General features: G+C 38.0%; 2 protein-coding genes and 2 pseudogenes across 4 annotated transcripts; 3 read left to right on the top strand and 1 right to left on the bottom strand.

Annotated features, from left to right (window-relative positions):
• LOC122137385 overlaps positions 1-127 on the bottom strand; it is a 6,088-nt pseudogene extending 5,961 nt beyond the window's left edge.
• Positions 128-37,525: 37,398 nt separating this feature from the next.
• Positions 37,526-47,887, top strand: LOC109082244 (annotated as a pseudogene).
• A 7,896-nt stretch (positions 47,888-55,783) lies between these two features.
• Positions 55,784-66,073, top strand: ak1 (adenylate kinase 1). The gene is made up of 7 exons (XM_042723076.1): positions 55,784-55,931; positions 63,138-63,170; positions 64,750-64,785; positions 65,211-65,374; positions 65,475-65,591; positions 65,716-65,907; positions 65,987-66,073. The coding sequence occupies exons 2-7, from the start codon at positions 63,164-63,166 to the stop codon at positions 66,053-66,055; spliced, it is 585 nt and encodes a 194-aa protein (XP_042579010.1). The 5' UTR covers positions 55,784-55,931; positions 63,138-63,163; the 3' UTR covers positions 66,056-66,073.
• Positions 66,074-78,269: 12,196 nt separating this feature from the next.
• Positions 78,270-130,808, top strand: LOC109073950 (endoglin). 3 transcript variants are annotated; one of them, XR_006154756.1, is made up of 15 exons: positions 78,270-78,421; positions 79,193-79,350; positions 91,676-91,821; positions 106,702-106,812; positions 112,255-112,435; positions 112,527-112,692; positions 113,034-113,133; positions 115,317-115,500; positions 121,301-121,443; positions 123,904-124,125; positions 124,220-124,283; positions 129,003-129,110; positions 129,218-129,292; positions 129,442-129,489; positions 129,650-129,743. XR_006154756.1 is itself a non-coding variant. In XM_042723075.1 (14 exons), exons 2-14 carry the CDS (start codon positions 79,293-79,295, stop codon positions 129,784-129,786), a joined length of 1,668 nt encoding a protein of 555 aa, XP_042579009.1. In that variant the 5' UTR covers positions 78,270-78,421; positions 79,193-79,292; the 3' UTR covers positions 129,787-130,808. The 3 variants fall into 3 exon arrangements, 1 of the variants encoding a protein (XP_042579009.1); XR_006154757.1 differs by having other exon boundaries at positions 129,218-129,297; XM_042723075.1 differs by lacking the exon at positions 129,218-129,292 and having other exon boundaries at positions 129,650-130,808.
• Positions 130,809-144,179: the final 13,371 nt, after the last annotated feature.

Raw genomic sequence — 144,179 nt, 5'->3', positions numbered from 1 at the left:
CTTTCCGTAACTCCTCTCTCTGCGTGAGTAAAGCCAGCAGCATCTCCGTGTGATGAGAGGACGGCTCTTTCGGCGAATCCCGAGCCTTATTCTGCTCCATTTTCATTATTCCGATAAAGAAAGACAAAACGCGTTGCGATTTATATACTATCTAAGAGTTATATGTAGCGCAGACATTGGCAGAAGACGCGCGCGTGCCAGAAACACATCCATCGCGCGGTGACTTTCTGCGTCTTGTGGCTCTTGATGCACAGTAGACAAACGCCGCCCCGTTACTTTGGTGACTGATAAAACAAATGAGCATCACCTGGACAAAACCAGCACAACAGCCTCACAGAGTTTCTGTGAGAAACGTCCACTGAATATTCACTGTCCACATAATCATTTTAGTACTTTTGCGCGTGAGACACACAAATATTCCTCACGCTATTTTCCATAAATGTGTCATATGATGCCCTCAACTAGCAACAATTAGTTGTGAAGGATGGCGACTGTGTTTCCCAAAAGCAAGTGTGTGTCCATCACATAAACATGCGCGTGCACCTGTCAAATCCCAATCTTGATCTGGATCTGAAGTAGCCTATTCAAAATACAACCTGTAACAGTGTGTAAAGCACACTGGCAAAATACACCCACTGCATTTGCAATTAAAGAAGAAACATGCGAATACACAAGAAAGACTAGAAATATGCGTACTGACACGTCTAATGCATTTTGTTCTGTTTTACTTAAAAGTAAAAAAGTCTAATTAGGGTAAACATCAGTCAGGTCTGAATCATTTTCGATAGACACACACGATGAAATTGGCGTCATTTAAATCAAACAATTTCTCCGCTTGTCTTCTTATTTTTTTTATTCTCAGATGAATGACACAGTTTTGTATGTAGTTTTGATGGACAAGAAACCTTAACACCGACGCAAACAGATAATAAATGCAAATTTCAAAGCGAATTAATTATTACAATGCCCCAGCTGTAGAAAGTTTTCCACAAGATGTCAACGCAAACAATACAAATGAAATTGTCTCTGACCAACGCACTTTTTTTTTTTTATCAACCTGTAGATTGGCGCAATGCTTTTTGCTTCTACAAAGCGAAAAATGAGTCATGTCTCTTTGAGATGGCACATAAACTGCGAACTTTTAAATCCAGATCATTTCATTTTCTCTACATCGATTTGGGTAAGACAACTGTTTGCTGTAGGAAAGCGAGGACACTTGTGTGAAAATGCTGATCGAGCTGCTCAAGCTCCAGATGAATGTTATTGACACTGATCTGCTGTGTCTGGGGAAATCAGCTTTAGTGGCACTGCGGCCGCCGCATGATAAACTCAAAATCAATGCCACATTTGCTTGGATTTCCACACTTTATGAAGCACATATCGGCGAAAGGTGCCGCAATGTTCCTCCTTACTTTCAGCTTTATCATTTTTATGTCATATTGACCTGTTCACCTTTGACGTAACAAAATCTCACGACTGAAGGCGAATTGACCACGTCATTTTGACAGCTCTATAACAACATCACTTGTTTTATTTTATTTTTATTTATTTTTTAATATTTTTAAAGGTTGCTATATTTGACAGTGACAATTTTCACTGCTTATGTAGCTACATAGGCCTAAGTGACAACTTGTAGTCAGCGAACAATTAATTTGTAGAGCTGCTAATACTTTAGGCTATGTATTGTTACTATAATTGCCTAATTTAATAATTATCAACATAATGTGTAACATGACAACTGCTAAACAGTGTTATTAAAGAAGACCAAGCCTCTCGCGTCTCAAAGACAGAATGTTGTTGAGGAAAACACATAGCCTAAATATTATGCTCCAGGTTTAACTCTCCAGAACAGCCCTAAACCGGGTCTCCTCTGGTTCAGGTGCTGCACCTGTTGAGGGAAACCCGATACCTGCTGGTCTCGCGGACGGAGCTTCGGTCCGCTCGTAGGTCTCTCATGACAACCGTGACCGCGTGCGCTTCACATCTGTTCCACGCGCTAACAATGTTGCTCATTACATATGCATACGGCGTCAAACAGGCGAATGTTCGGAGCAGGAACAGTTGTTAGTTGGTCGAAAAAGACGACTTCAAGACTATCAGTATAACGTGCATGTGAATGTATGTGTCTAATGCAGAAACTCCAGAAACCCTTGACCTTTAGAGAAACGCTTCATCCACCAAAACAAACACTCTTCAGAAGGGTTCATGGGGTTCAGCGAAGAGCCATTTACTTCTCTTTAACCGATTTAGCTGTGTAGGGGCTCTTAAGCTGAAGCTAAAAACGATACTTTAGACGTTAAAAATATTTTAAATGAAGATGTGTAATAGGCTACTAGCATATACGATTTTTTCGTATAATCTCGAATGCACTAATACTGACATTTAAAGAAGTCGGGAATAAAATTATTTTAGGGTCTTAAATAGGATCTCAAAAGACATTAGGCAGTAGGCCTACTTATTAAGTAAAAATATTAGAGTTATTTATTATGTAGTGCATAAGAAAATTTATCTGTCTTTGAGTGAGATATAAAAGGCATTTTCAATTTCCACTCAAACAGGCAGTCTACGACACGTATATGATAAATAGTACAGGCTTTAATAGTAGCCTATATTTTGTAAAGAAATACCGGCGGATTGTTGCTCTTGTGTTGTCGATGACTTGTCAAAGCTCATTGGGAGCTTGTCAGTTTTCCAGTCGATTTCCTTGTTAAACAGCTCAAAGGAATCTGCGTTAAACTAATGTAGAGAAATAGCTGTCTTACCTTGACTCGAACTGTATCTGGTGTAATTCCCAGCATTTTGACAGCTTGATCCCGGATGTTCTAACAACATTCTGACGCAAATGAAAATAAACTAATAGGAGATTAGAGGGGAAAAATAAGAATATTAAAACGAAAAACAATATAGGACTGTTTAAAATGAGTGGGGAAAAATAAAATAAATAAGAGCGGCCCAACAAAATAATTCACAGAAAACGGCCCGGGCTGCGGTCCCTCGGTGTTTCAGGGCTCTACAACTTTTCAAATGTCTTGACTGAGTCGCTGTGTTGTTCAGGAGGTCTGAGGGAGGAGGAATCCTGATGACCTGCAGTTGTTTTTAGCATCACAAAAGCCCAGGAGCAGAGCGCGTCACGTGTGTGTGTGTGTGTCCCTGTCCGCGGTGCTGAAGGAGTTCCTACAGAGGCGTGAACACACCGACCGACCCCCCACCCACTGCACCCACCCCGCCTCCACGCGTGTCTCTCAGACAAACGTTTCTCCCGAGCATCTCAAACGAAACGTGTCCATCTGACACGGCCAGAGACTGGAGATAAAAACATCCCGGGACCGTCGCGACCCACGGACGGACAGACAGTGAACAACGTCTTTTTTCAGTATGACGATTCAGTGTCGTTAATTTTACCCTATGACAAAAGACACATAATAATTATAATTAAAGAGCGTTCTGTTGAAGTCCTTATAAGATAATCGTACAAAACTGTCCCTGTCACGTAATTGGATAAGATAATCGTACAAAACTGTCCCTGTCACGTAATTGGAAGGTTAAATTAAAATAATTAAAAATCCAAACAAAAAGTATGCTCTTATGACTTTCATCCACCACAAACAAATAAATCAGACAGACAGATAGACAGACAGACAGACAGACAGACAGATAGATAGATAGATAGATAGATAGATATTCCTTCATTTTTATCTATCTATCTATCTATCTATCTATCTATCTATCTATCTATCTATCTATCTATCTATCTATCTATCTATCTATCTGTCTATCTGTCTATCTGTCTGTCTATCTGTCTGTCTGTCTGTCTTTTATTTAATAACTTAATTTAACCTTCTTTCTTAAGCCAGTTTCAACAAGTCTGGTACAACAAGGATCCCTGTCATTAAAACTGTCATTAAAATTTAAAGCAAAATGATGTTCATACAACTTACAAACAAAATTAGAGAAAGGTTTGTTTTCTGCACTGTAAAAGTTCTGGCATGCCTGTAAACCATGTTCATTCTAAATTATGATTATTCAAATGTAAAGCAAAAATTAAATAAACAAATAACAAGTTTGTGTTTTGGGTACATCAGAGATAACTTCCTGTAATACAGATCACATTAAAATATATTTTAAATAGTCATATCAGACATCATATCAAACAATGATGGTTTAACAATTACACTGGCAGTTATGATGTTATAGTTGATAATGGATACTATTGCATGATTAAATGGTCACTTTTTTAATTGTCCTTTGGTGGCATCTATGACTCATCACACACACACACATGCACGCACACACGCACACAACGCACACCACGACACACACACACACACACACACACACACACACACACACACACACACACACACACACACACACACACACACACACACACACACACACAACTGACCTTTTGAGAGTCACTCTCAAAAACTCAGACCTACTCGCATCTTGCTAATATACTCCCTCAATAGAGCATCTCTCTCAAGTCTGAGCATCTCAGCTCTTGTCTCTGTGCTGTGCCTCTTGTTTCACTCAATTTCAGTAAATTGCTAAAGTGTTAATGCACCTGGGGCCCACTTACAGGGCCTTTTCAATCAGGCTTTAATAGAGCTCTTTGGCATTTGCCCCGGCTTGTGTGGCCTGGTGGCAGAGCTTCAACTCATCTCGCACATGCAGGAAAACAGCATGTCGTCTGAGCTCAGCGAGAGACACTTGAAGATCCTTGTGTTGTGAGGAGCACACAGCAGATCAAAACTATATATTATTTCTGGAGTGGAAGGTGCAGCTTTTTTAAATGATTGTGCATTTAAAGGCTGCAAACATCAATGGTCTGCTCATATGTCCCTTTTGTGAGGACCGTTGGGAGATAGAGTCATCTGGAGGAACAGGACCAGATGAAAGTGGATGCATCATATTCCAAAGAAACCAAAGCCACGCCATCGATTCTGTGTAGTTTCTGCTGTGCATCTTTTAAAGGCATACTTCACCAAAAAAAAAAGCAAAAAAAATTGCTGAAAATGTCCTCACTCTCAGGTCAGATGAGTTGTAGATGAGTTTGTTTGTTCATCAGATTTGGATGAAGCGTTACATCACTTGCTCATTAATGGATCCTCTGCAGTGAATGGGTGACGTCAGAATGAGAGTCCAAACAGCTGATAATAACATCACAACAATCCACAAGTCATCCACACACATCTTCAGTCCCCATCAATTAATGTTTTGTGAATCCAAAAGCTGTGTGTTTGAAAGCCACAAATCCATCATTATGGTGTTTTTTAAACTTCAAACCAGTGCATATTTGGCAAAAATAATCCATAATAATGCTTCCTCCAGTGAAAAAGTCATCTGATCTAAATCAGGAGAGAAATCTGCACAGATCAAACACAGTTTGACAGTCCAAAACTGCCCTAAACATAAAAGTAGCTGGGGGTTTTGATGTGAGAAGACAAGGAGATTGATTTTTTTTCACTTAAGGAAGCATTATTATGGATTATGGACGTGTATTGCAGTTAAAACGTCTTAATGATAGATTAGTTTCTTACAAACACATAGCTTTTGGCTTCAGAAAGAGGTTCATTGATGAATTGGAGTGGTGTGGATTATTTGTGGATTATTGTGATGTTTTTATCAGCTGTTTGGACTCTCATTCTGACGGCACCCATTCACTGCAGAGGATCCATTGGTTAGCAAGTGATGGAATGCTACATTTCTCCAAATCTGATGAAGAAACATCTATATCTTGGATCTCTGATTTTCAGCACATTTTCATTTTTGGGTGAACTATTCATATAAAAGCAAGGCCAGAAATTCAATGGCAGTGTAATTTGCAAGTTTCTTTCGTACCACGTGTAGCAATCACACAGTTATTCAGTCATGCTTGGTTTACGAGCAATATAAACTAAATCCACTCGCATAGATACAGTAAAGATGGCAGCCTGAGAGTCCTTTAGCATCTCCTGCCTGTTTTTAACACACACACAGACACAAACTCTCTCATCAATAAGTGTGTAAGTGTAAGTCTTAAATTCTGTCTAAGATATTATCCATTCTAAATCTGCTAATATTTTGAAACGCATCATCATATCATAGTGTTAAAAATAAATGTGCCGGCGGGGTGGATATAAAACAGCAGGTCCCCCAAAGCTCAGGCCACAAATCAAGTTAACAATCTGTAACGGTGACCTGTGAGTACTGAAAGGCAGATTTGAAATATGATTTCCATTCCTTTACTTCACTTATGTATATGCGCTCTAAATTTTCTAAATAAGATTAATGAGTTTGCTAAGAAAAGCCTGATTTGCTCTGTAAATTCAAAGCGAGGTGCGGAGCTTCTTTGCATACGTAAGTGGTGCATTACTGCATGCGGATATTGATTGCAGGGTCTTTATGAATTTATAGGAGGAACTTGCTTGAGGAACAGCACATGCGCAGAAACATAGTGACGCTAAGAGCTGCCAAAAGCCATGAAACCATTACAGAGAAAACAAGAGCAGAACAATCTAGTGTTGTGTGTGTATTAATCACTGTACACCTAAACATTGCATAAACTTTCTTTATACTACAGGTGGATGCTCTTTTCTTAAAATCACTTTGATAGTTCATCTAAAATGAATAGTTTTTATCCAAAATGAAAATTCTGTCATCATTCGATCATTTTGGTAACCAAACAGTTGCTGGTAGCCACTGACATTTATAGTATTTTTTCCCATACTGTGGAAGTCAATGGCTACCAGCAACTGACTGGTTACTTACATTCTTCAAAATATTATTTTTGGGTGAACTATGCCTTTAAACTTAATCATGGATTAATCAACAAATTATATTCATAAAGTTATATATATGTTATATGTTATCAAATGACAAACTTTTTTTACGAGTTCACTATTGAGAGTTTAACATCATGAAAATATAAAAAATGTGGTGGCTATGCTCCAAATATCATAATGATATACAGGTGCTGGTCATATAATTAGAATATAATCAAAAAGTTGATTTATTTCACTAATTCCATTCAAAAAGTGAAACTTGTATATTATATTCATTCATGACACACAGACTGATATATTTCAAATGTTTATTTCTTTTAATTTTGATGATTATAACTGACAACTAAGGAAAATCCCAAATTCAGTATCTCAGAAAATTAGAATATTACTTAAGACCAATACAAAGAAAGGATTTTTAGAAATCATGGCCAACTGAAAAGTATGAACATGAAAAGTATGAGCATGTACAGCACTCAATAATTAGTTGGGGCTCCTTTTGCCTGAATTACTGCAGCAATGCAGTGTGGCATGGAGTCGATCAGTCTGTGGCACTGCTCAGGTGTTATGAGAGCCCAGATAGCTCTGATAGTGGCCTTCAGCTCTTCTTTTATTCTTGGGTCTGGCATATCGCATCTTCCTCTTCACAATACCCCATAGATTTTCCTGGTATATGGCTGCATTGACCTTGGACCTCAGAAAACACAGTGGACCAACACCAGCAGATGACATGGCACCCCAAACCATCACTGACTGTGGAAACTTTACACTGGACCTCAAGCAACGTGGATTGCATGCCTCTCCTCTCTTCCTCCAGACTCTGGGACCCTGATTTGCGAAGGAAATGCAAAATTTACTTTCATCAGAGAACATAACTTTGGACCACTCAGCAGCAGTCCAGTCCTTTTTGTCTTTAGCCCAGTTCGAGATGCTTCTGACGCTGTCTGTTGTTCAAGAGTGCGACAGCTGAAACCCATGTCTTGCATACGTCTGTGCGTAGTGGTTCTTGAATTACTGACTCCAGCTGCAGTCCACTCTTTGTGAATCTCCCCCACATTTTTGGATGGGGTTTTTTTTTCACAATCCTCTCTAGTGTGCGGTTATCCCTATTGCTTGTACACTTTTTTTTCTACCACATCTCCTTCCCCTTCGCCTCTCTGTTAATGTGCTTGGACACAGAGCTCTGTGAACAGCCAGCCTCTTTTGCAATTACCTTTTGTGTCTTGCCCTCCTTGTGCAAGGTGTCAATGGTCATCTTTTGGACAACATTCAAGTAAGCAGTCTTCCCCATGATTGTGTAGCCTACAGAACTAGACTGAGAGACCATTTAAAGGTCTTTGCAGTTGTTTTGAGTTAATTAGCTGATTAGAGTGTGGCACCAGTATATTGAATATTGAACCTTTTCACAATATTCTAATTTTCTGAGATACTGAATTTGGGATTTTTCCTTAGTTGTCAGTATATAATCATCAAAATTAAAAGAAATAAACATTAGAAATATATCAGTCTGTGTGTAATGAATGAATATAATATACAAGTTTCACTTTTTGAATCGAATTAGTGAAATAAATCAACTTTTTGATGATATTCTAATTATATACCAGCACCTGTATGTTTTTAATCAACTTTTTGATAATATCTGCATGATTTGTCAAAATGAGCATTATACTTTGTACAATATGCCATTTTGTTACCTTAAAGAGCTATTTTTTGCTTGTTTTAACCCATTACATTTAGTGATGTTGTGGTATGAATTAATGCTTAAAAAAAACATGAATAGGTGATACTGATTCAGTTTTTCTACCATCTACACCAAAATGTAGTTTCTTTGTATTTATTTGTAAAATTTACCTGCGATTTGTGAGTGTTGTTTGTTTACCCAAATATTTTTTTTATTTTATATTATGCTTCTTTATTTTTTGTGATTTTAAATGATCAGTAATTATTATTGGGTTTAATAAACTACTGGGTTTGACATTTGACGACCAGTTTCACACAGGTCATCTTCATGTATGCACAAGTCCTTGCTCATATGCATGCGTTCTTAAGCAGTGTAAAACAAGCGGCGTGTGCATAGATGCTGGGGTCTGGTGGTCAGAGGTTGAGCATGCTGGTCCTGACACCAGCTCTCCATTGTGTGTCTGTCATAATCATCACGCCTCTGAATGGAGCGTCTTGTGCGGGGAAGGAGGGCACCAATCACACGCCTCATTAAACAGGCTTGGTTACTCAATGTAGTGGTGATCCCAGGACACTCAGCCTGTTGCTGTCTGAGGGGACACTAGCCAGGAAAACTGTGGGATCTTGGATACATTTTGCATCTAGGTTTATTTAAGACGAAGCGAAGATGACTTTCTCACTAGACATCCAAAGCTGCGTCCCAGTCCGAGCAGGACGTTTCAAGGCTTTTTTGATGACCCGCGTGGGCCTTGGTTGCATGTCTGGCTATCCATTAGCCTAGCCGCTAGCGTAGTAAACTCCCATTGTTCTGAAAGTGTGTCCATCTGGCAGTTTCACTGGCGAGCGATGGCTTCCAGAGCAGCTGGCTCAAAAACTGCCCAACTGCTCTTGTCCCGCGCGTTCCTGACTGCCCAACCGCCGCCAGAGTGTGCTGACCATTCAGAGGGTCAGCGGGCCGCGGCAGGTCTGGACGGGTGACACCATTGAGCTTTTTGTTCACTAGTGTCCTACTGTAACTGTCTGAATATGATTAGCTGTGGTGCACAACCCCATTAAACAGAGTCAGCAGTGATAGTGATACCTACCACTTCACACATCATCAAGTCAGTCAGTCTGATAATTATTTGTTATTTATCTTTTTTTTTGGTATATTAATTGCATATCCATGATATTAAGTTGAATCTGCAGTTTTTGTTTTTAAAGCATACACTTCTGTTCAAAAGTTTGGAGTCAGTAAGATTTATTTTAATTTTATTTTTGAAAACAAAAAGAAGTATACTTTTATTCATCAAGAACATAAAAATTGATCAAAAATGGCAGTAAAGACATTTCTAATCTTACAAAATATTTCTTTATCAATTATATACTGTTCTTTTGAACTTTCTATCCATCAGTGAAACCTGAATAATAAAATGTACCATGGTTTCTACAAAAATATTTGGCAGCACAATTGTTTTAAGAAATGTTTCTTAAGCAGCAAATTGGTATATTAGAATGATTTCTGAAGGATCATTTGACTCGGAAGACTGGAGTAATGATGCTGAAAATTCAGCTTTGATCACAGCAATAACATATTTACATAGAAAATAGCTATTTGAAATTGAAATAATATTTCACAATTTCTACTGTTTTTTTTGATCAAATAAATATAACCTTGGTGAGCAGAAGAGACTTCATTAAAACATTAAAAATAAATCTTTTTAGTGTAAATAAAAACAAAGTGTAGATAGTGTAAAGTGTAGATAATATAAATAAAAACAGAAAAATCAACATGATTATGTACAAAAGAACATCACAGCAGCATCAAACCTTGACTTATTATTTACCAGTGTTATTTTAGTTTCATTGAGATACTATTATAGTTTTATTAATGTTTTGAAAAACTTTCAAGGTTTTATATTTCCTGTATTTTTACTTTTTTGTAATCTGTTTATTTATTTATTATTTATTTCAGTATATAGTTTTTTAGTTTACTACAGTTTTTTAGTTTAGTTAACTATAGATAACCTTGTTATTTACAGACTCAAACCCTTGACAACATGGTAGGTGTTTGATGCAGAACCTCCAGCATGTCAGTGCAGTGAGTGTCTCATCAGATGGCAGGGCTTTTGAGATGCTGCTCAGTTCAAAGGGGGACTGCTTCTCTACTGACATCAGCCTCCTAATATTGAGATGCTAATGATGCAACACATAATGGCACAAAGGTAGAATGCTGTGACTCTCTCCACAACAATGGCCTTTAGCTCACGGCCGACACATTTACAGCCCAGCATGTGTCGCTGGCTTCATCCTGCAACAATAAGAGGAATCTCTGTGCTTTCGCTGGGCTTTTTATTCCTCAGAGCAACTGCCCCATATTTCATGTTGCTTTGAGTAACCCTTAAGACCCTTCTTTATTTTGAGAAGTTTGTCTAAAAGAGCAAAGACAACACAAGTCAGGTCAGACACATTATGAGAGGTCAAAGTTCAAAGCCCTTAGGAGAAGTTAACACATCCTTCTGGAGAGGCTGAGCTCTTCTGTAGGTGGTCTGATCTTTTACCTGCAGAAAACAAACAGAAAAGGCAGAATATTTTCATTTCATTTTGATTTCAGGGTGAAATATGACAATTAAAGTTTCTCTTCAGCAGAGATCAGCCAATGTGAATTAAATTAATGTAGGACTTTAGCAGAATTATTACTAAACTAACATAAACAGCTGAAACAAAATTAAAATAAAATAAGATTAAATAATAATAAACATTTCAACTAGTTGACACGTCAATATTTCTCTTTTTGATTTAGAGAGTAACTAAAATAAATAAACTGAAATGAATAAAAAAACAAAATGACTAAAATGACTAAAATGTTATTTCTTATTTAAATGTAAGGCAGGGATTCCCCCTTTTTTGTCAGCTGGACTTAATATTTTTACCTAAAATACTTAAAATGTAAATGTGTTAATTAATTAATATATTAATTAATATATTAATATTAATTAATATATTAATATTAATTAATATATTAATATTAATTAATTAACACATTTGCATGTTCACAGTTGACTGATGTAAGTTAATGGTCACATGACATGCAGGTGAACAAATAAAATATATTTTTTGATAAGTGCTTCTTTTAATTGTTTATTTAATTATTTAATTATTTAAATTTTAAATTTTTATGATTTCATTTACCAGCTTTTCATTAAAAAAGGAAGCACCTGTAGATGACATAACAAAATGTTGATATAATGTAATGTTTAATGCACTTCATGCTGTTAATAACAACAAATAGAATATATTTCCTTTCTCTTTATATTTTTATGTCAATATGGTACAAGATTATCCTATTTAAATCAATGCGATAAATGAGCTAGGTCAAAAGTAAACTAAAAGTAATCAAGAAGTATTATATTACCTAACCCTAATTTTGAATCATTAATGGACTACAAGTTGTGAGTAATCTATCCAGCACTGACTTAAATGCAAAAATGTCCTAAATAACTACACAAACACATTACCAAAATCCAGCCATTTTTTTGTTTTTGACTAATTTTTTTGTAGTTTTTTTTTTATATATTTTTTTTTAGAGAATGTTTTTTTAAATGTGATGTGTTTTGATATTTTTGTGTGAGGTGAGTCTTTCAGAGAATCATCAGGGCAATGTCACCAGAGACAGATCAGAGCAGGACTGACTCACATAATGATGGATGTAACGAATCAGCTCCAAAATGAATGTATTTATTATGTGTAATTCATTTGTGGCATGTCAGTGAATCCGGGACGATGTGCTGCCGTGAGGAGCTTCAGGGTCAGCCATTTAAAAGATCACATTCATCAGTGTGTCATTATTATATATCATTCATGCTGAGCAGCTCTTGATTAGAAAACAATTTTGCTCTGCAAATCGCACAGGTGTAGGTGCAGGAGGACATTCTTCTTTTTTTTTTTTTTTCTCTGGTGGTTTATTGGAAATAGTTTTTGTGGAGACTGCGTGACGTCTTACATGTGCACTAACTAAAGGAGAAGCAGACGGAGGGGGTTTGTTTTGGGAAGGGGTGCCGGTCTGGGTCAAGAGGGGGACGTGTTGTGTTTTTTCCTCTTTCTTTCAGGGGCAGCAGGATTTAGGAATCACATACTCGTCTCCCAGCCTATAATCCCACAGTCTCAGACTCGTGACCCACTTTCCTGGAGGAGCGGTGAGAAAGAACGATCCGCAAGGGTCACTGAACTGTTTCTGAACAAGCTGCATCTCAGATAAGAAAGATAAAACTCTTAGAGTTGTGCAAGTGTGTTGTGATCAAATGCACCGAAGCAGCTAATTAAAGGGACGGTTCATCCGAGAGATAAATTTCTGTTATCATTGTTTCACTCTCATGTCATTCCAAACCAATATGAGTTTCTTTTCTCTGTTGAAAACAAAAGTTGTGTTCAACAGAAGAAAGAAACTTATACAGGTTTAAACAAACATTAGTGTGAGTACATGATGACATAATTGTCCTTTTTTTCTCTTTTTTCACCCCTTTAATTAATGCAATGTTCTTCTAAAATATTACCTATTACTTTTCAATTCATGCACATGCATTTTCAGTTCCCTTGGAATAAAACCCATGTCAAAACTGTCAAAAACCAATCATACAGATCATTATTAATTTGATTTTTGCTTACAGACCTGGCAGTTTACGTTCAGCATTAAAGATATTTTGCTGATGTTTCTGTTGAATCGACCTCACAATCATTTAGTTGCTGAACTGAACCAGTTTCAGTGTGTAGAAAAACAGATCCCACGCTCTTAAACCTGAGGAGCCTGGATTTCTGCGAGATTCAATTCAATTGCTTCTTATAATCCAGCATTTAGTGCAGATCATCCATTGACATAAAGGGATAAAAGAGAGCATTGCATTATCTTAGGCCTTCTTTATGGAAATGGGACAAAGACAAACAGGAGCTCATATCGTGGTGACATGCTGCTTTCCTCGTCTCTGGACATTCTTTTGTGTGGGACTGTAAGTGTGTGTGACAGGCTCTGATAATCCCTGTCCCTGATCCACCTCCAGCTAAAGTAGGCCAAGAACTGGAGGAGAGCAGCGCCTGACCTCAGCCCAAACATGGGCACCAGGCTGCTTCTGTATTCAAATTGATGCGTTGAAATGTCGAACAGTTTCACAAGGGCAGTTTGGAGTGGGTTTTATTGGAGGGATAAAAATCTAATTATTATGAATATTTTATTCGGTTAATGTTTATTAGAGTTTTTTATGGTTTGACATTTTTAACTATAATAACACTGAGACATTTATTTGAAATAGATATTTGAGAGATATTTGAAATGCATATAAGCTAACTGAGCTCAAAGCTAACATGCATGGTCATGGGGTCTTTACAAGTTCATGACATTTGCAAACACAGGCACAGGAATATTTCTAAGCTAAAGATGCAGCTGTGCTGATTTGACTCCATCTGCTGAAACCCGAGTTTGTCATAAGGTTACTTTTGTGATGGTGAACCTGCTGCCATGGTAACAGCAGTAACTGAACCTGGCCAGCAGCAGACAGTCTCTCTTCAGCATCTGGTCAGCAGCCAGTCTCCTTCTTAACAGGTAATGCAAGACATGCTGGTACTCCACACAAATGCTCAGTGCAACCAACAGGGCAGAAAATATCCTCAAACTTATTGTTTGAATAGTACATTTGTGAAGTTTTTTCTTTGTTTTTCTGAATTTACATAAAGCATCCTATGGCCAATTAATAAATATCTTTCTGCATACAACTGTGAAGGAATAACTACATTTTAACATGTTCTGCAGAAAATGTGTTTTGTCTTTGTTTAGCATGTTGCTATTACTTTTCACACTGATATTAAGTAATAGCATTCATCATTTTATGTCTTTTTGGACTTTTGGAACTCTAAAATGCAGGTGCATCACTAAAAAGTGAACATGCATACTCACAAAGACAAAAGCTGCATGTTTGCAAGTAACAAAATTGATCCATTAAGACATTTTTAACTAAAATATCCATAATCCATAATGATGCTTCCTCCAGTGAAAAAGTCTATCTTTTGTTGTCTCTTACATCAAAATCCATCAACATATTTGTTTAGAGCAGTACTGGCTTGTAAACGGTGTTTGATCTGTGCAGATTTTTCTCCCGATTCAGACCAGACCACCTTTTTCACTGGGGAAGCATTATTATGGATCATGGACTCATATTTTAGCCAGAAGATACAGTTTGAAGTTACAAATATCTCAATGATGGATTTGTTTCTTTCAAAAACACATCTGTTGGCTTCACAAGACAATAATTGATGGACCGGAGTGGTGTGGATTACTTATGGATTATTGTGATGTTTTCATCAGCTGTTTGGACTCTCATTTTGACGGCACCCATTTACTGCAGAGGATCTATGGAATGCTACATTTCTCCAAATCTGATGAAGAAACAAACTCATCTACATTCTACATCTAACTTTTCAGCAAATGTCCATTTTTTTAGGTGAACTATTCAGGGCTCTTCTAGATGGTGATCTGCCATGATGCCCGATCAGTGAAGTCTTCCACATTAACACAGGCTTTACGGATTAGAGTTTCATACATAAACTCGCGATTGCATCACTTGCATTACCAAGTGTTTTTCCTCACATTCACGTTGTTGTCCAAAGAGTAAATGCAGTATGAACTCACTTCTTTGAGAGGGTTTTTCTCAACCTGAAAATAAATGCACAGGCCAGGGTTAAACTAAACCTGGTCAACCCGCACACAAACACAGACAGCTGGAAGACACGACACGCAGGTAATCACAAACCTGCACTGATGAAACTATCACAACAAACTCTCCTTTCTTCTCTTTTAGAGACACTGGTGGATTTTGCTTAGGAATTTTATAGTTTAGGTTTCTAAATGTCTCTTGAATTTTAATGTTTTCATGCTCTCAGCAGACAATAGTTTACAGCACAAACACATGGTGGGCAGAACATACCATGTTCATCCTTTTTTCAAGAATTGAATCCAGTCATACTGCATTTGACTTGATGTAGTTTTGATGAGAATAATGGCATCATACAACCTGTCCATGTTTGTTTTCTCCTTCTTTTCATAAGCTGATAAACCTATTTATCTCTATCCTAATCATGCAAGTTCATGGTTGCATTTTACACTATACAAAGCAGTTACCATGCAGTTGTTTTCTACTGTACCTGATTTAACCTATACAAACTAGTTTTGTTTGTATAAATGACCATATTTTGTTTGATTCAGCTATATTAAATTACACGTTTTACTTAAAAAGATTCCTTTTTCCAGTGTAGGCTATTATTTTGCTTTGTTTTGTTTTTGTTTGTGGTAAACCATACTCTCAGGGCATATAACTACTACTTAGAAAACTGCATTGACAATAAAGGACAGCAATCAGGAGGAAATCTTGAGACTGTATGAAGATATGACATCATTCTTTCTTGTTTTGCAGCCCATAAAAACAACAGTCAGGAAAAAAAAAAAACATAAGGAAACAAAAACAATAAGCATAATACAATAAAATAACAACAATACGGATTACATTAAGATGAGTAAATCATGAAATTCATCCCCCTCGCCGCTGATCCCCATGTCCAGTATATTTTGTCTTTCACACACCAGGGTCAATATCTTCTCAACATGTGGAGAACTTTCTAGTCAGCTTACCGGAGCAGTCCGAACGACATACCATGCATTACTGCCAGGCTAAAGCGGACTGGAAGTCAAGGCAAAATGGCCATTAGCCTAAGGAGCTTGTCTGCCGGCTGGAGGAATTGTCTTGGGATTGTGAGCTTGGGTGGGAGTTTTAAAAGGTTTTAGAGGAGGGCTAAAAGTCTTGTGCCGTGAGCGGATCCTAAAGATGTGGCCGAGCGGAATGAAAACAATGCAGTGGATTTGCCAGCTCACCACCCGGAGTCCCTCCCGTCCCCTCTGCCGGCTTTGGTCCAGCTTTGGGAGGATTTGAAACTTTCTCATTAGGTAAATTGGTTTGGTGGCTTCCGAACCGCTCGGCTTGACCAGTGACATTCCACGCATATATCGCTTACTTTCTCTGTCACGCAGGAGACTCTATACATAAGATTTTAGATCTTCACCTTCTTGGCATTTCAAATGTTTCTTAGCTGTTGCTAAGATGCACATTTTGCAAATGCCCAATGTTTTGTTTTTATTGTGACTATACACAAATAAAAGCCAACCCTTTACAGTTCGCGAATGTAGTATCCTTATTTGTATGCCTAAAAATGACATTAATTAAAGAGTATTTTAAGTCGTTTCTGCTGTTATAGGTAGCATCTAAACATACCCAATGTTGACTAAAGCAAAGGTAAGAAAAAAACACACATTTGCTGAAGCAACCATACCATTTTAGTGACATCCCATTATTGGAATTAGTGCTCTGCATTTCACCCATCCAAGTGCACACACAAAACAAACACACACACACCGTGAACACACACCCGGCGCAGTGGGCAGCCATTTTTGCTGCGGTTCCCAGGGAGCAACTGGGGGTTCAGGACTTTCGGGTTTTGATCATTTTTAATCATTGCTTCAGCAAATGTATTTATTTACAATTCTACAAGGTTGTAAGGTTTTTTTTGTTGTTTTTTTTTATGGGATACCTGAGCACTGCACATCACAAGTGCAGTGCTGTACCAGGTGTGCTACAGAGCAAGTTTACTATGTCAGAAAAGCCAAACATATAGAGATGGTTATGTAATGAAAATGTTTTCACAATAATAAGTCTCTATTAATTGATGATCTGCCCCTGTAATCATAATTTATGTGAAAAGGATTTAAAGTTGTTGGTGTTCTGGAAATGCAGTAAACTGTGTAGACACATTTTCAAAGTAGAGGCACGTTTTTTTTTTTTTTCAATGTACCTATGTAGATACAAGTCTTTTTAGAAGCACTGTCATGTAATTTCTTGAAACTTCAGCAATAACCTTTTTCAGTAGTAATGTTCTTCTTCTAAGTATAATGTTCAGGCACAGTTACTATTTCTTGAGAATAAGCTGTTGAAAAAATCTCATCAGCACATGCAGGAACAAAAGGAAGAACTGTTCACTGTTCACTACTGTTCCTTGACAGCTGCCTCTGTAAAATAGACTACCCTGCTGGAAACAAGCCCAATTTAAACCAATCTAAGCTGGTTTGCTGGTCTTAAGGAGGATATCCCACTAGCCAATTTTCAGCTGATATCCTCATTTCTGGGCATGACTGAATATTTCTGTTTTTGACCTGACTAATCATAAGTTTTCATTTGCACATCATGGTCTCTCACACAGTGGTCAACATACATACAACCAGAAACATCACATTGCAGTTTATTGCAGGTGCCCATGCACATGAGCATCAGAACTGGACCCCAGAGCAATGGAAGACCAGGTGGGCTGGTCTGATGAATCACGTTTTCTTTTACATCATGTGGATGGCCAGGTGCATGTGCATCGCTTACCTGGGGAACACATGGCACCAGGATGCACTATGGGAAGAAGGCAAGCCAGCAGAGGCAGTGTGATGCTTTGGGCAGTGTTCTGCTGGGAAATCTTGGGTCCTACCATCCATGTGAATTTTACTTGGACACGTACCACCTACCGAAGCATTGTTGCAGACAATGTATACTTTCAGCAGGACAATGCGGCGTGCCAAAAATGGTTCAGGAATGGTTTGAGGAGCATAACAACGAGTTTGAGGTGTTGACTTGTCATCCAGTCCGATCCATGGAGGCCCCACCTCACAAATTACAGGACTTCAAGGATCTGCTGCTAACATCTTGGTGCCAGATAGCACAGCACACCTTCAGGGGTCCAGTGGAGGCCATGCCTGGATGGGTCAGGGCTGTTTTGGCAGCAAAAGTGGGACCAACACAATATTAGGAAGGTGGTCATAATGTTATGCATGATTGGTGCAGATATTACACATATTTCACATAAAATTTAAAAATACCAGTAAACAATAATAACAATAAACTTCAGAAATAATATCCATTGTCTTCTTTAAAAAGAGACCAAATGTAAGTCTGTGCTCCAAAGCATTCAAGATTTACAACAGTTTAGGTTGGAAATTTTTGCTTAACAAGTGGTTAAGAGGTAATAAATGGATTATAACTATTCCATAAATATACAAAATATTATTAAACTGAATATAAGACTTTCATTACAATGAAATGAAAAAAAAAAAAAAAAAAAAAAAAAAAAAATGACCACTCTGCGAGGAGCACCAGAAGGTAAATAATACTGTAATAGAAATTAGTCAGTATGAAATGCACCCCAGTTTTCATGTCATAAATTTGCACCTTGTTTTGTAAAACAATAAATAAGATATAAATAAGATAAGAATAAGAATAAATAAGATCTCAGTATAAATTTTGTATAAATTATATAAAAAAAGCCCTAATGCAGCCTATATGTGGAAGTTTAGACACACCTTGAAGACCCCCAGCTAGCAAGGAACATTCTCACACCTTTCACTTATGTATCTTTTTTATGTTAGTTATGGAACATTCTTATAACATTATTAATATTTGATATACATTCTCATTAGGTTGAAAAAAAAAAGTTCTTAGATCAACACTCTCAAAACGTCCTGAACTTGATGAACATTCTAAGAAATATGTTAATCTTTAAATAATGTTCTAATTACAACAAGAAAACTGGACATACTCTTAGAATAATAAAAGTAAATGTTCAAATAACAATATTTTGGGTGAAAATAAAGTTATTTTGCAAACATATTTGCAATGTCTGTTTTAAAGACATTTTTGGACTCAATGTTTGAGTGAATGTACTATCTACATGATTCTTAAAACTGGAGGACACAACTGTACCAGAAATATGATCTGAAGAAACAAAACAACATGAGCTAAGCATTAAAAGAAAAGTAAAAAAGACAGATGGTTCTTGCACTTACTGGATGGACAGTAAAACGAAGGAAATCAAAGTTCATTTGGTCATTTTAAACCTCCAAGCAGCTTACTGAAATCTCATTTTGTCTTGGATATTTCTTCTTGCTCTGTACAGTAATAAGCTGTGCCGCTGTGATGTGACATAATATGTGACCCGTGGATTAAAAGATATGCTTGATGGCAAAACAGCCTGTTTTTCTTTCCTTACAAGACAATGTTAGAGAAAACAAATCCAAAAATGAACATCAAACCACATGCACAGCTTCCTGTGCTCTTCTTTCAACAGTCTTCTTATCTCATATCTGATTCTGAAGATAAACAAGGACATTTTTCTGTGTGAAAAATAGCTATAAACATGATTTCCAATCGCAATGCTTTTTTAAAAAAAACTATATATATATATATATAAATATATATATATATATATATATATATATATATATATATATATATATATATATATATATATATATATATATATATATATATATATATATATATGGGTACACACCATATATAAATAATATTTTTAATTATATGTAATTTAAAACTATAAATATTTATAAGGATAATCCTAAGGTTATTGTTAAGAGCATTTTTTACAAATAAATAAATACATAAACATCAAAAAAGTGAGGAACTGTAACAACAATAATAATGCCTACATATTGTTTTATTAATATATAATTTAAATTTAAATTAATTTCAAAATTACTTTGGTTGTGTGATAGCCCTCTTTTATAATTCATATTTAAAAGGACAAATTTTTTTGGTGATTATATAAACACATCTTCAAAATAGATACATAGGCCTACATCATGAAAAATAATAAATATTGCCATCACCAAAAATGATAAATATCATCATGTGACTCTCTGTAGGATAATGATATAAAAACCAAATATCATATATGACATTTTCAATAACAGTAAAATACTATTATAGCGGCATTAAATGTAACGCTATCTTCAAGAGATTATTTTCTCTGCTTGTTTTGTAAGAGTGCAGATTATGTTTAAAAATAGTGTTTACTGTGCAAAAAAAATGTCTAGTTTTCTTGAATATGCAGATGAAATCTGTGAACGGTGTCCTTACATGCTATTCAAAGGAAAATCCCTAAAAACATACTGCTGTTCTGCTGACACTGGTCTTAGATGACAAGAGTCCAGGAAGACCTGCATTTCACAGGCTCATTAAATAATGATCCCTTAAGCCCAAGCTGCTCACATATTTCATATTTGCCCTGCATTTGCAGCCTTGATTTTCTTAAATGGAGGGAATTATAAGAGCAAGTCTTTCCAAAATCCTACTGCGGTGCTAAAAGAACAGATGATTTGATTTCCTCTTAAGATTCATTAAATAAAGAGTTCCTTAAACCCCTACTGTCCCGTCCAGCACTCTGCTGATAGGATACGAGAGCAGATTATTGCCAAACATGCAATAATTATTTCCTTATGATGGGGAAGAGGAGAGGTGATTTGGGGGTCATAAGCCCCGTGTCACAAGATGCTGCAGACTAAAACAATAGGAGCGCATGCAGGCAAGCCACGCGCCACGACAGATTAAACCACATTATTCCTATGAGTCCAAAGACAATCTCCTTATGAACAGTCCCTGACAAACTACCCCCCCCCCCACACCATCTCTCCAGTGAGCGTGTTTTGATTATATTCCTCTCTGATGATGTCAGCGAACCTGAAAAGTTGTCATTGTTAGGGCTCATGCAAGCATAAATATGAATGTGTGCGTGTGTCTTTTTTCTTCCTTTACATTTACTTCAACCGGCATATATTTTTTTATATATATATATAGATATATATATATATATATAAATTGCATATATGAATGCAATTTATTAATTCATTAATAAACACTTACCAACCGGCATATATATATATTATAGATAGTATATATATATATATATATTATATATATATATATATATGCGTTGTGTGTCTATATAAATTGCATATATATATTGCATATATGAATGCAATTTATTAATTCATTAATTTTACATAAAATACTATAAATGTCACAATGCAAATTCTTTTTTTCTGTTGATTATAGGGTGACCTGACATGTTTTTATGAACTTCTTGCTTTATTGGAAAAATAACATAAAAATAAAACAAACAAACAATGAATTAAATTTAACTAAATATGAACTATTATTCGTAAATTTTAAAGATGCATTTGTTCAGTCAATTTCAGATCTGTGAAATCAAGACTTTTTTTTTTAAATTTTTGTCATGATGAATTTTGATGCTGTAATGGTTTTCACCTCACAGAAAGTAAAGAACCTAATCACAGTGCAAAAAAACAAACAAACAAAAAAAAAACGTTATATATATTAGTGCTGTCAAATGATTAATCGCGAAGAATATAAATATATAAATGTATATGCATGTAAATATTTTCAAAATATTTGCTGTTGTATGTATATATACATACATAATAAATATACACATGTACACACACATATATTAGGTTTATTTTGGATGCGATTAATCACGATTAATCGTTTGACAGCACTAATATATATAGATATATATATATATATAATATATATATAATATATATATTAGTACTACTAGGCAGGTAGGCGCGGTAAGTTTTTATCATATATTTATCATATATATACTAATTATACATTGTTTATTATTGTCGTTATACTGTCCATTAATCATACAAATGCAACCAAGTTTGGGTTTGAGAGAAAAATAATGCCTTGTACGGATCTATTGCTCCCTCTAGTGGACAATATACAACAACACACAGAAAAAGAAACGTTGCACTTCTTCTCATAACACACACTGTGAATCCTGCTTATGAATAAGAACCGCTATATGCGTCATTGAAAATTATGAAAATATCAAGGAAGAACCGATGTGAGTGTATTGGCCGATGCGATTGTGACACAAGCAGAAATGAACAGCCACACAATCATTATCCAAACATCCATAACGCTCACAAAGAGGCGTATTATTCCCCTGAATTCCAAGGAAAAACCCATATCTGTGACAACTCAAACAAAACGGCCCCAGAAGAGCCCACAGGCTCTGAACACAAGCCACTGACATTCTGCCATCTATAGCCAGAATTAGGAAGGAAATAATGTTAAATTCAAGCCCTGACCACACCAGAAAAACGAAGAGGAAAAGAAGAAACATCACCATTCCCGTCTGATATTTAATAACAGTTTCAATAAAGAAGAAGAGAAGAAAAAAAAACTGGCAAGTTAGTAGCCTACATTTCTTGTCTTCTGATTATAGACTATATAGTAGGTCCAAACGTAGGAGAAACAGAAACGTCTCTCAAACACAGCTGGCATTTTTTCTTGTGGGTACACCATATTTAACGCACAGCTCGAAGAAGAAGAAGAAGAAGAAGAAGATAAAATATCTTCATCCAAATTAATTTTCACTTGCTCACACCAGGGGGCTCCGCTGTTAGCTGATGTGACTACTTACAATGCAACACTGTTCTGGTCAGTGTTATTTTATCACTGATACGTGATACACTTTTATATTTTTCCCCGTTTACATGCACATCAGTAACATGACAATGCAAGTCAAGCTGCATTTACACTGACTTTATTAATAATCATGTTAATTAAATTACACTATTTCAGTAACAAAATCTCAAATGGATTGCCCCAAGAATCCTTTTCCTTTAAAAAGCCTTAAAAAAGCTTATTTTTCAAGCTACCCCCAGCCACTGCACATATGCAGTCTTAAACACAAGCAGACTGTATATGACATCTCTATGAAGTTTCTATGGGAACCCAGGAGCTCATAATGGTAGCTGCAGTGACGCAATGACTTTACCAATCAGCCATTGGCTGTTTTATTCAGAAGGTGGGACTCCTCCACCATATTGCACATTGCAGTTTCCAGTTTCTCCTATTCATTATTAACAGGATTGAACTGTTTTTGTATTTATATAGTTTTTGTTTGTGTGTTCTATGTTTCGCACTTCAGAAAATGTAATGTAATTTCCGGTAAGGGAAGCATAGTGAGTATTATTTGTGGGATTTTTCAGGGAGCGCAAAAGTTTTTCCAGTGGCTATGGAAAGGATGTTATGCGATTGAGAAAAGCCCAGGGCCAAACATGTCTAATACAATAATTTCATGAAAGTGTAGTTAGTTGGTGTCTAATGCATTGTGTATTGGTACTTAAAGTATATTTTAATATATATAGTCCATGTCCTTGTGCATATTTTGTTAGATAAAGCCATTATTAGAACATATATGGCAATGAACCTTCAAACCTGAAAACTCAAGCCTTACAAAACAACGACAATACCATGGGACAAAACATGCACTGAAAAAGAAATGTGATGATATTATAATAATAATGTAGTCTTTTAAATGGATTGGCTTGTTATGGTTTGTAACAGTTAAAAGAAAGAGAGAAATAGAGAGAGGAAAAAAAACTAGGTTCTTTGCAAGTGCTATAAGCACATATATTATTTAGGTTTGGTGGAAATTGATTTATGAATCGTTCAGGATTTCAAGGAACAAACAGCACCATTTCCTGCCCTTTTTACTTTTTTATCATTAAACCAATGAGCTCAGGTGACATTAGCTTGTTGGATATGATACGCTGTCAGACATGAGGGCTGAGATGAATGTGTGCTGTTGAAATCAAAGCCTGGCATGTCCTCTCTCCATCTCATTCAATCGGCTGAACTGACAGACCAAACCTTTTGATGAACTTTTGGTTTTTTCACATAATTTGCTTGCGGGTTTGAGGAAAGCGTTATGAATGAGGGTTTAAACAAACACTCAGGCAGTGTGTAAAACTAAATACAACAGATCTGCATGACACTATCTAGATACTGAAATCACTTTAGAATCTCTGTTGGCTTTCAAAAAGCGACCAATGTCAAAGGTCTAAGATCTCATTACAAACCTTCGTCAAATTCTCCCAAGTTTTGAAGGATCTCCACATTAATGTTCATACAGGAACAGTATCGATCTATAACAGATTGACTCATTAGTTTCTGCTTTTTTATTTGACACAGCATATAAGATAAGATACTCAATTGCAAAATATTTGAAAAACATTTAAAGCTATTTCAATCCAAAAGTGAAAATCTGTTTCTAAATCTAATCTACCCTCATTTCATTCTAAACCTTTCTGTGGCACGCATGCAAATTTTAGAAACTTTTTAGGATCTTTAGCTTTTTTCCATTCATGACTACACTTCTGAAGTTCAAAAAGAACTAAGAAAAACACCTTTAAAACGATCATAAATATTTGACCATATGTTTGTGCAATATATTCTGGTGTTCTAATTAAGTCATATGCTATATGTGCCATATGGTTTTGTAATTAATGGACTATAAATCTCCTCCTGTTTCTTTCTCCACTATTTTAATGCAATGAACCAAGAAGAATTTTGGCATCAGTGTGTTAATGTTGGTGCAAAAACATAGACACACATTTTTTTCTATCTGAATGTGAATGAGATTTATATGGAGGCCTGTTTCTGCTATGGAATACAAAAATAAATAAATAATTAAGGTAACTGCTTTATATATTGCAATTTTTCTCGAATTGTAGGATATAAACTCCAGAGCTCTACCTTATTTTTCTTGCAATTGCAAGTTTATAGCTCACAATTCTATGAGATTCCATACTTTTGACACCAGCCCCAGCTGTGTGGATGAGTTATCGGTACAAACTGTGATTTAAGGAATTTGGGCCCTGCTACTCAAACAAAAATATTGCCTGACTTCAGAAGACTTGGAATAATTCTATTTTTTTATTTTGCACTTTTTCTTTTCTCTAGCTTGCTTCCTAATCTAGTTGTCTAATCAACCTAGCATTTGTGGCGGGTGATGCTTGTGAATGTTGTTGGCTGTTTTTGGTGACTTGCTTTTGTAATTGCTTTGGATAAAAACCTCTGCTGCATGCATAAACATATATGCAACTTACATTACCCATGGTAAATTTTTTGTTTCTTTTTTAGCGATTCTTCTAAATTGGATCCTTTTGTGTTCCACAGAAAAATAACCGCATACAGGTTTTAAACAACATGAGGGTGCGTAAATAATGACAGGGCTTTTCAAGTCTTCTGAGCTTTGTAATAGCGAACAGAGCTAGTGACCAAAGTGCTCCTCTGGATGCATGCTTGAAAGCAAGATCTATGAGAATCAGAAAGTATTTGATTCACACATATAATAAATATGCTTATCACACAAAAGAATTTGTCTTAGCGCGACAAGAATCTTCCAGTGCACAGAGAAAAATAACATAAGACAGAGATATAAAAATAAAGATAAGATAAAAATATGTAAATTACAAAATGTACAATTGTGCAGGGGAATGTGCCATAAGAAAAGAGATAGCATATGTTTCTGTAAGTGTGTATGCAGTATACATTTACATTCACATTCACACACACTCTGCTTCCTGCTCACACCAGCGTCACTCAGAGGAGGGACTTGCTTTTTATGGTCTGTTAGCACAATACCTCACTTCCTCAGCAGCTGCCATAACACACACACAACACACCCACACACACACACACACACCACACACACACACACACACACCACACACACAACACACACAACAGAGACTGAAGTGCAGTCTGCTCAGAGCCCCAGAGGAAGAGGGAAGCGTGAGCAGCGTGGAGTTCCTCTACGACTCCTACAGCCTCACCAATGGCTCAGTCGGCGGGCAGCACTGGACTCAGATCTGGCCAGAAAGCGGCCCCACTCGAGGTAGTGTGCTCACGGCAGGGGGGATGGGGTGGTCTGATCTTCTGCAGACGCGAGAGAAAGACTTGCTCTTAATGGGGGGAGGTGAAGAAGAAAACCAGCAGCGGGAGGAGGAGGTCCTGCGCGGCTTTCGTTTGCGCGAGGGAGGGCCTGTCTTCAGCTTGTAGACGTGGGCATGATTCTCTTAAAAGACAGTGCTGGTCCAGATTGAAGAGAGACTGCAAACAGATTGAGATGGCAGCCACCGCTGTTTGTGCTCGTTGCTGGTCTGTTAAGGATGAAAACCACATAGACAGATTAGACACGGCAGGAACAAGCGATATTCAACTCACACAGGCAGTTTTCTCTCTGTTTACAGAGACATTTGCATGTTCCGCTATGCTCTTTTGCACCTCTGCCCTGGTCTTTGCATACGTGTCGAACAGTTACGCCGCTCTGGACAGATCTCACTGTTGCTAGCGTCTTGGCATTCTGGAAAGTCCACCAACAAACATTCTTGAACAGTTTGATTTTGACAGATTTCATAATGTTCAATGACAGTATACTGAAAATATGCATGCTTCCATCATTCCTATGAATGTTTAGGGGAATTTTTGTAATGCCATGAGGCCAGAAAGCAGAACATTTAACCTGCTTCTGCATGAACAAACTTTTTGACGCCTGGGGAAAATGTTTTGGGTGACAGTGATGATGTAATTATTGACATCTCATTTGAGAGGTATGTTGTGGTTAACAGCATTTGCATCACAAGGAATAAGAAACACTATACAGCGTGAAGACAGCACCCCAAATTAATAACAGAAAGAGATCTGCAGATCATGAACGTCAGTTTCATAGTGATGTTGTGTATGTGTGTACGTCATACCTCATAGCGACCATAAGAAATCTCTCTCGGCTCAGTGTGTGTGATGTCAGAGAAGTGAGTCATCTGCCTCCACTGCCTCAAGCTTTGCTGTCTGAGCTTCATTCATTACAGACATCTATAAGCGTCACAGGAAAAGAGTCTCAACAACACAAAACAAAATCCAGATTCATAATGTAGAGTTAGACATTTCGCGACTGGGCCTTTAACTACTTAAACCTTATTAAATGAATCATTCCACGGTACAAAGGCATTGTTTTCACATGCAACTAGAATCCACATCAATAGTTGATAAATTGTTAAGTGCAGTGTATTATCGTTCCGCTTGGCAGGTAATGGCAATTAGCGGTCTGGTGTACTTTCAGGCTACAGATTCAGGACTGGGGTAATACCTTTGTTTAAATAAATAAAGCTATCACAATCTTACATGAGCTTTACTATTTATGTTTTTTTTATGACCCATAATTACCATGTACATTAAACATAAAATTAATTCTATTATTTAACTTGTTATATTATATTGATTCAGTTTGGAATTTGCCTGCTTGTCCCACATGATAACTGTGTAACATTAAGTGCCCTGTAATAAATCGCACATTCAAATATTGAGAGGCCTTGACATGTCAAAATGGCTACTAACGGTTTGACTGGAAAACATCATCACTTCACATTGTGTTAAAGTCAATATTCTTGTGCTAGAAATTAGTTGATGATATAAATACATTTTTTATATTTAGAAACCCCATTAACCCATTGTTCCTCCGTAGGCGTAGTGGTAGAGCATTGCGTTAGTAGCGCAAAAGGTCATGTGGTTCATTGCCCCAGGGAACACATTTACTGGTAAAAAAAAAAAAAAAATAAAATAAAAAAAAATTGTATAGCCTGAATGCAAGTCGCTTTGGATAAAACTCTGCTAAGTGCGCGTAAATGTAATTACTACAAAACTGTCATAGTGATGAATCAGAGACATTCTATTAGATGATATTGCCTGATGAAAAACACCTCTCACACATGCTTTTGCATTACGTATAGTAGATCTATTAATTACCACTTAAGTTCAGTATTCGTTTTAGTTATATCCAACCTGTTCTTAGTCAGCAGGTGTCAAAACTGAAAATTGGTCAAAGCCCTTTTTGTGTCACTAATACAAGATGGCTGATAAAAGTATCCGTTGCTTGGGCATGCTATATTCAGACCAATAAAAGATGTCATCCATTATAATTAATTTAGCTAACATTTTTTCATCTGTTTCGAAATCAATTTTTCAAGTTTGTCTCTCGGCAAGAGATTCAGTTATAGGCATGGCCGTATGGCAGGGTTTTAGAAATAACTGAGGTCAAAAAACTGAGCGTGTAGGGGGTTTGGGATCCTATAGTAAAATTATATATAGAGTGCATAGATAGATACTTATATCAGTGGCCACAAGCAAAAATTCAAGTATTTAATCTAGTAGCAACAATTAAAACAGGACAATACTTAAAACAACACTGTAAAAAAAATTGCCGGAAGTTTATCGTACAAAAAAATACGGTAGCAAACATTTTAGGTTTTACGGTATTTAACTTAAATTTACAGTTAAAATACCATGACATTTCATTCACTGATATAATGTTAATATAACCATGCCCTATTGAAGTACTGAAATCTGTTTGTACCTAATACACTGATAACTCACCAAATGCATGTGGTGATGAGTGATGTGAAAGTCACATGATAAACCCATCACAACAGCTTTAAATATAACATATATAGAAAGGTGCACAGTTCATTCACACGAAACACTAAACACCATCATTGTAACACACATGGAACTGAAATAATGCAATAAACATTCATTAATAACATCAGGTGTAGACATACAACCCTAATATACCAAACTGACTAAGAAAAAAATAAGGAGAACCATCCTTATTTCAGAGCAAAAAAAAAAAACACAACAACAACAAAAAAAACCCCATCACATTTGAAATGTAACGCAGGGGAATCCTGGCATGTCAATTTAGGGGTTATTCAGCTGTAAATTATACGGTATTTTGCTTTTCCCAAAAACAGAATACTACTGTAAGCAATTACATGTAATGTCCAATACAGTGTTTTCACCGTATATAGTAGGGTATATTTTACCATTAACCATTTAACAGGTTTTTACTGTAGGGCATTTTACATTCTTTTACCGTAAAATTCACTGTCATTTTTTTTACAGTGATGACACATCATACAAGACTCATTAAACTGTTGAGACATACTGCTAATGAACTGTTAAGTGCCTGTAAAAATACAAAAAAAAGCACTAAAAAGATTGGATCAAATAGTAGAGGCAGAACCAAACTAAGAAACAGTCCAGTTTAAGTCCTGCTCACAGGGAGGATTAAAGATTTGTATCGTCCTGTGGGACAAATGACATCCTCAGTCATGTCTGTGGAACATGACAATGACTGGCATCCTGTCGCTAAAAGGTGCTCTTCTGCCCGGAGATAGATACTGTGCAGCACGGTGGATGGGACGTTGTCCAATATGACAAAAGCTTGCTAAGAGTCCTCCTCTCTGCCACAGATGTAAGGAGTTCTTATTTCTACAACACCCACCTACAGAACCACCTTCTACACCATCTTATCCAACCACGTGGCATCCCTCTTCTTAATGTACTACAGCATAGAAGAGGATGACCGTCTGAAGTGTAGAACATCTGCAATAACTTCTGAACAGATATTCAAGGAATCCCTGTCTTCTCAGGAAGTAAGGGTGGGGTTTTGTGCATTATAAATATCTATGTGAAATTAAAAAAAAAAAAAAAAAAAAAAAAAAAAAAAAAAATAAATATAAATCAAATAAGGTAAAACTTTTATGCAATGATCAATGCTACTTTACGCAGCAAAACAAATGACTTTAAAAGCCAGAATTCTAATGACACATAGATGGCATAAGGAAAACAACTGAAGCAGTGGCATTCTTAGTTTTGAAGTTAGCTTCTTAAGTGCAGAGGAAGGCTCTTACTGGTCATGGATTCAGCTGTTGAATGCTTTCATATTTTGAACAGGTTATTATAGCAGTATAGGTCACGAGGAGCACACATGCCACAAAAAAGGAAAGGCCACCGTGTTTTGAGAAGAAAAGAAGGCAAGTTTTTGAGAAGTAAAATTTCTCTGTTTTTCAACTGTGTCCGAGTCCATTACACTGACAGTAATAAACAGCTCCCATCTCTTCATTGTGCAAATAATTGTCAGAACAAACGGTCCAGTTCATGACAGGTTTCAGGCCTAACAAGGACTTGACTGCTCTTCAGGAGTCTGTGGCTTTCTGTTTTCTTTCCACTCTAAGAAATATGTATTAGTGTTCTGGGTTCCAGTTGAGTTATGTGCTATAGCTCATTTTGATATAACTGGACTTAGATTGTAGACTGACCTTATTGTATTACTTGTTAGAATCAGAAAATTGGAAATTATGTATTGTATATGGTGTGGTGTGTGTGTGTGTGTGTGTGTGTTGGTGTGTGTTGGTGTGTGTGTGTATATAATATATATACATATATATATAGTATATATATATATATATTATATACAATACAGTATATGTATATATATTGTGTGTATATACTATATATATATGTATATATATGTATATATGTGTGTATATATATATATATAGATACTATATAGATATATATATATATATGTATATGTATATGTATAATATATATATACTAATATAGTCATATGTATATGTATGTATTATAGAATATAAATTTTGTCTACAGCTAAAACTAAAAACTAAAACTTCCTTTTTTAGATGTGTCATTGGTCCTATTTGGCCAGACGAATAATCTATGATTTTAAAAGTTTAAAATACTTCCAAAATTTCATACAACTGAATCAGGGGCAAGCCTAGTTAACTAAACTGCAGACTTTGTGAGCTAGCCTTGTGGCAACTAGAATTGTAAATCATACCATTTTTTTTGTCATTGCTTGTTTTTCTCTAGTCCATTATTTCTTTCTGAGCCACCCCGACGTGGCGTTGGGGAGGTGACATTTTTATTTGGCCAGTAGCACTAGAGTTTGTATGCTTGGCTTTGACCTTATTCTTTTTAACTCTTTACCAGCTGAATAGGGTGCTGGTGACTGGCACCTACACTCTGTATATACTGTCGAAACTAGTTTTTTTATTAATAGCATGCATAGCCAGACTATTATTAGTACAACTTATAAACCTATAGACTGTCCCACTGATGAGGCTTGTGACATAATGTCATAGCGGAGACATGACCTCATTACATTGGTGCTCAACAAATGCTCCTTGATAAGGGGGTTTTTTGCCTCAGGAGCCCTGTCTCTCTTATGTACTGGGCATATTTAGGCAAAACAGTCCTGCTATTCAATGCCTACTGAAAATTTGCACATTACACATACTACATTGACTTACTGTGTCAAGCATTTAGCTAATATACTAAATACTCAGATACTTAATCCCAATTGTTCCAAATCTTATTAGCTGTAATTCGGATTAGAACAGTGAATAATCCACAAGACCATTAGAAAGAGCAGCTGTGTAGACCTGTCTGATTAAACAAAGAAAAGCAACGACACAAGCAAATTTATCCTACACCTTTAGAATTCAGATATTAATTGACATTCAAAAACCAGCATTCAACAGTACATAAGATCTGGTGTTCTCCACATTTACGATAAAGGCCCTCTTTTGATGTTGTACAGTATTGAAAATGTGGAGCATTAAATATTTAATGCAGGATCTCAGCCTTTAACTTAATTGAGAGAGCGAGGTTTGTGACATGCTGGGGAGCGGACACTAGAAGATGTCTCACACATCACAAACCCTGCTGAGATCAAAAGTGTGGATGTCAGGGTAATGATGGCCTTTCTGTGAGCTGAACCTGAACTGTACGACCTGCTAAGCCTCTCAGTGTGTGCCACATTTCGTTTCCGCTCTAAAGACTTCATGTAAAAAGTCAGCAGGTGCTAATAAAGCAATATCATGTCACACATGACATGAGCAGGAGCGCTGCACAAGGCTGGGCTGCAGGTAATCCCAGACAACCCTTGGCTTAGCCGTGAAATTACTATTATACAACAGTTTAATAAACAATAAATTTTTGAAGTACTTAGTGTTTTCAACAACTTAATAAGTTACTAACATATCATGCAGCTTGTTTTGAGTGTTTTCGAGTGAATGGTTGAGTGAATAATTCAATGACCCATTTATGTGGCTAGTCTTATTCCTTAACAAATCAGTGTTTTTTAATAAACTGGTTGAGTGAATGATTCAATGACTCATTAAGGTGGCTTGTTTTGTAATTAATGAATGGAGATGTTTTTTGAACAAACTGATGGTGTTTGTAGATGATTCTAGTGACTCATTAATGCAGCTTGTTTTCATTCCTAAATCATCATTCTTTTTGAATTAAGTTAGAGTTGAGTGAATAATTCAATGACTAATTCATTCAGCTTGTTTCTTCATTAATGAATCATGTGTTTTTGAACATATCACTTGTGTGAATGACTAGAAAGTAACCTGAAGAAAGGAGTCAGTGTAAAAATACCCACCCACTAACGCATAGGACAGGACAGTATGTCTGGGAACGAAATGCAGACGGAATCGCAGTGATGCAAACAGTTCTGTTGGACTGTACATCGCACTTTTGAAATGCTGAGCTAAAAGGAAAAAAAAAAAGCCAATTCATTTGATTCAAGGACCAAACTAACTGTTGTACACCCAGCTAATGAAAATGTTCTAAGCAATGTTTTGAAAGTTAATGAAATAATTTTGATGTTCCCTGAACATTAAGTTTTTTAAAAATGATATTTATTTATTTTTAACTTTATTGGAACTTTAAAGGGGAAATTCAGTTTTATCGTTTTTCAAACATTATGGGAACATTAACAAACATTTAACATAACTTTAAATATAAATGTATTCGTTTAATTCATATAATTCATATAATACATCCAACTAAAACAGTTTCCTGAACATTGTATAAATAATGCTTTTGTGTTGAGGTTTTGAGAACATTATTAAAGACCAGAATACTTTGAACAAACATTTTAAGAGAACCTTGCCGGAATGTTAGCCAAAGTTCTGAGAATGTTCCTTGGTAGCTGGGTATACGTTTGATTTGTAACTTGCAATTGTTGCAAACCACAGTCATCCCACAAATGTTCTAGAGAAATTGAATTGTCATTCTGGTGGTTGTATGTAGAGCTTCATGTTTGTCATGTGAAACCAAAAAGGGCTTCTTTGGTGTCCAAACAGAATAAAGCATGGGGTCAAAATTATTCATAGACATCTGTACATCTGTACATCTGTAACCAACATCAGATCAGTTTAGGCAGATAAGATGTATTCACTATATGTGTTTTTTTTTTTGTTTGTTTGTATTTATTATTTTTTTTAATAGAAATTTTGAAAGTTTGTTACTTACGGTGTAATTACTGCATTTGTAGAGGTTTTGTCATGGGCCATCTCCCTGCGTTTGAGCTCTTTGCGGGTCAGCAGAAACACGGATTAGCTGGCCTGTGCCCTAGTTGTCCTTCAGGAGAATTAGGGCAGCTTCCAGCTCTCATGGGAGCAGTCGTCCTGCTGGTCAGCGCTCATGTGGGTACAAGATATTTGGAGTTCAGAAGGAAATCTCAACTAGCAGTTGTTTTTGAAGTTTCAGAGAAGTTTGGTTGGTGATTTTAGGGAGTCCAGTGTGCATTTCCTCCATGACTCCAACTGAGAACGTCTGAGCGAACTGTGCCCGATTGGCTATTAATCTGTAATTACATTCAAAAGATGACACTCTGGTCACAACAAACATGCTGCAACTCATGGAAAGTGATTGTGAACCATCGTCTTGAGCTCATCATGTGTGGTAGTTTTTCCTTACTCATTGATTTGTTGCATTGTTTTGGGACTGTGAGTTTTGTATATTGTGGATGATGTCGTTTCCTCTGAGTGGGCTCAGATAGCCATGTGTCGTCTGGTTCATCATTAGGCCCCAGACCACAGGCCCACACTGACGACCTGTGAACCAGGGAGCTCAGGCTCTATGTTGAGAAGACACGCCACCAAAACCAAACGCAGGTACACATGGTTGTTTTTATGGAAGCTTCTTTCTATAATATATGATAAGGAGGGATAATGAGCTGAACAAGCTGGCAAATACATACTGTATATACGGGTGTAGATGTATATTGTAGTGGCTGTATAAATGATGCTTTAAGCAGCATTCTCTCTCTATAATGCCAAATATGTTCATTATTCCATGTATTACATATAATAAATACATATCATAAACATACTAAATATAACTACATATTAATTTATAATAATCATATATTTATAGAGCAAAGCGTAATGCATTAATATCATATGGACAATATATTAATGATACTGTATTTTATTAAGTATATTATTTAGTATAATATGATCATACATTAAATTGAACTAAGCTTAATAATAACTATGGACATTTACTTTGCAACATCAACACTTAATAAACTGAACTGAATTAACACTGAACTGGGACGTTATCTGAATAATAACACTATTGTTCTATCTGTAGAACTGCTTTATAGCTGGAATTGGATTTGTTTTTCATAATAAATTTTACCACATTAACAAAATTATTACTGTGAAGCTGCATTGAAACATGCCCTATATCAGTAAATCAACAATAATGCTCATATTTAGAGTCACTGACCCAAACTATTACACAATAACCTGTGATTGACATGTCAAATCATGTGTGTTGTGGAGAATTGTGTTGATACTTTACTAAGTCATCAGATGCACCATTTTCACTTAAAGGAGGAATATGAGCTATATTTAGAGAGCAGAAGGTCACTGAGACTTCAGGGCCTCTCTTTTCATACCAGACGCAAAAAACCACTTTTCCTAGAAACCACCCAACCCAACCCTAGCAACCACATCATGACACCCTGGTCATGGTGATAATTTTTGCAAAGTCAAGCACCACGTATCTGATTTCAGAAAATATGAAAATCATGTGGTTTTTTCTTCTTTAACGTGTTAGTTTAATTGAAGATCCAGAGAGGAAAGAAACCAAGCAGATGTGGACGTGAGCCCATCTAGTGCTCCATCGCCAAAATACTTTCTAAACCGCGCACTGAATAAATCTCGTTCTTGCGCTACAGCGCGCCAAGCCAAAAGCACGAACTGTTTCAGACATTAATGGAAAGAAGCCCCACCATGTGAACTGCTTGTCCCAAAGCAATGGCTTTATAATTGCTTTCAGACAGTGCCGCCTGTGAGGCTCCTAGAGCGAGATGGACATATGTTTGTGTTCAGCTATAATGAGAATGAAGACTGATTGAAGCAAAGCTGAATACCATAGAGTCAAAAATCGCTTGTGTTTTTGTCTGGATGTGCTTCAGTCTAATTTTTGGGCAAAATCTTGAAACTTGTATAGTGTGAAAGAATATGAAACATCTGAGTTACTCAGCCAACATGAGTAGTTAAATATTCCCAATCAGCTGTTTCTGTTTAGCTCCTCGTTTAGTCATCCCTGTTTCATCCTACTCTTTGGTCTGGTTGATGTATTTTTTTCATGTGGATGTGGATTTTACTTATGTTTATTCCTCCATGGATTATTAAAATGACTTTCTGAGCTACTCAGTATTGTGAGTTTTTGTGTTTGAAACATAGCAGAAGACACCAGACCAGAAGTTATTTAGTAGAATTTTTTCTTTCTTGTGTTTTATTATTCCCCCCAAATGGATCTAACCTGCCTGTCCAACTACTATGCCTTGAGAAGGAACATTGTTCCTTGGAGGTCCACACTTAAAACTTTTTGGATTTTGGTGTACCAAACTCATTATCGGGACCTACAGTAGGCACGCCCACCCAGGGAAAATTTTGCTGCTTTCGGGAGTGGGTGCTGGTGAACAACAATTCGGCATTCACCATCTGCCTCATGGTGGAGGATTTCACCAGTTCCCCCCACTCCAAATCCAGAGTCCAAGCCGCCAGCACAAGATGAAGTGAGTCATCAAGCACCCCGGCGCCCAAACCCAACCTCACCTCTGACCAGGTGTTTGAGCCAGAAACATTGCACATCCCTGAGGGAGTTTAAGTGGAATAAGAGGGAATGGAATGGAGCCCCACACACACCCCGCTACTGAGGGTGAGCTATCACTGGCCTCTGAGCCTTTAATATTCTGGAAGAGTTTTGACCCCCTGTTTCTCTCATCAGCTTTGGCCCCTCCAGCCCCTGAACTCCTCTCTGTCTCCTGAGTACCCTCCCAGCCTCCTTCTCCCACCTGGTCTTCCAGTGTATCCACCTGTTTCTCGCCTCTGCTGGCTCCTGTCAGTCCCTCGGCTCATCATCAATCTGTTCCACCCCGTTGTGTGGCATAAACCTCGGGTCCCTTCCAGTCATCAGCTCCGTCTAGGTGTGAGGATCCCCTGTCTCCACCAGCAGCCTCTGAGCCCTGGACTCTACCATGGCCCTCCGACCCTTCGGCTATGCTGGGGCTCCCAATCCAATCGACGGCTTGGTTTAGTCGTCGATTTGCCTCCGCTATGGGATTCCACTCCTCCGGCTTTGCCTCATCCCTCCATCCCTCTGGCTCCATCTAGCTCTTCCTTCCCTTTGGCTCCAGCTGTGGCCTCAGTCGCTCCATCTCCACCCTTGACTTGGTACCGGACCTCTGCCTCAGACGAATGAGCTCCTCATCTCTGCCTTGGCTCTCCAGGCCTCAAGTTTCACCCTGGCTCTCCATTGCTGGCTCCACCTATGTCTCCACCTCCGTTCAGCTTGTCTCCCTGGTTCCTCCTCCAAGGCCTCCCCCCCCCACCATGACTCCTTCCTCCTGTGACTCCACCACTACTCATTAGTTAATTATCAATTCAGCCCTGCTTCTGTTTAGCTCCCTCATTTAGTCGGTGTATATATATATATATATATATATGGACATGCATACTTTGGATAAAAAAATTAATAATTTAGCATCAAATGCATGAATAAATAATTAGTGTACATTGCGTGGTGTCCACACAGAATGAATCAGTTTTAAATTTTTTTAAACCAAAAACAATGACAACAACTCTTTGGCTGATGAGACATAATTTGTAGTCCTGGATTCATGATGACACATAGTGGCCGCAATGTGAAAGAAAAATCCCTCAAAAATATGATGTCATATTGCTATTTTTGATGCATGTATGAAATTAATGGGAAACATAATGCAAACCAGCTGGCATTATTATATTGTACAGACCTTATCCTCCTGACCATCTGAAAAATCTATGGAGCTGTTAGCTTCAACATGAACTTGTTCAATATTCAAAATGTTTTAGATTACACACTGTTCTTGTGTAAATCATGCATGTTCATTTGCTTTCTGAGGATTAATTAAGATCTAATAGGTCCAGCCATGTTAGTGGTGCAGCAGCTTTTACCAAACTTGACACATTATGGCATTTTTTCCTGAGGAAAGCCTCCATCATTTTATTTATTGATTATAGGATCTGAATTCTGTGTGTTTGCAGGATGGAGGCATCTTGCCTGGAGTTGGCGCTGGAGGGGGAAAAAGATTCTGTGTAAAGCAGGAGATTTTAAAGGCGGTACAGCGTGCTTTGAAGCTGCATGTGTTCAGGTGGGAACAGAAAAGATCTCAAGACCCTCAGTGCCATTTACAGCCAGCTGGGCACTGCTTACTTCTACCTGAAGGAGTACGGCAAAGCCTGGAGTACCATCGGCATGACCTTACGCTTGCTCGGTGAGGAACAGTGCATTTGACTGCCATTTATAGTATCAGTAGATTCAGTTTCATTCAAGTTTATGTTCAATGAAAATAAACAGAGTTGTATTTTAATTCAGGACGAGATCGGGAGACCGGATTTGGGGAAGGGAAAGCCAGCGGAAATCTGGGAAAACACTCTGAAGGTTTTGGGCCGCTATGATGAAGCAGCTGTGTGCTGTCAGAGGCACCTGGACATTCTCAAGAACAAGGAGATAAGGTAAAGAAAACCTCTGTCAGGAAGTCCATTATTAGACATGACTAGATGAAGAAAAGTGATTTGCAGTTTTGTAAACAATGTTCATCATACAGTAATGTACAGACATGGCGTCTGAGATTATGATGAATGAAAACACTGGTGCTCAAAGGTCAATATCACATTTACTGGGGTTATGTTTTTATTAATTTATTTTTGTGTGCAAGTACTCTCGCTGAATGGAGACTGAATGTGTTACTGGAGCAAACATTGATGGATCTGATAAACCAAACAAACCACAAATATGATTTGCAGTTGTATTCTCAGGAAATGCATGAGCTGATAAAAATATCTTGAATGCAATCTAAGTGACTTTGGATAGAAAAATCAGCTAAATGCACAAATGTAAACCTTGGATTCAGGATCGGCTTGACCATGGGGAATACAGGTTATGCAGTGTAATGTAAGCTAGTTTGGAGCAAATTTTTTGAAACCTACTTATAAGTGAATATTTATTGCACTTTTAAAAGAATAATACGCAAGCAAGTGCACAATTTTAAAATACATTAATTGCTATTCAGTGAAAATATATTGTAGTTTTAAATTTATATTAAATGCAATTACCTGAATTGTAGAGTGTTTTGATCCACTTAAGCAGGACTATGAAATATGAAATGTCTATGAAATATGGTTAAAGTACTGCTGAATGTACTGACAAACATTTATGATAAATTAAAATATTATTTAATGTCATTTCTATTCAAATTTGTATATCATGTATTGTATCATATTTATAAGTACACATTTGTAATGAAGTTGCAATTTAGTACATTTAAAATATAGTAACATAACTTATAGTAACTTATAGTAATGTAATATCAAATAACATTACAGTTAAGTGCTTTACATGTGCTTCTTTAAAATTATCAAGTGCTTTAAGTGTTTTTTTTAAAAGACAATATAATGATTTAAATATTATGATTTTCTTTGAAGTAAAGCTTTTTAATCTGTCGATTACAAAGTGTACTTTTATATGTGTGCTTTAAGAAACAGTCACGAAAGTGTCTGTCTTTGAATACAACCAATTTTATTGCATTAATATCTGAAAGTAAATTTTTAAAAATAAACTACAAGTGCACATTCAGTACAATTAAGCATGCAATGTTATAAAGCAGCGTTTGCAAGCCATTGCACCTCTTTAATGTGATGTATCTCATAATTTTGATCTCATGCTGACTATAAAGTGCTGTCTAGTTAGGTGGCACACTTGGTTTCAGAGCAGAGCCAGTGTGATGTTTCTCAAACGTTTCTGTACTGTTGAGTCTGGTCTGTTTGAACTGAAGAATTAAAAAAAAAGATAAGCGGTGTAAAATCGGCTGTTGTGTGCAGGTCGGTGAGGCCAGGGCTCTGTATAACATGGGGAACGTGTTTCACGCCAAAGGGAAGCAGCAGCTCTGGGGGAATCTCGCAGGAGCTTCCCGGAGAGCTTCCTCCTGATGTCAGAGACACACTGCAGCGAGCCACGGCCTTCTACGAGTCAGTCCAGCACACACACACACACACACACACACACACACACACACACACACACACACACACAGACAGGAGCAATGGAGAGTTTACTGAAGCATCTGAGCATCATTAGGCAGAATCCACCGAGACCTGTTTGCCTGACTTCAGCGCAGCTCATTAACAGCGACATTTAGCAGATCCTGAAGGTTAAACAGCGCATAAATGAGACGCCAGAGAGACCAGAGGTGTCAGACGGAAGGACAAACAGCTTCAAACAGTCATTAGTAGCTCCTTCTGTGAGTCTGTTTACTAGGAAAACATGGAAAACACAGCTCACAAATATTTAAGATGAATACTTCAATTGCATATCAGATCTGGATTGCAAAGTTTTAACATTAACTTAATGTGATGTATGTGTTATATAAGTCATGCATCAATGAAACGTCAGATTTCTGCAAAAAAATTCATAGTTAATTATTAACCATTTGCATTTATTTGATGGTATTTAAATAATCAAATTTTCATAACGCATTTATTGATATTGTTTAGAATCAGCAAACACAACAGAAAACAATTACATTTATTCAGGTAAAATTCAGTTAGTATAGGACTGAAACAAATGGGTTTTATTGATGGTTATTGTGCATTTAAAACACATTGAGTTTATTAGTACTATCAACTTATTAGCACAGTTTATTATTTATGTTAATGCACAGGCATTTTATATGCAATTTTAAATTTAGGCCATACTTTAATGTCATTTCTGTTGAAACCTGTATGTCATGTACTTAAAAATATTTGCAATTACACATTCACATTGGAGTTGCAATTTAGTACTTTTTAAAAATACATTTATTTAATTGTAACTGTATAACACACTACATTTACAATCATAATAAAGTACTATACATGCACTTTAGTATGTTAGTCAACATGTCAAAACAAGTGTAGGCTACTTCTTTAAAAGATTATTAAAACATTAAGTAAAATCAATTTTTCTTTGGGAAAATGAATGTGTTTTTTACATGAATAAAGTGAAATGCAGAGAGCCTTGTCTGTTTCAGGATGAATCTGTCTCTGGTGAAGGAGTTGGGAGACCGAGCAGCACAGGGAAGAGCCTTCGGTAACCTTGGCAACACTCATTACCTGCTGGGTAATTTTGTCGAGGCCATCAAGTTCCATAGAGAGGTACGAGCCAAACGCCACTGACCACCAGCTCATTCACTGATCTAGCTGAGTGCTGATGTGAAGTCTCTTCTGCGGACTGAGACAGCAGCTCATTCTAGCAGAGATCTGCGTTTCAGAGTAACCACAGTCCCTCCTTGTTTTTCCAGCGTCTCTCCATTGCAAAGGAATTTGGCGACAAGGCCGCCGAGCGCCGAGCATACAGTAACCTAGGCAACGCTCTCATTTTCCTGGGCCAGTTCAATGCAGCCACAGAGTATTACAGGTAACAATGACTACAGCGCCATCTAGAGGATGCATCTTGTACGACCAGCTGTTTATTAAACAAATTTCTTGTTTTGTGAGGAACAAGAAGAAAAACACACACATACAGGCAAACATAAGAACAAAAAACAAAAAACAAAAAACAAAAAAAAAACAATTATTGAAGACAATAATGAAAATAAAAGAGTATATGGATGCGTCACAGTTTACGATCTACGGATTATTTACTGTGTGGTACAACTCACAAACAAGGTAGAGATATATGATCAGGTTCACCTTGATTTAGACAATTTTTGGCATGTATTAATATGTTAACACGCTCTGTATTTTTCCCCTCATTGAAAACAATTTTACACTAAATAACTGAATAGTACTTTTGAAAAATATGTCAATCATAAAGTTTATTGAGGAGAGGTGTGGTGTTTCTTATTTAAGAAATGATTATTTTTATTTATCAAGGATGCATTGAATTGATCAGACGTGACAGTAAGGACTTTCATAATGTTACAAAAGATCTCTATTTCGAGCAAATGCTGTTCTTTTGAACTGCTTTTGACATTGATAATAAGAAATGTTTCTTGAGCAGCAAATCAGTGTATTAGAGTGATTTTTGAAGGATCAAGTGACACGGAAGACTGGAGTAATGATGCTGAAAATTCAGCTTTGATCACAATAAACTAAATTTTAACATATATTTACATAGAAAACAGTTATTTTAATATTGCAATTTTTTTTACTGTATTTCTGATCAAATAATTGCAGCCTCTGAGTTCTTTCACAGTCGTTTTGCTCTGTTGTTCAGGAAAAACTCTGCAGCTCTCTCGGCAGCTGAAGGATCAGGTGATGGAAGCTCAGGCTTGTTTCAGTCTGGGAAACACATACACTCTGCTGCAGGAGTATGAACGTGCCATAGAATATCACCTCAAGCACCTGCTCATCGCTCAGGAGCTTAACGACAGGTGTGAGCCGTGAACACACGCATGCACACACACAGACTCGCTCTCACATCAGCTCGACTCTGAGCAGTAACGTGTTCTGTGTGTCTGGTAGGGTCGGGGAGGGTCGGGCCTGCTGGAGTTTGGGTAACGCTTACGTGTCATTGGGAAAGCACCGTCAGGCTCTGCATCATGCCCGGAAACACCTGGAAATCTCCAGAGAGGTGAGCGCCACACTGATTCTCTGTCCAGCAGTGACAGTCCTGCTTGGTGTGCGTGTAACTGGTGTGGTTTGCTTTGCTCAGATCGGAGACAGGAATGGAGAGCTGACGGCCAGGAATGAATGTGGAGGAGCTGATGGAGGCTCTAGGGGTGAAGGAGGCGGATCTCTCTCCGTCTGAATCTGAGTTTAAAGTGCAGGGTAACACAGTCTCAGACGAATCAGATCTATACAGTATGTTTATCTGCAGATGAAAAGCACAACACTGACACTGACACACAACATTAAACAATTCACCCGTCCTTCAGTATATGGGACAGCAGGGCATGGTCATTATTTACATGCATGTAATAGAAAAAATTAATCAGTTTCAACATTTTACATTTTTGTTGAGTTAAATTCAAAGTACTGAAATTTGAATCTGAAATAAAAATGAATGAAATTAGTATAGATATACTATATTTTAAATATCAAAAAAATATATATCTTAAATCACAAAACACACAGCAACACTATAAAAAAATGTAAACTAAAATTAAAATGAAACCAAAAAATATTAAAATAAAAATTCAATATATTATTAAAGTTGTCATATGACGTTGCTAAAAAGAACATTATTTTGTGTATTTGGTGTAATGAAATGTTTATGCGGTTTAAGGTTCAAAAAACATTTTTTTTTCACATACTGTACATTCTGAAACGCGTCGTTTTTTACAAAGCTCATCATTCTGAAAAGTGAGGTGTGCTCTGATTGGCCAGCTATCCACTGCGTTGTGATTGGCCGAATACCTCAAGCGTGTGACGGAAATGTCACACCCCTTACCATACTGTGATGCTGTGCGAGACAAAAACAATAAAACCCATTACAAACGAGGCATTTGTTGCATCCAGTGGGGACATAATTGCTGATTATAATGACTTATACTGTCTTTTTACATGTTGCGTTGCGTATCGCCCTGCGTATCACGCTGCGTAAACATAAAACCATTTGTCTGCATTTGTGATCTGAGAAACGACAAACAACAAGCGCTACTCTACACTGCTCAAAACTTAAGTTTGAATCATCAGTGGCAAATTCTTTAAATATGAAAACATACTTACAGGTTGTGAGTCAGAACAGCCGGCATTTTAGGTTCAGGAAACAGTCCTCCGTTAAGTGCATTCCGCACAGACGAATATTTTGTTTGAACTTTTCTGGAACAGTGTTGTAAATAAAACTTCACCACTGATTTCTAGTTGTGTCCTCTTTTGGAATGCCAAACAAAGTAGTTTCGCTTTCACAAGGAACACACAGCGTCTCCACAACATGGTGGCTGCAGCAGCAACAATAGGCAACAAAGATTAAAAGTTAACAATGCTTTCTTTGCGTGAACATTTGGGTGGTGTTATGCAAATCTTCCCACACAGTGATGTAGACATGTGGGGGTGTGTTTAAACGAGGTGTTTTAGGAGGGCGTGGACCAGTCTTAACTTTTATAAAGAATATCTCTTTGGGTTTGAGATTTTAGTCTTTGCAACTTTAGGGATCTTATCTATGCAAGAACAGCTTGTAACACTCAAAAGAGAAAAGAAAACTTAAAATCGCATCATATGACCCCTTTAAAACCTATAATAGTATCTCAATACATAAATAACACTGTGGTGGGGCTAGTTTACACACTATGGTCTTTTCAAAATGGAAATCTGTTCGTTTTTTGACATTGATTTAAAAAATATTATTTTAAAACTATGTCCAAAACTATGTCTGCAGTCTGTAAATTGATATTTCATGAATTATCATCAGTATTTGCTTCTTTTTTCTCCAACAGGAGCCAGACCCAAGTTCATCAAGAAAGCCAGCATGGACAGTGTGGACCTGTGGAAATACAGCTCTGAAAAGGTCACATGCTCAACACCTGAGTGACCAGGATTTTACCATGCAGGACATGAACCTGAATCAAAATCTTCTTTAGCCATTGAACAAAATGCCTGTTAAATAAACCCCAACCCTAAAGTCAACGTCAAATTATGGACTCTCATCCAGGAACATGTCCTTCTCGGTAGAATCACAGTCATGCAGAAACACAGACACATGTGTGCTTTAATGCTGCTGTGATGTTGATGTGATGCTCATATGATGCTGTTGTGAGGCTGATGTGATGTTTATGTGATGCTGATGTGATAATGTGATGCTGCTGTGTGTTGTGGGGCTGATGTGATGTTTATGTGATGCTGATATGATGCTGTGTTGTTGTGATGTTGATGTGAGGCTGATGTGATGTTGATGTGATGCTGGATGTGGTGCTGATGTATGCTGCTGTTGTGCTGCAGAATGGAGATGCTCCGGATGTTGATGGTATTTCGAGGAGGTCAAGGAACCAGCTGTCTCAGTCTAGCAGAAGCAAAAGTTACGCAGACAGTCAGTCATCAGATGAGAGACACTGGCTCGACTCACCTGTGGACACTGATGACATCACTGTTCATGTCACACCTCCAGTAAGTATCTATCTGTCTGTCTGTCTGTCTGTCTGTCTGTCTGTCTGTCTGTCTGTCTGTCTGTCTGTCTGTCTGTCTGTCTGTCTGTCTGTCTGTCTGTCTGTCTGTCTGTCTATCTATCTATCTATCTATCTATCTATCTATCTATCTATCTATCTATCTATCTATCTATCTATCTATCTATCTATCTATCTATCTATCTATCTATCTATCTATCTATCTATCTATCTATCTATCTCATTTCAAAACCTAAAGCTGTGTGTGTGTGTATATATATATATATATATATATATATATATATATATATATATATATATATATATATATATATATATATATATATATATATATATATATATATAGCTTAAATTTTGAATGTTGCTAGTGCAGCAGTGTTTTAATAAGATGAATAGTTTTTTGCTGACAGTCATAGAGTGTAAGTGTGCAGATGTGTCCGTCTGCAGGGCTTTAATTCAATCTATGTTTTAAAGTGCTTCACTAAAGGTTCCACTTGATAGCCATGGCTCTCTGTGTTCCTCTGTTAATCAATACACACCAGCTGCGTGGCTGCTAATGCATCTGTGTGCATGTGACTTTCCCAGAGGACGGGGAATATATGAAAGTATGTCTCAGTGTGCATCATTTCCTGCTGCTGACGCCTGTTCAAGACTATCATCTTATATTACACTGTGACATTATTTTACCAGGTTATTTGAACGCAAAAAGTATTTTACATTATAGTAGCATTTGTAGTAAACAATCTATTTGATACTGTTTTAGCTGCTTGGTTCTTTTATTTGATCTTAATTGCAGCTTATTCAACACATTTACAATACAAAAGCAGTAATTTTGCATAGAGGCTTCACACATGATTGCCATTATTTTAGGATCATTTTTAGCTGAGTTTAGGTTCATTGTTGACATGGTAATGCAAATAAAGACCCCAGTACTCGACCTTCGACATGCACAGTGTCAGTGGGTGTTTTAGGGTTTATGCGCGTGACCAAAGGCTGTAACACCGGGGTCAGGGGTTGCTATGGAAACCGTGATGGTGTTATTTGGACAATGGACCTTTCATGGTCCATTCACCTCGCTCTCTCTCTCCCCGTATCTCACCCTCCGTGTAACTGAATTATTGAAGTAAATGCATGAGCAGCAGTGAGAGCTGAACAGAGACAGACGAGCAGTCAAGGGAAGGTGTAGCAGAGACCCTACGCTGATGGATGACAGACATACAGGCTGAAGTATGTGAGGTTTTGCTGTGCATGACTTTGTATTTGCATATATTTGTATGTGATGTTGGGTTTTAACAGTCTGCGGTCTTTCAGGGTGTGTGTTTAAATACTTTGTTTAACAGTCTCTGTTCATTATTGACCCTAAAATCCATCCTCCCTCCCCCAACCATCCCATAATCAGAGCAAAATTAATGAGTTGTTTTCCCACAGTCAGACACAAAGATGGACAGAGAGAGAAAGATAGGACGCACACTGTTGGAAAAGAGCGAGACGTGTCTGTGATTGGACATAAGTATTCATATTTAGTCACACGATGATAGTGATCTGCTGGCTTTATACCTGACTGTGATTGGGTCTTGTGTCACTCGATGAGTTGGGATGTGATGATTAGGTTTTCTCCTGATTTGTGATTGTCTAACAGTGGTTAAATGTTATTAGTATGCATGCTGATACAGGACAGCGGTTGTTACGGTGGAAAGTGCCGTCAAATGTGCCTGGTTTGTGGAAGTGTTGTTGGACAGGGCTGGGTCGCTTTGCATGCTCATTTCACACTGCTATTGACTGATTCCAGATCACTGAAACAAACACCAGCTTATGTGCCACTGGTTTTAAGGTGACTTTTGTATCAGGATGACCGAGATGTGTTAAAAAGGCATTTTGATTTTTAGTTCTGAATCTTTCAAGACCTTTTATGTATTTTGAGTGTTTTGGTCTTGGTTTCTGTACCCTGCTGTAGAGAATGTTTTAGTTGTGTGTGTATCTGACCACTGAAAGGTCATCGTGACACACACACACACACACACACACACACACACACACACACACACCACACACACACACACACACACACACAACACCACACACACACACACACACACACACAACACACAGAGCTGTTGAGATGTAGATTAGAGCTCACATGAGCGTTCACTTATGTCAGGGCAGATATACCAACACATGACCAGATAATTACTATATTATATAAATTACTATTATATAAAAAACAGAAAAGGAAAAACATTTCATGCTAGGAATAGAATAGAATTAATAGAATTGGGTCCATTTCTCATTACTATAAGGTGAAAAAAGAAGCTTATATATTGTTTAAATAATAGTATTTATAAGTTTTTTTTTTTTTATCATACATCACATTCTTTAAATTTATGGTAATTTAGAAAATTACTGTAATTTTATAGTATACAAAATATCTAATTCCAAAAAACAAAATTGAAGAACATTCCCCCACTTTTCATTACTTAAATGTGAAAAAAATATTATATATTTTTAAATAATAGTAGAGTATCTAGATTGTGGCTACAGTATATTTATTATGTGTGATAGTATTTTTAAATTTATGGTAATTTAGAAAAATTGTATTACAGTAATTTTATAGTATGCAAATTAAAGATTAATTACAAAATCAAAGCAAACATCAAAAGTAGAACATCTGGATGCATTAAATTAAAGAGACTTATATAACGTAAATAATTTCACAATGCAAGAAAAAAAGAAACCTTAAAAGCTTTTTTATGCTTTTATTTTATTATTATTATTATTATTATTTTTTTTAGATCTTTTGATTCACATACTGTATATTATTTCTTCCACTTTTACTCCATGATGTTGTTGTTTTTCTGTATCATAAACACAACTTTCACCCATGCTACATTTAGACTGTAGTGCAATGTGATTTAGGCTCTATCCATTCAGAATCTAATGGCTGTATGTAATGTGACGGATGAAAGTAGCATAATTATCTTTGAAACGTGCACACTGATGTCATACTGTGCATGTAACTGGTCTGATTACAGCTGATCGTGTAATGGTGAGCGATGAGTTGATGTTTTGATGTGTGTTTTCTGCAGAAACTGGCTCATGACGCGTCAGATGAGGACTGCTTCTTTGACCTGTTGAGTAAGTTTCAGAGCAGCCGTATGGATGACCAGCGCTGTCAGCTGGACGAGCCACCCAATGGAGAGAATGCTGAAGGAGCAGATCCAAACCCACTCAATGACATGATCGGTCAGTCACACCGCCTCTCTGACGCTCAAGAGATCTCACTGTTCCTTAAAGGAAGAGATAACACAACTATACTAAAATTACACCCCCCCATCAAATTATAATTTGCTTGAAAAACAGTTTAGTCAGGACCACTCTTGTCCAAAGATCTGACAGAGCTTATCATCAGCGTGAAATGATCACAGGTTTTTAAAATCATAAAGCATGAGTTGTTTGTGCTGTTTCTCAGACGCCAGCTCTGCTGACGTCTCCTCAAACGGAAGAGCTCTTCGATTTGATCGCCAGCTCTAAGAGCAGCCGTCTGGACGATCAGAGGGTTAACGTCAGTAACCTGCCCGGACTCAGAATCACCCACAATAACCTGGGCCACATGGGTTGGAGAGAGCGACCCGCAGGAGCCCAGCGATGACTTCTTCAACATGCTCATCAAATGCCAGGTGAGCCGTAGAACCTTCAGTAATCAGTGAAATCTGTGAAAGAAATACATTGAGACTAAATGTGTCTGGGGGTGTTTTAACTCACACCCCAGTTTGTATTTGTGTCAGATAAAAACAGCTGTCTTCTACAGCCTGGTGAACTGACTGGTTCTCTTTGCATATGTTTTAGTCGTCCAGGATAGAGACCCAGCGCTGCTCTCCTCCTGAAGGGGGTCCGCGGGCACCAACCGTCCCAGATGAGGATTTCTTCAGCCTAATCCAGAGAGTTCAGGCCAAGCGAATGGACGAGCAGCGTGTGCATCTCCCGTCTGACGAACAAGAGTCTGATGAGGACGAGAGAGAACCAGGGGCCGCAGACTCCTGAGAAAAACCGGTGCCAAATAGCACACTCAACGAGGACTGAATGAGAAAGGACATTTGATGGGGAGTGTTTTAGACTGACTCTTTCATGAGATGAAGAAATGTGCACTAAGAGACGCAAGTGAGACATGAAAACACAAGTGCCATCTCAGTATACGGTGCAGATTTATGCCTCCTGTGCTTTACAGCCAATGATCCATGATGTTTAATAGAGATTGACTGGGGGAACTGATACTTGGGACGCAATCTCTCTGGGTGAATTCACATTTGCAAACACTGCCTGCACTGTTTCAGCACCTGCTTAACAAAAGAAATGTCACAAATCAGGTGCAAACACTGTAAAAAGTAGTTTGGTATTCTGTTTTTTAGCAAAATATCTAAACAGCAGGAGAGCTGATGTACTTTACTCTTTAAAATGTCTGGATCTGAAAGAACAGCCAATTAAAAACCACCTTTTCCATTTGATGCATTTAGCAGACACTTCAATAACCAGAGTGACTTATGGTACAACAAAGGAAAAAAAAAAGCAAAACACTTTACATTATCTACATATTAAAGTAATAATTCACCCAGATAGGAAAATTTGCTGTTGTTTTTTAATCATGCTCAGGCTATCCAAGATGTAGGTGACACTTTTTTCTTGAGTAGAACAGTAAAGATTTTTAGCTGAAACCATGGTGATTCATAAAATTAAATTTAGCGACTACCCATCTTTGAAAATAAAAAAAGCATATCAGGATGAATCAAATATATACCCGTGGCTGATGATATTTTGAGGTCTTATGAACCAAAACAATTCGTCTGTGCAAGAAACTAAAACATTATAATATTATGGTACCTGTAATCCGAGCCTCAGACAAAACCGTTTGCAGCTCGAGCAGCACAGATCTACAAGTTATTCAATCACAACTCATTTTTTTTCAGATGCCTGACAGTCAGCCAAAATAGCAGCGTATCTGATCCTATGACGAATGAACTCATTTAGCGCTCCAGTTACTCCAGCATCCACCGAACTCAGGAAACGAGTTGAATAAAGGGGCCAAATGAAAGGTTTTGTATTGTTTATTATGGTTTATGTAAAAAGGTGAGCTGATGAAGACTAGTTTATTCACTTTATATGCTTTAGACATGTAAAACATCCACGTTATACATCACTGCATATGTTACATCATTGCATGATTATGTAAACAAACTGGTGAATTGGTCATTTGAATTGGTCTCAAAGAACCAGTTCGCAGAAAAGAATCAGATTGAGGCTCCGGATTACATGTAATAATGTTGTAAGTAATGTTCAGTTTGGATTTTTTCACTTCATAAGACCTCGATATATTGTCGGAAGCCACAGGTATTAATGCTGTTTTTTGACTCTCAAAGTGACGGTAGTCATTGACTTGCACTTAATGAATCATCATAGTTTCAGTTAAAAACTTTCTTTACTGTTCTGCTCAAGAAATAAAGTCCCCTACATCTTGCATGGCCTGAGGGTTAGTACATTAATATTACATTTTCCCGTTTGGGTGAACTATCCCTTTAAGCTCCACTGATGGTCTGCTTTGTCCAGGCAGTAGTAGAGCAGTGCTTAATTGTATCGAACAAATGCTGCTGACCTTTGAATCTGGTGGATTCTATAATAAGCCTCATATCAGCACCAGGTTAAATTGTGTGATGTGGTGCTAGTGAATTTGCCCTGTTGTTTCCCGTGCCAGACTTTCTGATCAAGCTTCTCATTGTCATGTGTTTCTCGTCTACTGCCTTAATTAGACCTGCAGACTCTGATTGTATTCTTTGATATTGTGTTTTCTGAGCTTGTCAGCAGTATTTGGTCCGTGTCCATTGACAGTATTCCCAATGTCGTGCAGCTGCCACTGTATCTTTCACCTTCTTAATCGCAAGTGCATTTTGGTTTAGCTTTAATCATTTAGCTGCTGACAGCACTGTAAAAAAAATCAAGACATTAGGGCTGCTTTACATTCCTCTTTGTTTCTTCTGAACTGAAGATGCTGTTGTAACTCCACATATGTATTTATTGAAAGTGTTGAGAAATCTGTAAAAACAAGCAAACAAAAATAGAGACTGTGAAAATACTTTTTAAGTGTTGTTAATTGTGGGAATGTATGTGAATGTGCATAAAAGCTCATTTAAGTTTGCACTTTCATGCTTCACAGTGCTTTGACTGAATTGACCGAAACAGCTTTTAGTTTCTGAATCAAAGTAGTAATTAGTGAGTTTTCCATAACTGGCTCCGAATCACTGAATCGTGCAGTTCAGACATTGACATTGATTTTGCTTTATAGTCGGTCAATATTTTAGTAATTTGTGGCTGACTGAACAGCAGAGGAAGGGCTCATTGATGGCAGTTTCACGTAGAAGCATTAAAAAGACCTTTTGAAATGTAAATCTGCAGTATTTTGGAAGTAGAAAATTTTAGCAAGTTTTGAGCATTTTTTTGTTTAATTTTATTTTTTTATTTGAGCAATTATTATTATCGGAGGGAATGAACATATTTAAAGTCAATTCACTGCCATCTTGTGGTAAAAGAAAATAAGCAAATGCCTCAAAAGGTTTTTTTTTTTTTTTTTTTTTTTTTACTGTAGGAATTTTTTTTTTTTTTTTTTTTTTTTACTGGTGTTTATGTTGTTATTTTTATTTTAGGTAGTTTTTTGTCTATTTGTATTGATGGTTATATTTGTGTTGAATGATGCTTGTAACTAACCCTCATTTCTAATATTACTTTGTTACTACAGTGACCAAACCATCAGCTCACTGACTGCAGATCAATAAAATATAGGAAGTATGTACTAGATTCATAATAATATTGTGTGGTGATGAGGTTAAGTATGGAGCTGTATTAGAAAATTAAAAAATAAATATATATTATTTGCCATGGTTTAACTGAATTTTATTTGTAGTCCATATGTTCTCCCTGTATTATGATTTGTCTTCCATGTGCTGTAATAATATGGTGTGAATTTGTCTGAAAGCCTTTGAAAAGCCACTGCCCCAATGTACATAATTGTTTTATATTTATTTTCTGTTCATGAACATGGGAATGAATCCCTTGCTTTTAATAAAATGTTGATGAAATTGATATTAACCACTCATCTTCATCAGCAGAGAAATATCAACAGGAATGAGGCACTTTTGGCTCTGTCGGGTGAAACTCTTTTAAAACACATTTTAAACACAGTAAAGCACACATCACTCACATGCACACTGTTTAATTTGTCTACTATCAGAAGTGGACAATGTTGTATGGTTGGTGAAGGGAACTTTAAAGGGTATGTTCGGTTTGGAGGGCCCTGTAAATGGCATTGGGAATAAGGGAAAATCAGTTTAGTGAGGAGGGAAATTTACCAACTCCAGCACTTAATGTTTGACTAAAATAGAGGCAGTAAAACGATGTCAGAACAATTTTCAGAACTCAAAACTAACTCCAAATATGAATGATTCTTTTCTATCCTTCTGTAATACCAGCATTTGAAATTGGGAGAATGGTGTATTTACAATTTCCCCTCGACATGCCCCTTAACATGCTTTTAAAGTACTTTTAAAATTTAGGGAGGGATGTGATAAAATAAGACAGTTGTCACATATGCCCTCTGTCTGCCCTAGTTAGAAACTACACTTTCTGTTCCTGACCTGCACTCACTTGGCCATCACCCACACCTGTTCCCCATCATCACTCATGTCAAATCCTGCCTAAAAGCACACACCACTAACCATTCATGTTCTGATATCAACTAGAACTACAGACTCCTATCTGTGAGGATTCCCTTGTTGTAATTACCTTCTCGTATGTTATCTCCAGCAGTCACCTACATTTAATGGATAGTTTACTCAAAAATGAAAATTCTGTCTTACCCTAAGGAGTGGATCTAGAAAATAATTTTTATGGTGGCAAAGGGGTGGCATACAATAATATTGTTTTACCATTAAGTAATCATCTATACTTTTTAAAATGAAAAATAAATAACAACATTTCAATATCCATCATGGCACCAAGTCAAGGCATCTACTTAGATGCCATAAATCACATTTTAGTGCAAGTTTAAGAGCAACACAAACTTTTGAATTTCCTTACATTAGAAAGAAATACAATAATATCAAAGCACTGAAACTGGATCAGTTTTGAAAACAGTGAAAACAGAGAGAAACCATCGTGCACAGTTTATTGAAAGATAATAAGGATGTGCTGTTTTATTTCAAATTAAAGCTAAATGTAGAAACAGCGCATCCTTGTGGCGCAGATGACAGAAGTGCACACACAGCATAAGGTGATATGGAGAGACACGGGGAGAACGTTGACAAAGGAATTATTGAATTAAGTCATTATTTTTGTTTTCTTCACTTACAAAATGTGTTGCCGTCACTTCATATAACCCAGATTGCACGCCTGTTTGCAGATGGAGTATTCCGACGATGACTTTCATACCTTTTATGGGCCTTGACACTGCTATTTAGTTTGCAGTCTATGGGACAGTCTCAAGCCTCCAGGTTTTCATCCAAAATATCTTAAATTGTGTTCCGAAGATGAACAGAGCTTTTATGCGTTTGGAACGACATGTGGGGGAAAGTGATTTATGACAAAATTTTAATTTTGGGGTGGTGTATCCCTTTAAGATATTTTTGATGAAATCCGAGAGCTTTCTGACCCTGCATAGACAGCAACGGAACTACCACGTTCAAGGCCCAGAAAGGTAGTCATGGTTTGGAATGACCTGCATTTCTCCATTTAACCACCTGTTCAATAAAAACCTGCTTTGGTTCACCCATTTCTGTCTTCAGCCTTGTTTATATGCCAACCGAAAATCAGACCTACAAACAGCATGAACCCAGCAGAGTAATCACCTGACGACCCCGCTAACATGCTCTTCTCTCTCTCTCACAAGATAGCCATCCTCTAGAACAGTGGTTCTCAACCACATTCCTGGAGGACCCCAACACTGCACATTTTGCATGTCTCCTTTGTCTGACACACCCATTTCAAGTATGTGAGACTCTACTAATGAGCAGGTGACCTGAATCGGGTGTGTTTGATTAAGGAGACATGCAAAATGTGCAGTGATGGGGGTCCTCCAGGAATGTGGTTGAGAACCACTGCTCTAGAAGACTATGAGGAGTTCCTCATGCTCTGGTGTCCTGGGGCAATGACACCCTGAAGACTGTCTTCTGGAGTGGGTTGGACGATTATCTTTTCCAACAGTAACCAGCAGGAACTACCACCTGTACCCTGGAATAATATTTTGAATATGTGCTGTTAGCAACAACATCAGTGCCACAAATTCACAGCATTCCCAGTCCACTCTAGTCCTCTTTGTGTCTGCGGTCTTCACCACAGAGACACCATCTGCCGCTGAACTCCTCCCAAGTCCTTCTCCACCCCTCCTCAAACCTGCCACTAAGCCAAAGCCAGAGACAGCCTGCTGCAGATACCGAGCCCAGAGATGACCTTTCCCCACCCACCATGGTCACAAAGCCATAGTCCACCTCAAAACCTGAGCCCACCAAGAGTGATGGTACAGTGATTGCCAAAGCCATTTCATGGAACAAGTTAACTCTGGAGCTAGAGCTTGCAGCCCCATTCGTCCCAGAGCCTGAGCTGGTTTTCATGTCTGACCAGGTTTGTGAGCTGGCAAAGATGACCGTCCCAGTAGGGATATTATTGGAGCTTGATAATTTGGAGTTGGACCCTGCTTTGACTACCCCCCACCCTGCTGAACAGTTTCAGCCCATGAGCACAGGCAATGTAATTCCCTCTTATATTCAAACCACACTTCCACCCTGGGTTCCTTCCAACACAACTCTCCTGCATCTTTGTTGGTTCCACCCAGTCCTGAATCGCCTACATCTCTGCTGGTTCCATCTAGCTCTTAGTCTCCTTCGGTGATGTCATTCCCACCCAGCATTTCTCTCTCTCCCCTTCTCTGCCAATTCAAGCCAGATCCTTGGTCCCATCTCCACTGGGTCCCTTCAGCTCCTCAATCAGTGGTCCCACTGAGTGGTTTAGATCTACCATGGGCCTTCCAGTCTCCAGCTCTGCCTTGGTGTGATAATCCAATAGCTCCACCTCTGCCCTCATAGCCCCAGACTACACCTCAGGCCTCTGAACAATCAGCTCCACCATGGCGCCATGCTTCCTCATCTCCTCATCGTCTCTGCAGGGCTCCCTCTTACCTCCAGGCCTTTGACTGTGCCTCAATCCTCCCTTTGGCTCCAATGGGCTCCGTCTTCCCTCTGGCTCCACCTTTGTCCGGGTCCCTTCCTTCACCTCAGTCCCTTGAGCCGTCAGCTCCACCACCATCCTCCAGACTAGTTATGTCACCCTGGCTCCTCATTTCCTCAGCTTCCCCTGGGTCTTCATATCCCATAGCCCCACCTCTGTCTTTTGGGTCTCTGGCTCCATCCAGTTTCTGCTCTTCCATTGGTTCTTCTGTAGTTCTCTCTTCCTTGCTGTAGTCTGCCTGGCTCTATGGTGTTTCGCTTCACCAGCTCCTTCAATGCCCTCTTACTCACAGTTCCCACAGAACCAATGCTCCTTCAACTCTGTAACAGTTTTTATTGCCATTATTTACCTGCCTTTCTCAGTTTAACCACCTGTTCAGTAAATACCTGCTTGGGATCACTAATTCATGTCTTCAGCATTGTGTATAACCTGACACCAGTCATAGCAGTGGGAGTTTTATTTCCATTTCTACAATAGGAAATGCCCTTCAAATCGAGTTTTCTTCACAGACAGTGAAAATGAAGATAGAAAATCATAATTTTTTACAAATATTGGACCTTTTTTTTGGTGCAAAAATCTGCATTTATAAACTAACCTTGACAAACTTGAATCTAAAAATCTAAAACTGCATTTCATGATCCTTTTAAAAAAGTGCAATGTTTTCACACAAACATTGCAATAAACATTAATCTAATAATATGACATACTTATTGAAATGTATAGATATTAAATGAATATTTATATAAATACACATGGCTCTATGCATACTCTGAATAACATTTGCTCAAATATACAGTACAAACAGTGAAGTATTATCAAAAGACTATCCTTGTCCAGTTCAACTTGCCATAAGAGTTCAGACAAAAATCATGGCTGATAATTACTTCAGACACTGAGGCTACATGATATTGCATGTGAAAATGGTCAGAATGCTGAACCTTTATCCTGAAATGTGAAGAAGAGAGAAGCAACCAATCATGAGCTCTGATCCATCTGCTACATTCCTGCACTCCCTCCCAGCAGCCCTCTGGTCTTCCCAGTGTGCACTGCGTCAGCCAGAGTCGTGTGGTGCTATATAAAGAGGCGGTGAGCAGAGGGAGGGCTGCCGTGCAGCGGGTCACTCACACAGACAGGAGCCGGAGACGCTCAGCCTTCACTGGACCACAGAGAGACACACAGAGAGACAGACAGGTCAGTACACTGAGAGAAAGTGCAATAATGCAGCACGGAAATGCCTTATCATGTGTGTATGTGTGTGCATGAGAGAGAGAGAGAGAGAGAGAGAGAGCGTTAAGCTCTTTAAGGTCTTGCTGTTCACAGGCTGATCAGTGTGAAGCAGCTTGAGAATGTGTTTTGACAGCTGCAATGTCAAATGGACAAACGTGCAGATGCATGTGTGTTGTTTCATCATTTTGCAGCCACTGTGTGTTTTCTCATGAGCTGCTCAATGCAGTTCTGATCTCATGTTCAAGAATAAACACTGATGGAATCAGGTGCATGTTCTTCATTGTAAACACGGCCTCATTTAGGTCAAACAGAGCCGCTCTCCTCTCTTAAAGCTACAGCAGCTCCGTTACTATGGCAACAGCAGAAATGCGGTTTTCCGGTCAGGATTGGGAATGTGAAGCGGTCATGGCTCTGGTTTTGTGGCGGACAGCAGCTGTAGCTGTAGAGGAACGTCTTTTTTTAGCGTCTCCCTCATGACCGGTTTGGTGGACAGGAGGGTCATGAAACTACATGATAGGATGGGATCGAGGTTTCCCTCGTGTCAGTGTCACCAGAAACTGAGCACAAGGTGTCCACAGATGTGTCACATGACCCTTAGTCCATTAAGAGACATGCAGCTAGTTCTAAATTTTGATGACTGATTTATAAGGTCATACGTGACATTTAATCTAGTCTGGAGACACTTGCTGGGATCCCATATTCCTAAAAATAATCTTTTCCTGAACAGGATACAAAATAGGGCTTGAAAGCACATTAAGTAGAATATTATATTTTATTATGTTATTTATATTTTTCTTTTATATGTGACTATTGCCATTTTTTTGCAACCCTTTCTTGCAACCCAAATTTGTGGCAGTACAGCTTAAAAAAGTTATATTTACAATTATATAATAATTATATAATAAATTATTATAATGTAATTAATACAACTTTTATATATTAAAAAAAATAAATATAATAAAGAGATTTATTAGTTTGATCATTTTTCTATTAATTCAAAAAAGCAGTGCATTTTTCAAATATGATTGAAGTACATTTTACAAGAAAATACTATTTCAGTCTCTCTATTTAAACATTTCATGTTTAATTCATTGTGTTACTTGCCATTTCTTTGTAATTGTGAAACGGTGTAATTGTTTACTAGCAATTTCTGAGTGAAAATTTGTTTGCCAAATTTATTTATTTTTTTTTGGTGGGGAAAATCATGCAGCAACTGGGTTGCACTACACTGATAATACATTAAAAGAGTAAAAAAAAGTGTCTATTTGAAAATATTACAGGAATGCACAAAGTTTAATGGCATCACTTAAATCTGTGTTAAAAATGCATTGCATACAGAAGATGAAGGTTTCATTTGTGGCTGCTTATGGGAAGCTGTGAGCAGCTGTGTGCTGAGCTATCTAGCTCATATTTACACCAGCTTTTAATAGAAAATATTACAAACAGCTCTGTGCACCTCAGGCTGCATTTGTGCCTTCTCGTCAAGGACTTTTGACATGAAGCTCTGTAGAGTTACGGTGTCTAGTAACCCCCCCCCGTAACCCCCCCCAAATAAAAAGTGTTACATTACCAAAGTATTACATAATCAAAGTCCTTCCAAACCTTTCTAACTTTTGATTCATTTTGCTGACTGATGCACACAGTTACACCTTATTGCACCTGTAGAACTAATTTTTGAGTGGTCATGGCAACATTGTTTCTGCCAAAATGACAAATGGGAGTTTACAGGGAGTCAACACACACACACACACACACACACACACACACACACACACACACACACACACACACACACACACATATAGTATCATTCAAGTTTAACTAGATTAAAATGATTATTTTAGCACAGCAAGTTAAACTAAATGTAAACAAGAAACTGTTGCATTGGCCGCAAGCAGGTAAAAAATAAATATATAAATTGTAAATATATATATATATATATATAAACTTATAACCTATAATTAAACATGTATAATTTTATTGATATATTTATAATTAAATTGGTATCATATTATAAATATAATTATACATATATTTTTATGATTTGTGATGTGTTTGAGCTTATGTCTTATTATTATCTGAGTAATTTTGAGTCTTGAATGGTAAACGCAAATTATCATAAAGTTTCATCTTTGTATAGTCAGAAGGTCTTATGAAAAGCAGTCCGTTGTAATTTAGTCATATGCTCCAGCTTGCTAAATTCTTGAAAAGCAGATAAAGTTATGCAGATACTGTGTATGTGGACTAACATTTAAACACAAAATGAATGCTTTATTTCTAAACATCACTCAAATTTTCCAGTCTATCAAATAATAAGAGATGAGTAAGCCATTAATTACACAAGAAGCAAGTCATCGGGACAGAAATGGCAGCATTTGCTGAGAATGAGTCACAAACTGTACTGCAGTTTATAAGGCTGAACTGTAAATAGATACAAGCATGAACACAAGCCATTAAACCTGCTATGATTCTCAGCTAATGCTTTCCATATAGACACTTCACGTCAGTAGAAATAAGACATGTAGTTGCAGAGAGCGAGAGCTGCTGGACCTGTGTTTGCTTCACGTGCTCTTGAAACTCTGCCATAATCAATTTATCAGCATCATATAGTACATTACACACATTTAGACCATACAAACCCCCTTCACAGTTTTAGTGCCAAGAACAACTGTCTCACATGCCAGAGAGGCTACAAAATCACCATAATAGGCCGGACAGGCAGTGCTGAAGTGTCCGGTGCTGATTCAGGCCTTTGGGTGACATTTACAGTGGCTCAGGGGTCACCCACATATAAACCAGCCAACTGGAGAACAGATCAGTACATTACACAATACTTGCAGTGTGTCAGTGGAGTTCACTTCACAAAAACTTAGACATGTGCTGCACTTCCAATTTTGGGAGGAGTGCATTTTTTTTTATTTTTTATCTTAAACAAACAGATGTACACTTGGCCAGGAATGTGTCTGAAACTACTTCCTGAAACACTTTAAGTGATTCGGGTTGCAATGCGTTTCAGTCTGTCCTTTTCCTAAATGCTTAGTTGTTTGATCAATCGGGGCTCCGCGGTTAAATGGGATCGGTAAAGACACATGAAGTGCAAATAGTTCCAAAACTCAGCAGTGTTTGACTATATGTGAAAAATACAAATCAGTCTGTAAGATTTTGAACCCTATAATATGAATCTTGGAATACCTTTAATGTGGCCATGCAGGTTCCATAGTTTATTATGCTGGCTTGACCAAGTCAACATTAGAGGAAATAGGAGTGTCTTTCATGCTTGTGCATTATTTCCATAATTTTAAACCTCGTAATGTTCTCACAGTTCCCATATTTGAAAGGTAACATGGACCAGACTTGTTACTTCAGCTCAAAGTTTCATGTATAGGTTCAGTTACTACAACTAAAGCCATATACATTTCCTATGCAATAAAAATTATTAGAATATATGTATCAAAAAATATTAGAAATATTTGTAATACTAAAATATAAGTAGATTTGTGCCAATTCTGTTGCATTTAAAATGTTTTGGGGCTACAAGGTCAAGTCAAAAACGACAAAACATCTAATAATGGATATAGTCACCTTTTGTTTGAGTAACCCTTACTATTTAAAACACTGTCTGTAAAACCCTCAGACACCAGTTAGCTTAAAGACATAGCAAATGCTTCAACAGTGAGCAGAGATCTCGTACAGTCATTCACACAAGACAATCTGCTCTCAAAAGCGTCATCTTATTAGGCGAAACTTACTATAGCATTGCTCTTTTTTAAAAATAGCATTGCAGCTATAGCACAGAACAGCAGGACCAGTCTTTGAGACAAACACCATTTTGCATGCGAGGCACTGCGGGTCACATGACCAGATTGTGCCGTCACAAGAACAAGGGATCTGGTTTACACTTACCATCCCGACCCTCCCAAGATCGGAGTGTTTCAGCCTGGGGGGGGGGGGGGTGGGGGGACAGCAGAAACTCCAGGCGCAACGTAAGACACACTCTTTATAAGCTTTCCCCTCCTCTCTCTTTCTGCTGTAGTGTTAGTCTTAATGCTTTATGAAATCCTGTCTGGAGGACTCGGGATTCATTTTGGGTTTAGGTGTGTCATCGGGGTGTGTCACTAACCTCTACATTTCAAACAGAACGACTGACAGAGCTGTTTCATACAGTTAACAACGCAGAGAACAGCCAGCGCAGCTGTTAGGGCTGCAGTCTACTGCGGTTAATGCAAGCCATGGTTGTGAGTAAGTATATGAATTATTCTCATAAACACACGTCACATGTGAAAACTCATTACAACTTGAGACCCAAAAAATAAATAAAAAAAAATACCTCTGCATGGCAATAACTGATGGTATATCCATATATGTAAATTAAATAATTTTGATAGTTTTGAATTCCAGTTAAACTTTATATACCGTTTACAGTGTCAGGCAGTAATGGCTCTCTTATACGTCTATAAGCCAGTGGGTTCCTCTTCTGGTTTTGTGTTGAGTGATGACAGCTGTGGAGTAATGTCAGCTTCGTTTATAGGTGTTTCATAACCCTCTCATAGTGCCTCTGATCGAGTTTTTGATGTAAAGAGGGGTAGATTGATGTCTCTAATAGAGGTCATTGGCTTGCAGGGTTTTAATAAGTGTTTCTTCACAACTGCATTTTTTTTTTGGCAAAAAAAAGCTTTTCATCTGATGCACAATGAAAAATATTTCAGAAGATTGCATGGACAGTTAGATTACACATGTGAAAAGTTTCTTCTTCTTCTTTTTGAGATTATTCTAGGTACGTTACATATGCAACACAGTAACATACTGCAGCTTTCAAAACGTCTAAAAAATAGCATTTACTGAAACTAGACTAAACATAAGGGGTTGTGAACAGATAAACATCAACACATGAATGCATTTGCACTGCTCAGCAGAAGCGCTGGTGATAATGTGGTGAAATTTGTGAAGCTAATGCTGTCCTGTCTGTGTGAAGCAGCTGCAGAAAAAAAAAGAATCCCTGATCATTTCATTCTGACCTGAGCTGAAAAATGCTACACTATTCCTGCATCCCAGTTTGGATGCCTACGTACTAATACTTGTTGAGTGTGTAGAGGGGTATTGCATGAGGCAAGATTTGGGACAACTACCCAAACTACCTCCACATTGGCATTGTCTTAAAAAGTGGTGGGGACTAGATTGTTGAGGTATATACTTGCACACTCATTCCTTATACCGGGACCACACTGCGAAAAGGTAGCTAGAAGCAGTCATATATATTAGGCAATATAGATTTACCTTTTAGTCATTTTTGCAGATGCTTTTATCCAAAGCGACTTACACAATCCGCTGGGGCATTTACATTGAAGAGATTCTTCTTAAAGAGGCAGACAGACAAGGAAGTGCTCTTAATACCACGTTTCAGACATTTTTCAAATAAGTACAAGCTAGAAAGGGAAGGAATAAATAAGAGAGAAGACATTTTTAATTTTTTAATTTTTTTTTTAATTTTTTTTTTATGATAAAGTCAAAATAGCTTTGAAAGAGATGAGTTTTTCGCTGTCGCTTGAAACTGTCAGGGATTACGCATGTCGGGATGGGGTGGGAACGATCATTCCACCAGCCCAGGGAATGGTGAACGAGAATGTTCTGGAAAGTGATTTTGAGCATCTCTGTGATGGTACCACAGGAGTTCTCGTCTCCTCTAGCGGATCTCAGACTTCTGGAGGGGATGATGTAGATACGTAGTAGTGAGTGGGAAGTAGGCGGGTGCTGAGCCTGTGGCTGTTCTAAATGCAAGCATCAATGTCTTGAACTAGATGCGAACCGCAACCGGTAGCCAGTGCAAGGGAATTAAGAGAGGTGTAACATGTGCTCTTTTGGGCTCGTTGAAGACCAGTCGTGCCGCTGCATTCTGAATCATTTGTAGAGGTTTGATTGTGCTTGATGGAAGTCCAGCCAGAAAGCATTGCAGTAATCCAGCCTAGAAATGACAAGGGACTGGACAAAGAAGTTGTGGCAGCATGCTCCGTTACAGAGAAGGCCTGTTCTTTCTGATGTTTGTGCAATGCAAACCTGCAAGATTGGGCAGTCTTTTTGCAATGTGGTCTTTGAAGAAGGTCAGCTGGTCATCAAAGGTTTACGTATGTATATGTCTTAAGTTTATTTGTACAGAACATCATCAGACTTCATGTGTCAGTTCTCACTCTTTGTGCACATTTTTACAGTGAGCGCTGCATCCTGGACTTGATAGGTTAGGCTATAATGTACAGTAGATGCATAACATCAACAGTTTATGTTAGCATGCAGCAGCACTGTTACTTCATAATGGCTCGTTCATTAACTAATGCTAACAAATGTGACCATTAGCCCAACTTACTAATATAGTCCAGATGTTCTGCGTGCTGCTTCCAGTCCTCAGAGAAAACAGAGCCGATAGCACAACCAAAGCAATGTTTCTCCCGCCCAAACGCATGCAGTTTTATTTTAACTGCTAGAGGGGCCGATTTATTATAGCTTTTAAAGCACCGCAGCATAAACAGCTCTTTTATTTGTAAGGATCATATAGATAAGAGGGCAATGGTCGTGAAAAATTAAATGCGTGTAAGAGACACTGCGGCCTTATATTACAAGTTGACCTCATGATAAGTAAACTTTACTATGATAAGTAAACGCAGATTCATAAATTCATATCTGGAGCAAAATTTATTTGCCTCACTCTTGGTAAATGTTCAGTTCAGACAGTAGGAAATATTTGACTTCACATAGGGTGGTGGCAGTCAATGAAACAATGAAACAGGCAGAAGGGGTAAATAGATAAACATGAGTCAGAAATGTACACAGTGTGTGTGTGCGCGGCGTCGCCGCGCGCGTGGTGGTGTTGTGTGTGTGTGAGAAAGAGAGGAGCGAGAGAGAGAGAGAGAGAGAGAGATAGGTGTAATGTATAAAATGTGTGCTGGGGCAGTGTGTGTGACAATGTTACGGGACTCTGTTTGGGAAACACCAATGCTTTGTGCAACATTTCTCCTCAAGAATTAATTGGGAATCTGCTCATCTTGGTCACATCAGAAATGATTGTGAACTTTGTGATCTGTTAACAAGAGATCAGATGAGAATGATAAGTGACAGACTTCAAATCCACAAGACTTTCAACTCTTTATCTGGACTAATCTTTGTCTTTTATTGCTCTTACAGGATAACCTCTCACATAACAGACAACCATGGCAGGTGAGAATTTTATTCCATCTATAATATTTAATTTTTTTTTACATGTGACTGTTCATGAGATGTATAAGTATTTTATGGAGCCACCTGAATGAAACTGCGCTCAGTAAGTGGTAGAGTTTGTTAAAGCAGACTGGTGCAGGACGTGTGATGAAACACAATGAGGGCTTACAAACATGGGCCTCCTAAAGAGGGACTCCAGACAGATTGAGACGAACAGCAGCTCTTACCTTTACACACACTCACACACGGGATCGCTGTGAGAATTAGGACTCAATGACAAACACAAATAACAGAGAACTGAAGAGCAAATAAACAGTGACAGTCGAGATGAGACAACTGAATGTCTTCATCAGTCCATCATCAACCTTTGATGGTTCTCTGATGGACCCTCATGTGGACACTCGCTGTACTGCAAGAGGTTCTTTACTGTATGTACAGTATACAGCACATTTCAATTAGACCCAACAGTCTTAATTCAGATAAGGGGACATTTAGGTTAAAAAACAAAACACAAAATGTTGTAGGAACGTTGTTTTGACATGTTTCTAAACTGTGAAAACGTCCAATTTTCTTGTCGTGATTATAATGTTTTTTAAACGTTACAAAAGAGTTTCATACAATGATCTGCTAACTTATTTTTCCACAAATATAACATTATTTAAACATTTGTTTTAATATTCTAACGTTAAAATGTACCGTTTTCTCGCTGTAATTAGAGCGTTATTTAAAGCTGACTAAAACGTTCTTAAACATTCTGCATTCTGCTAATTTTATTTTTCACCCAAAATAAATGTTTTCTAGAATGTGTTCTAAAATGATTTCAGAATGTATTTAAAGACTACGATAGATAGATAGATAGATTAAAAAAAGAAAAAAAGTTTCAAAATCATTACCAGCATCATTATAAAAAAAGGATGTTTTGAGAATGTTGTTTTTTAAAAACCTTTTCTCTAAGCATTATGAAAATGTATAATAAATATTTATAATGCTAAAGGATGTTCCATTAACCATTACTTTAAGATCATTTTGTCCTGACAATTATTATAAACTTAAAAAAAAACCCAAAACCTCAAGTTGTGAGAACATTCCCTGCTCGCTGCGAATGTGAAAGAGAAACAAAATAGCCTACAAATACAACTCAATTTTAAAATAATAAATAAATAAATGATAAATAATTAAATTTTTTATAAAATGACAATAAATAAAATAAAGACTAAAAAGTGCCATCAGTGGGTCAGGATCAACCTATTTGATGAAGCTGAACCTGAATGAATTTGACAACAGTTGCCATGGCGACCTCAAGCTTCAGGAGTAACTGAAGGGAAAGCGCAGAATCGAGTGTGAAGCCGAAAGTCTGCGATCAGAAATGGGGTTAGGCCTGCTTTGAGTAAATCAGCAGTCGCTGCGCTGAAGACAGATGTTAAATGATTGGAAAACATCAGATTTCAGAATCCAAGAGAGTCAGATAGCACTGAAAGATCCAGAGAGTTTCATGAGCAGTGCTTTCATATAATAACACAGCCTCTGTTGATTCACATGTTACATTTTGGACTGATTTGAATGTTTTATTGTGTCACAGATAAAATTAAAGATGCTAAGATCGTCTTTGTGGTGGGTAAGTTGAATTGCCTTTTTAATATTTCACAGTTCAACAGTGTAACTCCTAACAATCATTCATTCAAAATGAGGCATGTTTTTGTGAATGTAAACTCTAATCATAAGCAGTGTTGGATGGGAAATGTTTTTATGAAACCAGATCAGCCCCTCCCCCCGCCAAAAAAATTGTGAAATATTATTACAATTTAAAACAACTGTTTTCTACAGTATTTGAATACATGTTAAATTTTTATTTATTGCTGTGATCAGACCTGAACTTTCAGCATCATTGCTCCAGCCTTCAGTGTCACATGATCAGTCATAAATCATACAGATGACTTCTTTTAAAATCATTAACACATGTTAATAGTTCACATCATGCTGCTTGCTGAAATCAAATCAAAGCAATATTATATTAGGATCTGACCAGTGTTTTTATGTCAGGCGGCCCCGGCTCAGGAAAAGGCACTCAGTGTGAGAAGATCGTGGAAAAGTATGGCTACACTCACCTGTCCTCAGGTGACCTGCTGCGTGCGGAGGTGGCATCTGGTTCAGAGAGGGGCAAACAGCTGCAGGCCATCATGCAGAAGGGGGAACTCGTGCCTCTGGTCAGTCCAGTCGCCCTTCGCATGCTGGATAAAGCATTTCTCAGGACTGATGTCACTAAATGAACTCTGCCACACTGAGACGCTGCTCTGCTTTCTGCAGGACACAGTTCTGGACATGATCAAAGACGCCATGATCGCCAAGGCTGATGTCTCAAAGGGCTACCTGATCGACGGATACCCTCGTGAGGTCAAACAGGGAGAGGAGTTTGAGAAGAAGGTAAAGCAACAACACCACACATGACCCGTACATACAAGCACACACATAATGAGTTTCCCAAACTCATAAACTCCATTCAAAGTTGTTCAGATTGAGCATGACGTCTCTCTCTTCCCTCTTTCAGATCGGTGCTCCAGCTCTGCTGCTGTACATCGACGCTAAAGCCGAGACCATGGTGCAGAGGCTGATGAAGCGTGGACAGACCAGCGGCCGCTCCGACGACAACGAGGAGACCATTAAGAAGCGTCTGGATCTCTATTACAAAGCCACTGAGCCCGTCATCGCTTACTATGAGACGCGTGGCATCGTTAGGAAGGTGAGCAGAAACGCTGACTGAAATATGATTGACTCCAAACATTGTTCCTTTACTGACTGATTTCTCTCTCCTCCTCCAGATTAACTCTGAGCTGCCGGTGGATGAAGTATTTGCTATTGTTGTAAAAGCTATTGATGAGCTGAAGTAAACAGCACTTGACAACAAACTCTTGTTTGGGTTATTCTTTTGTATTTGTTCCTCACATATACTCATCATTGTTGTCTTAAAGGGATACTTCACCCCAAAATGAAAATTTTGTCATTAATCACTTACCCCCATGTAGTTCTAAACCCGTAAAAGCTCTGTCGTCTTCGAAACACAATTTAAGATATTTTGGATGAAAACCTGGTGTATAAAGAGCGCATCCTTGTGGCGTGGATGATACAGAGAGCATACAGAAGATACAGATATAAGGTTTGGAACGACATGGTGGTAATTGATTAATGACAAAATTTTCATTTTGGGGTGGAGTATCCCTTTAATAATCTCTTTATTACACAGAAATTCCATCCCGTGACTCAATCTATCAGATCTCTCTGTTGCATTGTGTGTTTGACTAGTAATACCCTAGCAACCACCCAGAATACCTTAGTAACTGCCTTTCAAACAGCATAGCATCTCACAGGCTGTATGAAACCCTCAAACTTCATATAGCTCTCTTCAGCTACACTGCTATTCGGAAACCTTCAGACTTTTTAAAGCTAATTTAAACTTTTATGTGCTTTTTTGTCGAGCTGACATTTTGAAATGCCTTTTCTCTGTCTGTGTTCATTGCTAATGGTTAGATAGATGCAGACTTTATTCAAACACTTCCTTCACAAGTTCTTCTTCTTTAGTGCTCCAGACTGAAAATATTCTCTACACTTTATTCGTAATCATAAAACTAGTCTGGTCTTTGATTATGAGTGGCTGAGGTGCTTTCAAAACCATTGTGAAATACTCTGTGAAACATATTTGCCAATTTCTGCAGTGTAAGAAAAAAAAATCATGTTTCGGTAAATCACAATTATTAAGTCAAAATTAGGAGATGAAAAGTCAAAATTATGACATAAAATGTCTAAATTATGACATAATAAATTGAAATTGTAACACAAACAGTCATATTTATATGACACATTAAGTTAAAATTATGCCATGCTAAATTGAAATTTTGAGAAAAAAAATAATATTCATGTCATCATTTTGAATTTTAATCTCAAAATTATAAAATAAAATAAAAATGATAATTAAGAGATTAAAAAATCTAAAATATGATGTCAAAAATCAAAATTATAATTTTTATTGTCATTTTGACTTGGTACTGTATGTCACAATTGCAACTTTTAAAGTCATAATTTTGGCTTTTCATCTCAATTATGACTGTCATATTTGTTTTTACTTTCAAAGTCATAATTGAAATTGAGATGAAAACCTGGTGGCTTGAGACTGTCCCAAAGACTGCCAAGTAAATAACAGTGTCATATTTGTTTTTACTTTCAAAGTCAAAATGATGACATATTTTTTTTCTTATAATTTTGACTCAGTATGTCATAATTTTGACTTTGGAAGTCATAATTTTGGCTTTTTATCTCATAAATATTATGATTCCCCAACATCCCCCCCCCAATGTCATAATATGAGCTTACCAAAGCAAGATGTTTTTCTTATGAAGCAGAAATCATCTTTCAGACTGTAGGGTTCCATTAGTAAAGACCTTCTTCATAATTTTCTCCATAGGAGAATTGATTTTTAACAGTAACTATTAAAGGCAGACCTGCTGTGAGCTCCGAGGGTGTCAATCGATGGTATATGCTTTTATTGAAGCCATCTACTCGCATTAATTCATTTTTTTTGTAATAATCGTTTAACAGCTGAATCTGTAGTGAAAAACTACATTACCCATGATGCTGTGCAGAAAAAAGCAGATTTTCTTTGACAATAAACTTAAAATATATCGTTTTTATAGATATAATCAACAACTTTAAATTAATAGTTTTATATTTCCCATCGTCCAATAAATGCTTCTTTGCAAAACAAAGTTTGTAATGTTGTGATTCTCCTCAAAGCTGGCTGGTTGGATTCATGTTTTTTTTTTTTTTTAAACAATTGGAAAAAATACTTCTGGAACCTTGGCAACCATTCTGCTAAACACTGCTGAAGAAGTATTGCTGTGTTTATTTTACCTTTCCAACTATATGTAATAACCATTCTATAAAACCTGTATGCCCTGTGAAGTGGTGTTTACAGTGATTTTAGAGTAGCGCCACTCCAAGTCATGCCTAACAATGACCCGTAGCTCTTCTAAAGTAAGTGTAGTAAAGCACAGCTTTATAGGTTCATTTCATTACTATCTTACCAGGCCAAAACACAGTCCTGGAGTGCAGTGCAGGTCTCCTGACCGCTGCAGATAACAAAGATGTGAAGTATACCTATACTTCAGGCTTTACGGTGCAGTTGTCACCAGTTCACTCATCTAGACCAGCACACTACTGAGTTCATCGTTCAAGGGCACAACAGTGATAAAAGCAGGAAAGGTTCTGCATGAGCCCCTGTCCTTCAGATCTGTACCTGTCAAGAGCTGGTTAGTACAGCAGAAACGTTTCACATAGATGCTGGATCATATTTGACCTCCTTTTCAAAAGAAACCATGAGATATTAAACTACATTTTATAAGCAAAATGTATTAATCTGTATTGATGCAAACATACTAATAAATAAATTATTCTTTCCAGTGTTGCCATTGTTAATTAAAGCTAAAACCTTTAAAGATCATTTTAATTAATTGAAAGATCATTTTCATTAATTGAAATAAAGCTGAAATAAAACAAAATATGAATATTAGATGGAAAAACTTAGTTAAAAAAATGTACAAGTTTTTGCCTTGGCAACTGAAATAGAATTTAAGTTGAAGTACTAAAATTATTAACACAAAAACTGAAAAATAAATTAAAGTTAAATAGAGATAAAAATACTAAAATGTAACTATAAATTAAAATGAACTAATATAAAAAAATTATTAGCTAATACAATTGTAATAAATACTATTATACTATATAAATAATACAGTAACTTTTTCTTACATACTAAATATTTCTGCAAATTATTTATTTATTTATTTATTTGCATAAACTAGCTTTTCAAAGATTCACCTACACATATAACCCTTTGGTTCAGTTTTAGTTATTTTAGTGTATCAAGTTAAAATAAATGGAAATGAGAAATAATTTCATGGCAACTCGCAGGAATAAAATAGATTTTGATATTTTATTTTATTTTATTACTTTGTTTCATTTCAGCTGAAAGTTTCAGATAACATTTGTAATGTTTGTTAGTTTTGTTTTCACTAAGCTATAATAACCCTGGGCAGATCTGCTGTTGTTCTGGTATCAGCACTGCTCTCTAGTGGACAAACCACTTACAGAACTTCCGACAACATCACTCTGATAATCAGACACATACAGTAACTTAACACATAACATATAGCATTTTTGTATTACAGATTTTCTCAACTGACTTGACACATTTCTCCACAATGATGTAATTGCTCTCAACACAATAAACACAAGCCATCTGAACACACTCTTACTGCCAAACAGTTCAACTTTACAGCAAAATGAGGCACTGCATTTACAATTTCTTTTTCTTCCTGGTAATGATTTATTAAAAGTTAATACTAACATCGAAACTGTGTATTCTCTACTGATTTTAGAAAAGAGTATTCTCTATTGATTTCAGAAGTTCACTCATGCATGTAGAATAGAATTCCACTACATCACATTGCAGAATACAGTATAGGCCTATATTCTGCAACCTAGGGGGTGGATTCTATGAATGTTAAATTCATGTTTGATAAGCTCCTCAACATCTTCCACTGTCTCTGGTGGTGTTCTTTAATTCTGAAAAAAATATTTTAGCATTTACACAACTTGCCACTCTATTAATATCAATATTCATTGCACAATCCTTGGAAATATGGAAGTGGATTGAAATAGTAACACTGGAGATGCCCATGATTTCTTGGTCAATTAGGGTAACTCTGATTTCAGTTGAAATTCATCTACACCATCTACCTCTCCTCCCTTCTCTTCCATCCTTGTGTCCACTTCCTTTCTATCTGTCTTACACTTTCCCACTACACCAATACTCTCCACTCTATCTCTTCTCCCTCTCCTTCTCCTCTCCTCATTTGATTACATCCTCTTCTCTGCTCATATCTTTCTACCTGTTCCATTCTTCTTTTCTTTCTCGTTACACACTTTTCTCTACACTCCACCACATTTCACACTTAACCCCCCCCCCCCCCTTTCTTTCTTCCCCTTTATATACTTTCCTTTTATCATTAAAGCAATTGAGATAAATGTGTAAACAATAAAACTGCATTTTTTTTGTATAATTAACCAAGCAGTTATCAGGTTGAAATTACACCAAATTACGGAGTTTTGTTTCTTGTGTTTGGACAAATGGTAGGCTCCATAAATGTTTGTGATTTGCATAAAACCAATAAAAATGTCTGCAATTGTTATTTTTTTTGTTTTTTTCCTGATATATTTAAGTTTTAGTTGGCTGAATTAACTATTAGGAAAACATTTGAGAATTTAGTGCACAGCGTTTTAAGAAAATGATTTGCATTATTTGTAATTTCCATGAAACCTACATCCTACAACCTACAACACAAAAACGGTCATGTCAGCAACCCCCCCTCCACTACCATATTGCTGTAGACTCAAATAAACCAATTTGATTTTGAAAGCACAGGATCCAGTTGTTTACCGCAAAAACTGAAAAACGAGCCAAGCCGAGGCTGCTGAAATCATCACAGGCCCCTCGCACTTTATTGGCACGCTTCCCATGAGCAGAACGACACTTCTACACAGGTATCCGGCGTATTCTCTGAGGAGTGCTCGTCTGCTGCCAGGAGGAAGAGGAAAACTCGTTCGTCGAACAGGAGGATGTGTCCTTCTGAACAAACGCCTGTTAGCGTTTTCATAACAGTGTGGCAGGTTTGTGTGGAATGTAACATCCTCACAGATGAATACCTGAGTGATGTCTGAAACATCAGGAAGGAACGGTGTGAGGAGTATGTCAGGTGTGCTGATGAAGGTCAAATCAACAACAAACAAATACCGCACAAAACATGCAGTTTGTTAACTCTTTCCCCACCAGCGTTTTATTTTTGGCAGTGCCAGCCACTGCCAGTATTTGATAATTTTCAGAATTTTTTTATGGCCCCTAGAATATTTTGATGTAGCCTATGAAAATCTGAACATGCAATATGTCAAAAGAAAAGAAACAGAGCATCTGCTTTTAAACAAAACACAGTTTTATTCGAGCTAAGCTTAGTGCTTTTTTAATCACCACTTTGTGGGCAAGTTTTATAAAAAAGCAACATTTTGAACACAATCATATATTTTTTTTCATATTAGGATTCAGATCGATGATCAAAACACAGAGGAAGTCATTTGCTTCAATTAACAATAAAACCTCTTAATGGCTCCACATTTGATTATAGTATGTGCTATTTTTTTTAATGTTTTAACATTTAATGTTAATTGACATTTTCATCTTTTTACTTATGCGATCACTTGTTTCTGCTTCTTCTTTGCCGTATTTTGATCCAGACATTCAGTATAATATACAAAAGATGTGTAATAGCGCCCCCTACCATATAACAGTGAAAACACAGAAAGACAGAAAATCCTGTCAATGGCGGGGAAATAGTTAAAGTGGACAAATTTGTCACCATTTGCAAATGTTTTTGCAAAAAGAAAGATATATAATTATTAAACATAAAAAAATGTAACAGAGAATTATTCAAATGGTGCAAACTCATAAACCGTGTTTTGAAGCCATCATGGTGGCCTTTATCCTCAACAACAAGGGGGCTTTATTCATGCAACCTTACTGAAAACAAAAAAAATACAACTCAAAAATGTATACAACAGTTTCAGTCCGCTGTCACTGCATGCAATAACCTCGCAGGTCAAGAAAACTGCATTTGCATGCAAACGTCTTCAGTCTTAGAGTAAGTAAATCATAAATCAGCATCAGTAAAGGGTTCAGTCTGAACGGACACTTCGGGAGTGAGCTCTTGCCTGTCGCTTGTGTCCTTGACCAGATCCTCCGAGAGCCATAAGGAAATGTAGGGCCTGCGCACAGACACTTTCCCTTTGTTGAAAGTGTTGTTTGTTGATGACATGGAAATAAGCGGCACCATGCTGGAAGCCGCATTCAGACGGACAGACTGCACTTCCTGTGATTGACTGTGTGGACGGTATACGTGCAGAATAAGCTTCATGTTGTTTGTCTATGTACATCACACGCCTCTTTGAAGACAAAATTCCACACAAACTCACTTTCATGTCTGTAAAATAACCACATAGTTATCCATCATTTCAAACACTGAAGACAAATATTTTTCTGCTGCAGACCACATCTCCTGACTTTTTAAGTGCTCACATACTACCTTTGGCCTTTATAAAAAACAGTTTTCACATTAACAAATGAAAGGAGACACATATCTAAACTTAACTGTGCATTTCAGATGCTGTCACATCCTACAACCTCATCATCTGCAGAAAGAATCTGCCATTCAATCACACCAAAATACAGATAATGATTAACTTAAAGGCATCAAAGAGGATTGTGAAGATATTTCACTGGAGCTTGGTCTTCAATACACTATTTTATGTTATATTTTGTTTTACTTCTTTAAGCATTTATTTACGTTCTATGTCCATTGTCATTCATTGCTGTATTCTGCTAATAACTGTTGTTAGAACACTGTCATTTTTGCTACAAATTCATGTCATTAAATAAAACAAAAGTACCTAATTGAAATGTTGTTGTTGTCGTTCTTGTTGTTGATTTTATGTAAAACCCTAACAGACACTTTAAGATATTATAAGGCCAGGCAGATAGAGAGGTAAAAAAAACAATATTAATAAATAATATATACAAATAATACTAATAATAATTATATTAATATACTAATATTAATGAAAAACGTCTCAGGTTACAAATGTAACCATGGTTCCCTGAGTAGGGAACGAGACACTGCGTCCTCTAGGGTTCGCTATGGGGAACACCTCGTCGAGACCCGTGTTTGAAACATACATTGAAAAAACACCAACTAGTTGGCTGGCGACAGCCTCTGACGTCACTACCGGCGCGACTATAAACAGGCACCGGGATAACACGTCATTCATTTGTTCATCTGAAGCTTGCGTCCGAAGCATGGCAGGGAGCTAGAGGACGCAGTGTCTCATTCCCTACTCAGGGAACCATGGTTACATTTGTTACCTGAGACGTTCCCTTTCAAGGGAACTTCGAACTGTGTCTTCTAGGGGTCGCTATGGGGAACAATATACCCACGCCGCCATGCTGAGGGGAGTGCAGGCCAGAATCATGGGGAACACTAAGTACCAACTCTACCATTTCCATGGGAGTTGCCCCTGGGACATTTAGACGGCTGTCTGTGACAGTACCCCTTACGGCCAAAGGCCTAAGCTACATACCCAACCTAATTGTTAGGGCCTCGGCCCGGGGTAGAGCTGAAGGCTTGGAATCAGGAAAGATTCCTTTAAAGGGATACGGCTAGGAACCTAGCATTTTATACTAAGTCTTGTCTGTCACACAGGGGCTACCGCTTGCTTCCGCATAAGCTTGCTGAAGGAGCTGTCTCAACAGATCTCCAGTAGCAACACCCTGTTTAGATAGGTATCCGAGGATACATAGGTGGAGTGGCTCCCAAGATGAACGGGGCTTTTACCAACTCAAGAAAGGGCACGAAGCAACCACGCGAAGCCCTCACCATATAGGATTTTAGATAGAATGCAGAATACTAGCGTGCGAACTTACCACAGTGTGGATTTCAGAAAGTGTGCAAAGACTTAATGTGCACACTTACCATAGCATGGATTTTCAAGTACTGTTCTAAGGAAGGGCTCTCGTGGCACTCTGATAGAGCAGCTCATAGATGGAATGGTGCATCTCAAAACAGTATGTTTGAGAGTCATCAACTCGATCTGTGGAAATAATGCTGTAGCGCTCTGGGGAAAAACAGTGAACTCAGTCTCATATGAGAGGAGAACTCCTGAATCCAGAGTAGCACGCTCATAGGCGACCCTTCTTGGAAAAGGGGAACGCTGCTAAACTACCATGAGAATCGCCCAAATAGCCCCTCATGTTGAGGGAAGCGATGCTTGAAGTGTATAAACGAATACACACTGGCTGAATGGAGCCCAAGGAACCAAGGTCTAATCATCTCAAGAAAGGGAACGAGGCGGAGCACGTAACCCTTACCATACAGGATTTCAGAAAGTGCGCAGAGTCTTGCGTGCACACTTACCAATACGTGGATTTTTAGAAAGTAAGCAAAGTGTTCACATAGGTCTAATCAACCATGTAGTTTTCAGAAAGTACACAGAGCTTAGCGTGTGTACCTAAAGGTTCCTGAACCGCACGGGCGAGGCAAGCTCAAATTTTACAAACCTCTAGCGAGGGGAGCATCACCTGAGGCAGCATATACAAGAAGACTTCTGTAACTGCCACCTTCACTTCCCGCTGGATGCGACAGCACAGCTAAGCAGACAGGAGACCCCTCAGGGTGACCTAGCTGGACATCCATGAAATTCCCTGCAGTGCTGTGCCAGGTCTGATGATCAAGGAGGCTCCCGCAGAAACCTGTAATCTCAGCCGCCTAATACCGGAACATGAAGCCGGATGGCTGGTGCTGACGAGTGTGTAGTAAACACTGTAACTGAGCACTTCAAAGGAAACTCACAGAGTTTATTAGAAGACACATAACCACCAGCAATTTACACATAAGTAGAGGTTTCCACCTAACCTCGATCAGGTGGAGAGCTGGTGGTTACAGGGGAATTAGGAAGGGGAGGATAAAAGCAGAAGTTAAAAATCCCTAAAGGGAACGAGTAGATACCTCAGTAGCACTCTGACCCAGACGAGAATGCTGCCACATCCCTTAGGTTCTGCTTACCTCCTTGTGACCCACAATTTCTCTTACCCCTGCCCACAGGTGGGGGAGGAGCGCGAGTCGCGACACTAGCCTTCTGTGCCAGTCTTTGATCCTCAGATTGAGACAGGCCAGGACCCCTATGTTGTTCGGGCTCAGACCTGGACCTTCGTGGAACGAAGGATCTGAAAGCAGCGGAGTGCGCCTTTGTCTCCCCAAACTTCTCGATCACCGTTTCAACAGAAATACCGAAAAGTTCAGAAGGCGAAACCTGAGCATTGAGAAGAAAGCCTTTTCTTTCTTCCCGATGTCTGCCAGGTTCATCCACAGAAGTCTCTCCGCCACCACCATGGCCGCCATAGTCCTGCACTTGGCAGAGGTGGCCTGCTTGGTAGCCTGGAGAGAGGCCTGTGGTGCGGCGCAGCTCAGCTACCTGATCAGGAAAAAGGCCTTCGCCTCTATCCAGGTCTCTTAGCAGATCAGTCTGATATGCTTGAAGCACCACCAACGTGTGTAATAAAGCCACAGCCTGACCTGCTGCTGCGTATGCCTTGCCATTCAAGCGAGATGTATTTCTGGGAATTGTGTATATTGTGGGAAGTCGTGGCCTAATGGTTAGAGAGTCGGACTCCCAATCGAAGGGTTGTGAGTTCGAGTCTCGGGCTGGCAGGAATTGTGGGTGGGGGGAGTGCATGTACAGTTCTCTCTCTCCACCTTCAATACCATGACTGAGGTGCCTTTGAGCAAGGCATCGAACCCCCAACTGCTCCCCGGCGCTGCAGCATAAAAATGGCTGCCCACTGCTCCGGGTGTGTGTTCACAGTGTGTGTGTGTGTGTTCACTGCTCTGTGTGTGTGCACTTCGGATGGGTTAAATGCAGAGCACGAATTCTGAGTATGGGTCACCATACTTGGCTGTATGTCACGTCACTTTCACTTTCACTTTCTTGAAGGGGCTTAGATGGCAAGGAGGGAGATTAAGAGAGGATGTCTCCCCTGCAGAAAGAAAGCTCTTTCTACAGGGGGCAGCCTCTCATAGCCGTTTTCGTGCATCGCCTCGATGTCGGCAAAACTCTTATGCCAAAACCGATGGATGAGAGAAGAAAACGGCCTCTTTCATTTCCTTTCCTTCATTTCCTCTCTGTATGGAGATCAGGCAGAAATGGAAGGCTCACCTGAGCTGGAGGGCTATGGTCGGAAAGATAAAGCTCATCGAGGTGCGATCCATAACCTCCAACAGCTCTACATACGCAGGGCAGGAGAATTGAGAAGGCTCAGCCTCAGCTTCTTCACCATCCTCAAATATCTCATACTTTTCCTGGGTAAAAACCCAGCAGAGCACTAACCTCAGTATCAGAAAGTGTTAAAGATATAACATCATCCTCCCGAGGCTCTCTCTCTTGTCTGCCGCCATTATGATTTTCGCGAAAGGGAAAGTCCCTCTTTAAAACCATTCAGACAGATCCACCTGAAATTCTCACGAGCTCATTCTCCTCCGTGCCTCAGCAGCGGCGGGTCCTGAACCACGGGAAGCAGATGGCTGCCTTTTTTTTCCCTGGAAAGAGAGACGAACGAGAGTGGAGCTTTTTCCTTGAAAAAACGCTCGCAATGCACGCAGATTGCCTCCTCAAAGACATCACGTGCGTGCTCTTTACCCAAACAAAGGACGCAAAGATTGTGTGTGTCATCGGGTGTCAAATAACGCCGACACGGATGCACACATTGTCTAAACGCTTGCTAGTAGTGCCATGATAGACAGAGAAAGAGCGCCCTTACCGGTTCTTTCAGATGCACGCTTCAAACAAAACGGTCAGTTTTGAAGACGAAGAAGAGAATGACGTGTTATCCCGGTGCCTGTTTATAGTCGTGCCGGTAGTGACGTCAGAGGCTGTCGCCGGCCAACTCGTTGGTGTTTTTTCAATGTATGCTTCAGACACGGGTCACGACGAGGTGTTCCCCATAGCAACCCCTGGAGGACGCAGTTCGAAGTTCCCTTGAAAGGGAACTATCATTAAAATTGTTGTTTATAACACCATTAAGGTCCTATATAGCATTTTCAAAGCATGGTTCTATAAAAAAGGTTCTATTTAGCACTAAAAAGGGTTCCGCTATTGTTACAAGCCAAAGAATCCTTTTCTGGTACTGTTTAGAACCATTTTTCTTAAGAGTAATTCACACCAAGAACGATAATATAAAGAACTATAAAGATAACGATATTGTCCACACCAGCAACGATATCTCCTGTTTATTCTAAGCGGCTTCTCACAAGCTTTAAATTCTCGAGCGTGTTACAGCAGGATGGATTTCTGATTTGGCTGTCAATTTTTTACATAGCTGGAAAACTATCGTTTTGAAAGTGATTCCAACGATATCGTTTTATTTGAAATTTATCGTTATAGCCTTGTGGTGTGGACTCCTGTCCTCTTACCACGATTTTTAGAACCACTTCTTTATCGTTATCTTTATCTTTATACCTTGGTGTGAACGGGCTCTTTCTTATTATATACGAACTTGATTGACATCACTCTTTAGATCTTTTTCCAGGCTTCTCACAAGAAGAGGCCATGATTTCTTACATAGTCAACTAGGGTCATTCTGTTTTATTTGAAATTCAAATGCCTTCTCTCCCATTCTGTTTTATTTGAACTTCTGTCCCACTCTTTCTTTCTGTCTCATTACAATCCTTCCCTCTATCCACTCCAACACCCTTTAGACTTATTCATCTCTTCCCCCTCTCCTTCACTTAATTGTTTTAGAACATCCTAGACAGACAGACATCAGATCCGGCCTACCTGTTCCACTCTTCTTTCTTTCTCATTACAATCTGTTCCATCTAGAGAGACACCACCTTTTAGACTTACACTTCTTTCTTAGATAGATAGATAGATAGGTAGACAGACAGACATACAGATAGATAGATAGATAGATAGATGGATAGACATATAGAGAGACAGACAGACAGACAGACAGACAGACAGACAGACAGACAGATTGACAGACAGACAGACAGACAGACAGATAGATAGATAGATAGATAGATAGATAGATAGATAGATAGATAGATAGATAGATAGATAGATAGATAGATAGATAGATGGATTATTCAAAATAACATTTTTCTTTTTCTTCGGACGGTCTGTTTCTGTTATCTGCAGACGATATTAATTGCAACAGATTTGAAACTCGCAGGGAAACATCTCAGTCTGACAGATGAGCTGCCATTGATCGTGTTGCAGCTGTAGAGGGCGCTGTGATCAGACGGTATTCAGACCAAAAGAAGAACTTCTGTGTGTGTCCTATACTCCTCTTCAGCATCAGTCAGTTCTTATGACCATCCTTCCTCAGTATATCATGCACGTGGTCATCTATGTCATGCACCGTGTCAAAGCTGATTTGCTGTGTGCCTGTGTTGTGTTGTGTGTGAGAGGAGCAGTGTTGTTGTGTGAAGTGGGAGGGTCAGTGCTGCTGATGATGTCAGTGCTGAGGGTTCAGCTGGACTGAATAACTGACTGACCGCTGGATCTGATCTGCCGGATCACTACCGGAGCCGCGTTTCCAGTGCGAGGTAAAACTCTTTCTCCTGTTTTCCAGTCTTACGGGTCGATGTTTGTAAAATGTGACTGTGTTTAGTTACAGTAACTCTCTCTCTCTCACTCGCTGGCTCTTTTCTTTCCTCGTGACTCAATAGATGCGCTGTAACGCGGTTCTTATAACTTTTGAACAACTTTTAAGTGAACGAAAGTGAATCAGTCCAAAACGAGTAGATCTTATGTTTGAGTGTGTGAATCTGATGTGTGATACAGTGCAGTGATCATCTAAATATTATGAATATCACAACTGAAAACTACATAAGTTCATTTTGTACGATTCAGCTCCATTAAAGTTAAAAAATATACGTATAATGTAAATGCTTTAGCCTATATATTTACCACATACATAGGCTACTTGCATTTACGGGGACTCTCCAGAGGGGCAATGGTTTTTTATACTGTACAAACTGTATTTTTAGCGCGCTACACCTTAATCTACCCCTTACAGAAAACTACTGGCAATTTTTGAATTTCATAAAACACCGTTTTGTATGTTTTTAAGCCTTTTGTTTTACGGGGACACAGGAAGTGTCCTCATAAACCATGTTCACATTGTAGTACCAATGTCAAATATACATATTTGTGTCCTCATAAATCATATATACCAGTACACACACACACACACACACACACACACACACACACACACACACACTCAAATGTATGTATGCACACTAGTGTTGTTCAGTCACTGTTTTACAAACAGGTCTCTGATGCAATCAAACTAATGTTGATTTCTCTCTCAGGAAGTGTTGAGTGTGGAATATTCTGGTCACTCTGAAATATCAGCCACAGCTGTCGAGTCCATCAGAAGAGGCACATTTAGAGAAACCCATCCGTCTGAACATGAGGAGCATCATATGTTTCATAGGTGTTTTTCTGTGTCTGAGAACCACAGCTTCAGGTAAGAGGACCATTAATACGCTTGGACGCCAACATACAGTAAATGTGCTGACCTTTCAGTTGATAGCAAATAATCTGTGCATTTACTAACACGCTAATTTAATTAATGACATTGTGTTCAAATTGAAACAGTTTTTTAGAGATTATTCAGAAAGAATACACTTTTCTCAGTAAATTTAAGAGCAACTGCATTGCAGTTGTTACATTAAAGAGTTATTTCTGCCTATAATAATGTGTATTGTTGGTATAAATGAATGTATTTAGGCGATGTTTAATAATAATTTTGCCTTAAAGCCGGTTAATTTGGATGTTACTATTTCTTTAGTGTGTATGGATTATTTGACAGTGAAAAATATCTGAATTTAATTATGAAAATGATATACTACTAGGCTGTCTTCTTCATATTAAGGAGAAATTTAGAGTATTGGTGATTTAATGTAGGCCAAAAATATGTTGTCAACTGTGTGACAGATTTTTGTGAAAACAAATAGCCATTAGTTCTACCTTACCTTTATATTTTGGCCTATAGTTTAAAGATCAGATTTTTCAAACGAAATATAAGATGCTCATTGGGAATGACGGATTCTTGATCTTCCTGTTTACTGAAAGCCTTTGACGCATTGAGATTGAGTCAATCTGTTGGCTCTGTTCTTATTCAAGCACCACATGTGTTTTTGTTTTGGTCACTGACGTCTTGATGTCTGGGAATAAACACGAGATCCTGTTAGTGAGAAGACATGAAGCTTTAGACACACGATCATCTGATTTCTCCTGCGTGTTTGAATGATAGCGACATTATTTGTACTTCGGCTTCCAGTGTTTACCTTATGCCAGTGATTTGCTTTGCTTGTACTTTCACTTTGCATTTTACTGGAAATACTAACTCTGCTCAGAAGTTTCTCATGCTTTTCTCACTCCTGAGAGGGTCAGTCGGTTTGTCCGTCATCAGAAAGGAAGACAGCGGCTGTTTAATGTTTTTTAGGCGCAGGACAGAGCCTGAGATTGCTTGTGTAATCCACAGAAAAGCAGTGTATCTGACATCCTCAGGAAGAGGAACATGCAGGAGCCGTTATGTAACTACCTGATATATTCGCGCCGCAGCACCATCATTACCGCACCGCATAGACAGCCTGAGACAGAGAGACATACGGTTCCTCAGTGAATAAGCACAATGATGGTAACAGGAAAAAAATCCCCATGTTAAATATGGCGTGTAGTGTTTAAATGAGGCACTTCCGCCCGCTGAAGGACCGCCGGCTGGTCTGGGTGGCAGTGAGACCCGGTGACGCGACCGCATGGAGACCGATTTCTATCTCGCACTCCCAATAAACAATCTGTTTTTTTCCTTTTCTGACTGCAAGCTTTTTTTCTCATTCTTGCTTTTTTGAGTTCTGGTCATTCTATTTTGGCTGAGATTTGCTGGATAAATTGAATTTGTATCTCTATATATCGAATGTTCTGATGACATTCAATGAAAAAAGAAAGTCTATGAAAGACAATGAAAACTAACATTGATTTTATAAAAATACACTACCGTTCAAAAGTTAAGATGATTTTGAAAGAAGTACAGTGAAATTTGAAAGTAAAACAGTGAAATATTATTACAATTTAAAATAGCTGTTTTCTATGTGAATACACAGTAAAATGTAATTTATCCTATGATCAAAGCTGAGTTTTTAGCATCATTACTCCAGTTTTTAGTGTCACATGATCCTTCAGAAATCATTCTAATGTGCTAATTTGCTGCTCAAGAAACATTTGTGTCCCTGGACCACAAAACCAGCCATAAGGGTCTATTTTTGGTAATTGATATTTTAGCTGAATAAAATGTGTGTTTGTCTTTTTGATGTATGGTTTGTTAGGATATGACAATATTTGGCCGAGTTACAGCTATTTGAGAATCTGAGGGTGCAAAAAAATCTAAATATTGAGAAAATTGCCTTTAAAGTTGTCCAAATGAAGTTCTTAGCAAAAAAATAGGTTTTGATGTATTTACAGATGGAAATTTTACTTCTTTACTTAATATCCTAATGATTTTTGGCATAAAAGGAAAATCAATAATTTTGACCCATACAATGTATTTTTGGTTATTGCTACAAATATGGCCCTGTGACTGGTTTTGTGGTTCAGGGTCACATTTCATTATTATCAATGTTGAAAACAGTTGTGCTGGTAAGCATTTTTTGTGCAAATCATGATATATTTTATTTTTCAGGATTTACACATGAATAAAAATACTTCCAAGATCAAATCTTTTGTAACATTATAAATGTCTTTCTTGTCACTTTTCATCAATTTAATGCATTTTTCCTGAATAAAAGCATGAATTTGTCGTTCAGGAATGTGGGTTCAATTAGCACGTTTTTATACAAAAACTGGAACGTGGAAGTGTGTGGAAGCCATTGGGAAGTTTCTGCTGTAGTGTGATTTCCCTTGATGTGAAGTGTGTGAACAAGAAGATCTTATTAAGAGAAGACAAAACATCAAAGAAACACTCACACAATCCTCAAATTAAGCCTTACACACGTCTTCAAGTATTCCCTATGAAACTGGAATGAGCTCTGAACATCTGCTGTGCTCCTGTTCTCCACATATCCGTCCTGATTTTTCTCTCTCAGACTTTAAACTCTACAGATTGATCTGTTCTTGACTCCTCACATCTGAAGAGTGTAAGTTCTGTGCCATTATCATTAATACATTGAATTATTACATAATGAATGTTTCCCAAACTCTCCCTGTTGTCCACTGGTTGGACAAACAGAGCTGCTCAAACAAACAGAGATACTTTTTGTGAATTAGTGTTTTCTTAACTTTAGAGGGTTTGACACAATCCCTGACAAAATCTGCAGACTGTAGTTTGCAGTGATTTTGTGGGAAAGTTTCAGATTAATATGTAAAAATGTGTTACTGGGAGACACTATTGGTAGGACACTGTTGTTATTGTTAACTAAACTGTTAAAAAAAGCAAAAAAAAAAGCAAAAAAAAAAGCAAAACCTTATAAATGTAAAAAAATGATGATAAATGCTTCTTTAGCAACTAACTGAAATATAAGGTTAAGCTGAAATACTAAAATTACTAGTACTTAAACCAAATTAAATATAAATTAAAGCAAAATAGATATATTTAATGAAAATGATGAAAAGCACATGACAATTTTTTTTTTTTTTTTTTACAGAAGAATAGAAAGTTCTACAGAACAGTATTAATTTGAAACAGATATCTTTTAACATTATAAATGTCTTTACTGACACTTTTGATTAATTCTGTCAGGACCACTAACGTCAAAGATGATTAAAATTTAGCATACAGTATAGATTGGCGGAAATGGATAAGAGCAGGGAGAGCAGCTAAAACCCCCCATAGGGTAAACAGAGCAGAACCAACATAAATGTATGCCAGATATCACTAATGTTCGATAATTTATTGTACACATTTTATAAATTAGTCTGATTCAAAATAGAATCAGAAGGCAAGGAGGAGCTGGGGATGGAGGAGCGGGATGGAGTGATGCTAACGGTACAGTGACGCGACCAGTAAGCTGGTCCATGAATCTGAGTCAGGTCAGAGTCATTAGCACTTCTGCAGGAGTGCTGGAGGGAGATGTCTGCTCTCTGCCGATGCTTTGGGAAGCATATGTTGTGTGAAGCTACATCAGATTTGAGTGATTAGAAGCCCCTCCTGTGCACTGAGACCCGGTCGCTTCCATCTGCTTAGAGGAAACAGCTAACAGCCTCCACTAAATGAGTCTTTCCTCCCCGAGTCACCACGCTAATTATGGCAGAGAAGATAGATTGGCTCTCTATGAGGTGCATCAGAAATATCTCATTATTTGCTTATTTATGTGCGTGTCATTTGCATGATGTTAGCGTGGAAAACAGCCGCTAGAAACCTTGTGATAAATGTGTTTTTGTGTTCATCTAATATCTTTTTGCCGAGAACCTGAATAAGAGAAACCATGAAAACTTGCTTTCGAAAAGAAAATTGCAAGCAATGCAGTAAAATCTGCAAGCAATTACAAGTATTTAAATAGCATTCAGAGAGGGCTGAGGCAGCTTTTTATTTTTCAAGAGAGGAAGGAAAGCACGTGTCATGCTGCTATTGTGCTGCAGCCGCACTGAGAAAATATGACTAACTAGAAAAGAAACGGCTCGCTTGTCTGTGTCAAGAAACAACTTTCTTGACACAGATTTGCCTGGAAGTTTAAAATACTTTGAAGGTTCATTTGAAGTTAGAAGGTCTGTTGTTTGAATACTTGAGCAGGCTGAAAAGAGTCTTGAAGTCTGAAGGTTGTTTAGGCCCTTGGACAGTTTGAAGACAGATTTCAGGTTTGAGGTGGCAATCTGAAGAAAAAATCCTTTAAATCAACAGAAAGCAGTGAGGAGAAGCAGTTTGGCAAAAAAAACATCAGATCATGTTGTCAAACATGGCCGTTTTGAGATCACTTGGGATCCTTCTAGAAGGATATAGAAATTTATATTCAGGATGTTTGAAAAACATTTGTGTATTTGATGCATTTTTTTTCATTTAAACACAAATACACACACACACACACACACACACAAATACACACACACACACACACACACACACACACACACACACACACACACACACACACATATAAAATTGATTAACTGTATCATTTTGACAAAAAAAAGACTGTGTAAACTATATAGACTCTATAATCAACTAAGTAATTTTGTAAAACAGAAATTACACAGTGTATGAGTAGATACTACAAATGAATTTGTACTTACTTTAAAACAATTAAAAATGGATGTAATACATTCACCATGTTTTCACTATCATATGACCTACCTCATGGGATAGTAAAGTGTCCATTGAAAGTAGTCTGGTTTTGTCCGTCTGCTGTTTTTCAGATACTATGAATTTGGACGTACCATTGGCATACTGTACCATTTTTCGCATACTATATAGTAGAGAAGGATTTGATTTCAGGCGCAAGGCTAATCTTGTCACAATTTCAAAATTTAGATTAATTCAGAAAATCATTAAATATTTTAGTTTTCCTGCCATGAAACATATTTACAGATATCTTAATAATTTAATTTAATTTAATTTAATTTAATGAAAAACAATTATTTTTATGTATATTAAAATAGAACTAATTTAATGCATATTTATATATGATTCACTGATCACATGTAAACATGTATTTTCATTGTAATACAATGCTGTTATTTATTTATTTTTAGCACCCAGTAAAAGATACCAGACTAATACTAATATTTACAGTATGAGGTTATTTCTATATATTTATTTACTATTTACTACTTGTATAAAATGTATACACTTTATTTATCTTATTTCTATCCAAAATGTACAAAACAAAAAAGTGGATATGAAAAGTAATTCTGATCTTCTATACTGTAGTACTGTAAGTCAATGTAGTCCTCTTGAATGCATGTACTGTATTCTTTGAAATGTTTAAATACTTCCATGTGCACTCTTTTAGAAATGTAGATATTTGCGTATGATTTATAAGTTCACATCCTTTCAGACAATGTCATTAGAGTTAGCCATTAGTCATTAGTCGTTGTAGACTATCTGCTAACACTTTATTTTGATGCTCTCTCTCAATGCTCTCTAACATACTGTGAAGCTGCTTTAATTCATCACCCCATGATTGTTTATGATGTAAAATGCTATATAAGTGTGTGTATAAACATATTTGACAGGCTAAAATGACTCTGGCACTGCCATCCTCCTCTAGTTTGAGTTCAGCGTGTTCACAATCTGCCCTACACTCAGTTTGTTAATCTGTTTATTTCCGACGCGATGAGATGGCCGACAGTCGGCTCCCGGAGGCTTAAACAGACCTATACAAAGACAAGCTGTCTCCACGAGTCCCAGCCACGGCGTCTGGGTGAAGCGGTTCCTCTGCGGGCCTCTGACCGTCAAGGCAAACACGTCCACGATGACCCGTGCTGCCGATGATACGCAGGTGAATCTGGGGGGATTGGTGATTGTGGCGGGGCAGGGGCGCAGGGGTTAGAGGCCAGGGGACACCGCAGGGCTCTGTGCGCCACTGATAAGAGTTTGGTTTGTCTTCCTGTGGATGGTTAGGCCTCAGTCTGCAGCCGAGGAAACGCTGGGACAATAGGTGTGCAGAGCAGCCTGTGACCTCCCTTTCTCCCGCTCTTCCTCTCCCTGTCTCTCCCCCCATCCCCCACCTTACCGTTTCTCTTCCCGTCCTCTGCCTGCAAAACACTAGTCTCGCGTAGCCAGACCTTCAGACTGACGGCTAAAGGTCTGGAATGTTTTCATTGGCCAAGGCCCTCCCATGAGGCCATTTGACCGACATGTCAAACAACCATCATAGTTCATTTCGTTCAGCGTCATGTTTCGGGGCGTGGAAATTTCGCCACAATAACAGGCTGGTGTTGAAAACTCTTGGATGTTTTTTAAATATTTTATGCCGCGAACTTTAAATATTTTACATAGTTTTGAATATCCAGCATTTAGTTGATCCTGATAAGTGCTTGTCGTCACAATTGTAAACACGACGGCTGTCTTCTTTCGTGAGGGGGTTTGGCGTCACTGCATTGTTTCCAGGCGGAACGTTAAAAAAAGTGACACACACGTCTCCCGGAAAGCCTGTAGAATTCAACCAATCCGATGACGACTTCGAAACTCCTGAAGTACTTTTATAATTTAGTGAAATATTAACTGAAATTAAATATAAAATAATTTTAAAAATCTAATTTTATTTCCAGCTACTTGCCAATCAACATTTCTCATTTTTGTTTAAGAAGCACTAAAAAACTAAAACTAAATAAACTAAAACTTCAATAAAACTGTATATACATAAAAAGACAGAAACACACAACAAATTAATTTTATTTAATCTAGATAGCATCTTAAATAATTAGACCTAAATAAAAATGTAATAAAAATAAAATAAAAATGACAAACACAACGCACACAAGTATTTTATTTTGGGTAGTTGGCAAGGCAATATTTCTCATTTTGTTTGGTTTAGATTTAAGTGCTAAAATAAATAAAACTAAATAAACTAAAATCAAAAACTAGATATTTATGTAGACATACTTAAATGACAAAAACACAACAAATGTATTTTAATTTAAGTGAATCCAAGGCAAAATTTCTCATTTTCATTTAGAATTAAGTATTAAAATAAAAAATAAAACTAAAACAAAATATAAAAACTAAAAATTCATGAATGAATGAATGAATGAATGAATCATGAATGCATACATAAAAATCATTTTGTTTAGTTGAAACTTAAGTACATAAAATAAATAAAATAAACAATAAAACAATCCAAACACTATGAAATATAAACACCACAACACAATTACTAAAACTTTACTTAAAATATAATTTTAATATTAAATATTTAACTACAATAGACAAGTATAAATTAATAAAATGATACATTTTAAAGCATATTGATAATAAATGAATTACTAAAATAACACTGTTCAACTTAACTACTTCCTGTTAATTGCCCTAAATGCAGTGATTCAGAGTCAATAGTGTAGACTGACTTTCTGTTTCTGAATGATCCTGTACTGTTTGCCTGACAAAGGAACAAGAGATCACCTCTTATTCAACACATGCGGTTCGTTTAGGCATCCAGATCTGCCTAAAATTTGTTCATTTTTAGAAAAACTATGAGCTCTGTTGTCTGAGTAAATAAACTGCAAACTGCTTGAATCTGCTGAGGAAACCAATCAAGAGGGTGAAATACACTTCCTGTAGATCTATTTTTGTACTGGAAATGCCAGTGAAGGTGTTTTCCACAAAATCCGTAGCATGTTTTCTGTTTCACCATAACCTTAACTGAACTCGATAGTGTGGTGCTATCACACATAACTCTGTTCGCGTCACTGCAGCTTCTCAGACGGTCCTCCCAGTCTTTTTATTATGTTCTTGACAGGAAACAGACAGGTTTAGTGTTAAAGGAGTTATTCAGAAGACGGAAACTGGCCGCAGGTTAAAGAGGATTCTGGCGCCTTTGACCTGCCACAGCGACTCAGAGCCGGACATGAGCGTTTCCAGGATGCCAGTTCATACACTCTTTCTTAAAAAACATCAGCTTTATCTGAGATTCTTTTGCAGTGATTCAGTGCTTTCGTACAATGTCTGCTGTTTCTTATGACTTTTAAAAACAGAAACTGTTATGTGAGGAATAGTTGACACAGACTTGAGCAAGATCAGCTCTTAAAATTCCCTGTAAGTCATCGATTTTGTTGCTCTGTGATTTGAAGGTGAAGTGAAGTGTCATTATTTTGCCATGAGCACAGTAGATGGAATTGTAAAGTAAGTGTTCTCAATTTTTCCCCCAAATTTCCCGAACTCCTCAAATGCGAGTCCTCAGATCTACTCTATATGACCGGATGAAATCATCCCATAGAAGTACATTTGAAATCTGCCACCATCAAGTTATGAATTACTCATAGCGAGGCTTCCCTTTTTTTTGTTTTTGAACCAATAGCTCCTTTCATGACCCAAGATGTTTAAGACCCGCCAGTCAGAGAAGTTGGTATTACCATATGGGAATTTCCTAGACATATATTTAGATTATCATATGTTTTACTAACAGGGTGATAAATCAATATTTATAAAAAAAAAGTTCTCTCTTTAAGTATTTAAAGATGTTTTTTAATCTTTTTACTCTTTTAGTATTTTTTCGATAGGGATGCACCAATACCAACTTTTTCCTGAACTAGTCCGATGTACCGATACTTTTATTTTTGGTACTTATCTAATACCGATTCCTGTACTTTCATTGCAATTTGTATTTTTTAAATATTAGGTACGGAAAACCAATTGGGTGCAGAAAAAATATGAATGATGTTAGCTGGCTTCATTTAGCAAACAGAATATTTCCTTATTTTTCCACACTTATTTATGCCCCTTAAAATGTATACAAGTATTGTACAAGTTTTATGTTAGTTTCACTGTTTTATTTCTCTACTCCTCTTGTTTTCATCTTTAATTTTCCTGTAATATGCAGGGAAAGGAAACGACTCGTAATAAATAATGTATACAATCTAAAAACTATACATACATCTTTTTAATGAACTAGTCCTGATACCGATACTTTAATTTTTGGTACTTGCCGATACTGATACCTTTACTTTCATTGCATTTGTAATTTACAGAAACAAACAAACAAACAAGAAGACAAAAAAACAAAACAAAAAAAAAAACATCTAAATTAAATTATGAATCATGTTAGCTGGCTTCATTAAGCAAACAGATATTTCTTTTTGTTATTTTCACACTTAATTATGCTTATTAAAATGTGTTGTACAAGCTTTTAGTTACTTTCATAGTTAATTTTATATAGGACACAAGCCTATAGGAGTGTGGTTTTGGGCCTGATATCTATACCAGTATCGGTATCGGTGCATCCCTAATTTTTGATATTTAGCCTTCATCTACAAAATCCCTAGATCTAAAGATTAACAGAAATTCAAAGTTCTTTACTACAACCCACCAAAATAAATTAAATTGTGTCAGAAAATAATTACTTATAATAATAACAGTATAATAATAACAATTTACTATATGGATATTACATCTATTATTATTATTTTAAGAAATATCATACAATGAATATTTTTTTATCCATGTTTTAATTTATACATCATTTAAGTTCTGTTGTGCAACATCTTATTTAACAGAAAGTAAAAATGCTAAATAATTATGTTTTATTTCGATTACATTTTAAAGATTGCCTAAAAAGTTTTATGAACTCATTTCATTAGAGACCCTTTTTGATTATTGTTTCAAAGTAGCTTTACAGTGATAAACAAGAAAATAGTGGCACAGCTTATTCTGTGGAGATTATTCTAGTTCTGTTTACATTAATTCTCAAGATCTAACAAACCTTAAGAAACAGTTAAGAAATGAATACTGTGATAAATAATGATATTTTATGATACAGAAAACATACTGTTGCTGTTATTTTTTGTCCATATGGCCCAGTACCGGGGGGGGGGCGGCATTGTATACCTGTGGCCAGCAATTTCCCATCTTCACCTGACTTGAGGAAATAAATGATTGTGGGTTCTCAGTATGATGGTGCTCTTCACTGATGTCTGGACAAGCATCCTGACAGATGCTTTGATTGATTTGAAGCATTTTCCCAAAAATTTAAAACGTGAAGCATTCATTGGAAACTAATGAGTGTGTTTGAACGCCGCGTGACCTTCTCACCGCTTATAATTCTGGAAATGAAACTCATCTGTTGGTGCCTTGCTGCGCGTGTTTTTCAGTCTGAAGTGATTCCTCTGCAAGCCGCTCTGATATTCGCCCAGTCGGCTGAGACACACGCTTGTGTTTGTTGCTTCAGATGAAAGCCTGAGGGTCAAAATGTAAAATGAAGCCTCTCTCTCGCACATACGGGGCAGGGAAAATAACAAACGAGCTGCCGTGAAAGCGCTGTGATGGATGGCAGGGCATTATTTGTGTCTTGGCTCAGAGTAATTGGCCCTATTGGATGTCCGCAGACTTAAACATTTGGTTGCATGGGAAAGAGCCATAGATGAGATGAGATAAAGCTGCGGCTTATAGCTCATTTAACACAGAAGCGCTTAGTGAAAGCTTTGGCATTTCCGGGTCATCTCTGCGGGTCAGCATTTACGTTCCCATGAGTCTGACTGATGTATGTAAGGCTGCCGGGAGAAATAATTCATCTGCTGCTCATCATTATGAACGACAGCGCTGGCAGTCTCTCTGACATCCCATCAGAACAATATAATGAAGATGTATGAAGAGAAATGTTTCGTTAGCAGATTTTTCTGCTAAAAGCTAGTATTCTTTGATAAGCATGTGATTTTATATGGCATAAATTAAAGGGATAGTTCACCCAAAAAATGTAGTTCTGTCATCATTTACTCACCCTTATGTGTTCCAAACTTGTATTAGTTTTTTTCTTGTGTCTGGCACAAAAGAAGATATTTTGATGAAGAATGATGAGCAATCAGTTGACGGCAGCCATTGACTTCCATAGTATGGGATAAAAGTACTATGGGAGTCAATGGTTATCGTCTGCTTTTTAGTTACCAATATTCTTTAGAATATCTTCTTTTGTGTTCGACAGAAGAAAGAAACTCATACAGGTTTGAAACTACATGAGGGTGAGTACATGATGGGTGTCTTTCTAAGCATATGCAAACAGAATTATGGTAATAAGACGATAAGTCATAAAACAAGCAGCAGTGGCACCAAATACACATATATACAAATACATTCTATGTCAAATCAGTCGTGTGCAGTAAGCAGGTTCATGTGTTTGTTTTGAGTATGTTTAGATATTTTTACTGGAAATCAAGACAAAGATGCTCATTAAGAATATGCAGTGTATTTACAGCGTTTCTCCATTCAAACTGTTGCGTAGATCTTTGATAAGCCTCGACTTGCTAAGACAAAGCCTGGACTGCCATCACCATCAGCTTGACGTCTAAACATGGCATTTCCTGTTGTCCTTACAGTTGTTGTAGCTTTCTGTATTTCCTTCCACTCTGTCTGTCCTTTGTGAACGAGCTGAAAGTGTCTGCAGTGTTTTGTTTACCTGGAGCACTAGATACAGATATACACTACTGTTCAAATGTTTGGGATTGGTTTGATTTTTTTAATGTTTTTGAAAGAAGTCTCTTCTGCTCACCAGTGCTGCACTTATTTGACCAAAAATACAGTAAAAATTGTGAAATATTATTATAATTCAAAATAGCTGTTTCCAATGTGGATATATTTTAAAATGTAATTTATTGATGTGATCAAAGCTGCATTTTCAGCATCATCACTCCAGTGTCACATGGTCCTTCAGAAATCATTCTAATGTGCTGACTTGTTGCTGAACAAGCATTTATGATTATTACTATAAATCCACGTAAACTTTTAACTCAATATTTTAAGCATCAGAGTACAACAGGAATCATGTAATGGAGTCATTTACTGGAGTCAAAATCATCAGATTTACCTCATTTGTCATCCTTCTATCAAATGGTGAGAGCCATGACTGCAGTAGAGCAAGACGATAGCCATGTACTGTGTGTCTGGTTTACAGCCCATGATATTAAGCTGATCTGAGATCAGGAGATGGCTCTGATGCTTCAGAACTGTCTGCTGCTAGCATGAGCCCGATTGGGCCTGATTCAGTTCTGCTGCTCAAGAAGTGATACCTGACCTGTGTCTTCCAGAGGAAGTACGTGCTTTATTCTGGACATGATGATATGAGCTGCTGGCAGGATATTATTATTCTCTAGGGCTGCAGATGAAGAACATAAATGATTTCAATAGCAAACTGGCTTTATTCTTTATTCTCTAGATTCCAGTGCGATCTGTGAGCCGAAGGATGTTCCCGGAAGCCGCAATGATTGGATCGTCCTGCAGGAAATGTCTCTGGGATGCTGGTCGAACTTTACCAGCCAGGACGGGAAAGAAGTCCACATCCTCAAGCTGCTGTCATCCCCTGTAAGTCAACTTGAGCAGTATTGTGCAGCTTCATCAATTTGTGCTTTGGTTCTATGAATTTTTTTTTCTTGTGTGTATATATATTGTATAAGAATATATTAAATGTTTAACTACATTTTAATTACATTTTAGGATCTTCATATGAAAACCATTTAATTTGTTCAAAAAAAAAAAAAAAGAAAAGAAAAAAAACCCCAAACAACAACAAAAATCAAATCGTTTTTTTTCCGTTTAGATTTTTCTGGATTGCTTAATAGTGTGGATTCTACTTCAAAGGTTAATTTAAATTGTAGCAATCAAAAAGCATGTCTAATAATTGAAATAATAAGGGTTTTACAATTTAACAGCAATTTAGTAATAGTTTAACAAGAATACATTTTTCAAAGGCCTTAGAATTTTCCACATTTGTTTTCAGTAATAACTTTTTTTATTCTATTTTAATGGTTTAATTTAAATTTGAATTATTTAAACTTTAATAGGACCTTATGAAAGGTTTTATTAAAAAAAAAAGTTGTCTGATTTAATTTTTCTGGATTTATGATTTAATACAAATTATGATTAAATGAACGCATAAAACATAAGCTATTCAATTGAACTTTTAAAATGTAATAAAGAAAATTAATCAATTCCTTTTATTTTTTGGTAAACAAAGTGCTGCACAACAAAAGGTAACTTTTAAAAATAAAATTCAAATTGGGACTTTTTTTTTTTTCAAATTATTATATATATTTATAATTAAAGGGGATGAATTTGTCATGTCACACATGTGACATTCAGCCAAGTATGGTGACCCATACTCAGAAATTAGTGCTCTGCATTTAACCCATCCGAAGTGCACACACACAGAGCAGTGAACACACACAACATGTGAACACACACCCGGACAGTGGGCAGCCATTTTTATGCTGCGGCGCCCGGGGAGCAGTTGGGGGTTCGATGCCTTGCTCAAGGGCACCTAGTCGTGGTAATGAAGGTGGAGAGAGAACTGTACATGCACTCCCCCCACCCACAATTCCTGCCGGCCCGGGACTCGAACTCACAACCCTTCGATTGGGAGTCCGACTCTCTAACCATTAGGCCACGACTCCCCAATTACTTTGAGAAGTATAATAATAATACAATAATAACAATGCTTCTGTACAATAATAATATATTTCTGTCACAATTTATTTTTTCATGTTAAACCACATTTAAAAAAAAAAAATTGGGTGAAGATCTTTGAGTTTCTAGTGTTGTTGGCTTACCAAGATAGTCTTGTTGGTGATCGAGAAGCTTTGTTGAAACACCAATAGACTGTAAAGTCATCATTTAATCATAGCTTGCGTAAGTCTACCAGCACAATGAGTACCAGATGACTTTCACTTCAGGGTTTTCCCATGTTACAAGTCGATCCAACTGATTTAAGCAGAAATGCGTCAGTTGGCTGGAGGTCCGTTTGGTTTCTCCACATGTGGGTTGCGAAAGACCTACACAGACTGTTAGTGATGATGCAACACTCACCCATCCCAGCCAAAGCAGAGTGGGTTTGTGCATCAGCGTCAGGTTTTTTGTGCTTATTTACTCTTTAAAGGCACTCGTGTCGATTAGATGATTAATTATCAGCATCTGGCAGCTTGAGAATAAATGCTTCACAGCTGTGAGGATGCTGAGAGTGATTTTAGGATGATTTACACTGGAGATGTGGATTTTCTTCATCTGTGCTGGATGAGTGAATGAATCACAGGCCGTGAGAGCTGTGGAATGTCCCGTCCTTTCACTTCAGCATTGAATTCAACATGTTGTGTTTTTACATGGTTTGCAGGAGAAAGACAAACATCTCTTCTGTTCTGTAGTGCTGATTCGAGAAGCATCTAAAGACTCATTTGGGTCCATTCGTTTTCCTCTAGAGGAATTTCGCAGAAAGACGGTTCAGAGCGCAGGGAGAGTGTCTGCCGCTTTTGTGTTTTCATTGATGAAAGCAGGCCGTTTTATGATAGAAAATGCTTGGTTCAAACATGCTGCATTACAGACCAGCTGATACAAATGGATCTGCAAACCAGCAAACGATTTAAAACTGACTGAAACAGGTTTATGATATAAAGTAGGCCAAACCTTGTGAAAAAGAAGTATGCTTATATTCATATATTAAAACTGTGCTCATACAGTACTTGTCAAATGTTTTGGATTTCTAAAGGAATCATTGTGACACTGAAGACTGAAGTAATGATCCCAAACAAAATAAAAATAATACATTACATTTTAAACATGTAGTCACATAGAGAACAGCTATTTTAAGTTGTAATAATATTTCACTTTCAAATATATATATATTTTTTTTTTACTGTATTTATGAGTAAAAAATGCAACCTTGGTGAACAGAAGAGACTTCTTTCAGAAAAATGTAAAAATCATAAACGTAAAAATAATGTTTTTTTTTTTGAAAAACACTCCAATATTCTTTGTTTATGTACAACTTTAATAAATAATAAATAAATAAAACAAACAAATTCCTTACTTTAAAAAGTGCAATTTGTAATTTTATCAATTTAAGTTTTAAAGTACATTTTAAATAATTGTTTTATTAATATTTTGTCCTGCTTCAAAGAAGTATGCTTATTTTGATGTGTTGACTAGCATACTGAAGCACATGTAAAGTACTTGATTATACAGTACTGACAAGCATTTTATGCTTAACTAAAATATACTTTTAAATTCATTTCTATTGAAACTTGTATGTAATGTATTTCAATATATTTGCAGTTACTTCTGTTGGTAATAATGAAATTGCAATTAGTACATTTAAAATATATTTACTTTAAGTGGTGTAAATATGGAATAACCATATTTCAAGAACAATAGAAAGTAGTATTATGAAATTACATATAAAGATGTTACTTAAGTCCTGTTTGGTTCAGATAATTTCATTCATGTAAGTAAACTATTAATACATTTTTATAAAATTGCAATTAAAGATTCAGTTCACACTTATAACGTATATTCTTTTAAAGTTTATTATTTCCATTACAAGAACTCTTTTTAAAACCATGCTAAAGTGTACATCTTTTTCACAAACACATATCAGCTTCTCTTTCCGCACTTTTCCTCTCTGGTCCTCTTTTTACAGGCAGATGCGCTTTCATCAAAAACACACAGTTTAATGGTCAAAATGTGTCACTACTGACATCATCGTCTTCAGTTTAATAGGCCAACAATCATTTACTCTCCCTAATGTTCCTTTAAACCCATATGAGTTTCTTAGTAAAGTGTGACAGAATTGTCATTTTTGTATCCCATTAACTACTAACCCTTTAAAGCACAAACACACACACACACACACACACACACACACACACACACACACACACACACACACACACACGAAAACAGGGTGGCTGGGAGTGAGTGAAGACGGGTTGAGCTGCAAGTGGGAGGAGCTTCAGGCTATCATTGATGTCACTGTCTGGCAGCGCTCCACTCACGCTGGCGGAGAGCCGAAGTCGGGGATCCGGAGCCGACCGGGTCGAGAGCAGAGCCGAAGAATAACGGGAAGCTGTTATGCATCAGCAAAGCCCTGAAAAAGTGCTCTTGAGGAAAAAAAATGTGCAAAAGGGAAAACATTGTATCTTGAGTACAGGAACACAAAATAGCAGGGGCGAGTGATTCAGGCACCGCGGTGGACATGTTTGACCCAACGGAGTGGACAGGAGCGGGACAGGATGGATTATGGGAGGTCTCCGTTTCTGTAAAAACCCCATTGAGGATTGCTGCAAATTATTAAACATGACCTGGATTGTTTCCTTAAGCACGCAAGTTTCCATATTAAATATAGAATAAATGCGTCAGCAGATGCCAACACGAGAAACGGAAATCAAAATAAGCCGTGTTTGCAGTGAAAATGCCCCTCACAACACAGATTCACACATCAATGATTTATATGGAGTCACACAGCGCACCAATTAAAACTATTATTAGAAATATACAGTGGTGTGAAAAAAGTGTTTTTTTTTTTCATATTTTTCACCACTTGACTGATTTAGATCATCAAACAAATTTTAATATTACACGAAGATAACCTGAGTAAATACAAAAAAAATTTTATAATACGTTGTTTAATTGATTAAGGGAAAAAAGCTGTTCAAACCTGCCTGCCACTACATGAAAAAAAGTAAATTGCCCCCCTAATTCTTAAAACTGGTGGTGCCACCCTTGGCAGCAACAACTGCAATCAAGCGTTTTGCAATAAAACTGGGCAATGAGTCTTTCATATCGCTGTGGAGGAATTTTGGCCCACTCTTCTTTGCAGAATTGTTTTAATTCAGCCACATTGGAGCATGAATGGACTGTTTTAAGGTCATGCCACAGAATCTCAATCAGCTTTAACGTAAGGGACTTTGACTTGGGCCACTCCAAAACCTTAATTTTGTTTTTCTTGAGCCCTTTGGAGGTGGGGTGCTGGTGTGTTTGGGATCAATTGGATTGTTGCATAACCCAAGTGCCGCTGTGAGCTTGAGGCCACAAACGGTTGGCTGGACATTCTCCTTCAAGATTTTCTGATAAGAGTGCAGAATTCATGGTTCCAATCAATTATGGCAAAGTCGTCCAGGTCCTGAAGCTGCAAATCAGCCCCAGACACTCACACTACCACCACCATGTTTGGACTGTTGGTATGATGTTCTTTTTATGAAATGCCTGCCGTGTTGCTTTTATGCCAGATGTAATGGGACACACCTTCCAAAAAGTTCAAACTTTTGTCGCATTAGTCCCCAGAATATTTGCACAAAAGGCTTGGGGATAATCAAGATATTTTTTGGCAAATGGTGAGACGAGTCTTTGTGTTTCTTTTTGGTCAGCAATGCCTTTTTGCCTTGGACTCGTTGTGCTCCCATGGATGCCGTTTTTTTTTTGCCCCCGTCTCTTTCTTAGTGAATCATGAACCACTGTACAGGAACAAAATTTTGTTTTTGACAGTGACAATAAAGACTTAATCATGTTACAAAAGATTTATATTTTAAATAAATGCTGTTCTTTGAACATTCTAAACATAAAATGTGTACATTTCCAATGGCAGCACAGATGTTTTCAACACTGATAAAAATGAGAAATGTTTCTTTAGGCAGCAAATCAGCTTATTAAAATGATTTCTGAAGGATTCCTGTGACACCGAAAGACTGGAGTAATGATGCTGAAAATTCAGCTTTGATCACGGCAGGTTTAAGATATATTAACAGTTATTTTAAATTGTGATAATATTTCACAATTTTTACTGTATTTTTGAGCACGCAAATGCAGCCTTGGTGAGAGAAGAGACTTGTTTATGCATTTGTATTTAATATACATTAATACTGAGAAAACTAACAATAAATATATGCAAACAAGTATCTGTTTTTATCAAGTTTGACACTGCATTTACTGTAGTTACATCAGAGTACTTTTAGATGTTTTTTAGATGACTAAAACCTAAAGAAACAAAGGTACAGCAGTCAATAGAATAACATAATCAAATTATTATTAAGTATTATATAACTTTTTTGTGTTTGTAAATCCAGTAAATTGAAACTTTTTTTAAAATGAACTTTTTCACAGACCACCTAGCATCATCTAGCGGACACCTGTCTAGGAGATGCAGTTGAGCTAATTAAGAGTGATGGAGATCGTAATTGGTAATCATACGGGGCACTTTACCCAAACAAAAGTGTGATTCTCACTCCTCTTCTGAAAGCCTTCAGATGCTCACACACACTGGTCTCTGATCAGCAGAGGAAATGAAAGATGCCTCTTACAGCCATTCTTTTGTATTTGCTTCTTTGTGCTCATGGATGTCTGACAACTCGCCTCCAGTGAGAACTAATTAATGGTTTGTCAATCTCACACATCAGCTGATGATTTTTCGCAGAACACACTCCACATACAGTAGATAAAACCTGGCTAGGACAAAACCGGGATCTTCTGGGAGCATCTGAACAGAAATCTTGTGTTAGACTAAAGCGATCACTGCTTGCTTTATTATGAAGCGACTTTAAAGCCTTATACACATTTATAATGTTTTAACACATTTCACAAAAGTGTCAATTCTCAAAGAATTTGTTTAGTTTTTGTTTTAATACACTGTATAATTCTGGTTAAAAAAAGGTTAAATGGTTAAAATAACTGATAACAATGAAAAAAAGGAAAAAACCTTTAAATGTAAAGTGTCACACAGAATTCTGGGAATGTCAGTTTACAGTTTTTTCTTTCGAAGATGACTTCTTGCCTTTTTTACTCCCAAAAATCCAGTACAGTATTTTACTGTAAAATTAGTGCTGGGCGGTCTTTTGTACTCATTTACTGACGAGTAGGCTTGCAGTACTGCCACCTGAATGCGCTGTTTCTCTGCCGCTAACTGCACAGAAACAGACGCCGAGAGAGGTGATACTATGCTGGGAGAGTCAGACCTCGTGCTCACGGGGCAATACTGGCAACATCTTACAAACTGAATGATGGCTAAGGTTTATCCAAAAAAGTCGCCATTGTCAGTATGTATATTTTATGAAAAAAAAAAAGCAGTTGCTAAAGTTGCTAAATATAGTGCTAAAGTCTTGCTCGTGTGTGTGAGACCCGGGAGCTGATGGCAGGGGGTGGTGGATATTTGTGGTGGTTCAATGTGGATTTTGTGCATTAAGTTCTTCTGTGTACGCTTCAGTTTTGGGAACTTTCATGCATAGTAACACATACACAGGAAGTAAGCGTGAAAGAATGTATAATGTATTATGAAAGTGATGTCGTTGTGTGATTAGCGAGTGTTTTAGAGTACAAGTACAAGAGAGTTCAGAGGGGGACCAAACAACTGTTTCTTGAAGTGCCCTTTTGCGTCATCATCATGTGCCCACACGGAGGCGCCTTCATCATGTAAAGAATCTGTGCAAAGGATCATGGGAACCCGAAGAGTCCATCAGTTGGAGTCCATCAATATTTCCCCGTTTTGGAACGCAACAGACAGCGGTGTCCTCACCAAAGTGCAACAGTTAAAAAGAGAACCACTATTAAAAAGTGTCACGTTCTGAGGTTTGAAATTAAATTACATTTTAATTAAATTAAATACACCAGTATTGCGGTATTTTAAAAAATTATATCATAACAAAAAATAAACACGGTATTCGGTAATCTGTTTTTAACGCCCAGCACTATGTAAAATCTTCACACATGCAAAGACAATACTGGACAAAGTGAAGAACCAAACTGAGGTATTGATGAGGAGCCAAAACAAGACACAGGTGAAATTAATCAATAAACCAATGGGCAACCATACACAATCTAGCTATGTGAATAAGGAGAACATGAACTAAACAAGAGGGACCTGTTTCATAAAACAAGTTTACCAAATAAGCCAGGCTTATTTCAGTCAGTCTGACTTATTTTGAACCAAATCAACTGACAATAAGTCAGACTAACTGAAATAAACATGGCTTTTATATGGTAAACTTGTTTTATGATAACAGGCCCCAGGAAGAAAACATGGAAACCAAAAAAGAAGTAAACACAACATAAGAGACCACAGACAGAAAATAACCATTTTTAACAAATTACTTCTAAAAGAATTAATGCTTAAAATATTGTGATTTTGCATAAAAAGTAACTAATTGCATTACTTAGGTTACTTTTTACAGAAAAGTAATCCATTGTTATTTTTGCTTTACTTTTTGGTCGTCTGCCACTGGGTTTGCTTATGTATGTATTTATTTATTTATTTATTTTTTAAAATTTAATAACAAAAACCCCACCGGTTTTTTTTTTAGTATTTTTTGCAACTGATAAGGCCCTTTCACACCAAAAGTGAAAATTAATAAGCTTACATGTGCAATAAAATGTGAAAAAGAAAAAAAAAAAAAAAAAAAAAGTAACTAGCATTACTGTATTATTTGAAAAAGCAACATCAGATATTTTGTTTTGTAAATTTACTTTAGTAGTTACTTGGAAAAGTTATCTCATTATGTAACTTGCACTATCGATACCCCCCAAACACTGACATATATATTACACATACATCTCTTATATCAGTTTGGTACCAGCATGGCATTTCACACACACACACACACACCACACACACACACACACACACACACACCACACACACACACACACACACACACACACACCACACACACACACACACACCACACACACACAACACACACACACACACACAACACACCACACACACACACACACACAAACACACACACAACACACAGCAGAGTTTGTCCATTTATTACCCACCTGCTGTTGCCTCCCTAACGGTGGCCACTGTATTTGACAGCGTGTGTCGAGTCGCAGCACAGTGGAGAGAGTGTGTTGTAGAACATAAAACACCACTGGACTGACTGCCGAGAGCCTTGATTAGCCCAGTGGTGGGACGGTGTGGTGCAGAGCTCTTTCTGAACCTCTGAGACCAGCAGGGGGCAAATCCTTGTGGAAACCCTGCAGGCAAATGTGGCACACCGGCGACTGATCGATTGAATAAAAGCCATGAAGAAACAATGTGTGTCTGTGCTTCGCTCCTGCTGGCTGCTTCAAGCAGAGCACTGAGATGCTGAAAGTCCAGATGACAGGAGGGTCAACATATTATGATCTAAAAGCTTGACTATTTAACTGCACATCTGTCTTACAATTATGCTTTTGAAAACAGGTGGGGTCTCTCTGAAGTATTAGAGAAGATCAATAGAATCCAGCATAAAGCCTCCTATCAGCAATTGCACATTTCACAGTAACATACACTTCTTTTTCTTTTATGCTTAGTTTTGTTGGTCTCTATGTTTTACTTGAGATACTACAGAGCTCCTAAACAGATACCTTGTGATGGGGGAAAAAACTAGATGGGATGGGACCAATTTATAAGTTGTGTTTTTTTTCATTCACTAGCAAATATTATAGCATTTCCACTAAGCGTTCTCTCATAGAAGTGTTTAAAAATTTCTAGCAAAACTTTTGTATTTTTTTTTGCAAAACTATTGCGTGTTTTATTCACAAAACATTTGCTTTTTCTTGCATAAAGTATTGCTTTCGCTCACAAAACATATACATTCTCTCTTTTTTTTTTTGCAAAACAGCTGCATTCTCTTGACTGAAGCCTTGCAACAAGCCATTACGTTCTGTCCGAAAATATTTCTCTCAGAGAAATATTTTTTATTTTTTTTTAACCAAATAGGAAGCAAAAAATGCATTTTCCAAAACATTTGATTCGGCCCTCAATAAATTTTTAATGAATATTTAATGCATTTGGATTGCATTACTTTATATTAATACATATAAATAGCATTCAGACACCACATTAATGCATTCATAAAGAAAAAACCCATTATATACTTGACAAATACATATAAAAACATCCAGACATTTAACGTAAGGAAATAAAAAAGAATTGCCATACTAACAATGGGTGTATAATTGCCCATGCCACCATTAAATTGTATGTGGACCATTGAACAGTCATTTTCAAATCAATATCCAGGTTGTTCATTGATTGTGGTCGGAAAAGCGAGGAGACACTGTTGTGTTATTTGAATGAAATACTAGCATACAGAGGTGCTTACTGCATGCAAACATACCTTTCAATGGTAGTATCCTGGTTGCTCAGTGATTGCAACATAACAAGGGTTATTATGTTGCATCGTTTTATTCAAACAGTGACGTCCAGTTATCATCTCACAAATAAGCAGGTTCTTTGGCATTGTTAATGCATTTCTGTGTAAAAATGGATGCCTGATGGCAGCTCCCATAATTCGAGGTCTGGGTATGCTGTTCTGACTCAGCCTAGGTTTGACTGCAGGTCATTTTTGTCAACCCTTCTCCTCTGCTGTGTGTCTCAGGTCAGTGGGTGATCCTGTTTGGAAAGTGATTTTGTGCATTGCATCACACTTTTCGCCACAGGGTTTAGCTGTAATTCCGCCTATCTATTCCTGTGCTCTTGAATCTCCAGAGCAGTATTGACTCTTCCATCATGCTCCACGTGTAAGGATGGTCCTCAGCATCGCGGTATCAGGGTGTTTGGGTTGCACCACACATGACATGTTCAACTTGGTGTTCAGTGTGGATCTCATCATCCTCTTCTATTGGGTCTCTCAGATGTGGCTCCACTGGCAGGCAGTCCAGTCAGGAAGCATACTTGCTGTTGGGAATAACTCCAGATCAACTGAAATATGAAATTGTCAGATTTATTGAAAGTGTGTGTGTGATGTGTGTGTGTGTTGACTTTTATGCTGCTGATGCCTTTTTCACAAAGTTTCTCAATCTCTGTATTTTCAACGAGGGACTGCAGGTCTCGTAGTTCCTCCTGTGCTCGGCGGCCTGTGGACGGTTTGATTTTATTTTGACTGAGCTGAAGTTCCCTACCCTGCTAGGTGTCAAGATAAAGGAATAACGTGTTGAACCATGGAGTGAAAATTAATGGTTTGTGAGGGTCATTCTTATTTTTTTTTCTACTTTCAGCTTTCTTAAGTGCTCACATTGCGAAAATCCCCTTGTGGGAAAACTAAGTTACCACTTAATTATTGTAATCAGTGTGCACTTGTAGTGTACTTGAAAAAATATATTTTTAAAATTGTACTTTTATGTAATATTCAAATATTCTGCAATAAAAGGCAACTAAAGAGAGACTTAAGTACACATTTAAAAAGTGCACTGTGATACTATCAAAATAAAAGTTTTACTCAAAAGATTACTTAAACATAATGAATTAAAATGTACTTTAAGTACACTTATTTTGAGGTGTTGACTAACATACTAAAGCACATGTAGAGTATTTGATTATTATTTTAATTATATGTGTTACTCAATATTAAAATTAATGTATTTTATTTGTACTAAATTGCAAATTCATCATTACCAATGTCTAATTACAAATATATTTAAATAATGCAATACATGATATACAGGTTTCTGTAGAAATTACATTAAAGTAGTTTATCATAAATGCTTGTCGGTAATTCATCACACACACTTTAATGCATAGATGTATTTACTTAAGTGGGCCAAACAAATTATTCCAAAATTCCACTAGTTGCATTTAATACAAATTAAAACTATTATAAACTTTCAGGTAACACTTTATTTTAAGGTATCCTTGTTACACGTTACATGTGCTTACTTTATTATAATAACAATAAATGATGCATAATTACATGCAAGTAACCCTAACCTACAGTAACCGTAATCCTAACCCTAACCATATAGTAAGTACATGTAGTTAATTAATATTACTCAGTACTTAAATGTACAATTCTGTATCAAGGACACAAAATATAGTATAACTCACTTTAATTTAATTGCAATTAACATGCAATTAAGTGTCCAAAAGTATTGCATTCAGTTTGCACTTAAAAATATTCTTAAAAATGTATGAAGTCTGTGTTAAGCACTCTTTTAAAAAGTATACTAAAGTATACTTATTTTTATGTCTGATTCAGCTGCAGTGTTTTTCTCCCCAACAGAGGCTTTTCTTGTGTTGCCCTTTCAAACAGGTCAGATTTATGAAGCGTGTATTATTGATGTTTCATACACAGTTTCTCCATCTCTGTCAGGAGACTGGAGATCTTTAACACTGCCGTAGGTTTCATGGTGAGGACTCTCAGTTGCTCTTAGTTTTGGAGCAGTTCTGGGCATATTCACAGTATTTCTCAAACTCTGCATTTGGAGGAAGACTTGGACAGTTTCCCTTATATTTGAAAAGCTTCTTGGTGTAATGCACAGATGGTGTTTATTATTGCATGTTCTCTGAACACATGTTGATGCTAATCTACTAATGATGGTAAAGAAGGTGGTCCAAAGCAACAAGGTCATTACGAGCGTTGCTGTTCTTCTTTGTAAATGAATTTTAGAAATGTCTGGCTTGTTTTAACTTTGACGTTTTAGATGAACTTGGCTTCTCCAGGGAGCAGTTAGTAGTTCTCATTTACTCAGACATTGATCCAGCTCTGCTCTGGTCTAGTGATGAGGAAGGATACAGGTGGGAATGTTGACGTTGTGTGAGATTACGAGTGGATTTGCTCCCAGTACGAGCTTGTCTGGGTTTGGCTCGTCCCTCTGATTTACTCCAGATGGAAGCTCTTTCTCTAGATTCACACAGTAGTTGCTCTGAAAATCCCGGGACACATATTTCACCATCTGAGTGTTGCACAATTCAAAATATATTGTTTTGAGGATGCATTAATATGATCTGAGTGATCAAATGGTTTGCTGTAATTCTTACTGGATGGCATGTATATGTAGCGTGTACATGCATTAAAGGATATTTCACCCACAAATGAAAATGTGCTGAACATGTCCTCACCCTCGGACCATCCAAGATGTAGATTAGTTTGTTTCTTCATCAGATTTGGAGAAATGTAGCATTCTATCATTTGCTCGCCAGTGGACCCTTTGCAGTGAATGGGTGTCGTCAGAATGAGAGTCCAAACAGCTGATAAAAACGTCACAATAACCACATTTCTCCAAATCTGATGAAGAAACAAACTCATCTACATCTTGGATGACCTGAGGGTTAGCACATTTTTTTTTTAAAAGATTTTTGTCTCATACCTTCATTGAAATGGAAAATTGCCATGAGACTGAAAAACATGAAATAATATTGATTAAAAGTACATTGCATCTGTTATGTTTTCCACGTCATTACATTTTAATTCTAATTCATTCAATTCTAATTCTAATTGAAATTTTCCATCCTGTTAGCCAATTTAAAAAGTATTCTCAAATCCAGTCCTGAATGACGCACCAGCTACAGGGTACAAAATAATAAAAACACGTAATTGTGACAGCATTTTGGAAATATATATGCATACAGTATATTAATTCAAACGTGTCCAACATACAAAGAAAGTCTCGCTGCATTTTTCTTCTTCTAGAAACCTTGTTTATGCGTCATTAATACCATGCAGTATATTTTTTGTCATGTTTTTGTGAGTAGTGTGCATTATTATCATCAGTTGATTGTCATCTCAAAGCTTTCTATTGAACTTTTTCAACATTTTTGTGCTTTGATGAGATGAACACTGTTTTTGCACAGCATAATGAATAATAACATTTAAAAACATTGAAAAAAAACCCAGCTTAATTTTATTCATATACTCAAACTAAGCAGAAATATGTAGTTTGCTGCAAATGCTGATATTTATATGAACAAAAATAAGATTAAATTCTAATGCTTCTAATGCTAATGTGTGACAGAAAAGTTTTGATCATTTGCAGGCTTTAGAAATCCATTTGTCAAATATGATACAGAAGCTAGGGTTAAAATTGACGGGTCTAAGTCTTAATGTGAATCTCAACTTGCAGCTTTACTGTCACACTTTATTTTAAGGTGCAATTCTCACCATTAACAAACCATTAACTACAACTTTTGCCTCAATAAACTCCTAATTTGCTTCTTATTAGTGTGATAGTTGTTAAGTTTAGGCACTGGGTAGGATTAGGGATGTGTGTGATTTGTGCACAACTTTAGTTGAGTTGTAAACTGTGTTAACGCAGTAAAGCAGAAAGCATGAGGTAAAACGCAGGCAGGACCAGCAGCTGGACTTCCACATCACACTCCAGCGCGTCTGTATGTCTGCAAAACAACAGCGGCACTGCCAGACCAGCACAAATGTTTAGGGTGCATGATTTCTGTGCTTCCTAATCACAGGAAAAGTGCCTGTGGGAATTTCTGCCTCCCGGATCAGATTGTGTCTCATTAACTCCAGCTATATGCTGCTGTACTCTAGCAGATCTCAAACCCGTCGCTCTGCAAATTCTCTATATCTTCTTTATTTACCTGGTTGCTGATCCTGATCATCAGCTTGTTTATAAAGAGCTACATGAACTGAACCGGATAAAAAACTTGTGAAATGTGCAGTGCTGTGGATCACTGGACTGAATTGCTGAATTGTGCTTTTCTCTGTGGCTGTAGTTTGAGTGATGCTCTTTCCGATTCACAATCACCCAGTTCACTCAAGATTAGTGTAGTATACTAGCATTATCTGAAGTGTGTTGTTTGTCCATGCAGAAGTCATCCTCACAGTGCTATGGTGTTGTGAGTGGTTGCTAGGGCATTGCTAGTGGGTTGCTAATGTGTATGAAAATTGATATCATGTATAAATGTATTGTTGATGAGTATGTACACTATATTTATGTAAATGTAGTTTTAATAAATTCAAAAATTCAAAAAAATTCAGAATACACACACACACACACACACACACACACACACTACATAAACACTCCCTACATTTCAGCAAGAACAAAAAATAGTTGTATCATGGACAACTCTTAGAAGATTTTAGCATGGTAATGGATATGACAATGTTAATGTATGGCGGAATAGATCTGCTGCACTGCTGCTGCAAGTACAGGAACTTGTTACTGCCAATACATATGCTGATACAGTGCTTTGAGTATTTAAGACATACTGCTGCTGCACAAATAGCATATAAAATAACCCATAGCAGATCTATACAGGTGGAGCTGGGGAAGGTGGCGGGTGTCAGAGGAACTCTGAAAGTGCAAAATGCTTAAGTGGATGCTAACCAGCCATTTAAATGTAAAGCAGCAAGCTCATTGGCTGCATCTGCAACATGAACCAATCAGATTGTGCCAAGTCGCTTAACGCTGTGAATATCATCAGTTATGTTAAGAGCCTATCAGTCTGCGTCATTTAGAGTTTAATGAAAGAACTAGTCATTTTTCTTTTTCCACTGACATACATTTATTTATTATATATTTAAAACTATAAACATATGATATTTTTCATTTATATTGTGAAGATATACTGTGCTGTTTACAACAGAAAGACTATTTGCAATTGGTAATAAAAAATTTTGTCAGAAAGATTTTTTTTTTTTTTTTAGCAAATAGGCTCAAACATTAAATGAAAAAATTTCCGTTCTTGTATTTTCACAGGAAAACATATTAACACTCTTATTACCTGCGGCAAACCCATCGGTGTTGATCATCACCTCCAGCAGTGCACTAAACATCCTGGTTTATGACAATCCCGCAGTGAACATCTATGTAAGTACCAATGCATTCAGTGTTTTCATTTGTAATTCCCACCAGAGTTTGCTATAAATAATAAATGTTGTTGATGATGAGGATTATTCATGAAGTACTTTTTTTGTTGAGGTGCTGGCAGAAAAAGAGTCTTTTGTACACATCTTTATATTTAACAGTGGAACAAATGGTGTGTCACATGGGAGCCGTTGGCAGGTGTCTGACAATAAAAGCAGCTACAGCTGCACACTTTCAGCTCTGTTTTGAGAGGCAATTAACTTTGTTTGTTTAGCCCATGACCCCATGAGAATTTGCAAACAGACTTAACTAGTGTCAAATATGGATGTGCCAGAGCTCTCGAAACAAAACAGCCCAGTATGACACAAGCATACAATTTTTTTTCTTCAATTTGTTTTTTCCACCGCTGAACCTTGTTAACCTTTATTAGATTGCTGTGGAACAATGCGCATTGGAATTGCAGCAAGGAGAGGAAATTCAGCTCCGCCCCAATCCAGACCATGAGATATATTAAAAATGCAGTGTGTTATGATGGGAGAATCGGATGGCCTGGAGGAGACATGCGATGTCTTGAGTCTGGAGGAACAGCACGTGTTGTTCTTATTCTTATCAATAGATGTGGTCAGGCCAGGCAAAAAAACACTCCCGATCGTTTCCAACACCAGAATGAATCCATCACAAACTGTTCACTCAGCATCTAAAACAATTCGACAGGCAGAGAACAAAGTCTGCCTTTCGGAGTAGATTATACTATTTACATACATAGAATATCAACACTGCTTTTCAATGTTTAATTAAAGGGATAGTTCACCCAAAAATTCTGTCATTAATTACTCACCCTCATGTCCAGGGCCTAAAATTAAAACTCGGCAAGCGCCAAATGTGAGTAAAAATCGGCATTGGCGAGTATATGTAACAGTGTCAGTCGCCAGTTGGCAGGTAAAACTTTTACGAAATATAACAATGCAATGGATTGAGAACAACGGCCAGTTTTAAAGAGATTTGCTGTTTCTGACGTAAGCGAATAAAATAATCTTTTCCGAAGACGAGATCATCATGACTGGTTAGCTGTTCGACTAGACTGAATGAAATAATAGCATACAAATGGGCTGATAAGGTCAGAGCAGTGTGATGGTTCTAATAACCTTTACCTTAGAAGATATTGCTGCTTTATTTCGGAAGATTAAATTTCCATTTTTTATTCTTCATAACCTGGCACCGTGAGTGGCTGCGATGCGACAAAATAATAGAACCCACTACAATCAGTGATTCTGTCTACACTGGATGCGGCACTGCGCGACACAACATGACAAATCCTTGACAGTACACTGCTGCCGTGTTATATTTATGACTTACTGACACAAAGTTCAAATGATTTTTAATGGTATCTTTGTCGCATTCGTTATAAGAATGTAGCGACACATACCTAAGGTTACACTGGAACGGAAACATGATGAGCAAACATCAGAACGTCATGACGGTTCTCTGTGTTTTAGTGAGAGATGATGGTGTTTCACAAGAGAGACTGGCTTGTGTTTGATACTGCGACTAACACGGTGGCCTTCTCTATTTGGCGAAAACATGCAAAGGACAAGAATCTCAACAATTTGTTTTCTTAATGAACATTGACTGAACATGAACTTAAGGTCTGGAATTCATGGTAGCTTTCATTGGCCAAGGCCCGCCCATGAGGCCATTTGACCGACATGTCAAACAACCAATCACAGTTCGTTTCGTTCATCGTCACGTTTCGAGGTGTGGAAATGTCGCCACAATAACAGGCCGATGTGTAAAACTCTCTGACATATTTTAAAGATTTCACATAAGAACTTTAAATATTTCACATACTTTTAAAAATCCAGCATTTAACTGATCCTGATAAGCGCTCGTCATCACAGTTGTAAAGTTTTATTCGTCACATACACAATTATATAGAGCATATATAACCAGCAGTGAAATGTGACACGGTGGCTTTCTTCTTTCGTGAGGGGGTTTGGCACCACGGTATCTTTGTTTCCAGGTGGAATGTTAAAGAACGTGACACACGCATCTCCCAGAAATCCTGTATAATTCAATCAATCCGATGACGACTTCAACACTCCTGAAGTGTTTCCACTTTCGTGTCCCATATGCATCAGACGTTTAGCCAACGGTCCGTGGGCGTGATGTCTGAGGCTGAGACTAGCAAAAAGTTAGCTTTAGGCCCTGCTCATGTCGTTCAAAACAAAGAGTTTAAGCACTATTCCTTTAATCACAAATCCCTTTCCAGTAGAATCAGTATCACATTCATGTACCACTGTATTTTCTTGTAACAGTTGACAACCAAAGCAAAAATTCTGACAGATTGTGCCCAAAAATGGAATTACTTTAAAATATAACTATTGCTCATGATATTGGAATTAGAGCTATTTTTGCATTGTCTATACATCACTGTTCAAAAGTTGTATTTTTTTGTCTGTCGTCTACTCACAAAGCCTGCATTTATTTGATCAAAAATACAGTACAAATTGTGATATATTATTACAATTTAATAATAGATGTTTTCTACATGAATATCTGTTAAAATGTAATTTATTACTGTGAACAAAGCTGAATTTTCAGCATCATTACTCCAGTCTTCAGTGTCACATGATCCTTCAGAAATCATTCTAATATGCTGATTTGCTGCTCAAGAAACATTTCTGGTTATTAATGTTGAAAACAGTTGTTTTACCCGATATTTTTTGTGGAAACCGTGATACATTATATTTTTCAGGATTCACAGATAAATAGAAAGTTCAAAAGAACAGCATTTATTTGAAATATAAATCTTTTGTAACGTTATAAATGTCTTTACTGTCACTTTTGATCAATTTAATATTTCACTGATAAATAAAAGTATTATTTTTTAAATAATAATAAAAATATATAATAAATTTAACTTAAATGAGTTACCTATCTAAAAAAAAATCATAAAACTGTGAGGGTCAAACAGTAGTTTTTACTTTTTTTTTTCCCCATATATTATGCTGAAGTGATACAGTTTTGACTATGTACTTGAATTTGCTCACTTAATGAATGTTAATTTTGGACCTTGGCATCAAGTTTCAATATTACATCCAAAGCAGTGCAGAATTAAATATTATTCTCTCTTCTTCCAGCTATATGCAGTGCGTATTCTGATGTCCATTCACTGTGTCATACACATCTGCAGCGTGAGAGAAGCTCTTTTGATGGAGACAGCCATTGCATGTTATTGTTCTCCATTTCTCCGTAAATGTCATGTGACTGAAAAGTTTGCTTAGGGTGCAAATATGCAGAACATTGTTTGAAGTGTGACATCATGGTCTATTCTGGAGATCCATCATCATATCACACGTTTCTGTTTGTTTCATGTTTCTGAGTCTCCTCTTGATTTTGGTTGCTCACGGTCAAGCTGCTTCCTGAGGTTTTGATGCCTCACATCACTCATCTAATCCAAGACAAATGACCATAAATCTACATACACCTTATTGTGCTTCAGATGTACTCGTGTCTACATGCCTTCCTGTCTCTGTATTTCCCCCCCTGACTTGAATACGATCGGTTTGTGTATATTGTCTATTTCACAATGGCTTGCAATGTTGCTCATCCAATCAGAATTTAGAATTTTATAACTGAGTGATTTCACACTTGCAGTAACTTTGTTCTGATTCGGCTGCACATAGTCAAATGATATTCAGACCAGCAGCATGACTCTAAACATGATGTATATTGAGAACTTTCATTTCTGACATAAACCGACCAGGTAGCTTGTATATTTCTTTCCTGTCTACAATAATAAGTCCAAAAGAATGCAAAAACTGCAGGTTTTACTGAGGCTGCACTGGTTGCACTGATGCCAGACTTGTAATCAAAAAGACCCATTGCCACATTTTATTTGCTATATAAAGCTTGAATTTCCATTAAAATAACTTATGATATAAAATCACTCATAGCCAGGTATAATATTTTGATCAATGCTCAGCCTTTCTGCACACTTTGAAGGTGACCTTTTTCTTTGCACGGAAGGTTCATCATAATTAAGTGACGATTTGAAAAGCTGTGAGCAATGGTAAAGGAACAACTGTCCTAGAATTTGTGTCTGTATAATATAGAGCTCTGGCTATAAATCATGCTTCATAAATATAGCAAGGTTGTTGCCTTTGCATCATATATATGTGTTTGTTTATATTCTGATTTCCATATCAGCTATTCTTATTCCATTGTTTTGCTGTACTGTGCTCTTATTATGCTGTGCTTATGCTACACACACACACACACACACACACACACACACACACACACACACACACACACACACACACACACACACACACACACACACACACACACACACACAGCAGTAAAAAGTTTAGAATAATTAAGATAGTTTATGTTTTTGAAAGATGTCTCTTCTGCTCACCAGGAGTCTATTTATTTAATAAAAAATACAGGAAAAACTTTTTTTAAAACACACACACACACACACACACACACACACACACACACACACACACACATAATATAAAATTATATATATATATATATATTATATTATATTATATTATATTATATTATATTATATTATATTATATTATAATAACAATTTAAATTATCTGTTTTCTGTGTAAATATATGTTAAAATGTAATTTATGACTGTGATCAAAGCTGAATTCAGCATTATCAAAGTCTTCAGTGTCACATGATCCTTCAAGAGTCATTCTAATTATACTGATTTGCTGCTTAAGAAACATTTCTAAATGCTATCTATGTTGAAAGCAGTTGTGCTATCAAATGTTTTTTTTTGTGGAAATGATGATTTTTTTTTTTTTTGAGGCCTTGTTGATTAATAGTATTATTTTTTTTTTTTTTTAAAAAAAATAAAAAACGGCCCCCAAATATTTGAATGCTAGTTACACAAATTTTCAACATTGATATTATTCAGAAATGTTTCTTGAGCAGCAAATCAGCATTTGATAGTAACTTTAAATTGTGATAATATTCCATAATATTAATGTTTTTTTCTTTATTTTTCATCAAAGAAATGCAGCCTTGATGAGCAGAAGAGACATTTTGATACATTTTGAAAACTTTTTACCTGTAGTATGTGATTGTGTAATTTTTCTTTAAACTTTACTGTAATAAACAGTAGATGAACTTCAGGGGAAGGCTGTCAAAAGTCAGACACTGCCATCTAGGATCTCTGCGAGAAACTGGCTGACTGTAAATAACAGGCTTTAAACAGCAGTGCATATATAGCTATGAAAGATTTGACATCAAGGAATCATTTGATTATTTGCATGTAGTGCTATTTTCTGTGTTATCTGCAAACAGAATTGTCCTTCTAGTTCCAGGCCTGCATGTGGAGACTAAAGTTGATTCTCCTGACGTGCTTTTATATTGTCTCTTATCCTAAAATCAAACTCATTTCCATCCATCTTACAGGTAAAAAACGGGTCTTCAATACGTTTTTTTGGGAAAACTGGAATACCTCCACAAATACAAGATGCCCCATTCGCAGACAGTGATTCTGCAGTTCTGAAATGGGCAGAAGAGACATTTGGTGGAGTGACGTCCTTCACCTCAGCACGAGATCCCAGAAACATCACTTTCACCGGGATGAAAGGTAAGATCACAATCTGCATCTGTTTAGTCGCCCCTTAAGATGCGTGCATTATCAGTGATCTGCTCATTTGTGAAACATTGAACTCTTTCAGGTGCACAGCGACCATCAACGTGTGCCCTACAGCCGGAAACAACAGCAGATAAACAGTTCATTGAACTGAATCTGAAACCTCCATCTGATGAGCTCAAAGCATGTTACACAAAGCATTCTGAGGAACCACTGCACGTGATCAATATTCCTGATGACGTCAAAATACAGTAAATGGCACCTTGCAACTTTAAAGTAGAAATGGGATACGGAAATAATTTATTTCCATATCACCTATGATTGGTCCAAAATGCAGCTTCTACTCTGACTGGGACAGTGCTTCACTTCTTCTGGTCTCTTTACTCATTATCTTAAAGTGGATGTTTCATTTGTTTGTTTTTAAAGATGGTTTAGTTTTATCTCTCCTCTGTTGTCATTGCTTCCCTCACATCTTCTAATGAGTCTCTTCTGTCTGAAGTTTAATGTTGAAATGTGATTACCCCATTTTTTTTTTTTTTTTAACTCTGGTCATGTATTAACATCACATTCATGTGGCTTTTTTTCTTTTCAGGAATGTTTCTTTGCATTTACCAACCAAGTCTAAATTTTTCCTGAGAGGTCCAGCAGGCACTGTGTGGGTCATCAACAACACTAAAGAGTTCCAATTTGTGGTGAGAATGACATGTGGAAGCTTGTTTCCACCACAGGATACAAATATAAACAGGGACTTTCTATCTGACATTTAAAAAAAAAAAATCTTGTTATTGCAATCCATAGAGTATTCTGACTTTTCATATCATAAGTCACAAGTCATGAGTGAGAAAATCCATAGTGCAAGTTAACTCGCAACAATAACTTTACATAACTCACATTTATAAGTTACATAATGCAATTCCGACTTTTAAATCTCACAACTCTGAAAACGTTCTCATCCCAATTCTGAGTTCACATCTGGCAATTAATAATTAGCTAATTGTTTCCAAATCCTGAAGAAAGATCCAAACTGAGAATTTGTAACTTGCAATAACATGTTTACATCTTGCCACGACATAATAACTTGTGGGAACATGATAATATGTCGTGGCCACAAGATCATTCTGTGACTTCTTATGTTGAGGGAACGACATATTTTTCTTGTGGCCAGGAGTTTAATGTGTAAATGAACTTGTGTAACCATAGCAACCCGGGATTATCAGAGATGGATTAATTAATAATTTATTTTACATTAAGAAATTATTCTATTATTTATTATAGAAATTATTACATTATTAAATTATTATATTAACCATAGGCCTTTGCTCCCGGACTGTATTACGTGCGATCCTCAGTATTCAGTTGCAGTTTATCATGAATAAATGTTACATAAAGCACATAATATAAAATATAAAAACATTTTTATCCATCCTACAGTCTTGTAAGTCCATTAACTGATCGTCTTTTTCCCCGTAATATTTGTATATTATTATTATTATTATTATTATCCTATTATTATTGGTTATTTATTTATTTTTTTATATTCATTTTTTCCCTTCATTTCGATCTCTAACATTCTGAATACTTTTGTAAACAATAGTCTACTGTAAATGCTTGACATGCCAATAAAGCTTTGATTATGCTGACTGGAATTTTTGCTGAAATGCAGTTTAAATTTTACATATATTTAATTTGATTTCGGTTAATTAATAGACCGTAATTATAAATACTATAGTGTTTCGTTGAGGAATTAATCAATCACGTAGTTTAATTTGTAAATGAAAACACAACACACTCATTTATCATCACACATGGGCATAAAAACAATCATAAAGTCAAAACTTTAATGGCATAATTGTCAGGTGTTTATTTGCAGAATATATGGTAGGCTAACAAATACTAGCATAATTATACAAAACGTTAACTAGGTAAAGCGATGCACAAATTGAAAGGGAAAATAAGCATATATAACAATAAATATAGCACTAATAAGTTAATGTAATAATAATAATAATGATATACAAATATTAAATTAAATGTTTAATGTTAATAAAAAATTTGATCTATTTTTGATAATTCCGGGTTGCTATGGTCATGCAGGTTTGTTTACACATTAAACTCGCCACGAGAAAAATATGTCATTCCCTCAACATAAGAAATCGTGGTCATGAGAAATGGATGTTGTTCCCTCAACATAGCATTTTGAGGCTACGACATAAGGATGTTGTTACCTCGACAAAATGATCTCGTGGCCACAACATATTATCACGTTCCCACGAGTTATGTCGTGGCCAAGACAAAACTAAGTGAACCAACCATGTCAGCTCACGGGCACCATAGTTTATAACCCACGATTACAAGTTTATATCTTGCAACTCTGGCTTTTTTTCTTGCAATTAATAACTCATAATTTTTTTGAAATTTTTTTCTAAACTAGCCTTCAATTATGAGTTTGCATCTTGGAATTCTGACATATTTTCTTTGCAACTTGTAATTGCGAGACAAACTCACAATTCTGAGGAAAAAGATCCAAACTGTGTTATTCAGATTTTTTTTTTGTCAGGATTCTGAATTTACCTCTCAAAATTACTAACTTTCCATCAAAGTAATAAAAAATTTCTGAATTGTGAATATATAGCAGTTAACATCACACAATTCTGTCTTTTTTCCTCATAATTCTGAGTTGCGTATGTTAACTCACAGTTTCTAGAAAAAAGTAAAAATAGAGATATAATGACTTTGTTTTTATCCCATTGTGTAAATAAGCTTCCACATTTTCACGACCTTAAATCATCATCAAAAATAAGTGCTTTTACTAGTAACTAACAAATTAAATAACAAGTGTTCTGTATGACTAGGTTTTTACGTTTCTCTCTTACAGTCGAACAATCATATAATCTTAAATGGGATGAGTGTGCCTTTGAAGGAGACGATCTCTGATGACCCTAGAGAAATCAGGCAGAAGGTGTTGTTAAAGTTCAAAGGCATCCCCATCACCAGCTACTCTGAGATCCATCTGAACGTGTCACACATCCAGCTGTGGATCAGGGACACGAGCTCCTCAGGTAATGTGTTTTGGATCTTTGTTCTCTCTCATTAGCCTGGACATGAGGTTTGGTCAGGAATCGGATATATGTGTGTTCCTCTTCAGGAACTCGAGCTGCGTCAAACGCTTTGGGGGGAACGCGTCTAGCGTGAGCGACTCTGAATATCGTGTGTAATCAGTCCAATGAAAGAGCGTGACTTCACGGGCGGGGTGACGTAAGTGACCAGGAAGCTATAAAAGCACATGCCGCGCAGCTGGCATCAGCTTCGCGTCTTCAGCAAGCGCTCTGTGTGTGAATGTCCTCAGTTTGTCTTGTGAGTCTTATTTACTGTTGTCTGTCCAGTAGAGCTCCAAGTCATGTTAAAGAGCAAGGCGAAAACCAAGCATTCTAGAGGCGAATCCAGATCGCGTTTCAGACTTAACGAGCAGGGATACACACAGTCTGTGGCGTGGTCTGCCTGGGTTCGAAGCACGCCGAGTCGGCTCTCGAGGGGGCAGACTGTCCGCATTGTGAGAGGATGTCGGTGCGGCTGCTTCGTTCCCGGAGGGCTCTCTTCGAGGAGAGAGCCTTCGCCAGCGTTCCCCGGGGTGCCGGCCCCTCTTCTGCAGAGGCAGAACGGCAGCTGCACTCGTGGGGTTCGCAAGTGGATCTGACAGAGGGAATGGAGACGGGCGAGTCCCTATCTCCTTCCACTTCTGCCAGATCCGGCGCCCAATCTCTGGAGTCGGAAGCACGCTCTGCGGTTCCTTCCACCCAGGGAGAGGGATCGACACTCCGCCCTCTCTTCCTCCGAGGAGGTTGATGTGGAGTCTGTCGACAGGGATTCGCCACCCCATTCGCCGAGGTATGAGGAGCTCTTGGAGGTGGTGACTCGTGCGGTGGCCAAGTTGAGTCTTGAGTGGCCCGCCGAGAAAACAATTGAACCACAGAAAAGCAAGCTAGATGAACGCTTTCTGCGGGCGAGTCAGTCACCTCCTTGCTGGGGCCTTCCATTTTTTCCCGATCTACACGAAGAGATCGCTAGATCGTGGAAGCGGCCATTCTCAGCCCGCCTGTACATCCCCTCTTCAGATTACTACGGCAATGTAGTGGGGATGGCAGAGCACGGCTACAGAGCGATGCCCCGGGTGGAACAGACGCTCGCGAGCTATCTGTCCCCCGGTACTGCATTGTCTCTGAAGGCCCCGGCATTGCCCTCCAAGCCGCTCAGAACAACGTCGGCTCTGGTGGGCAAAGGGTATGCGGCAGCGGGTCAGGCTGGTGCGTGTCTGCACACCATGGCGGTGTTACAGGCGTACCAGGCCAACCTGCTGAAGGAGCTTGACGAGGGAGAGGAGATCAAGTCCCATGACATTACAGAACTTAGAAGGACCACTGATCTCTCCCTCCGCGCCACCAAGGAGACCGCCCGAGTGATTGGGCGGTCCATGGCAGCTATGGTGGCCGCGGAGAGGCATTTATGGCTGACCCTGTCCGAAATGAAAGAGTGGGACAGGGTCTGCCTTATGGACGCCCCGATCCAGCCTTCTGGCCTGTTCGGCGACGCAGTCAACACTGTCGTCGACAGGTTTCAGGAGGCTCGCAAACAGGCACCGGCGTTCCATAAATTCCTCCCTCGTCGCTCCCTCGGGGCATCTGGGCGGGAGATGCCCCAGCCGCACCCTAGCTCCTCACACCGAGAGGCTCAAAAACAGAGCATCGCCTCTCATGCTCCCCCGCGGGAACGAGAGTCTCAGTGACGCTCTCGGCCGAGGTCTTCGAGGCCCAAACAAGATTTAAGGGTGGTTATCGATGCTAAGAAGGCCTCTGCCAAGAAGCCCTGATGCCAAAGAGCCAGGGCTTCAGAGGGCAGCCTCTGCTGGGGTAGATCGGTGCACACCGCAGTACACGGTGCCCGTCTCGCCTCAGCGCCCTCTGGGGGCCGGTCTGCCAACCCTGCCAGTGTTCCAGGGCGCAGCGGTCCCCAGCGAGCATCACTCTCAGTATCTTCTGCCCGTGCGCGTAGCGGGGCTGACACGCTCGCCGCCCCTGCGGGGGCCTCTTACACCAGAGGTCAGTCTCGAGAGACTGATTCCCTTAGTAGATTATTTGCCAGCGTGGAAACTACTGCCAAATGTATCTCAATGGGTCCTGCACACGGTAGAAAAAGGCTACCGTATTCAATTCGGCTTTGCACCGCCGATGTTCAACTGGGTTTCTCCGACGATAGTCGGCCCCGAGCAGGGTCTGGTTATGGAACAAGAAGTGAAAGCCCTATTAGAGAAGGAGGCCATCGAGGTGGTCCCTCCTCAAGACAGGGAATCCAGATTTTACAGCCGGTATTTCATAGTTCCAAAGAAGGATGGGGGGTTGCGTCCGATCATAGACCTGCGGGTCTTAAATCGATCAGTTATGAGACTGAAGTTCAAAATGCTCACGATCAAGCATGTTGTAGCTCAGATCAGGTCCGAGGTCTGGTTTGTCACAATAGATCTCAAAGATGCATACTTCCACATATCCATCCTTCCACAACACAGGAAGTTTCTGAGGTTTGCTTTTGGGGGCGAAGCTTACCAATATCGAGTACTTCCCTTTGGCCTTGCACTCTCACCCCGCACGTTCACGAAATGTGTAGATGCGGCTCTGGTCCCCCTGCGCATGCAGGGCATCTGCATTCTCAACTATATCGACGATTGGTTGATTTTAGCTCAGTCAGAGCAGGTTGCGGCTCGGCATCGAGATGTCGTTCTCGCACATATGGGGGAGCTGGGTTTGAGACTGAACGCCAAGAAGAGTGTACTTTCTCCAGTTCAGAGAACCACCTATCTAGGCGTAGTATGGGATTCGACCGCGATGCAGGCACGATTGTCCCCTGCTCGTATCGAGTCGATCCTCATCCTCAGTCGAGAGAGTCAAAGAAGGCCAGTCACTCACTGTCAAAACAATTTCAGAGATTGTTGGGTCTGATGGCAGCTGCGTCCAACGTGATACCTTTTGGCCTGCTGTACATGAGACCCCTACAGTGGTGGCTCAAGACCAAGGGATTTTCCCCGAGGGGGAATCCACTTCGAACTATCAAGGTCACGCGGTGCTGCCTCCGTGCCTTAGACATGTGGAAGAAACCTTGGTTCTTGAATCAGGGCCCGGTGCTGGGAGCTCCTGGTCGCCGTGTAACACTAGCGACGGATGCTTCCCTCACTGGCTGGGGTGCGGTCATGAGTGACCACCCTGCCCGCGCTCTGTGGAGCGGTCGCCATCTGACATGGCATATCAATTGTCTAGAAATGCTAGCAGTTTATCGTGCACTGAAGCACTTCCTCCCAGACCTAAGGGATCACCATGTGTTGGTGCGCACCGACAACACATCGGTGGTCTCTTACATCAACCACCAGGGAGGTCTGCGTTCGCGCCCCTTTTACAAGCTGGCGCACCAGATCCTTGTGTGGTCCCAGGACAAACTCCTCTCACTCAGAGCAGTGTATATTTCTGGGAGACTGAATGTGGGAGCAGACATACTGTTGAGGCAGGGGCCGAGGCCCGGGGAATGGAAGCTTCTCCCCGAGGTGGTGGAGCAGATATGGAGAGTTTTTGGCAGAGCTCAAGTAGACCTCTTTGCAACTCAGGAGACAGCACAATGTCCCCTTTGGTTCTCTCTAGTTCATCCAGCTCCCCTGGGACTGGACGCTATGGTACAGACCTGGCCGAGGCTTCGTCTGTACGCGTTTCCCCCTATTGCTCTGCTCCCGGGAGTTCTGGCGAGAGTACGCCGGGACGGGGTCCGTCTGTTGTTAGTAGCCCCGTTCTGGCCGGGCCGAGTATGGTTCGCAGATTTGGTCTCGCTCCTCGACGGCTCTCCCTGGGAGATACCGATCAGGGCAGACCTACTCTCACAGGTGCAGGGCACGATAATTCACCCTCGCCCGGAGTTGTGGAAGCTGTGGGTGTGGCCCCTGAGGGGGCGCAGTTCATAGCATCCGGTCTCTCAACCGAGGTTGTTGAGACCCTCCTCCAATCCAGAGCTCCCTCAATGAGGAAACTGTATGCCCTGAGGTGGAAACTCTTCACCTCATGGTGTAGAGACCGCCAGCTAGACCCAGTAAACTGCCCAGTTGGTACAGTTCTGGAGTTCCTACAGGCCAGGCTCTCTGCAGGGTTGACCCACTCCACGCTGAAGGTCTACGTGGCGGCCTACCACGCCCTTCTCGATGGTCAGTCTTTGGGAAGACACCCCTTAGTTACACGTTTCCTCCGCGGTGCGCTGAGGCTGAGACCTCCTGTACGGTCCCGTATTCCCCCGTGGGACTTGGTTGTGGTGCTAGAGGCGTTGTGCAGAACTCCATTTGAGCCTATTCAAGATATCTCAGACAGACATCTGACGCTTAAAACCGCCTTTCTGTTAGCCATTACCTCTCTGAGGAGAGTAGGAGACTTGCAGGCCCTCTCAGTGGCCCCTACTTATCTGGACTTTGCACCTGGCATGACCAAAGCGTTCATATACCCTCGAGCGGGATATGTTCCTAAGGTCCCCTCTGTCACACCACAACCTGTAGTGCTGCAGGCTTTCTGTCCTCCTCCCTTTCGGGAGCCCGACCAAGAGAAGCTAAATTGTATGTGTCCAGTTCGAGCACTGGACGCATACGTCCACAGAGCTGCCCTGTGGAGAAAAACAGACCAATTGCTTGTATGCTATGGTCCCCCCAAGAGGGGTTCTCCTGCTTCTAAGCAGTCTATTAGTCGTTGGATAGTCGAGGCTATCAACGCCACCTATGAGTCCTCTGGTCGTCCCCCGCTGTTGGGAGCCAAGGCTCACTCCACACGGGGTATGGCGGCCTCCAAGGCCTTTTTGGCAGGTGTTTCCTCGCTGGACATCTGCAACGCTGCGGGGTGGTCCATGCCCTCTACATTCGCAAGATTTTATGGCTTAGACATGCCGGTCACTCCAGGCGCATCCGTCCTCTCGTCCTAAGCTGTGCTCTGCGGATACACACTAGGCAGAGGTTTGGTAGTCTGGCAGCGTTGGTACTCGTTCCCCAAAGCGTTCGACGCAGCTCGAGTTCCTGAAGAGGAACGTCTCTAGGTTACGTATGTAACCCTAGTTCCTCGAGGGAACGAGACGCTGCGTCTCGGAGCCATACCCCCCGGCACCCCTGCCGGCGCTTGCTGGTACTCGAAGCTGATGCCAGCTGCGCGGCATGTGCTTTTATAGCTTCCTGGTCGCTTACGTCACCCCGCCCGTGACGTCACGCTCTTTCATTGGACTGATTACACACAATATTCAGAGTCGCTCACGCTAGACGCGTTCCCCCCAAAGAGTTCGACGCAGCGTCTCGTTCCCTCGGGGAACTAGGGTTACATACGTAACCTAGAGACGTTTCATTTTATTATCAACTTTTTTTTTTTGTTTTAAATCAAAACAGACACAAGCGAGTTGATTGTTTTCATGCAGAATAGAGCTATGAAATTAATGTGGAGGGCACCTCAATACATTTGATCTGGGAATGTCTTAGTTCATTTTCAAACCAGTGCCTGAGTTTCCTTATGGGATGCTCAAAAGCATTTAGGGTCAGTCTGTTGCATTCTTATTAACATGTATGAAAACATACGCTTGTTGATTTGCTCCTGTCGTCTATAAGACCCGGCAGATACACACGTGTCGCTCAAGTGTTCCTGATGTGCAATGATTCCATAAAAATAAGTTTACGTCACTTGTAGCCTCAAGCTGCAGAAACATTGCTTTTCAACTATGGAAAGGTGTTGCATTTCTGTTACGAAAGTTGTTAACCTTTATTAAATGTATTATTGAGACTGTTTGTCTGCTGTCCTGTTGCTTCACCTGTAGTATCAACAGAAGTGGAGCACACCACACCAGCACCCAGTTCTTCTTCAGTTCCTATTCAGATGCAGCTGTTCTCATCTCCAGACTACAGGTTGCCTCTGGATCCCAGCAGCAAAGTTCAGAGTGACAAGAGGGTCTATGTGGAGGTATATGATTCTCAGGGCTCATATAGTCTACATTTATTGTACAAACCCGATTCCAAAAAAGTTGGGACACTGTACAAATTGTGAATAAAAACATAATGCAATGATGTGGAAGTTTCAAATTTCAATATTTTATTCAGAATACAACATAGATGACATATCAAATGTTTAAACTGAGAAAATGTATCATTTTAGGGGAAAAATAAGTTGATTTTAAATTTCATGGCATCAACACATCTCAAAAAAGTTGGGACAAGGCCATGTTTACCACTGTGTGGCATCCCCTCTTCTTTTTATAACAGTCTGCAAACTTCTGGGGACTGAGGAGACAAGTTGCTCAAGTTTAGGAATAGGAATGTTGTCCCATTCTTGTCTAATACGGGCTTCTAGTTGCTCAACTGTCTTAGGTCTTCTTTGTTGCATCTTCCTCTTTATGATGTGCCAAATGTTTTCTGTGGGTGAAAGATCTGGACTGCAGGCTGGCCATTTCAGTTCCCGGATCCTTCTTCTACGCACCCATGATGTTGTAATTGATGCAGTATGTGGTCTGGCATTGTCATGTTGGAAAATGCAAGGTCTTCCCTGAAAGAGACGATGTCTGGATGGGAGCATATGTTGTTCTAGAACTTGTTCTATACCTTTCAGCATTGATGGTGCCTTTCCAGATGTGTAAGCTGCCCATGCCACATGCACTCATGCAACCCCATACCATCAGAGATGCAGGCTTCTGAACTGAGCGCTGATAACAACTTGGGTTGTCCTTGTCCTCTTTAGTAGGGATGACATGGCGTCCCAGTTTTCCAAAAAGAACTTCAAATTTTGATTTGTTTGACCACAGAACAGTTTTCCACTTTGCCTCAGTCCATTTTAAATAAGCCTTGGCCCAGAGAAAACGCCTGTGCTTCTGGATCATGTTTAGATATGGCTTCTTTTTTGACCTATAGAGTTTTAGCCGGCAGCGGTGAATGGCACGGTGGAATGTTTTCACCGACAGTGTTTTCTGGAAGTATTCCTGAGCCCGTGTTGTGATTTCCATTACAGTAGCATTCCTGTATGTGATGCAGTGCCGTCTAAGGGCCCGGAGATCACGGGCATCCAGTATGGTTTTCCGGCCTTGAACCTTACGCACAGAGATTGTTCCAGATTCTCTGAATCTTTGGATGATATTATGCACCTGTAGATGATGATAACTTCAAACTCTTTGCAATTTTTCTCTGAGAAACTCCTTTCTGATATTGCTCCACTATTTTTTGCCGCAGCATTGTGGGAATTGGTGATCCTCTGCCCATCTTGACTTCTGAGAGACACTGCCACTCTGAGAGGCTCTTTTTATACCCAATCATGTTAACAATTGACCTAATAAGTTGCAAATTGGTCCTCCAGCTGTTCCTTATATGTACATTTAACTTTTCCGGCCTCTTATTGCTACCTGTCCCAACTTTTTTGGAATGTGTAGCTCTCATGAAATCCAAAATGAGCCAATATTTGGCATGACATTTCAAAATGTCTTACTTTCAACATTTGATGTTATCTATATTCTATTGTGAATAAAATATAAGTTTATGAGATTTGTAAATTATTCCATTCCTTTTTTACTCACAATTTGTACAGTGTCCCAACTTTTTTGGAATCGGGTTTGTAATTATTCTGTGGAGATATCTGCAGCTTTCAGTAACAGGCACGTAATCAGCTACAAACAAAATAATAGTTTATAATAGTTTTCAAATTTACATTATAAACAACCCAAACGTACACGCACAGCGTTTGCAGAGATGAAATCATTAATGAAATCATACTTCTGTTTGGCTGATGAGTCACTTTTATATTGACATCCTTTTTTAAACAACTTCTTCATCTGCGTAGTAGGATTTGCTGAATCAAGAAGTGCTTTCAAATGTATAAATCTGTTTATTGCCTATCAAGGTCATTTCCAAATTATTTATTTCTAATTTAATTTAATTAAAAAAAAACAAAAAAACAAAAACAAATCACTGCAGCATATTACTTACTATCTTTAAACCAAATACTGTGATATCATGTATATCAGCTTTATATCAACATCTGAAACCAAAAAAACACATATCAGTCAACAATTAACTGGCCACATAATGGCATAAAAAATGAGCTGTCCACAGAATTTCTGAAACATATTAATTATTAGGAAATTTATTTCTAATCATATTCACTCATTCACTCAAAATAAAAACAGCTATCAACCAATCACAATAATATCAAATGGTAAAATATTGTCCAGATAACCTTATATTTACACAATTCATGTGGCTCATACATACTTCAGAAATACTGAATTACATTAAAATCCTGTCCCTGCATTAAATGGTCTTTTTTTGTGCTGAGTGGTATCATGGCCAACACCATAGAAAATGATTGAGGTTTTGATATGCCACAATACAAATGCAAACACCTCAGTTTGTTAAAACATTTATTCTTTCTCTATACCAGATCACAAGTGAGAGCTGCGGAAAGATTTTCTCCAGCATTAACGTCAGAAGCTGTTATGTTCGCCCCATGCAAATGGTGAGGAAAATGCAGTTCGAAGTGGAGGCAAACAACATCAGGGAATGTCCTAAGAGACTGAGCTTCTCCTTAGAGATGCTTCAGGACCTGCCATCCAGCTCATGGGAACTCGAATGTACAGTTAAACTTTGTGATCACAGTAACAGGGTTAGTGAAGTTCTGTTTTTCAGACAGTGTAAAACACTCTTTGCAAAGTCCATATTACACAATCATCCCTTGTTGGTTTCTTTTGTGATTTTAGTTTTGTATAAACGAAACTCAAGTCAAGAGGAGCTTTCAGGTCAAGCCATATATCTCAAACCAAAGTGAGTACAAGCTAATTTCATCTCAGTGCAGCAAGAAAAATCATACTGAAAGTCCATTTGAAAGTATTCAGTCGATATGGGGTTGACAATACAGAACTACTGGGGTTAACTACAGAACAGATACAATGCTGACATAGTAAGTGTAATACTAGTGGTTGCCAGATATTTGTTATTTTTTAATTATTTTTTTCTGTTTGGCTAATAAGTGTCAGACTTTTATTTTGACATCCTTTTTTTCAACTATAACTTCTTAATTTGTGAAAAATACTATAGAAGAATTTGCTGAATCAAGAAATCGCTATCTAAAGAATAAATCTGTTTATTGGCTATCAACAACTTATTTTTAATTTAGTAAAAATAAAAAATTCACTGTAGTATGGTACTTACTATCTTTAAATCAAATACTGTGATATCATACATACAGTATCAGCTTTATATCAACATCTGCAATAATTAAAAAAAAAATCCATATCATTCAACCACTAAATGGCCACACAATGGCAGAAAATGAGCTGCCTACAGAATTTCTGAAATGTATTAACTGATATGAAATTTGTATATAATCATGACTCAAAGCAACTATCAACCAATGACTATAATGAAAATAATAAAATGCTCAAGTATTGTCCAGATAATCATTGCTTATTGTGCTAATTACAGCAATAAATCATTCAAAAGGTACAAGATCCTTAACACATTTTCATAAAGCTGGTATGTGCTAATGGTAATGATAAATTTGGATGAAATGGCCAGAAACATTTATCTCGATGGGTCATCTTTGTGCGTCAGCTGCCACAAATTGATATCTCAGATATTCAGGAAACTTGTGATACCCTTTAACCTTGAACCCTGTGATGCTGGATAACATTTGAGTCCTAATTTGGAAACACACAGGAAATAAATCCTCCCATTCGAAACACCATTCAGCAGTGTTCATTTCAGAGCACAACAATGGGATGACACGCCATTGTCCCAGATTCAAACTACTCCCATTTCGCCTCAGCAAAATTCGTGCTATTCTGGTGGAGCTGGAGCCAGTGTCGCGCCCCCCCCCCCACCTCCGGCTGACGTCATCAGTCGCCATGTAGATGAGGTCAGGATATGAGGACGAGGACGACGGGAAAGGGGTGTTTATAGGAAGGACTGCTTGCTGACCTTGTGGCCGCAATTAGAAATAATGAGCCAGTGGGGGATTTATTGTGTCCGAGGTCTGGTATGCTCGGCCTTTCCGAACACGGGGTCTGGGTCTCCATTGTCAGCCGCACACAAAGAAGGGAAGATGTTGTTCTTTAAAAGGGAAGAGGGTCCCCGGGAAGACGAGTCAAGAACAAACTCTTGCATTCCTCGCTGCCGGCCCCAGCAAAGGCCTACTGCACTTCGCACAAACACTGACATGGGGTCATGTTTCTGCAGGACGCTACGTGCTTCGATCAGTCTCCATCCATGTTGTTTTTTCCTCCACTGTTGTCCATTTGGGACAATAGACAAGGCTTCTGCAGTTTGGTGTGATTCTTGATGTTGTCTTTTCTTTGGAGGTGTTTTTCCTGCAAGGCATCTCTGAAAGTCCAGAGATCAGCACTGAGACATGGTCAGTTTGAAAACTCTAAGTAGAAAACAGGTCGTAGGATCTGTTAGGATTCGCCTGTGTTTTGGAGTATGCGGGCACTTGGGCTGTCTTTCCTGTTTGAGGGGCCGAAGTTCATCCCCTCCTGGCCACCTGCTTGGCTGTTTCCTGCTTCTGTTTGCTTAGCTCAGACTTTCTGACCAAACACACAAATAAAAGCCGATATTTGGTGGAAACTCTGTTGACTTGGAGAAGAAAGCAAATAAAAATTGACATAAAACAGACCCTTCCTGTGGCGCCAAACCAAACGTTCCTCAAGCCTCTTGGGAACCATTATTTGTGCAGCCGAGGTGTTTTTGGTAAACTTGCATGTCTTTGCAAAGGTGCTCGGCCTTTAGCAAACATCTCGCTATCAAAGCGTGCGATTACACAGACACGCACAACTTGAGCAAAAACAAGCAGCTGCCATTGACCTTCCTGCTTCCCGTCATTGTCATGGAAAGGAAGATGAGAGCGTGTGTGTAGAGTGGAATATATGAACACCAGGACATGGAGGTCATATGGTGGAGATGTAAACAGAGAGGATGCAGAATGGACGCCACAGGAAACAAATGATGAGCCTTTGACCCATTTGCAGACACGCTTGGCCCACTGATGCACTTGAGGACCGCTGCTGTGTATGTTTGCTCCAATTTTGACATGAGCAACCTGAGCTTTGTGTTAAATAACCTTTGAGAAGTTATGCTCTTGATTTCATCCAGTGTTGACAAGTAATTAAGTAGTTATGCTACTAGCTCAGCTACATTTGTCAGTAGTGTGACAGTAGTTTAGATGTATGCAAAGAAATGCAGTTTGATAAAAGGGCAACTTTTATACTTCATTTGCCCTCAAAAGGTTTATAGCAGTACCTTAAGGGAATATATTTCTACTCTAGGGGCCAGTTTTACTAACAGCTTGCACCAGCGCAAACCATCTTTTGGTGTTAAAATGGCACATTAAAATGAATCACGCAATGAGATTTACTAACGTTTGTGCTCATCAAATTACTGGTATATGTGCCATTATTTAACGCCCCAAAAAAGCAGGTCTTAAACTATTTTGCTCTTGAAATGCCTTCAGTTATTGTTGGTAGAGGAGGCACCACAGAGAACAGACAGCGCGTTGTAGAATGAAGAGGATTTTTTTCCACACATATTAATTTATTTGGAATGCCAGATGAACACATTATCTGAACATATTGTTTGCCAAGCCATGTTATTGTTAATTGCTTCAGGAAATAAAAAACAGCCTGGAACTCTCAACTAGAAATCACGCAATACCAGGTCTATCAAAACTTCTTGCAATGCTTCATATTTTTGGCCTCCAGTTCTTTTCAATGTACTGTGGCTTCTTTATTCTTTATTTGCGACTACGCTAATTTGCGCTGCACTTGGTATATTGCATTGGTCAATATGTAAATGAAATGTTGCAGCTGTGTTCTTTATTTTGCACGTTATTAGTAAATCACCCGCAGAAATTTCCATGCCCATCGGTGCTGTTTTGGAATTGCGCTCTCGCGCTAATTTGCCCTGTTTAGTAAAACTGGCCCTAAATGTGTCTTTACACAGCCAAGTTAAGACAGCTCAAAATTCTGTGTAAAGACTCAATGCTGCATAAAAGCCAGGCTAAATTGCATGGTCTGACCCACCTCAGCCCCTAGTATCAAAGTACTTTATATATAAAGGCACAGTTGCTGTGTACTGTAAATACATTTGTGCCACCTCTGGGCAGCATTAAAGGGCCTGTGCAAAGACACCTAAAGGTACTAACATGCACCTTTTAGAGTGCTAGTTTGAGTACAGAGAGTATTGCTGTAGTGACAAGTTGTTGAAAGGATTTTTTTTTCTGACAGTGAAGCATCCCCCCCCACCAAACCCCCCCCCCACTACATTAGCTTCACAACCAAATAAACAAAGCAACAATCAAATGCTCAAAGTGAAGAAAAAAGGAAAATGGTTCATCTGGACAGTGTCTGTAACATTTTACATTTTCTTTCATTTTTCTCCTCTTTTTTTGGGGGAATGAATTTATATAATATTTATTTTACAAAAAAAAAGTTGAATGTGTAATTGACTTTTAAGTTGTGTAATGTTTTATGATAGCACAGGAATCTCTTTCATCCCTCTTGCAGAATATATTTCACTGGTTGAGCTAAGATGAAATAAAAAATTCACCATAATAAGAACACTTTCATTTTAAGCATCCTATAAGGGTTTGGTTTATAAATAAATTATCAATAACGAATGTATTTTACTAAGAAACATGTGAATGACTAATCTTCAGTGTGTGCAGCTCTGATCTGCTCAGAATGTTCCGATCAATTTTGCAAAAGAATGTAATGTAAATCCATTAAAATGTTTATTAAATTTATATTAATAAACATATTTAATTAACTGCATGTGTTAAAGTATTTTGACAGCCTTGAGATATACTGTAAACCAGGACTCTTCAACTCCAGTGCTGGAGGGCCGTTGTCCTGCTGAGTTTAACTCTAACCTTAACCAAACACACCCAAACAAGCTAATAAAGGTGTTCAGAATTGCTTGCAAATGACAGAAACCTTGGTGAGTTAAATTGGGATTGGAACTACAGTCTGCAGAACACTGGCCAATCAGGACTGGAGTTAAGGGGTGCTGCTCTAGGGAATGGTTAAAGCACTATATTAATACAACTGACTTAACTTGATGGTCTCAATAACTTTCTTGTAGTTAGCTAGAAGCTTTTAGTCTAGCTAGCTACTTTTAAGGTAGAGTAATTCAGAGTAATTTCTACTCTCTTTAATGACTAACTTGTAGCTTGACAAACTATAGATTAACAATACCTTCCCCGACACTGATGCCATCTACTGCTAACTGGCATACTGTGCCTATAAAACACTGATGTGGAAATTAGATAGAGGTAAGTCTGGGGGTATAATTCTTGCTTTGGGTGCGAGAGGTCCCGAGTTCAAATCCCGGACGAGCCCCCAATTTCTTACTGCTGCGGTATGACCTAGTTATCACTTTCAACTGAACCATGGGGAAATTCACTTTACAAAGGCATTTTAACAATTGTCTTTCACTGAATGAGGGAAAGCAGTGGCTTCTGTTCTGAACTGAATATTTGCTCTGTTTCAGATCCATGTTTTGAGTTTGGACTCTCGGCTGTTCTGGGAATTGCATTCGGAGGATTTCTTATTGGAGTTCTCCTCACCGGTGCTTTATGGTTCATTAAGATACGAACAGGTGAGTTACAGGCATTTGGAATGAGTTATGTTTAGCGGAGCTTATGACGTATTTAAATACTCAAGCGTGAGAAGATGTATTTGGTAGATTTTTCTCTGCTTCTTTAGCTTATGAGGGAAGAGGTGGAGAGATCAGCTCTAACAAGCCTCGCGATGATTTCCCACTAGAAATAAGATGAAGCAGTTAAGTAAGGCCGCTGCCGCAGTACCTCCAGACTGATGATCTGTTCTTGTCTTGAAGGGACTTTTTGACATGTTCTGAATATAAGTGATCCATTTATGAGTTTATAATCAATGATAACGTCCTGATCTCATGTGTGCATGTGTTTCAGGGCATCCTGTGGCTCTGGGAATGAGATCAACGGCAGCCGAGCTCTCAGGTAAACTGAACTCTAAACGAGTCAATCTGTTCCTCAGCACACATCCTCTACTCCTTTCCTGACGCATTTCCTTTTCATGGTACGATCGCCTCACTCGATAGTTGCCGTGGAAATCTGTTTTTGTTTATTTCACTCTATATTCCCTGTGTCTTTTGTCCAGTCTTCTCTATATCCGGATGCCCGTGTGGTTTGACCAAACGGCAGCCAGTGCCTACCCACCCGTCTCCCTCCGAGAACAGCAGCACCAACTCCAGCACTGGCAGCACCCAGAGCACGCCCACCAGCAGCATGGCATAATGCCATCGCCATGCGTCCCTCCGCTCCTAACGCTCTCTCCAACTTGAAGCCAACTCGCTCCACATGTCCCATCGTTCCGAGTGAGAGAAAAAGAGAGGCAGTAGCAATCCTGAAACATTCCCTGTACCTCACAATACTCCATTTGCTTTCCCGGCTACGGGAAGTCAGTGGGGACGAAGAACAAAAAAAGAAAAAAGCTTGGCTCCCAGAGACAGGAAAAACAATGCATAACCCCCAGGAACTAACAGGAAATTCATTGCATTCTTGCGCCGGTGCCTCTCTGATTGAGGCGAACTGAGATTTCAAAGACAAACAGTGGTCTGACGCATCAGTTCGCTTTCAGACACGGCGAAATGTGGCTCAAAGAGATGACTGAACACATGTCAGACCACCCCATATCCAAACACTCAGCTGTGGACTGACCTGATGAAATATTCCAACAAATCAAACTATTGGACATGAACATAAAAAGAAAGGCCTTATTTAGTTTTAGAGTTCTTACTGAAAAGACTGTCTCACATGGGACAGATTGGGAAATGGCTACCTCTGAGTATCTGTGGATGTAGATTTGTTTAATATTTGTTTGACCATAACTAGAAACAGTTGCTGAATCTCAAGAAATCTGCGAAAACGTGTCCTATTTAACCCACAAATCAATAGAAATACAGAAGCAGTATCTTACCAATGTGACAGTTTCTGATGCAGTGAGAAATGAGAAATCAGAAATTTGCTTCTAAGATGAGCATTTTTAGCAGGCTCCTATATTTACGTTCAGTTATTTCGCTTTAATGGTAAAGAAAAGGACATGTGCATTACCATTAGAGTAAAATTACTGAACCTAAGCAGAGGAGCCAAATAAAAATGCTTATTTTAGATGAACATTTCAGACGGCAGTTGGAGACTTTTGCATCTGAACAATTCATATATATACAGTACAGACCAAAAGTTTGGAAACATAACTATTTTTAATGTTTAAATTAATGTTTATTTTTAAAGTTTCTTCTGCTCATCAAGCCTGCATTTATTTGATCAAAAATACAGAAAAAACAGTAATATTGTGAAATATTATTACAACTTAAAATAATAGTTTTCTATTTGAATATACTTTAAAAAAATAATTTATTCCTGTGATGCAAAGCTGAATTTTCAGCATCATTACTCCAGCCTTCAGTGTCACATGTAACATCCAGTCTATCACATGATCATTTAGAAATCATTCTAATATTCTGATTTATTATGTTGGAAACAGTTCTGCTGTCTAATATATTTGATGAATAAAAGGTTAAAAAGAACTGCATTTATTCAAAATAAAAAAAAAATCTAATAATATATATTCTAATAATATATTTTCTTAACTATCACTTTTTATCAATTTAACACATCCTTGCTGAATAAAAGTATTGATTTTATTTAAAAATATGAAAGAAAAAAAAATGAGTGACCCCAAATTACTGACTAGTAGTGTATATTGTTATTACAAAATATTTATATTTTAAAAACATAGCTTCTTTTTTTTTTTTTTTTTTTTTTTTTTTTTTTTACTTTTTATTCATCAAAGTATCCTAAAAAAAGTATCACATGTTCTGAAAAAAATATTAAGCAGCAGAACTGTTTCCAACTTTGATAATGAATCATCATATTTGAATGATTTCTAAAGGATCATGTGATAATGATCCTAAAAATTCAGCTTTGCATCACAGAAATAAATGATAATTTAAAGTATAATAAATTTAAAAACAATTATTTTAAATTGTAATAATATATCACAATATTACATTTTTTTTCTGTATTTTTGATCAAATAAATGCAGGCTTGATGAGCAGAAGAAACTTCTTTCAAAAACATTAAAAATATTAATGTTTCCAAACTTTTGGTCTGTACTGTGTGTATTTATATATATATATATAAACATAAAAAATATTAATGTTTCCTATATATATATATATATATATATATATATATATACATTATTCGCGATTAATCTCAACCAAAATAAAAGTTTTTGTTTGCATAATATTTGTGTTCTGTGTATATTTAATATGCATATATAAAGACACACACATACAGTATATATTTAAAAAATATTTACATGTATTTACATGTCTATATTTATATTATGCACAGCGCACATACATATATTATGTAAACAACAAAAACTATTACTTTGGATGTGAGTAATCATGATTAATCGTTTGACAACACTAATATATATGGGTTATAAGAAAGGGTTAACTTTCTATATCCAAAATGACTTTTTCCTGAGATTCATATGGATGGATTTTCTTTTTTTCTTTCAAATCTATATTGTAACTTTGTCTTTGTTTAGTGACAAAATATATTTTACAAATTACTTTTGTAATTAAGTAACTTTAAAAATGTTTTGTGTGTGTGTGTGTTCGTGACTATAATATGTAGATGCTTTAAGCAGTGAAATCAGTTTAATCAGTTTAACTTGAGATGTTGGCCTGTAGTTTTCATAAATTGAAGACTCGCCTTTTTACCCAATGATTTTTAACATTGCAAGTCAAACAAACACATGTCCAGTGCAAATGTTTCAAAACCTCTCTTGTGATGTAGCTTTATTTAAAACAGTATAATGTATATTAAAAATTTCATGTGTATTCATTCATGTATTTGTATAGAAGATTACATTTATTTGACTGTTTATATAACAAAAGCGCAAGAGGATATATAAAGTGGGTTAAAAAATGAAAGGGCTAATTCAGAAAAAGCATTGGTTGTCAACCCTCATATCTTATATGACTTTCTTTAATTTGTGGATCACAAAAGGAGATGTTTAGCACAATGCTCACACTGCTCTTTTTCATTCAGTGAAAGCTTCCAAGAGGACCAAAACACCATAAAAGTTTTAATAATGAACACTTCCCAAGTTTTCTGAAGCCATTTTTGAGAAACGAGCCAAATTTAAATCTTTTTTTAAACCAGGGAGGAAGATTTTTAGTGTGCAACAGCTTAAATCGGGGTGTATTGCTGAAGTGTATATGAAGTGTACTGCTGTGAACTGTTCCTTAACATCAGGTGGATGTGAAAAGCAGGAAAATGCCACTTGAGCATTTGTGCAATATCTGTGGTATTACTTTATGTTCATATAATTGTTTGTGTCTGTATGTTATTTTTTACACTGTATCTGTATATTAACATTTGTACTGCATATTTTGTTTTCTCTGGAACTTTTCCATTTAAGATACTTACTGTATGGTCATTATCTGGTCATATTTCTACTGTTCTACCCATTCTGAAGAATCATTTTATTCCAGTTGGACATACTTTAAATGAAATCATTAAAACATTGACTCCTTGTGTTTTTACAGTTCAGTTATTGCTTCTCTGGGAATTGCATAACTGCCCAAAGAGGTAGAAGCAGAAGCTGCCCCATGCAAAGTTTGGTCCAGCTTCTCTCTGTTGTCCCCTCTGACCCCTAATCTTTTTCTGGCCCTGAGAAAAATCATCATTACAAACATAACAAAGATATAAATGTTTTAGTGTTAAATATAGTTATCCAAAATATATATATTGATGCTGCCTCCCAGTTTGCCTGCTTATACTACTCCCAGAAAGTATGCACTCTTTCTGTGGAGAAAAAGTACATACTTTTGAGTGTGCAGCAGAATAGTAAGCAAGTCTTTAAAGCTCTGTCGCATAGTTGCGTGCATCCTGACACCATTTAAACCACTAATCGTCTTGTCACTGACACTGTTAATGTTTTTCACATTTTGTTTGATTTAATTTCCTACTGTATTGGAGATAAATGAAGTGGCACATTAATCTGACAGTAACGGTCCTTTCATGCCAAGAACTTTACACATGTGCTTGCATACCCTTACCAAAAAGTAGTATACTTCAAGTTTATTTTATTATGTATACTTAAGTAAAGTTCAAATATATTTTTAAGTTTACTTTATGAAGCAAGTATACAAATAACAGTGTTCTAGTAGTATACTTGTAAGTCTACTGTTTTAATACTTCTTGGGACTAAATTGGCCCACTTTCTAGTATATAAAAGTATACTTTTAAGGATACTTTAACTAAAACAGTAGCAAACTTTGAGTACGCAACTAGTTTACCTCTATGTTTGTAGTTTGTACTGCAATTACAGGTGCTGGTCATATAATTAGAATAATCATCAAAAAGTTGATTTATTTCACTAATTCCATTCAAAAAGTGAAACTTGTATATTATATTCATTCAATACACACAGACTGATATATTTCAAATGTTTATTTCTTTTAATTTTGATGATTATAACTGAAAACTAAGGAAAATCCCAAATTCAGAATCTCAGAAAATTAGAATATTGTGAAAAGGTTCAATACTGAAGACACCTGGTGCCACACTCTAATCAGCTAATTAACTAAAAACACCTGCAAAGGCCTTAAAATGGTCTCTCGGCTACTTCTGTAGGCTACACAATCATGGGGAAGACAGCTGACTTGACAGTTGTCCAAAAGACGACCATTGACACCTTGCACAAGGAGGGCAAGACACAAAAGGTCATTGCAAAAGAGGCTGGCTGCTCACAGAGCTCTGTGTCCAAGCACATTAATAGAGAGGCGAAGGGAAGGAAAAGATGAGGTAGAAAAAAGTATACAAGCTATAGGGATAACCGCACCCTGGAGAGAGTTGTGAAACAAAACCCATTCAAAAATGTGGGGGAGATTCACAAAGAGTGGACTGCAGCTGGAGTTAGTGCTTCAGGAACCACTATGCACAGACGTATGCAAGACATGGGTTTCAGCTGTCGCATTCCTTGTGTCAAGCCACTCTAGGACAACAGACAGCATCAGAATTGGGTAAAGACAAAAAGGACTGGACTAGACCGATGCTGAGTGGTCCAAAGTTATGTTCTCTGATGAAAGTAAATTTTGCATTTCCTTCGGAAATCAGGGTCCCAGGGTCTGGAGGAAGAGAGGAGAGGCACACAATCCACGTTGCTTGAAGTCCAGTGTAAAGTTTCCACAGTCAGTGATGGTTTGGGGTGCCAAGTCATCTGCTGGTGTTGGTCCACTATGTTTTCTGAGGTCCAACGTCAACACAGCTGTATAACAGGAAGTTTTAGAGCACTTCATGCTTCCTGCTGCTGACCAACTTTATGAAGATGCAGATTTTATTTTCCAACAGGACTTGGCACCTGCACACAGTGCCAAAGCTACCAGTACCTGGTTTAAGGACCATGGTATCCCTGTTCTTAATTGGCCAGCAAACTCGTCTGACCTTAACCCCATAGAAAATCTAGAATGCAGAAGAGCTGAAGGCCACTATCAGAGCAACCTGGGCTCTCATAACACCTGAGCAGTGCCACAGACTGATCGACTCCATGCCACGCCGCATTGCTGCAGTAATTCAGGCAAAAGGAGCCCCAACTAAGTATTGAGTGCTGTACATGCTCACACTTTTCATGTTTATACTTTTCAGTTGGCTAAGATTTCTAAAAATCCGTTCTTTGTATTGGTCTTAAGTAATATTCTAATTTTCTGAGATACTGAATTTGGGATTTTCCTTAGTTGTCAGTTATAATCATCAAAATTAAAAGAAATAAACATTTGAAATATATCAGTCTGTGTGTAATGAATGAATATAATATACAAGTTTAACATTTTGAATGGAATAAGTGAAATAAATAAACTTTTTGATGATATTCTAATTATATGACCAGGACCTGTATACTAAAATTTAAATTGTAGGTATGCTGATAGTTTACTTTTTTATAACTTTGTACACTTTGAAGTATAGTCTCAGTAAACTACTAGTTTAGTAGTTTTATACTGCAAGTATACTCATAAGTTTTCTTTAAGTGAACTATACATCATACTTTAAGATAGAGTCGATCAACACTTGTGTTTTTTTTGGAAATTCTGTACAGAAGACTAGCGCCCTCTACCGCATAATAATGAAAACACGGATTCTAGGAGCACAAGTATAGCTAAAATATATTTAGACTTTTTGTAAGTATAAGTCAAGTATACTTAAATGTCATTTTAAGTATATTTCTGAGTAGTACATAAACTAAAAGCATACTTTCCTATTTTTAGTTTAAAAGAAGTATACTAATAGCACACATGAATAAACTTATTTTTCATAAGGGTAATAACGCATTTAAAAGACCAAACATATTTTTAAAGTTTAAAATGCTGCAGATCGTTGTTACAAACCCCTTTATCTAAAACTCTCCACATAACTGTTGGTCTAACACAGCCACCATGTTTGTAGTTTAAAATTTTTTTATTTGTGTTTGTAATTCTAATTGAATCCTCATCCAATGGTTGTGGGCTTTATTAGCCATTAGCGTGTGCACAGATCTGCACTTTAAAGTTTCACTGGAAAGTAGTAAACCATCTGGGTACCTTTGAGATACACGTCAACATACTACGATTTGGGACACACTTATACTTTAATACTAATACTTTTCAAATATATTTATTATTTGCCAATGACAGATTATTATTTAGATTATTATTATTATTTAGGACAGATAGTATGCAAATTTATTAATCAGTCCAAACAATTGTGAGGGTAAACTATCTATTATTTTTTTCTTGGGAAACAATATTTATGGCATTGTATTAAAGTTTTTCTGCTTAGTTCCAGGAACAACTCACCATTTTCTCAAACTTTTCATGCAATTTTAAAAACTCACACAGCTAACCTCTGGATCCCCGTTCAATTAAGATAAATCACACAAGCTGTCTAAAACACTGACACACATTTTACTGTAATTCAAATACAGTACTGCAGTGCCACTTTACTGGAATGAGAGATTGTGTATTGCAGTTACTGTGCTGTGATTTGTTGCAAAGACAGGCTATACTCTTCATATTGAAAAAAGTAGCATACAGCAAAAAAAGTGCAAATAAACATGTTGAAGAGCGAACACTATCAACTCTACCATTTCCATGGGAGTTGCCCCTGGGACGTTTAGATGGCTGTCTGTGACAGTACCCCTTACGGCCAAAGGCCTAAGCTACATACCCAACTTAATTGTTAGGGCCTCGGCCTGGGGTAGAGCTGAAGGCTTGGAATCAGGAAAGATTCCTTTAAAGGGATACGGCTAAGAACCTAGCATTTTATACTAAGTCTTGCCTGTCACACAGGGGCTACCGCTTCCCCTTACAAAAGCTAGCTGAAGGAGCTGTCTCAACAGATCTCCAGTAGCAACACCCTGTTTAGATAGGTATCCGAGGATACATAGGTGGAGTGGCGCCCAAGATGAACGGGGCTTTTACCAACTCAAGAAAAGGCACGAAGCAACCGCGCGAAGCCCTCACCATATAGGATTTTAGAAAGAATGCAGAACACTAGCGTGCGAACTTATCACAGTGTGGATTTCAGAAAGTGTGCAAAGACTTCACGTGCACACTTACCATAGCATGGATTTTCAAATACTGTTCTAAGGAAGGGCTCTTGTGGCACTCTGATAGAGCAGCTCATAGATGGAATGGTGCATCTCAAAACAGTATGCGTAACCCTTAACATACAGGATTTCAGAAAGTGCACAGAGTCTTACGTGCACACTTACCAATGCGTGGATTTTTAGAAAGTGCGCAAAGTGTTCACGTGCACACGGACCACTATGTGGTTTTCAGAAAGTACACAGAGCTTAGCATGTGTACATAAAGGTTCCTAAGCATCGCAGAGGCGCGGAACTGCACAGGAGAGGCAAGCTCAAATTTTACAAACCTCTAGCGAGGGGAGCATCACCTGAGGCAGCATATACAAGACTTCTGTAACTGCCACCTTCACTTCCAACTGGATGCGACAGCACAACTAAGCGGCCAGGAGACCCCTCAGGGTGACCTGGCCGGACATCAATGAAATTCCCTGCAGTGCTGTGCCAGGCCTGATGATCATGGAGGCTCCCGCAGAAACCTGTGATCTCAGCCGCCTAATACCGGAACATGAAGCCGGATGGCAGGTGCTGACGAGTGCTTAGTAAACACTGTAACTGAGCACTGCAAAGGAAACTCACAGAGTTTATTAGTAGACACATAACCACCAGCAATTTACACATAAGTATATACAGAAAGGGTTATTCCCACCCTCCTGCGCTGGAGCCCCGCTCAAGGGGAGCCTCCTTTTAGTCCGGACCATCAGTAAGGTGGTTGCTATGAACATGGAACCAGCCAAAAACATTATAGGTCCAGCATAGGAGACTTATGCGAGAGGTTTCCACCTAACCTCGATCAGGTGGAGAGCTGGTGGTTACAGGGGAATTAGGAAGGGGAGGATAAAAGCAGAAGTTAAAAGTCCCTAAAGGAAATGAAAAGATACCTCGGTATCACTCTGATTCAGACTAGAACGCTGCCTCGTCTGGATCACATCCCTTAGGTTCTGCTTACCTCCTTGTGACCCACAATTCCTCTTACCCCTGCATGCAGGTGGGGGAGGAGCGCGAGTCGCGACACTAGCCTTCTGTGCCCATCTTTGATCCTCAGATCGAGACAGGCCAGGACCCCTATGTTGTTCGGGCTCAGACCTGGACCTTCGTGGAACGAAGGATCTGAAAGCAGCGCCTTCGTCTCCCCGAACTTCTCGATCAACATCTTAATGGAAATACCGAAAAGTTCAGAAGGTGAAACCTGAGCATCGAGAAGAAAGCCTTTTCTTTCTTCCCGATGTCTGCCAGGTTCTTCCACAGAAGTCTCTCCACTACCACCATGGCCGCCATAGTCCTGAGCATGGCAGAGGCAGCCTGCTTGGTAGCTTGGAGAGAGATCTGTGGTGCGGCGCAGCTCGGCTACCTGATCAGGAAAAAGGCCTTCGTCTCTATCCAGGTCTCTTAGCAGATCAGTCTGATATGCTTGAAGCACCACCATCATGTGTAATAAAGCCACAGCCTGACCTGCTGCTGCGCATGCCTTGACATTTAAGCGAGATGTATTTCTTGAAGGGGCTTAGATGGGAAGGAGGGAGATTAAGAGAGGATGTCTCCCCCGCAGAAAGAAAGCTCTTTCTACAGGGGGCATCCTCTCATATCAGTTTTCGCGCATCGCCTTGATGTCGGCAAAACTCTTATGCTGAAACTGATGGATGCGAGAACAAAACGGCCTCTTTCATTTCCTTTCGATCTCTGTATGGAGATCAGGCAGAAATGGAAGGCTCTCCTGAGCTGGAGGGCTATGGTCAGAAAGATAACGCTCATCCAGGCGGCCTCACGGCGTCACCTTGTTAGCGTACTTTCATGGCAAGTCCAACCTTGCCATTGGCACGATTCCATAACCTCCAACAGCTCTACATACGCAGGGCAGGAGAATTGAGAAGGCTCAGCCTCAGCTTCTTCACCATCCTCAAATATCTCCTGCTTTATCACCCAGCAGAGCACTAACCTAAGTATCAGAAATTGTTAAAGATACAACATCATCCTCCCGATGCTCTCTCTCATCCGCTGCCATTATGAGCGCCAAAGGGAAAGTCCCTCTTTAAACCATTCAGACAGATCCACCTGAAATTCTCACATGCTCATTCTCCTCCGTGCCTCAGCAGTGGTGGGTCCTGAACCGCAGGAAGCAGATGGCTGCCTTTTTTTTTTTTTTCGGAAAGAGAGACGAACGAGAGCGGAGCTTTTTCCTTGAAAAACGCTTACAATGCATGCAGATTGCCTCCTCAAAGACATTGCGTGCGTACTCTTTACCCAAACAAATGACGCAAATATCGTGTGTGTCATTGGGTGCCAAATAATGCCGACACGGATGCACACATTGTCTAAATGCTTGATAGTAATCGCCATGATAGACAGAGAAAGAGCGCTCTTACCGGTTCTTTCAGATGCACGCTTCAAACAAAACAGTCAGTTCTGAAGACGAAGAAGAGAATGACGTGTGCTCCCGGTGCCTGTTTATAGTCGCGCCGGTAGTGATGTCAGAGGCTGTCGCTGGCCAACTTGTTAGTGTTTTTTCAATGTATGCTTCAGACACGGTTCAAGACGAGGTGTTCCCCATAGTGACCCCTAGAGGACGCAGTTCGAAGTTCCCTTGAAAGGGAACAAAGGTTATTGATAAATATATTATAAAACTAGAACTGAATAACTTGCTCTTAATTTGTCTACCAGTCCCCTGGTACTAGTGACAGCCATCTTCTATATCTTGAAGGCATCGGCGATGCACTATTGTTACTCAAGTCAAGAAGCACCGTTTTGCCTCTGATTCTGGCATTTGACGGCGACTTCCACAAAAAAGTTGGTGAGTGAAAATCAGGGCTAAAATCGTGCAGTGTTGGAACTAGGTGGGGTTGCACTAGTTCTTTCAGCTTCTCTCAGTTATTGAAGTCATTCAGCACTCCAGTTCCCTTTCAGTCTGTCACTCTCAATGTGATGTCTCCATTTCCTCCTTCAGGAAACTAGGGTTACCATACGTAACCAAGACGTTCCCTTTCAGTCGGTCACTCTCGATGTCACATCGGATGGCCGATGAATTGGAATTGCGATATAATTACGACGTTCCTTGAACACTGAGGAAACAGTTCAACTCGTACCGAAGAGTGATGACCTGCTGATATGCGCATACAGTAAACTAGTTTATTCACTATGCTTTAGACTTCCACATTTCCCATCATTATTTGGTGCTTTAATAATACAATTGAGTATACATTATATCATTGCGTGATTATGTAGAAAAACTGGTAAATTTATTATTTGAATCACTTAATTGAAATGAACTGTCTGAAAGAACAAGTTTGCAGAAAAGAACTGTACTTTCCACGTTGTTGCCTGAGGCTCTGGATTACAGGCAAAAATGTTGTATGTAATGTTCAATTTCTTGCACAGGCAGATCGTTTCACTTCATAAGACCTCAAAATTTAATCAGGAGCCAAAGATATATATATATATATATATATATATATATATATATATATATATATATATATATATATATATATATACACACACACACACACACACACACACACACACACACATATATATATATATATTTGTGTTGCCTGATATGCTTTTATTGACTCTCAAAGTAACGGTAGCCATTGACTTGCATTTTATGGATCATCGAGGTTTCAGCTTTCCACTTGAAGAAGCTCGTCTACATCTTGGATGGCCTAAAGATGAGTAAACTGCAAATCTATTTTAAGATTGGAAATGCATTTTCTTGCCCATGAAATACTGTAATTTTTTTTTTTTTTTTAAAGTTCTACATCAAAACTGAAATAATAAATAAGCAAAACAAACATTGTATTTTCAGCATGATGAACAAGGTGGAAGATGTTTACTGGTGAAACACTTGATAAAAATCAGTCATGCATTGTCATGCAGAGAATGTGTTTTTTAAAAAAGATTTTGCTCTTATTTCCACATTATCATTTATTTCACACATATAAGCTGATAAAATGCAGAATCTGCTTTTTAAACATTAAAACATCCATCTCCTGATACAATGTTAACAAAACTGCTGTTTATATAACATTTTATGACATCAGAAAAGGACACAGACACAAAAAATGAGCCAAAGAGTTTCTCCAAAGAGATGCTTTTGCTGTGAGCGTTTTCATCATGTGAACACATTATCACATGTGATATCTGTAAATAAATAAATAAATCCTGTTTTTCTCACAGAGATAAAGAAGTTTGTTTTGAGAGTGGACATGGAGGAAAGACAGACAGAGATATTAGACAGGCTTCACACTTGAAATCAGATGGAAATTAAGAGTTCAGGAGTTTCTCTCTCTGAGACTTCATGTGTTTCTTCAGCTGCGGACACTCTTATGTCTCAGGGGCTGATTTTATTAAAACAAAACATCTATTTCACCATCCATCTTAAAGATATCAACTGCATGATTACAATATAACACAATATTTATGTGGCATAATTTACCCAAGTGGTTCAAAAATCAGTTGTAGTATAATTTCTATACAGCCATCCTAGCCAAAATATATATTTTACACAGTAAAGTTCAAGGAAATTTATTATTGAAATTGAAAACATATTTAGTTTCAACCTTCATATACCATATATATATTCATATATATATATATATATATATATATATATATATATATATATATATATTTTACAACAAATAATTGCCTTTAATAAAAGTTTTTTATAACGTGTATTTGGTTATCAAGGAGACAACAGTGTGGTTGAAGCGCTTGATATGACATTGAGAAAAAAAAAAAAAAATTCTAGTCAAGGTGTTGACAGATGATGCAAAACGTGTCAAAAAATATTATTTAACTTGATCCATAAAATGCATTTCCATCACAGAATGTTAGGCTAGGCTACTAATCATTTAAGATGTGAGGGAAAGTGTTTAAATTACTTTATGAAATTAAGAAAATAGAAAATGGTCACTTTGATCATATTTGACTGCTGCTGGATGTTCAAGTGAGAGAGTGAAAGTGTGTTTTAAAAGTTTGTTTTCTGAAAGTCCACAAAAGAGTCTTAATGAAGAAACACTGCAGTGGCCTCAGTCACAGAACCAAACGCTCTGGCTATAATTCATAAGCAGCTTATTTCCCCTTTCAGTTTAATTCTGTAATTGAAAAAATGTCTTTTCCACATATATATCAGCAGAGTGCAGAGAAACAAATAAAGCCCATTTTCATCAACCCCGTGTTTGCGTCTGTGATATTCAATGCATTATTTCTTATTAATGAACTTCATTTCACATGCAAGAGACGGCAGAGGGAAACGAAATATGATGCTGCAGCAAATCCAGGTCTTACTCTGGGAATAAAGCAGCATTTACAGAGTTTAGGCGAGAGAGGGAATATTAATCACAGAGCCCTTATAAAGCGCACGTGGTTTAATTAGAGATGAAAAGCTGCTGTTAAACTCCAGAGACGTGGATGATTTTTTTCTGCCCTCCTGTGGTGGATGAATATATGACTGTTTGTCAGTGTCCACAGTCGCCAAAGCTCTGTAGAGTTAGCTCATTTCATTATTACACCAATCGTTTTCAAAATGAATGTTGTGGTATAACACGTGTTTAGTAATAATGGGAATTTTAATTATAATATTGGGGAATCCTTATACGTAAAACTGAGAATTATTGACAAAATATGTATTCGGTATATTCATTTTAATATAATGATATTTGCAATATACATATATATTTATTACTGTAAGTAAAAGAAATTAAATGTTTTTAAACATACAATATTTATATAATAATATAAATAATTCTATAATATCTTAATGACTTAAAAAAAATTATGTGTAATAAATAAACCTAAAAATCAAGTAAATGTTTAATAAAATTACATGGATCATTAATTACAATGAATTCTATTTTACATCATTTCTGAGAATACAAATATGAGAATATGAAACATAAAACAGACATTACAAAAAGTCCATGCATGGCTGGCCTACAGTGTTCTGCAGTTTGTCACTCGATCTATCAATCAGGATTGTGATTGATAAACATAATTTTATGACTTTGAAATGCATCCCCTCAAATATTCCTGTTTGTTCATAAATCTGCTGCAAGTACAGTGCTTGTTTGCATAACACTGAAGCATTTTCTTTAGAGTTCAGGACAATTGTTTTATCTCATTTGAAAAGGTTACTTTACTTTCAAGAGGAGGATTCAGATCAGAGGTCAACAAATATAGTTTTTCAATGACTGATTCTTAAAGGGACAGGTCACCCAAAAATGATCATTCTGTCATCATTTACTCACTCTCACATCATTCCAACCCCATTTGACTGTCTTCTTAGTTTCCTAGAAGTGATGATTTTGTTCTCTTGAACACATGGGATGGAAACAGTGCTTTATTTACAGATGTTTTATGCAATATTCTAATTTTCCATGGTTAAATTCAAAACTTTGGATGAATACATAGCTAATGTCACTGTTTCAACCAAAACTATTTCACATAAACAAGTGTAGGAGAGAAGGAATTTTACCCTTGGACCATTCCTGGGAAAAGGAAGCAGATGTCACCCGGCTGTCATGTGTATGACATTGAACAGCAAACTAGGTCAAAGCTATAGGGAAGATAATAACCTTCGCTTTAGGGAATGTGTGAGCGTATGTATGTTTTGAGTGTGTGTGTGGGTAGCAGTGTGTGTATTAATTGTGTATTACATTGCTCTCAGCCTGAAGTGGTGTATAATAATCTTCGTCTATGCATCTGATCAGCCTACAAACAAAGTCTGTTTTCAACCTACAGCCCCAAGTGAATATAAAAACAGATATGCTGTGAAAGTGCTTGTGTCAAAAAGTAAACCTTTATGATTACACTTGTGTTTCGATCCCACCGTAAAAAACGGTTGTATGGCAAAGCAACAAGACTATCCAAATATTGGAATGTTGTCCTCAAAGGAGTGTTGATCATCTAGGTCAGTGGATTTTTAAACCCTGGGTCTTGACCCTTGAGTAGATCACGAGATGGGCCACCAGGATGATTTAAGGTATATATA

The sequence above is a fragment of the Cyprinus carpio genome, chromosome B5, assembly GCF_018340385.1.
Source record: "Cyprinus carpio isolate SPL01 chromosome B5, ASM1834038v1, whole genome shotgun sequence".
NCBI lineage: Eukaryota > Metazoa > Chordata > Actinopteri > Cypriniformes > Cyprinidae > Cyprinus > Cyprinus carpio.
This window is presented reverse-complemented; position numbering and strand designations above follow the sequence as displayed.

Excerpts from the sequence above, each read along its gene's own strand:
- LOC109073950 (XM_042723075.1), top strand. The coding sequence starts at position 79,293 with ATGAGGAGCATCATATGTTTCATAGGTGTTTTTCTGTGTCTGAGAACC. Across the intron at positions 112,436-112,526 it reads CACTTTCACCGGGATGAAAG|GTGCACAGCGACCATCAACG; the intron begins GTAAGATCACAA and ends GAACTCTTTCAG. Across the intron at positions 121,444-123,903 it reads ACAAGAGGGTCTATGTGGAG|ATCACAAGTGAGAGCTGCGG; the intron begins GTATATGATTCT and ends TCTCTATACCAG.
- ak1 (XM_042723076.1), top strand. Across the intron at positions 64,786-65,210 it reads TAAGATCGTCTTTGTGGTGG|GCGGCCCCGGCTCAGGAAAA; the intron begins GTAAGTTGAATT and ends TTTTTATGTCAG. Across the intron at positions 65,375-65,474 it reads AGGGGGAACTCGTGCCTCTG|GACACAGTTCTGGACATGAT; the intron begins GTCAGTCCAGTC and ends TGCTTTCTGCAG.